Source organism: Notothenia rossii (assembly GCF_949606895.1).
Source record: "Notothenia rossii genome assembly, chromosome: 2".
Lineage (NCBI taxonomy): Eukaryota > Metazoa > Chordata > Actinopteri > Perciformes > Nototheniidae > Notothenia > Notothenia rossii.
The window spans coordinates 41,074,099-41,178,694 of record NC_136904.1 but is presented as its reverse complement, the minus strand read 5'-3'; the positions used below and the strand labels follow the sequence as shown (position 1 = coordinate 41,178,694).

Sequence of the window (104,596 nt, the reverse complement as noted above, 5' to 3'; positions counted from 1 at the left end):
CTTTTCTTGAAATCTGTGAGCTAATATGCCTGAGTCGCAAAATATTCACTGTGCACTCGCCTCCCACAGCGGGGAACAGGTCTGGCTCTGAGGTTGTAAATAAAACGCTGGGTGATGTTTCCAAAGAAGCTCCAAAGGGAGACAAGACCCAGAGCTAGTCATGTCCATAAAACAGTGAAATACTGTAAGTGGTGATGGTAGCCGTTTCGAGACGAGGCTCTCTGAGCATTTCCAGATGGACCCAACCATCTCCCGGCGGGAACACCCACCATACTTTGCAAAGAAGGGAGGGCAGGAGGATTTGCAGGTATTCACTACCACTGTAAGACGTATGTTAGGATGTCTGATCAGTTATATTGAGTAATATTGCCAATGCTATGTGTAAGGTTTAAAATATAAAACCGTATAAATGGATTTGAAGCATATTTGACAAAAGTGTTAACTTTTTAATGAAACGGACCAGAAATATTTAATGAACTATACCTAACCTCAAACATAAAAATTAAACGGTTTTATTGTCAAATGCACAGCTACAGCGTAGTTATGGCAATGAACATCTTGAGTCACCAAGAATGCAACATACATAAATTACATTTACATTTAACTTGTTAGTTTTTTTTTAGGTAGTTTTTGTATCCTTGTTTATTTGTATTATTTCTCGGTTAAGTTTATATTGTCAAGTCCGCGTCTGCTAACGCTTTTGTTGTCTGTCATTTCCTGTTTTACTTTGGCAATATCCTCTCCAGGGGCGGCGCCAGGGGGTAGCTTGGAGTTGCTATAGCAACCACCAAACCAGACTCCTTATCCAGACTTTTTGACCTAGAGGCCCTTCCCAAGGAGGCCAAGTCTATTTTACCACCCACTCGGGTGATAGGAGGGGTGACATGGCCAATTGAGGCTAAGGTAAATCGAGCGTTAGAGGGAAAAACTGTACCCAGCGTTGGCCCCCCTAACCGTCACTTTGTTCCTCCATCTGCCCGCTCTGACATGATTCACTGGGCTCACACATCTGTACTAACATGTCATCCAGGTATCAAAAGAACTATGTACATGATTAAGCAAAAGTTTTGGTGGCCTAAAATGGAGAAGTAGGTAACTGAGTATGTGGCAGCCTGCGCTACCTGTGTTCGGAATAAGACCTCTACCCAGTCTCCTAGGTTCTGCTGCAACCCTTGTCCATTCCAAGCCGCCCATGGTCTGACATCTCGCTGGATTTTGTCACTGGACTGCCGCCCTCTGCAGGTAACACCACCATCTGCACTGTTGTTGGCAGATTTACCAAAATGACTCACTTTATCCCAATGCCCCCCCAAGGGGAATCTCCACATACCTTACCATTGAGAAATGAGAGCTATGCGCATGCAGTTTTGCATGAGAGCGAACCTATCTCTCGCTCTGACATCTAGAAACGGAAAAGTATGTTCATTGCTTATGGATTATCAGAAATCATTTCAAAGGGACACAGACACATTGAATTGACTATACATGTAATCGCGCCGCCCCCAAACATTGCATCGTGTCCGATGTGAACGCAGCATTAGAGTCGAGCCTTATGTTATTTGTCAGCCAGTTGATATCTGTGCTAGAGTGAGTTTAAGTTAGTATTTAGTAAGTCATTGGAGTCCTTGTTTACATTGCCTTGCAAATCACCTAAAGTACATTTCTTTTTTTAAACCGTCTTTTTGTCTGGAGTCGTGCATTCGGGTCCCATCATTTTCTTGAGTGCCCCAGTCATAACAGAATGTCAGCTCCAATATGGTGCCACGAGAGCGAAGCACTCTCGTCACTCTATCTTTCTGTTACACGCTGTGAAGCTGACAATTGAGCGGCCCAGACCAAGCAAGGAGACAGAACGTCCAAAATACAATCCAGTGTGGGCATTTATTACTCAAACATATGACACAGCCTCAATCTCGCTGTTCACGTGAGCACAGTCACCAGCCACAAGGATCTCCCACACACTACCAGCCTCCAAACAGACAGGGAAACAGAGCCTAAATACCCACACACTAATCAGCAATTAGATACAGGTGAGGGGGGAGCAATTAGACACAGGTGAGGGGGGGAGGAGACAACACAGGGCACCAGGTGAACATCATCAGCAGTAACAGACAGAACGGTATGGGGAACACTTTTCAAAATAAAAAACACATGTGCAATATACAAGGCCTGAAGCCGTCAGTCCATAGTGACGAAGTTATCTTCGTCACATATCCTTACCCCTCTCTCCCCAGGAACATACTTGTCAACCCTCCCGATTTTTGGGTTTCCTCCCGGGGTCATATTTCTCCTCCATTTCTCCCGATTTCTGACAAAATCAGATTTACACACGACTGTTTCCACTCGGACTTTAATACAGCTACACCATTGTTTGGTTTCCATGGTAACACGTGTCTTTAGTAGCGCGCGCAACTCAAAGTCTGAGAGGATGAGGCAGATATTCACAGAAAACAGAACAAGAATCGACAACTACTCTACTCTCTGCTCACTCCTTTCCTGTAAAATACAGGTCCAGCCCACACATATGCTCCATCAAGGACGGTGCTACAGGCCACAAGGCATTGCACTTACAACTACAATAAGCATGTTAATCTAACATCTCCGGTAATCCACTAGCACCCCCCCCCCCAAAATGCTCCCGATTTCTGAGGTCTAAAGGTTGGCAAGTATGCCCAGGAAGCACAGTGTCTTAACCGTTTTGGCCATTTTGTCCTCCTCCATGTGTCTCCACTCCGCCCGGTGTTTCCTGAGACGTTTCATATAATTCATCCTGAGGTTCTGGATCCCTACGCTCTTCTCAAAGAGCCAGGACTGCGGCCTCTCCCGCTGAGCGGGATCCGCCCGGGACCGCTGCAGTAGCATCAGCGTGGCCATCTGCTGCGTCATGCTGATGAGCTCCCTCTCGCGCTCCTCCTTCTCCTCCGTGCTGCGCTGCAGGTGACGCTGTAGGCTGCGGTTCACAGTCTCCATTTTCTTAGCGGCCGCTCGCTCAAGTTCCCTCTTCAGCTTGCGGTTATTCCCCTCCAGGATTTTTATCAGCTCCTCCCGTCTCGATTCTTCTTCCTCCTTTCTGGCCTTCTGGGCCATGAGCTCTGCCTCTCACCGTTTCCGTCTCTCCAGCTCCTCCAGCAGCTGACGTTCTCTCTCCTGACGGATCTTCTCCTCTGCCAGTTTCTTCTCCTCCTCCAGGCGTATCAGACGAGCCTCCTCCACTAAGCGCATCTCCTCTTTCTGCTCCCGCATCAATATCCGGTTCTCCGGCAGGATCTTTGATGCCTCAGCAGCAGAGTTAGTGCCCGTCGAGCCTCTAGCCAATCTGCCGTCTTGCCTCCGGAGTCTCCGTTCCTCTTCCCGTGTGAACTGCTGCTCACCGGCTGCCTGAAGCTGCAGGAGTGATCTCATCATTTCCCTCAGTTCCTCCATCATTCTCACCTCCTCACTTGGTCAATCCCACTTCTGACACCAATTGTGACGCTGACAATTGAGCGGCCCAACCAAGTAAGGAGAGGGAGGCAGAACGTCCCAAATATAACCTGGTGTGGGCATTTATTACTCACAAACATATGACATAGCCTCAATCTGCTGTTCACTTGAGCACAGCCACAAGGATCTCCCACATACTACCAGCCTCCAAACAGACAGTGACACAGAGCCTAAATACCCACACACTAATCAGCAATTAGACATAGGTGGGGGGGGGGGGGGGGGAGGAGACAACACAGGGCACCAGGTGAACATAATCAGGAGTAACAGACAGAACGGGAGGGGGAACACTTTTCAAAATAAAAACAAGTGCAATATACAAGGCCTGAAGCCGTCAGTCCATAGTGACAAAGTTATCTTCGTCACACACGCAGACACACTTAGACACTCACGCACAGCCAGGTTCACACACACACACACACGCACGCACGCACGCACACACACACACCTGCAGACTCGCCCCTACACTCAAACATAAGGTCTTAAATAGCAGGTGCTCATCAGCTGTGATGTGTTCCTGCTAAATGTCTCCTCGGGAGGCGATAAATATTCCATCAGCCTGTCATTGGCAAGAGAAAGTCATAATGAAGCCTAAAGATCATTCTCTATTCATGTGCCAACATTAGCCCCTTCCATAAAACAAACTCAAATATTTATCAGAGTTGAAAAGCCATTCAGTAATATCAGTGGCATTGTAAATGATCCTGAAAGATTATAAAAAAAGAAATCACACATGAAAAAAGTGTTTTTCTAATAATAGTACCCGCATTGGGTATGGTGGCAGCATTCTGGTTGGCTGGTTTTTATTGCTTGTTATTAGATCCTGGCAAAACAATTATTAATCTTGTAATTTTTTTTCTGCTTTTGCTGGCAAAACAAAAGAATTAAAACAGTGCCCTTGGGCTGCACAGTCCCACTGTAATGATTAAAAACAGGAAATTGTGATGCATAAACTATTAGACAAAGCCATAATCAGATTAATTAATTTCCTTCATTTCTAAAGGCTAACGGGTTTTCTTAAAGCCACACTGCCTTCACTGTAAAACAGAGATGCATCTGAAAATGTGAACGAAGCAATAGTCAAAAAATGCGTTTGGTTATTTGATTTTATTACTTAATTAGCACTGATGACTCAACATAGGTGCCGATCCCTGATCCATCTGCAACACTGTGCTAAGATGTTATTGGGGTGCTATACTGGTTATTAAGTTGTTAAAATGTCTTAATGATCCAGAATTTAAGACTTTACGCTGTCATGAGTACATTTGTATATTATTATGGCAGCTTTAAATGTGTTTGGATGGTTTTTGTTTTTGTTTGGAGAAAAAATTAAACAGTCCCAGGGAATTGGATTGCTCGAAGAAGCACAATCTTTAACATAAAAAAGTAAATAGTTTCCTGTGTAAACTGAAACTCATGTAAAATGGCAATTTAGCCAGCAGAATAGAACGCTGTCCAAAGGGTCTTAACAGTAAGACTCAAAATACTTTATTAATTCCTAATACAATGTGCAATCTCTGTAAGGCCTACAGTAATAGCATAAAACCATGTGTATTTTAAAATTACCATCTGATAAAACACACCTTTTCATCCTTGCAGTTAAACACACTTTGATATTTGAAAAAAAAAAATCATATAGACATTCCTAAAATACATAGGCCTAATTCAGTTTTAATGGCATGCATCTTTTGACATGTGAAAATTACAATATTACAGTAGAAGAGCCATATTTAACATTGTGTTTTTGAATAAAGAAAAAGCCCAAGCATTAAATAGAATTCAGTGTTATGTGATGACTGTAAGTATTATTTTTGATATAACACACACACCCATACTCACAATCACACTAGAGAGGGAATACAGACAAGTGACAATGACAGAAAGGAAGAAGCCCTTGAAAAGCAGATGAAAAATTACAACTAGGAATGACCACAATCAATTCTGAAACACTGCACAAAATTAATTAGGTTTCTGCATGGAGCGTGTGTGTGAGTGTATATGTGAGCATAATTTGTCTCTGTGCTTCTCCACTGCCACTGAGAAGGCGGGGGGGGGGGGGGGGGGGGGACTGTTCAGCCTCTCTTTCACCCCATCTCATTCCTCTTCAGCCCAAATGATTAACTGCAAATTACTGATCTCACAACATAACAGTACTGTATGTGTGTGAGTGACTGTGTGTATGAGAGCCATGCATCAATATCAATAACAGTGGCAACCAATGACAAGTTACTCACATATATTAGTCATATGCACAGATACGGACATAGCAGACACATGCACAGGCTGAAAGCCAGGGCGCACTAGTATTTGAAACATCAAATAGATCACTAAAATCTATTCATTGCTATTGAATGGGGCTAAAATAAGGGCTTCAACACTAAGTAAATACATGTCTTATACATAAAATCTACATTTAATTGTGTTGTTTGCTCCACCTCTCCTCAGGTGTTCCTGATCTCCACTGATAAAAGGAGGGCTGGATGAGGAGCACTCGCTCTGCCGGTCAGCCCAGCACTCAGTTATCTTTAGTTTAACAGTTTAAGCGTTAGTTGGCCAATACTACCCTTTGTTTTATTCCTAGGATGGGGGAACTGGTTGTCTATTTGTCTCTGTTTTATTTCTGTTTAGTTCATGGGTTGTTTATTTTCTTTAGTTTAGGGTGGGGCACCTGTTGTTGGGCCGGATTACCCTCCGCTTTTGTTCTTTATGGCCAGTGTTTTGCTCTCCCTCTGATGTTCTGGAAAGTCCTGCAAAAAACAAAAATTAGAATTTACGCTGTTATGCTCCATGAATTTACGCTGCTATGCTCCATCTCCAACTTATTTCACACTTTCTCCATCTCTCCCTTAAGGTGTTTTTGCGAGTATAAACAAGGCATTAGGAGGAAGTCAATTTATCTAACTAGCTTTTTGGCCTAAAGGTTATACAAATTGAGTTTGGTGCAAAACACTGAAGGTGTCTACAAAAAGACTTGGGGTATATCCTTTTTTATCTCCATTTAGAGGGCAAGCTAAAGATCTTGGTAACTGTTGTTTAGCAGCTTGCTAGCTTAACATTGTCGCTGAGAGGGCTAGCCTGTTACCTGCTAGCTAGCCAGTAGCTCACAGACTAACCATAAAACATAGAAAATACAGCTAGCAGCACTATCTTTAGCATACAAATAGCAACATGTGATGTCATATTGTCTTTTTTGAGAAACTGATGTCCACACACGTTAACAGAAACATTCACACAAACTTGAATTCTCACACCGACTCTATCTTATTGTACATGTGTGCACACACTTATTCACACAAAGCAGAAGGTAGTGCTCTCAGTGTCTTTCATTTAGCACATTGCTAAACTTTACTCTGTCAGTAAAGATATTCCACTTAAAACAGTGAACCTTCTGAAGTCCTCATCAGAAGAGCAGTCCACACTTTCATGAAGCTAAGACACAATTAAATACAAAAAGATACTTTTATCAACACAGCACTTCAACACACACACACACACACACACACGCACACGCACACACACACACACACACACACACACACACACACACACACACACACACACACACACACACACACACACACACCCTCCAGTCTACTACCCTGTGAACTTCAATCCATCGCTCTAACTTGCGGACAAAAGGGACCAGAATTTCTTTGGAGTGTGTACGGACATCAAAAAACATGATGTCTCGACTTGTCTGAGAAGCAGGGGCCCAGACGGTTCCAGCGCTCAGGGGGCCTCTATGATCTGATATCTTTTTAATTAACGGTATCCCATTCAGCCACTTGAAGGAACAAAATAAAAAGGGAAAGAGAGCGAAAGAGGGAGAGACTTAAGTTTTGACAGCTCTAATTAATGTGCACGGTGGCAAAAAAGAGCAAAAGGAAAAGACGAGCTGATCTCATAAAGGACTGGTGAAGTATTCATTAGACAGGCCGGTCCGTCTGAAAGACATCAAACACTCATCTCACTCGCTCCTCTACTTGTTTTTCTAAGATTTTCTTTAGATTCATACGACTTGATTTTTCCGCAAGAAATGGAAGAAAATGGAAAAGATGAAGGCTGAAGATGTGAGAAAAATGAAAGGAGAGGAGAGTAAAAAGGGATGGGAGGCTAAAGGGAAGGGAAAGATGGAGGTGGGGGACGGAGCCCAGAGCTGCCTCTTTACAACAGGGGAGATGAATGACTTTCTACCTCTGGACACTGGGCCCTAATGAAACCTCCAGAGGCCAAAAAAAGGCATCTCTGACACACGCACACACTCGCGCACATGCACAAAAGCAGATGCTGTAGTGTATGTAGGAATGCTCACCTGCACACTAGTATACAAACAGTTCTAGAGATGGAAATTCCAGCGCACACACACAATATTAATAAAAACCCTGGTGCATGAACACACAAAAACATGGGTTGTATAAAAAAAAAAATAGACAGACAGACACATTTTTGCCAACACACAATTGCACATGTTACACACAACTGCTTAACAAAAAAACGTACACACGTTCATGGTTCATTTGAAGTGGGACAGAGCAGCAGCGGTGCTGATAAAACAGGCCAAAGAGACTGAGTCCTGTTTACAACCCAACATCCCATAATAGCATCAGATCTACGACCTTCTGCCAGGGAGACAGAAACGGGATCTAGTGTATGTCTGCAACCTGAAAAGATTGTCAATTGTGGGAAGCAGTTTTAATATTCTCTGCAAAAGGACATCAATGTTCCCTCTTATTTATTCAGTGTTAAAAGTATGCTGTGTAATACGAATAAGAGCAACAATATACATACATGTAGAATTCAAACAAGATGTATGTCTTACTTATATTAGGCCTACATCTTTGTATACATGGATGTTGTAAACATCAACCTTGTTTTAGGACAAACTTGTTGTTTGAATCACAGTGTCAGAGAAAAGTTCTACGCAACTCAGAAATGTACGGAGCCCCTAAAGGGACATGAAAAAAAAAAAGAGAGAGAGAGAGAAAAAAAAGTCGGGATAACGGGTGAGTATCTTGTGCGCACGAGAAACTAAGACGCTATCCCAACTTTTTTTTTTAGAAAGTTACCGGTGCGCCAAGGAGGAAGTGGAGCACACAGGAGACAGAAATGTACGGAGCCCCTAAAGGGACATGAAAAAAAAAAAGAGAGAGAGAGAGAAAAAAAAGTCGGGATAACGGGTGAGTATCTTGTGCGCACGAGAAACTAAGACGCTATCCCAACTTTTTTTTTTAGAAAGTTACCGGTGCGCCAAGGAGGAAGTGGAGCACACAGGAGACAACCATTTCATTGCATACTGTTACGTTTACGTGGGGAAATGACAGTGCATGGATTATTTTAGATATATTTCAAACTCAGACTTAATTTTAAGGACATTTCGGCCAGGGGTGTAGAACTATTTCTTTAAGCACCGGATTGGCAAAACAGGAGTCTGTAAACCAGTCTGCTCTGATCTATGAATTAATGTCCGTGACTCTCAGAGTACCTGATGCCCGCAGCCCGTTTAAAGGGGAACAAACACACACAAACAGAGCGGAGCTGAGCAGAGCACAAACAGACTCATATCGTGCACCCTGGTGACTGGACATCTCCTTCATAAAACTAATAAAAGGGGGAGAAATCGTGCAGTTCGATGCGTTAGTGTGTGTGTGTGTGTGTGTGTGTGTGTGTGTGTGTGTGTGTGTGTGTGTGTGTGTGTGTGTGTGTGTGTGTGTGTGTATGTCAGTGGGTGTGTGTGTGTGTGTGTGTGTGTGTGTGTGTGTGTGTGTGTGTGTGTGTGTGTGTGTGTGTGTGTGTGTGTGTGTGTGTGTGTGTGTGTGTGTGTGTGTGTGTGTGTGTGTGTGTGTGTGTGTGTGTGTGTGTGTGTGTGTGTGTGTGTGTGTGGAGAGGTGTGTGTGGGGCGGACTGGCCATCTGTAGAATCTGGAGAATCACAGAACGGCCGGTCGTCTAGGGCCATTGACGGCCGGCTCGGTTCGCTGACGGCCGGCACAGCCCTTACGTTTGTATGTTTTTAAACATTATTGAAGTTGCGCTGACAGGCGACAGAGGTCCACCGTTCCCCATCAGCGAGGCTCCCCCCACGTTGACGGTTCACTAGCTCCCCCCCCCCCCCCCCCTTCAAATAATGTATGCACTGTCATTTCCCCACGTAAACATAACAATCTGCAATTAAATGGTTAATAATAATAATAAGAACTTTCTCGTGCGCACGAGAAACTAAGCCGTTATCCCGACTTTTTTTTTTCTCTCTCTTTTTTTTTGTCCCTTTAGGGGCTCCGTAGAAATGTAGTGTAACAGCAACAATGGAAATATGGTAATTTCAGATGGACAAAGGTTAGTTTAAACATTTCAGGCCTTTTACATTTGCCTTTTTTAATTTTTTCAATTTTTTTCCAATTCGTAGTTTAGTTGGTTGGCTTACGTTTCATGCTTTAAACTTTTTTTTATAAGGATTTTCTTAAATGTCAATATCTTAATGGGAATTTGATTTCAAGAACCGCGGTCGTCAAAATATTTAAAAGTTCACTGCAAAACTTTATATTGGATATTTTTAAAATGTATATCTTGACCTTAGCTATGATTTTTAGAAGAAAGTGACAGGTTATCAAAGGTTACAGGCTCATTACTTTATCTCTCCAAAACTATGAGTAAAACGGTAGCCTTACCATTAGGAATGATGACCCAAACCATGAAAATGAGACTTAAGTGGAAATTGAAAATAACTTAGTTTCGTAATACCCAAACTTCCTTTGTTGTTATAAACTCCCTATGACCATTTGCTGTATCCTATTACATCAGCTGTTTAAACGGTCTAACTGACTCTCGCATAAAGTTCGTAGACGTTTATTCCAAATGCCGCAGACTTTTGCCTTTGCCATTTGCCTTCTTAAAACCATATTTCCTCACACTTCTGATGATAGACAAAATGGGGTCAGTCCAATACTTTAACGGTTGTGATACATTCTCCTTGAATAGCTGTAAGTGTCCTCAGAACATGGCCGGTCCTGCTCAGTTATGACGATAACCTTTTATCTGCCGGACTGCTTCAGAACGGGATGGTTGAAAAGTTATGAGAGTGCCATGATTGATTCCATACAACTTCCCCGGCCTTTTCCAGACTACATTTGCAGAGTCAATCACCGGCAGGGAGTGATTTATTGGCACTGCTGGCATTTCCGTAGTATCCTGCCACCACCACCACCTCCTCCCAGTCCATCCATCCCTTCCTCTAATACCCTCAATTAATGCATCAAGGCAAGCGTCGGGTTATCGTTCCCCTTCCTCCTCCTGCACCCTCCTCTACTGCACTCCGACGTCCCTCCATCCCTCCATCCCTCCTCCATCATTCTCAAGTAATGTGAGCTGCATGGGTAGCTCTTATCTGCTCTTATGAATATGAAAGCGCCCCGTATCAGTTCGCTAAGCGGCAGGTAAAATGGTTACAGCGACTCCGAGCACTGCATAGAAATGACTGCGTTTGGGTGGTCACGTGTTTTAGACCGGACCGCCCATTTTCTTTAGATTCCATTGATTCTTATTGAATCAATCTGTTCCTCAGTTTTCTGTCAATTTTATATTATTTTGTTGGACTCACTTGAAACTTGGTTTTATTTCTTTTCACTTTTTCTCCATTGGTTTAAATAAATCAATGGAGGGTTAGGGTTATTAGGTTTTTTTTATATTGTTTATTTAGCCACAGAAGTGTGAGGATTTTATTTACCCCAAAGGAAAATGTATCTTTCACTTAATCTCAAGAAAAGCAAACACATTTGGAGAAACATCTCACTCTTATGTGGTCCAAAATAACCAAATTTCAACCAAAAGAAGCATATACTTTATTTATTTTAGTCAACACTACGATCAACCTGAAAGACAATGTCCTTCCTCTGAGACCGAAGTACCTCCAAATGACGACAGATGACAGATGGTGAATCAGGATTTTTTTTTCGAGGATTTACCATCTGTTCCATTTTACTCATCGTTCCACTTCTTTTTTTCCACAGATGCTTTTGGGAAATTTTCTCCGCTGGTTCTACATGTGGGAATTATATTTGATCACAGTGCGTACAATAAGGTTGTGAGTTGAAGTGTTTGTACAGTTACACAAAACAATTCTTGTACAGACTGAGATGAGATAAATAAAATGTGGATCTGGTGGTTTAAGAAGACACTAATTGCAATAAAATATGAGTTTCTTTATTATAAAGCTTGACTTGCATCACTCGTTCTCACAAAGAGTTCAAACAGTATTTATTTGGACCTTCAATCCACAAAGTTGTATAAAGAGCGGATTCAGAGCACATTCTGAATAAAGCCTTTCAAACCAACAGATTGTATACTGGTGTGGGTGTGAGAAGAAAGCATCGTCAGTACCGGATCATTAGTTTAATCCTGGTTTGAGGCACATCCTGCAATCAAAGGTACAGTAAAGGAAGAGAAGGAAAGAGGAAGATTTTCCCTCCAACAAAAGAAGAGAGGGCTGTGAATAAAGCTGAGGACTTCCTGTCATGGGCAACAGCACCATCTATAGGATGCTGAACAAAGCCACTAAATGACCTGCCCTGATCTTTCAAATATCTTAGTGTGTAGCGGAGGAAACAGGGAATAGAGGCATAGTAGGTTCATTGGATGTACATTAATTTGAACCAAAACAATGCAGCTACTTTGCACACATTATGTAGTATCCTATGTATATATCTTTATTTATTTGAAATAGATTGGTCTATAGTCTATCTAATTTAGTATTATGCATTCATCTTTAGATATGCTATCTTTCTTTCTTTTCTAGTTGATATGGATGTATATGTTTATATTTTACTTCATTCTATTTGTATTTAACTCTATTTTGTATTCATGTGTAATACCTGTTTACTTTCGGCTGCTGTAACAAAACAATGTCCCAATTTGGGATGAATAAATGACATCTAATCTGAAACGAACCTGACTTATTTGTCTCAAATGTTTGAGAAAATTGTGAAATTTGGTCAATTCAATTGAAAATGTGTAGTTTTTGTGTAAATATTTGTAGAGTGGCTGCAATGCTTCATAATTTAGTGTTTTAAAAAAGCCTGTTTTGCTGATGGGAACAGATTCATAGTTTCACATTTTAGCATAAATTAAAAGTTAGGCTGGCACGCTACTTGTATATGTGAGTCCAAGGAGTTTGTAATAGTAATGTTGGGGGAATTAATACAAAGATAAACATGCAGAATTGTCGGTTGACATGATAGAGTGTGTGCTTACTGACGGGATAAAGGAAGACAAAGAAAAATTAGGGTTAAAAGGGAAATTAGTTTCCACTTCCTAGTCTTTTATTGTTCAAAATGCTTGAAGCAGAAATGATACGGTATTTGTATTGTTATCACCTTATGTACTGTAGTTAAGGCCTCCAGTAAGTTTGACACCCGACTGAACCCCCCCCCTCACCCCCCTCTGTCTCATCGGTGTGTCTCATTACCCTGCAGCCCAAAAGGAGGACTGTTCCATGTCAGGGGGAATAGTGGGGGGAGGAAGTGGATGGAAAGGGCCTGCAGGCTCAGCGTCACTCACATCAGCAGAAGTGTCAGTGAATTTGACATGTGTCTGATATGTATGTGACCCACACACATCCATAAACACACACACACTCCTCAATGCTGCCTCATAGCCAGGGGCCTACCGTTGGCCACTCCGTCATTTCACACACTTAAAGAGCTGTAGCCTCAGGCAGCCAACAAGCCAACCGCCTGCTTCTTACACGCACGCACGCACACACACACACACACACACACACACACACACACACACACACACACACACACACACACACACACACACACACACACACACACACACACACACACACACACACACACACACACACACACACACACACACACACTACTAACATGCTGCCTTTAATGAGCAGTAAACAAATGTATATGGACATGTTTGTGTGTTTGTTTGGAATATAGGCCAACGTGTTTCCTCTGAATCACACAAATGAGTTGTGATTCCATCAGTATGGATAATGTACACATGAAACATGGATGTGTGTTGTTTACCATGTGACGCACATGGTTTTAAGATCAGCACTGAAACAGATCTGACTCCATTGAGTTGCATTTTACATAATTTGTTGTCAAATCTTAATGGAAATGATGAATTATAAGGATTTGAGACATTTCAGTGTGAATATTTGTGAAGTCACAACAGTGGATCATCATTTAATGCTAAAAACTAGCTTGTTTCTGCAGTTGGGTAAGATTCATTGTGTGGGGTTATGTCCTACATTCACCACACACATATGGGGGATAAATAAATACTTCACACACAAAATGATAGTTTTTTTTATTAAATAATCAAACCTTACCTTGAATTTAAAAAATAACATAATGCCTCCACGTGAACAAATAAATGTTTCTACTTAATTATGTGAATGGGGGCCACACTTTGGAACAGCAAAAGTATCATTTAAATGTCTGTTCACAATTTGTGCAGTAATATTTTCAGAATAAACTACCTCACAAACACATGCATTTTCACTAAAACCTTAATGTTTCAGAATACTTTTGCTTAAACTGTGTTTTAAAAAAGGAACATGTTCACTCTGAATACATGACAAAAAGTTGTATTTAAGAGCACAAGGTTGCACTCGATGAGTAATTGATATACAAATGGTCATCTTGTGGGTGAAAAGGTTTGTTATTTTGGGGAACATTTTTATTCACAGAAGTAGTTCATCACATATTGCTGCATTAAAACATATCTTTATGTGCTTAGAACAAAGGCACCTCAGTGGTGGCTGGTAAATGAGAAGCACACACCTCATCATCTTCATTACCTAGAACCTCAAATGTAGGTTGTGTGTATTTGTGTAGTAAACTCTACAGAGTTAGCATGCTGACACTATAGTCTGTTAGTTTTAAGTTATCAAATGCACCTTAAACTGAGAAAATTAGAACAAGGAGCAGCTGTAGACTGGAGATTGATGGTTAGACCTACGTGAACTGATTTTTCTGGCAACTTGGGAGCAAGAGGACAGACTGGCATACAGTATTATCACCATTTAACTTTATATGGTGTGCTTGTTAGCGAACAAATAGAGCAACAGAATCATTTATTGGATTCTTCTCTCTGACAACTTGATGACTTCGGGTCAAAAATCCCTCTCCTTTGAGCTCGGTTCTGGTCTCCACCAACTGGACTACGGCTGCTAAATGTTCCACTATGTTCACCAGCTTCTCAATAACATGGTATGTTGTTTTGTGATAAGGCAGCAGTTGGTTTATCACAGGTTGTCAATCAAATCAGCTGCCTCCTGCTGCAGAAACCAACGCTGATGCAAATTTCAAACAAAAACTTAAAAGTTCAGAATGAGAAAAATAAACGGAACAATGCCAAAATGATCTGAAGCGCTAACAGGAAGTTGTATGGGTTTGCCATTACAAGCGACTTTTCAGATAGTCATTATTTAGTCTACAACTGCTTTTTTTCTGGTGTCAGATAAGAAGAAAAAACATGAAATGTGTGACATTTTTGGATTTCAGAATATCCAGAGCAGCCTCCAAACATACTGAGCAATTAGAACAAACCTACTGTATGCCATTGTTGTATTAATATGTATTTGTGATGTCATTTATCTGTCAGACATTCATTCAAGTGTAAAATTGTAGCACTTAAAGCTTTTCTTGTGCTCAGGTGAAAGAAAATCACTCATCTATTTAAAACCTGTCCAGTGTTTCATCTATTCTTCTGCTTTATCTTCTATGCCTTAAATTCTTTACTTCAAGGTTGACCTGATGTCTTCCTATAGCATGGTAAATAAAATTAACATTTTGCCAACCATTGCTGTTCCTCTAAATTATTACTGGCTTTCAAATTCACCCCAATTAAACACGGGCTCAGGCTGCCCTTTAGAAAAACATCACCTTCCTCATGACAAATTAAACATCACTATTAAAGCCAAAGATTGAATTGAAAGAATCTCTCTTCTCCCAGTCACTAATAACCCGCTCTAATTAGCAGCAGGGCTGAATCTGCAGACTGATTTGGTTCAGACCAATTTGTCAGTATTATTACCTCGGTGACATTCAGCTCTGCTACCTTTATTTGTGGGGTTTATTCTCTAAAAAAACATTTTAGACTCCACATTTTCCACAGAATTGAATAAGATGTGAACATGTATAATGCTAAAATGTAACTGTCTATACAGATGAATGCAGTTGAATTAACTGAGGCTTTTTGTACTTTTATTTTTGATCAGTCTGATTTTGCCAAAACCTCTGGAAGCCAATCATATTTCAGCTGCTATTTCTCTTCTGCTGTCAGCTGTCATTTCAGTTTCAGGTCAATACAACCTTCTTTTTGTCCGACCTCCCAACCCAGTGTTGCTGTTGAATAGTCTTTTTTGTTCAAGGAGGTTCCCTAAGGAGTGAAACGACCCAAAAGTATAATTGGCAGTCATGATAAGAGCTGGAAAGGAGCTTGAATGCTTATTTTAGGATCTCCTTTAGCTAAGGTGCACCGGACTGGGCAACACTATTCACCATTTCATGATTTTAACTGAGTTGGGTGGTGTTTCTTAAGCTACCAACCTTTTTTAATTAATTTTTTTAATGGATTGGTCCATTTGGGTATGGTCACGTCACTCTACCCAGGGAGAAAAAGAGAAATCTCCAACGAGGCGTTCTGGGGCAGCATAGACAGGTCTTTTCTGTGTTAGAGTTTTACTCGCTGCAGGGTGTACTTTGAGGGTTTGTGACTTTGCAGACCGTTTACATGCAGAAAAAACTACATAACACACAAGGGGACGGGTATTAACCGGAAAAGCATGACATGGGTCCTTTAACACCACGGTCGTCTTTTCTTAAGTCCTGATGGATTCTCCTTCCCATCTTAACCATATGACGTTTTTTCACTGAAGTTAAAGAAAGTTGTTTGGAAAAGACATAGGACCTAACTAAGACAGTTAAGAAGAGTGTTTGCGAGAAATCCAAAAATAACTGAAAATAAATTGAGAATGCTCTTTCATTGTATGGGAACGTGACTTTTAACAGACAATGCTGCACGTCGAGTCTCTATCACAACCACAACCACTCTTATATGTTATTTTATCTAACCCTTACTTTTTAAAAGGGATACTTTGGATGTTTGTGTGAAGTGTGGTTGTATGTTACTTATCCATTATCTAATTTACTTATCTAAGATAGCAGTTGGCACAAATCAGTACGGAACCTGAATAATGTAATAACATCAGCAAAACATATTTAAGGTACCAAAAGCTTGCTTTCACACTATATTTGGAGTATTTGGAACTCTTTATTTTCCAAAGTGGCCCTTTCTGTCAGGGAACTGGAGTCGATATCCATGATCTTACCAAAGTCGCCAAACTCCATCAAGAAAAACATTTTACCTTGAGAAACACAGGGTTGCTGGTAAGTTGGTTTGTGTGAATTTGTGACTCTGTAGGATTCAAACTAACGAAACTGTTCAACCAACTTTGCCAAAATAACGTAAAGATGATCATCACTTATCATAAAAAATTACACATTTATAAGTTTTCCAAAAATCCCACTTCCCTCCTTCAAATCATCCAGGGGAAAATCATTTTCTGAGACAAAGAAAGCAGTAGTTGGGAATGGTCAGAGGTCTGATTAACAGCTGTAGCCTGGTCTGAATATGGCCCCATATTTCCTCCACATTTGAACCTGCGACACATAATCATACAGTCTTATTGGACCATTCATTCAAGAATTGTCATCTCGGCTGCAACATAAAAGCCTGGGCCCCTGACCTGCCCACCTACGTCTCCATCCCCTGCTTTCACAGCATCTCGAAATATCAAATGCATATTTCACATTTCTGCACAATGACCAGTTAAAAAAAAAAACAGCAGCACACTCCATCTGCTGTTATTGCTTATACTAAATCACACATGGCTGTACAGACAAATTGGTCTGACCGGGATGGGCCGAACTGGGTGGAAGAATAGTCTTTCAATGCTCCACACACACAGGAATATACACACACAGGAATATATACACACACACACACACACACACACACACACACACACACACACACACACACACACACACACACACAGGAATATACACACACAGGAATATATATATACACACACACACACACACACACACACACACACACACACACACACACAACCTCTGGTTAAAAAGCAAACATACAGTGGCTGCAGAGGTGATGAGCTTTTTCTCTGCAGCCTAATGGAGTGTTTGCTACAATGTTTACTAGTTTTAAACATGTCATAAACAACGCTAATAGGGTCAGCTTTGCATGTCTGGGGTCAGTGCCAACATCAGCGAAGAGGAGAATCACAGCGCGGTGCGATAAAATCTCCTCCACCTCGGAGCTTATGCACTTAGCATCCTCAGTTTAAGCTATGTACATGTTGTATATCACGTGTACTATAAACTGCGAAATGGGAAATATTGACTGTATGTCACCTGGTAAATGTCAAATATTGGCATTTACAAGGACAATTATAAGAATAGAGACACGGGTGTTTCTTATAAGTGTCGCTCCGCAATAACAGTCAAGGTCAAGGTTCAGGTTGTCATTGGATACGCAGCTGTAGGCTTTTTAAAAATGAAAGGAAATATCAATGCATTCAATATTCACTTTTAAAGCTTATAAATTATCCACGTTGAATGAATCAAACTATGTTGAAATTACAGTTGTATGTGCACGTTTGTCATGCATTGAGCGCACGTGGGATTTCCTGTGTTTTTCTTTTGTTTTTTCATCTGTTGATAACAGAATTGCAGCATGACAAATTCAAAACCCCTCGCTTTAGAAACAAAAAGTTGTATATTTAAACTTGTGTTTAGCACAGGCATCAACTAAAAACGCAATAACAAGTTTTTATAAAGTTTACTTTGTGAGATGCTGACAAAGATGTGTTTACAGCTTGTTATGCTGCCCCCAAGTGTCCAAAAACTGTTGTTGAAGGTTTAAGGTAAGATCATATTTGTACTTTTTGAAGTACACCCCCTTTATCTATGGAACTGTGCACATTTGTTATCATGTGACCATAAATTATGTCAAAGAAAATGTGTCCAGGTCTGAAAGCATGTATCATACATATCGGTTATTTAGCAAGGTGTAAAACCATTTGAATCATTTAGCTAAAGATTAGCATGTAGGTCTAAGCTAGACAGTTTTTTCCCCAAAGAGTGTCTGTGGGGCAAAGTGAGACACATTCTGTGGGGTAAATTGAGCCAGTGGTTCAACTTAACCCCCCATGAGGCACTAGTTAAGTCTATGTTGTATAAAATGTTATTTCATTGTAGTTTTACACAACTGATTTGTTTTTTATATTTTAAACATTTTAGAAAAGCCATCATGCCGAGAAAGTCCAAGAGAAACACTGAGGAGATGGAGAGAGCAGCCACTGATGGAGTGAATAATCCATCAGACCAGTGGTCAGAAATATTGACATGTCAACCCTGGGTAGATATTTTTACCTAAAAGCTACATTTAGGATATCTATTTATGGCTGTTTAGTTGATTCTGAGTTGATCTGGCTCTTTTATGTTTGTTTTACAGGCATAAATTCCCTCCAAACCTGTTTTGTAATGTTGACAAAACAGGTGTCCCTATACTACAGACACCAAAGCAGGTAGTGGCAGAGAAAGGACGATATCAATTTTTTTGTTATGCTCAGGTTTAAACTTCTACAAGTCATTTGTTCAATTAACCAACACGTGGCTCAATTTACCCCTTGACTCGAATACAAATTACTTTTTGAGAAGTCATATTTTCATTGCCCTTTGAGATAGTCACATTATTTCCATTTTGATTGACAGAAGACATCCTGAAATAACGTGTTTTGTTGTTATTTGACTTCTATCTCGCTTTCCCTTGCCTAGAGGACAATTATGTAAACATTGGCTCATCTTACCCCACTCTCCCGTATTTATGTATGAATATATTGAGGCCAATGTTTAGCGAAACCTGTCATCAAGCTTTGTTGCAATTGGTTGTGTGTGCGTGGTTGTCATGCATTGTGCGCACGTGGAATTTTCTTGTGCACGTGTGTCTAGACATGAATCCAAGTGGCCAGCATTTGCGTCAATGTGCCTGACTCATTAGGACACATTAACAGTGATTTCATTGGGGCTGACGCCAACGTCTCCCTCTCATCCCAAACGAGAGAGGACGCAATGACAGCACACACACACACACACACACACACACACACACACACACACACACACACACACACACACACACACACACACACACACACACACACACACACACACACACACACACACGAGAAACGGATAGCTCCTTTGAACAACGGGGAGAAAAATAGTTCAAGCTGAAGGAACAAGATTGTGTGTGTGTGTGTGTGTGTTTGTGTGTGTGTGTGTGTGTGTGTGTGTGTGTGTGTGTGTGTGTGTGTGTGATTTTATTTTTTATTTTTTTTCATCTGTAGATAACAGAATTGCAGCGTGACAAACTCAAAACCCCTTGCTTTCCGCCCAAGGCCACGTTAATTGCATTAATTTGCTCTGACAATTGCACAACAGGAAAAGAAAAGACAACGGAGTGTGTGTGTGTGTGTGTGTGTGTGTGTGTGTGTGTGTGTGTGTGTGTGTGTGTGTGTGTGTGTGTGTGTGTGTGTGTGTGTGTGTGTGTGTGTGTGTGTGTGTGTGTGTGTGTGTGTGTGTGTGTGTGTGTGTGTGTGTGTGTGTGTGTGTGTGTGTGTGTGTGTGTGTGTTGCAGAGCTGCTCTTGTCATTTTTCAGCGATGATTAAATTAGCAACAAGAGTTGTGTCTGGCTATAATCAATCATTAGCCTCTCTCCCTTGCCACCCAATATCACCAAAACCATATTTCCCCCACTTGAGGACAAAATGCTTCTTGATTGTGTGGAACACTTGTCTATAAATATATCAGACGGACCAGTCGCTCCCTGCTGAATTGAGTTTGAGGGCTTTTTTCCCCCTTCCTCTCAACAGGATGGTGTGCGTGGGTTGTTGTGTGTTGATATGTTTGAGTGTGCTGTATGTGTTTATATGGAGTGTGTGTCCAGTGTTCTTTCAAAAACATATCTTTTAGCCTTTGTTTGTAATACACTGTTAATTTTTTCTTTTATTTGTTCCTCATGTCCACATATTTATATATTACTGTATTTATATGTGTTTATTTATCTTAATCCTGATTCTAACTTGCACCATTATTATGTCCATTACACTGTTTTATTACACTATTTATTATGTTTTGTTAGTATATTGTATGTTGCATTGTTGGAGGATCCTGAGACATTATATTTTAATTGCCAACAGCTTTTGTGCATAATGGAAAATAAAGCCTTTGAATCCATTGAATTCTGGAGACAGATCCGTCCCCTGGCCAGCGGAGCATTTAAAAATAGTGCAGCTATTATAAGGACTAATGCCAATACCTGCATGTATTTACAACAGGCGTCTAACCACAAATATGTTTTAAAAAATCATTGACTTTGAGATGAGAGAACTGGTGTTTTTAGAAAGAGACTACTGTCCATACAGGGGACGTGCTCCGGATCTGGTAGATGTTTCAGAAGGCCACAGTTAGCTGACATATTCACGGTAATTTCTTTGTGAGATTCTGACAAAGATGTGTAATTTACAGATTGTTTACAGCTTGTTGTGCTGCCCCCAAGTGGCCAACAACGGTTATTGAATGTTTAAGGTAAAGGTTTTTTTGTAATCCAAAAAACATCTACCCATCCTTTCATATTCAACTGTTTAAAAAGGTAACCAAGATCACAATAATGTCCTTTGAATAAAATGTGAATCATGCTTAGATGCCTTTACTGTAGAAGTGAAGTGTATTGAGGCAAAGGCTTGCTGTAAGTATTGTACAAAAAAAGGAGTGCAACCATGTGTCTCAGCTTTAAGTAGAGTAAAAATATGTTTTACAACATGGTTTGTGTTGCTTTAATAATAATATATTTTCATTTTACTTACCCACTTAGAGTAAAATAATCAAATTATATTGCATTATAGGAGCGATTATAATGCATTATAAAAGAAGGATTGTTATGTGTTATGGTAATGTTATAGAGCATTATGAATATTTAGGACTGCCTATCACTCTGCAGTGCTATAATAAGATTCTAACCCTAACCCTAACCCACATTATAAGTATGTTATAATGCATTATAGACAAAGAAAGTGTAACTCAAATCATTTAGTGCAGCGAGTGTGTCCCAGTCAGCAGTACGGCGCTCCGTCCTCCTGAACCCGAACATAATGTCACGTCAGAGCCGTATCAACTTGATCGTTGTGTTCGGGGTCATTGCTGCTGGTGGTAGTCAGACAGGGGCCATTGCTCGCCATGGTGCCGTGGCGATTTGTAAGCCGATTTGTTCCTTTATTTCCCCTGGCCATACACATGCAGTCACAGGGCCTGTATGCTCACAAACGAACACTCTCACATACACATGCCGATCAAAACACACAAAGGCCCTCCCAGAGGACAATCTGTTCTGAATCGCATTACAGCCATTTCCCATTCTGTATAGGTGGGGAGTGGCCCCAGCAGAAATCAAATATTTATCATGTTGTATTAACCCCCACTGCTGCCCTGTATACTCGCACAAACACACAGCACAGGTCCTTATGCTGCCTCTACACACTGAATTCATTATCCTATTAGCCCATAGCTCAGGCACTGTGGCGGGTGTGAGTGTGTAAACAGATACACATACATGAGAATGTGTGAACGTATACACACACATACACACAATAATTCTCATATTGAAAATTGCCTGCTATTGTTGGGTCAGTTAGCTTTAATGCGGTATATCCGTGTTATACATAATATAAATCACATCTAGTTCTTCCATTGATTTCATATTACTGTCAATCTAATGCAGCCCTGTCCATTCTTGGCATCGAAACTCAGAAATACAGAAAAATACCAGGACATTTGTATGATGGAAATAATGAAAATAACATTGACCCCACTTGTTTTCAAGGATGTCATCTTATATTTTATGATTTATTTTATTCTAATCTTGGGACAAAGGCTATATTTGTGTTTAATTTTGTTCGTCTGTAAATGTGATTGCTGACTATCTTGGCAACTTAAAAAGAGATGTTAACCTTACCGACTAAAGAGATAATGGTAAATCTAAAATCTGATGGTGCATTTTATATTTGGAGAAGAAATCGACATAGAATGGGATACAGCTACTACAACGATCACAAATGAAGATACCAGACTTATTTTTCTTTTGTGGTCTTTGATATATTTATATTGTAGGACAATATCATACTTTCAACAACCAATAAAATATAATATATTAAATGACAGCTCATTGAAACCAACAAAACAGATGATACAATTGGTATCCAACATTTCCATGTCAACTGCTTGAATTATTTTCATCTTAAAATATATACAGTAATAACAAATAGTTAACGAAAGTAAAAACTCTTAAATCATACCAACTCAAAGGAATAAACCCTCAGCATCAATAATTGAAGTTGTTAATCCTAACCCAGTCTTTTATTAACTGTAATTTACAGATATTATATAAAACAAGAAATTACACACATGCCTTTAAAAAGAATAACGCCAAATAAGCCCCAATTTAACTAACCTTAAAAGTGAAGTTACATAAAACTATGTAGCGAGTATTTACTTTATCTAACCTGATAAGTTTGCTAACGCTAGCTAGCAACTGATTTAATTAGTCAGCTATGCTAAATGTCGTGGTAAGCGTAAAGTAATACAGACGGAGCATGGTGGTTACTTTATTCAGGCTTGTACTCTCCATGTCATTTGGTAGTAGCATGACCAGTTGTGACCACATCCGGTCTCATACATCCTGTTAGCTCTATCACAATAAAAGCATAACAGCTAACACCACATCTCCCTTTCTTAAGAAAACAGAACAGACTGTCACATTTATATAGGCTACTGTGACTCAGAAAATGCAAAATCAGGTGATAAACTGAAAACTCTGCAAGAACCTCAGAACATGTCATCACACTTCTTTCTGCACAATCACATAGCTATTTACTCAAAAATAGAGCATTGCACTCTTAAGGCTTCTCATTAAAAATAACAAAAACAACCACTGATTCATCCAATATCTTTGTGAGCATAAGTGATCCAAACATCAAAACACAAAATTATTCAACATTCTTCCCTTTTTTTTCACATTCATTTGTCTCCCCCCCCCCAGTTCACAAATCCAGTCTTTGAGGTTTTACCACCACTCTGCCATACCTAGTGGTAGGGCCGTGTGTGTGTACGGACAGGTGTGTGCCCCTTGGGAGTCTGTGTTGGTGACTCAGGGCGTTCTGGAGAACCCAGTGTAGGCTCACCTGGTTGGGGTGGTGTGCTGGGTGTTGGAGTGTGAGCTGTGTGTGGTACAGTCTCTGGAAAAGGGACAAGATGGTGTCTGTTCCGCCTGATGGTGCCTGAAGGCCCGTCCACTATGTAGGAACGTGGAGCAGAGTGCGACGAAACCACTGTGCCTTGAGACTTTGTATCTGTAATCCACACTGGCTGACCTGGTGTGAGCTGACTTAGATCTCTCACACGGTGCCTTTTGTTGAAATTTGCAGTGTCCTTCACCCTCCTCTCCCTTTCTTTAGCTGCCACAGCAGTGCTGTCTGGAAGCTCTGGGGTGAGTAGAGAGGGATGCTGGGGCACTGGAGGGCGCAGTCTCCTGCCCATGAGGAGCTGGGCAGGACTGTAGCCATTAGCAAGTGGTGTAGCTCTATAGGCCAACAGAGCCAGATACGGATCCTTAGCTTTCTTTAGCAGCTGTTTCACAGTCTGAACGTGACGTTCCGCCTCCCCGTTACTCTGAGCGAACCTAGGGCTACTAGTGACATGTTTGAACCCGTAGGCTACTGCAAAGTCCTTGAACTGTTGACTGGAGTACTGGGGGCCATTGTCACTAAAAAGAATCTCTGGGACCCCATATCTAGAGAATATTGATTTGAGATGCACAATAACATCCTGAGATCGTGTGGGAGTTAGTTTGGCAATCTCTACATACCTAGAGTAGTGGTCCACTACTAGTAGGTAGTTATCATGGTTGAGTGTGAATAAATCAGAACCTACTTTTTGCCATGGTCTCTCTGTGAGCTCACTGGACATTAATGGCTCCACAGGATTGCTACGCTCTTTGATGCATGTTTTGCAATTTCTCACCAGCTCGTTTAGTTGGCCGCTCAAGCCAGGCCACCATACCGTCTCTCTGGCCCGCTCTCTGCACCTGGTCATCCCCTGATGTCCCTCGTGCAGTGCATCGAGCACAGTGTTGCACATCGCTGTGGGAATGACAAGTCTGGAGCCCATGAGCAGGAGTCCATTATGTACAGTAAGTACAGCTCTATCAGGCCAGTAAGCTTTAACTGGACCTGTGAGCTGGCTGCGGTCAGGCCATCCTCTCTGACAGTATGACATGACCTCCGAGCAAACACTGTCTTCCTGCAGTCGCTCTCTCAGTTGTGCCATGTATGTTGAGCTGGCGGGCATGCTATTGATGATTTCATCCACATAGATGTTTGTGTCTTCCATTAAGTCGTTGTCTGTCAGTTTTGAACTTGAGTTTTGACTGACAGGTGAGCGTGAGAGAGTGTCGGCTGTAAACAGGGCTTTGCCAGGTGTGTGTGAGATTGTGTAACTGTACCTCATGAGTCTGAGTCGAAACCGCTGGATCCTGGGAGGAAGCTCAGTTGGTGCCTGGTGACCTAGCAGGCTGACAAGTGGCTTGTGGTCATGTGACATACAACCCCCTGCAGCCCGTCGATAATAATGGACATGCGCCGCTGAAAATGTTCTGGGGCTGACGCTATCCCAAAGGGCAGTCTGTTAAAGTAAAAGGGAGTTATGAACGTTGTGCACAGTGACGACTCGGGGGATAATGGAATCTGCCAAAATCCTCTGTTGGCATCTAACTTGCTGAAGATCTGGGCTCCTGCCAGAGATCCAATTGTCTGCTCAACTGAAGGCAATATGTATTTCTCTCTGCGAACTGCTTCGTTGAGGCGGGTGAGGTCGACGCAGATGCGCACTGAGCCAGTCTTTGTAGGCACCTGAACCATGCCCGAACACCAGTCGGTCGGCTCTTCAACTCTGGAGATGACCCCAATGTCCCGCATTTTTTTTAGCTCCTCTTTCACTTTGTCGAGTAGAGGGATGGGGACCCGTCTAGGTGTGGCCAGGGAATAGGGAATAGCGTCTGGCCTGAGTTTAATATTGTATGGCTGCTGCATCATACCTAAACCCTGACAAAACTTTGGGTAGGACTCTTCCATCTCTGATTTGTCTATGCTGTCTACTCTGTAGACTAGTTTAAGCTTTACACTTGCTGGTCTGCTTAACAAGGCTACGTTTAAGTAATTCACAACGTAAACATCCTCCTGTATCACCTGCTCTCCTTTGCATAGTGACTCTCTGTATCTGCCTAAAACAGATAGAAGCATGCGACCTGGGCCAAATAGGGGTCTGTCAGGCTTAGCTAACTATGTGTTGCTCTCAGCAATGGCATAGTAGGTCTGGGCTGGAATAACTGAGACATCAGCTCCTGTGTCTATCTTAAACCTGACCTTGTGGTCCTTTATAGTCAAATCAGCATACCATGGGTCTAAACCTGCATCTACTGAGCCTAGGAACAAGGGAGTGTCATCACCATCATCATCATCATAGCAACTTTCTGTTTCTACAGCATGTGCTGCTTTGGTAGATTTACATACTTTACTGTAATGACCTCTCTTTTTTTCTCTCTTTAGGGTAATGTTGTGAATCGAGTGGCCCATGGTGGTGGTGGGGTTATGGTATGGGCAGGCGTATGTTATGGACGACGAACACAGGCCACTCGATTCACAACATTACCCTAACCCTAACCCTAACCCTCACACCAGATACTGACTGGTTTTCGGACCCCCCCAGACCCCCCCCAATAAAGCAAAAATGCACGTTTCAGAGTGGCCTTTTATTGTGGCCAGCCTAAGGCACACCTGTGCAATAATCATGCTGTCTAATCAGCATCTTGATATGCCACACCTGTGAGGTGGGATGGATTATCTCGGCAAAGGAGAAGTGCTCACTATCACAGATTTTTTCAGATTTGTGAACAATATTTGAGAGAAATGGTTATTTTGTGTATATAGAACATGTTTTAGATCTTTGAGCAAAAACAAAAGTGTTGCATTTATATTTTTGTTCAGTGTATTAACAATAAGTGTGATGAAACAACACAATGATAAATATAATACAGGCGCATGTAAGTAAGTGTTATATAATTGTTACCAAAGAGTGTCTCTTGACTGAGGCGATTCAGCCAAAGGAGGTACGGATTGACATTACATTTTGTATTCACTGTTGACTTTCTCTTAAGATACTGGGCTTTTTTATTATCCAAGTTGAGCATTGGGCAAAGGAACGATCAGTTGATGACATGTTGATGATTTCAGTTCTCATTAGTTAAGTGATGACTGCACAGGGCCTCATTTAACTTCTTTAGACACATTTAAAAAGTGTGTCTGATTTGGCTATTGAATAACGCCAAATGTCTATTGAATTTTGACCAAGCAGACATTTATCCCCCTTAACTGAGACAAACAAAGACACAAAAACGCACATAAACACAAACACAGCTGTCTGTTTTTGGGTTCCTTTGCCCTTCTTCCCTCGCCTTCCCTCTCCTGGAGCAGAATCAGTGTTGGATACATCACACAGCCACACATTGTTATAGTCAATAAGCCGGTTTTTATGGTGATCAAACTGCATCAGTTTTTTCCCACCCCTGTGGCAGGTCAAGACTAATGTGCCTTGTCACCGCATGTGATGATAAAGTGTCATATTAACCAACAAGCAGGAATTTTAAGATTACTATGAATATCTTAAGGAATCAATCTGACTCGGTTCAGTCTTTTGTTGCTTTTGACCTAGTTGGTTTGTTTGCATGCACACATACAGTATGTGGAATAGTGTCTGTGGCCAGGAGGTTTTGTGTTGTTCACTGGCGAATATTGAATCTCTGCGTGTGTGTTTGTGTAGTTCCGTAACTTTTCCTCCTCTTTGTTCTAAACTCTCCGAACTGGAGGGTAAAAAGGCAATTAGGAACATTGAAAAACAACCGTGCCAACATTCATCTCCGTCCTGCTGCTACAAAAGCCAACTGGTCCACCCCCTGTTTTAAGGACAGATTTATCGATGTAAATATTTTGACTCTTTGACTTTGGAGATAACTCCCAACTTTACGACGCAATATTTTCCCCCCTTTTCTTTTTTTACATTAGGTGAATATTGCACTTAAAACTCCACCATTTAATTATTTGCACCGGCCCAATAAACATGACTTTATAGTGTCCGTAAATCAAGCAAACAAAAACACACTTCACACTGTTAATCTCACATATTCCACCATAAAGTAGCATCTATAAAACAGAAAAAAAGATGGGTTTTACACCAAATGTGTGTGTCGCTGAATACCTTAAGTAAACGTAATAAATGTGGCGAGCATGGTGTATAAATCTCGCATGCTGCATGTTGTTAATTTGATACATTAGGCAATAATTTGTTATAAATAATTGTTTATTAGCCTGGGACCATCCTGGACCGAGGCCTAATGATATGTACTTTGCAAGTTTTTAAGGGAGGTTCCAATCAGTGCACAACTTTCCAGTGTTTATTAAAAGGAAAGATATAATTATTGCCGTTTAACTATTCGAATAATTCAAAACAAGTAATCGTTAAAAGTAGGGAATTAATTTGTTTTAATTGCTCCTTTAAAGGCTGACTTTAATGCAGGATTTTTCAGAGGTCTGAAATTGGTTTCCTATAGCAGCTGTCCTCACATTTCCCTTTAAAAGTATCATATTTAAAAATATGAACCCTTAAGTTCCCCGGTGCGTATACAGGGCCCTTTTCTGGTTGTAATGAAATGGAAAACAAATGGAATCTGCCAACCATGATGTTTGCAAATGTGAACAAGTAAGCTCACATACAGTATGGCCCGCTCTTTTCACTTATTTATTAATTCACTTCATTTTATTCACCCGCTCTCTTGATCAATAAGTAATTAATTTCCCTGGTCCGGGGAAAAGCAGGCCCTGTGATGTCTCTAATGTCACTCCAGACTATGACTTCTCTTTTCTTTTTGTTTTGCTGGAAAACTTCAACATTTAAATTAGAGTCAAGAGAGGGGAAGGCGATAAATAGATGTCTCACCACGATTTCTCTGAGAAGGGTATGAGGGTTTCTGTTCTCCCTCGCAGATAGCGGACAACTTCTCGTGATAATATTTTATTTGTTTTGTTGGAGGGGAGCCAAGGACGGGACTGGGGGAGAAACTTGGAATTGAGTTAGTGTTCAGGGAAGTTACTCCTAAGGTGGAGTCTCTTTCTTTGCCCTGTTACTCATTTCATTTAGACTTCTTTTACTTTTTTTCATCGCCACAAAGGCTCAAGGCATAGTCAACTATCCACATTCAACAAGCATCAAAGAAGATTCATTTATCTGATTGGAGATTGCATTAAAGCATGAACCCCGGACACCTTTGCTTTAATCATTGTGTGCATTATTTAGCATTTTATCAAATATTCTGATTTAAACAAATTGAAGAGTAAATGAAACATCTAAACATCCAAACCCTTATCTTTATTGCAAATACCTGACTCATTTTCTTTTGACATGATTCAGAGCTAAGGCATACCAAATCCTTACAGTTCAAATAACAAGTAGCCCAATTGAGGTGATCAAACTATCCTTTCAAAAAAACAATGCAAAGCGTATTAAAACATAGCATTGCATGGAAAAATCCCTACATTTGACAACAATTTCCCAGGTTGGGATACAATTAAAGCTTTTTACATCAAACTCCTCATTCATTATCTTGGCTGTAGGTTGGTCTATGTTCTTTCTCTCTGGGGAAATGCTGTGTTTGATAGTTAATATGAATGAGGACAAGTACAATCAGTATATTGTTCACAATGCATTTTATCATAATCAGGAATATAATAAGTGAAGGTAGCCAGCTTCTCAGATTGATTAAAAGGATAAGGCCGATGTCATTCTGAAATGTGGAAAAAGACAACAAGTAATTTTGTGTTTGTGTTAGTTAACCCTTTTGGACTTGTGTGTATGTGGCTCTCATCCCAGAAGCTCATTGTATATATAGCCACAAATGTATATGTATTTATTTTTAATATATAAGTTAATATATAAGAATGGGCATATTAGTTTGAAACCAGAGCCTTCCATATTGGGGACTATTTTCACCTGTGAATTAACAAACATTTGGTGCTCGAGTATTTCCAGCAGCAGGACAGCTTATGTATGATCTAGTAATACTAAGTAATAAGTGCACCAGTGTTGGCTTATTTTTAATATGTGTTGGACCATAATGCAGCGCTATGGCACAGAGGAAGAACATATACCAGGCTTTGATACACAAACAAATATTTGTTGGTCTTGACCTTTTTATGTGATCTGTTGAAAATGAGAACCCGGCTTGTTGAGTCTTTACACATGTCTTCCCCTCTATCTTCCCTTTCAAATGGATCTTTTTAATAAAGGCTTAACTGCCCTGAAACTAACCTTGAAAAATCAAATGTTGTATTTTTAATCACTGTATATGATCACTAATATAACCCTTGGAACAGAGCAGTAGGAAACATTTCAGAATTGAAACATTAACACCAGCATTCATGACCAATACGCCACAGCAGCCCAGCAGTCTCTCCCGGTCTCCTCCATAATAACATGATTCATATGTGTGATATGGCCCAGATAGATCATGAAGACGCATTATTCCCCACTCCTCAAGTGAACGTATTATTATTATGCCATGTTGTTGCTGCAGTTAGTGCCGGTGTGGAGGTCACACCATTCTTCTTCTGCAGGTGAACCGTGGCTGTGAGAAAAGCCGGGGCAACAGAAAGAGAAATCACACCGGAGAGGAAGGGGGAAATCGGATCAGCGAGCACAATAAAGCAGCAGAAAATGACCTGGGAAGTGTGTGTGTGTCTGTGTGTGTGTGTGTGTGTGTGTGTGTGTGTGTGTGTGTGTGTGTGTGTGTGTGTGTGTGTGTGTGTGTGTGTGTGTGTGTGTGTGTGTGTGTGTGTGTGTGTGTGTGTGAGTGAGTGTGAGAGTGGAATATATTTTTAGGGGAAGAAGGACTGCGATACATATAACTACAGGCTGTCGTTTTGTTTGCTCACTCCCGTAGCAAAATGGAGGACATATATCGTCTCTTATTGCCGGAAAAAAAACTAAAGAAAGCAGCAGGAAGAAAAAAAGGGCCCCCACAATGCAATTCCAGTTGCCCTTGGGTGTGGCACGGCGCTGGTCACTCAGGGAGTGTGCTGCAGGAGGCACATGGCTCAGATGGATCGCATCAATTTGCCACAAAAACAATACCCTCCCCCCTTTCTTTTTACTCTTTAGCTCCCCTTATATTCTCCCTTCTTTCTTCCTCTTTCTTTACCTTCTCTAAGCCCTCAGTCCATCATCACATACTATGAGAGAAGGACCAAGTCCTCAGCCTGACCTCTCTTCTTCCTCCCCCTTTCTCACCTTTTCTACATTGGCTAATTTGAATGGCCTCTGCAGAATTTTCCTTTTGCCTTCCATTTAGTTATAACTTTATTTTTCTTATTTTTTCCCTCATTCAATCTCTATCTCTACATGATAACATTTACATTTTTGTAAGTTATAATAATAATATATATTTTTTTTTTCTCAACATTGTGTTTATGTGTTGTTTCATTTTCTTCGTATTTAGCTCATTACAAACGTGTTTCAGTGGTGTGTGAAAAAACTTGACATTACTCAAGGTTAATTTTTCAAACAGATGATTGATATAAATTAAATAGAAAAATCACTAACGGTGGTGTCGTCAGCAATGATATAGAAACACTCAATAACAATTTGGTTCAATTCAGAATTGTGTGTATGTGTTATGTGTGTATGTGTGTATTTACCAAAAACCAGAAGGTCACTACTGCCACCCTGTGGTGATCTCTGGAACATATGGAGCATACGGAGAGAACATAATGTTGAAAGTTAAAGATAACAATGTTTAGTCGAGGAGGAAATGTACATCAACAGATTACACAAATTGGTGTTTCTCTTCTAAAATTATTCATTTTTCATTTAAACTGATTATTTTGGAATCATTAGATTCCTTAGTTACAGTATGTTTGAGAGTGACTGTGTTGCCTATTTTGCCAACCTTGTGTGAAAATTACATTAACAAGATATTCACAACATAGCAAAAAGCATTTACAAACAAAGTATTTACTTTTTTGTGCTTCTGCATAGAATAACATGTTTGTGCTTTAACCAAAGATAATGCATTATTCTATTTTCTCTGTGTAATTTTTGGATAAAAGTAAAATAAATACCTTTTTGAACATTGAAGCAGGGAAACATGTTACAGAGGCACAAATACAAATAGGAAAATTAGCATAATGTCCTCTTTAACTTCTTTTCATGTGCCTTTGTCCTAAAACCTAATGGCCACTGAGACACACATCTTCCTCCAGCTAAGAGTTAAATACAAGCACATAATTAAAGGTATACTAAAACCTTCACTGTTGCTTTCCTTTCCCCACATCTCCTGATTTCAAACTCTACAGTGTGTCCTTTTCTTTCCCTCATTCACATTCAATCAATCCCCACCTCAGTGCTGCAGTTGGAAAAAAATAATAAACCCTGAAATAATAGCTTAAACTGAAGTATTACTTTAATACTTCAATAGAAATAACCTGGTTCCAACATTTTGAAAGGAGCAGGCTGAGTTGCCCGAGGCTGCGCTGTAATGTGTGAGTGAGAGTTTATGGGCTGTCACTTCAGATTAGAGAACAGCCTCCATGTGCCTCTGACGGAGAGGCAGCACAGCTAATAGGAGGTGGAAGGGATTACAGTTCATAAAAATCACACATATGGACATAGCCAACAATGAAAGATGTCAATTTCAGCACAGGCTGGCTTTTCCACCAATTGGGCCTGAATTACATTGTGTGTGTGTGTGTGTGTGTGTGTGTGTGTGTGTGTGTGTGTGTGTGTGTGTGTGTGTGTGTGTGTGTGTGTGTGTGTGTGTGTGTGTGTGTGTGTGTGTGTGTGTGTGTGTGTGTGTGTGTGTGTGTGTGTCTGTGTGTGTGTGTGTGTGTGAGTGAGTGAGTGAGAGTATTCCTGTCTTAGGCTACTTCTGTGGACACATTCACAACAGGTGAAGACATATAGAAATGTTAACATATAATACAAATATTTAAATGATGTCAGTTAGGCCTTTGCTATAAATAATGGGGAAAATATGGAGGTCTAAGCATGTCTTCATCAGTGTGTTTCTTGTTGCTGGCTAAGAAATCTGCATGTTGTTGTTGTATAACTCTAATAAATAAAAGAGCAACTCAACGCGTTTCACACACAATGATTGATCTGAAACAAGGGAAATTGTTGTTCCCTTGTTCCAGAGAAAAATACATTAACAGAAAAATGTATCATAAGCTGGGTAAAGGCCCTTAATGGTGGGGAAGGGGTCAACCAAAGGGGCAGGCCAGCGCGGGAGATTTTGTACACATCTCCAAGTGGTTGACCAGTCACAACAGAGCTGGCCAGCTAACCAATCAGAGCAGACTGGGCTCTGGTTTCAGACATAGGGTGAAAAGAGGTGCTGCAACACAGGCAGTATGAGAAGAATAAAGAGCTTTTGAACATTAAAGCACGGAGACATGTCCCAGGAGAGACACTACATACTGATATACACCTGCAAATGAGCAAAATATGTCCTATTTAAGGTGTAACATTTGCAAGAGTGAGACAAGACACTCAAAACACAACAGAAAAGTGATCCAAAATGCTGGGACCTATTAGTGAATGTATTCAAGTTGGGTCATTGATGGAAATCACCTTAATATTAGGGTATTACAGGGGTATAACATCCCATTATCCAGATACAATTGTAGATCTGCTCTGAATCAAGCGTTAGCCTTTGGCCTACTATAAGCCTGTCAATTGAAACATATATTTATAGGCATATTTATCTTCTATTTAAACTTCTTTGTTATCCTCAATTGGAGATAAGTTGATTTAAAGGTCCCCTATTATACTGTTTTTCATCAATATATTATAGGTCTCAGATATATAACATGTCTCTGAATTGTTTAGCTCAAAATACCAAACAGATCATGCATAGAATCCCATAAACCCCTCTGTTTCTGCCCTGTTTCAAAGGTGCTGATTCTCTGTCTGTTACTTTAGATGAAAATAAGGAACTACTCCCAACGCCCCTCTGAGAGATATTTTCTTTAAAGATCCCTTGTCATGGCCATTTCTACTGATCATAATTCCATTGTTGAGGTCTACTAGAATAGATTTATATTGTGCAATCTTCCAAACCCACAATGGTTTCTCAAACAGCATCTCTGTATAGTATGTGTATTCACTCTCTGTCCTACACGGCTTGTTGGAGCTCCTGCCCCCCCCCCCCCCCCCCCCTCCCTGTGAGCCCACTGTGATCTGATTGGTCAGCTCGCCCACTCTGTTCTGATGAGTCTACCACCGTTACAGCGGAACATCAGTGATTATGTGTTACCATGGCGTTAGAAACCAGAAAACTACGCCAGCAATGACTAACGGCCCGTCTACACATAAGCGTTTAAAAAATCTTCCAACGCTTCTCTGCCCATTGACTTTGAATGGGGTGACGTCACTTTGCCTCGCTTTTCGCCGAACTGCATTGTGGGGAAGCAAAGCTAAGATTTCCAGGATTTCCAGGATTTCCAGGATTCAAAAGTTGAGCAATGTTCAACTTTTGAAGCTGAGGTGGAAGCGTCAGCCAATCAAATCCCGTTTATGCAAATCTGACAGTACAAGCCCTAGCCAATCAAACCGCGTGCAAGCTGGGAGAGCCAGACCTCAGTTCATTTTCTATATTCCTGAAAATGGAGGAGAAATGTGTTATTGCGATAGCAAATCACCCGGTTCTTTATGACCAGTCGCTAATAACTTACCGGGATACGAACCGGAGGAACCAGGCATGGAGGGAGTTGGCAGAGACAGTGGTTGAAACTGGTAGGTTTTCGCCTGTTTGGGGATTTTATATCCAGTTTACTTCGTTTTAACATTGCTCGCAAGCATAGACAATATCTTTAGCCAGCATGGAATGTAGCATAAAATAGCACCATAGACATTCATCTCATAAATGTTCATCATACCCCTTCCCACTGACACTTTACCTCTGCCACATCATAGACTATATGCATCACATTAATGCACACAATGTCATACTCCTTTCTGCACATATTCTGAGTGGAGAAGAACCAGGTTTTTTTGCTTTGAATGTCGGGGGCGGGAGATTCATGTGATTGGTTGTTGGTCGCGTTGCTCGAAAAAAAATCCCCAAGCTTTCAGACACGCCCAGCTCCAAGATTTTCAAGATTTTTGTAAAGCTGCTGTGTGGACGGGCTGTAAGAGATGAGAATGCTGCGTGGGGTCTGGGTGCCGTGTTTGCGGGAGGTTGTGCGGCTCGCTGCTGGAGCGGACAGTGTGAGCTGGCTTGCTGGTGTTGTTTCCTGATTGCTGCGTGGGGTCTGCGGGACACGGCGAGGTCCGGCCCGAGCTCGGCCGGAGCACACACACACACCCGCAGCCACCTTTAAAGGAACACAATGGTGCATAGGAGGAGATTCAGGTGATAAGGTGGAGGGGGCCAAAAAATCGTTCTGACATCATAAAGTGGCCAAAATCTGATCAGCTCATTTTCAGACAGGTTTTTATATAAATGGATCAGGACAAAAAGTGAGCGAACCTTTTTTCCTGAAACTTTCAGAATCTCTTTACACAGAGGGGACACATGTTTATGTATAAAAGACATTAACAAGTGGATTTTGCATAGTAGCTGACCTTTAAGAATCGCCATATGGCTTGATGTAACTATGTGCTTTGAGACATTGTATTGCATACTTCTTCATGTTGACATTAAGGCCTATGGAGCCATGACAATGTCCCGGGACCTGTTAGATCTCTTTGATGATGGTCTCTACTCTTATCTGGTAGGATAATCTGATGGATGTCTGCATGTCAAAACAGTATTATTAAGGATCTCAGAGGCAAGTGTGCAAAAGTATCCTTCTCTTACACACCTCTTGACAACAAGTGTGCACGTTCTGCTCCTCTTTATCCTCCTCCTTTATGCAGTTTCACTTTGTGTCACTAGGTGGCAGTATTAGACAAAAGTTTATAAATAGAGGCCTTGACACCTGTAATGCACTAGTGATTACCATACATGTACACAATCTTCAACAAATAACGCCATTACAGATCAGTTAATAGACCCACCTGTTTTTTAGTCACAATATTATGTCATCTACTTCCTGCTACAATTTTCCTTTCTGGACCACGTGGAACTATGTGGACTTACATAAGCGCTGACCATTGATCATAACATAGTTAATGTTTATAAGACTGTTAATGATCAGCTAAATAAGAGCATGTCTCTGCTTCCTGTTGGCTTCTTGGTTTAAAGAATTACAGTCATTTTCATTGCTCGGGTCTTATGTGTACTTTCATTCTCTGTCAATGTAACAACAATAATATGATGGAAGATTAAAACAAGGCACTCATTTGTAAATGCATTGAAAATGAAATATAACTATATCAAGCTAGTGTTTGTGAATTTGGCCTGCTCAATCAAAGTTCATCATTACTTTTCAATTGACCATTTAAGAAAAACGCTGTGTAGGCCTACTACTTACAGTTAACCTTTATTACTATGATAATGAATCCCATTGTCCTCATTAACTGAAAACGCGTGCCAGTCAGTGGTGATCGTTTTCAGCCCAATCACAACCTTAAAACCGATAAATGCAATACAACTTACCCAAAGAATAACCTCCCCAGAAAATAGTTTAAAATGGTAAAACCATACATTTCATACGCCATACAAAACACATCGTTTTTTTGCTGGTTTATTTTTTATTCTGGAGTTCCAATAGGCTTTGAAAGTAATTAGGCATAACTTTAGACATCACATGAGGTGGACAGAAAGTGGGCTACCTCTGCTCTCTTTTATTTCTTTGGGTCCTTCTTCAACATTTTATTCACCATTAGCTTTGTATTTTCCCACTTTTATAACTTCACATGTGCATTTTTCATTCAGTTTCATCTCTATTTTCCTAAACAAGATATTAGGGTTGTTTTTTTCACTTGTATTGTCATTACACAGTACAGGTACTATGTGACGAAATGGTTTCTCTGCATTTGACTCATCCTAGTGTTAGGAGCAGTGGGCTGCCATTATGAACGGCGCCCGTTTTAATGATTATATCATTAAAGTTATCTACACAATTTAATTTCTTAACCTAAGAAAAAACAGCTCGATTGTTGCATGCTAACGTTTATAGGCCATGCAGCTTTGTTAGGGGAGGACATAGAAGGTGTGCATTTACAAATAAAAATGTATAGAAAAAACTACACCCAAAGCTTAATTAGGGCATTTTAAGTAAAGCCCATTAAGAAAGCTATTCACTTTTGAAAAAACTCACTGCTCGATAATAATTTGAAATTATATCAATAATTAAGAGCATAAATCTTACTTGGTTACATTATTCCTCATTTTAATTGTGTCTGTTTTATTCGCAATGGCAATACTGGGCACTTTATTTGTACAATTTCACTCAAACCCCTCAAAGCCATGACACATTGTTTGAAAAATCCTTGATTTTGTAGCCTACCTGCGCAGTAGAGGATAATCATTTCGGAAACGTAATAATTTCCTTGTTCGAAAACACGATGCGGTGTTTTACGAGCAGAACTTGAAGGTATCACCAGGGAACCTGTCATTCAGCGGTCCGCGTTGGTCACCTGACCAAACTCCATTGTCACGTGACTGATATTCCATCCTCGCCATTTTGCAATGTGGGAGAAAGAGGCCACTTTTTATGGCTGACGAATAAAACAAAGCAGTTTTATGTGTTGAGGACAAAGAGCGTCGAACCTTTCCGTGTCAGTGAGTATATCTTTATTAAAAACAGAGCCACGCGCTTCTGCGTCACACATGAACTGAAAACACAGTAAAAATGTCCTTGTGTGTGTTGGTGCTAACAACGTGTGTGTGTGTGTGTGTGTGTGTGTGTGTGTGTGTGTGTGTGTGTGTGTGTGTGTGTGTGTGTGTGTGTGTGTGTGTGTGTGTGTGTGTGTGTGTGTGTGTGTGTGTGTGTGTGTGTGTGTGTGTGTGTGTGTGAGAGAACAGCAGGCTATGAAGCTAACTGTGAAGCTAATAGTGTTTCCTGTTTACTTAAATGTATTTGTTCATGTTGAACTGACTCGATTGTCGTAGCAGCATTAGCATGTCAGCTAACAGTAGCCAGTACATTTAGCCTAGTTGCTACTCGAGGTTTCTTTAGGAGCTGTCCTCCTCATTCTACAGGGGACTGAGAGTGGATGAAATATTTTTAGATTCTGACATAACAGGTGCTCATCTGAAACCGGCTGAACCTCATGAGAGTCCAGAGAGGCTAAACTGACCACAGAGTGAACCATATGAACCACAGGTGGCCTAGCTTCTATCTCCACAAGTGACACACTTTGTTATCTGACTATAAGTTGTTAATTTAGTAGGTTTAAGATGCTTTGATGAGGGCGTTTCCAATAAAAGTGCTATACAGAGGTAGAATAAGTACATAGGTTGTACTTAAGTAAAAGTAAAATATACCAGAGTGTATGAATACTCTGTTAAAAGTTCTGTATTCAAAATGTTACTCAAGTAAAAGTACCAAAGTATTGATCTCTAAATAAACCTAAAGAACCAAAAGTAAAAGTACTACTCGTTATGCAGATTGCCCCATTTCAGAATGTAGTGTATATTTTCATTATAATCCTTGATGTATTCATTTGTTTATCAAACTTGTACATGTGGAACTTTTATTACTGCTAGGTAGCATCTGAATTTATTCCAGGTGTAACTAAGGTCTTATTCAAGAGTTGATTATATGTTTTTTATATTTATTAATCCATACCTTCAAAGTAACTATGTAGGTACTATTTAAGTGTAGTGGAGTAAAAGTACAATATTTACCTCCTGAATTAGTGGAGTAGAATTACAATGGAAATACTCAGGTAAAGTACCTCATCATTTTACTTAAGTACAGTACATTTACTCAAGAACTGTACTTGTGTAGCTTCGCTCACATATTTCTGAATGAAGTTGGATGATAGCTTCATAAAAACTATTGCATGTGGTTAGCCTTCTCTGAATGTGTGTCCTTCCTACTGTTTTGATCATCATACAGAAGCAGAAGTAGGAAAAGAGGAAGGCAGTTTGAGGTTAAAAAGTGAGAAGGAGGGAAGTTTTGGATTCACAAATAAAAGGAATTTAACCACAGGAGTTGTGACACTTAGTTTCCCTCAAGCTGAGATGTAAACAGATGCACGTGTTTGCAAGGACAGCGTTTATATTAAATGAGCTAATCTATCAAGCTTATCAAGTCTTTTGTGTTACTTCCCTTTTATAAACTCCCTCACTAAATACTGTAAAATAGAAAAATGTATAAAAAATACATCTTATTTTCTAGGGCTGCATATCCGAATATTCGTTCGTTGTAGTACTATTCGGGTTTCAATTTCGTTATTCGGATATTCGTTGTTTTTTATTGAATTGATTAAAATCTCCAATATCAAAGTAAGAGCTTGTGCTTCTTTGGGGGGTGCTATAACTTAACCATAAACTTTATCGTTTACTTTCTCCGTCACATTGTTTCGATAGCAACAACAACTTCCTGTCAACAGCGCTAGCTCTCCTTCAAAATAAAAGCATGTCCATAAAATATAGGAAGCCAAGCCAAATTACACTTAAAAGGAACCTATCATGCAAAATGCACTTTTGTACATCCTTTATACATGAATGTGTGTCCCCGGTGTGTCAGAAAACACAACCTTCTCTCTTTTCCTCCATGCCTAAATCTCTAAAAACGGGGCTGCAACGGATCTGACACAGACTGATACAGATTTGAAAATTCTCTGACATCAGGAACGAGGAGCTCCGCCTATATGGCCAACTCTCCACCTATCAGGAGGAGACAGCCACGGCCATTGCCGTTCTAAAGCGCTGGAGACGCTGTAGTACATATGCCAGGCCTGTAGGTGGCGCTGTAGTCTGCCACAAAAGCAGCGAAGAAGGCTTCTCACAGATTCAGCCCTTGCAAAAACAGGGCTAAAAAAGAGCAAATAGAGCGAAATGAGGAATGGCTAAAATGCATGATCTGTTTGGTATTTTGAAAAAAAAATGTGCAGACATGTTTTATATAGGTATGGCCCTAAAATATATTATTCAAATATAGCATGATAGGTCCACTTTACAGTGATGCAAATTAGTGGCTTTTTGTGTAATTCGTGGAGAACCGAAGCGTTTTCGTTTGGGGGGGGGTCCGTCTGACGGACAACTTCTCACTTCAAAAAAGAAGATGAAATCTAGATTGCAAAATAATTAAAGGGGACCTATCATGCAAAATGCACCTTTGTACGTCTTTTATACATGAATATTTGTTCCAGGGAACTCACCAAGTGTCAGAAAACACAACACTCTCTATTTTCCTCCTTAGCCAAATCTCTAAAAAAAGGGGCTGCAACGGATCTGAAAAAACGGATCCAGATTTCAACACTTTTCTGCATTACAAAGAGGTGCTCCGCTTATTGGTCAACTCTAAACCTATCAGGGGAATGAGCCACGGCCACGTGCATTGCCAAACTTCTCATTCGCATATACTGTAGAACGGATTTCCGTCCATTTGGCTATTCAAATGTTAACGAAACGGACAGACTTCCGTGCACATCAGCAGCTGTCGGATTAAAACAGTTTAATTCACTTTTAACACTCACGTATCCAGGATTCCTGCTCCTTTCCTGGGTTACAAAGTGAGTTGACGCAGCCTGTCCTCTGGGTGCGCTCTGTGGGGTGCCTCTGCCTCTATCCAACATTTCCCTGCCTTTCAGAGACTTATTGCTGGGTCAAACTCTAAGTTACAAACTGTGCACATTGCATTCTTGCTAATTAGCCAAAATATGAACGGAATAAGTAGCAAGCATCGTAACAAACAGAGTAAAATAAATAAGGACAACAGCTTGTCAACCATACTTGCCAACCTTTCGACCTCAGAAATCGGGAAAAATGCAAAATGGGGGGGGAGGGGGGGGGGGGGGTGCTAGTGGAACGCCGGAGCTGTTAGATTACCATTAACATGCTTATTGTAGTTGTAAGTGCAATGCCTTGCGGCCTGTAGCACCGTCCTTGATGGAGCATATGTGTGGGCTGGACCTGTATTTTACAGGAAAGGAGTGAGCAGAGAGTAGAGTAGTTGTCGATTCTTGTTCTGTTTTCTGTGAATATCTGCCTCACCCTCTCAGACTTTGAGTTGCGCGCGCTACTAAAGATACGTGTTACCATGGAAACCAAACAATGGTGTTGCTGTATTAAAGTCCAAGTGGAAACAGTCGTGTGTAAATCTGATTTTGTCAGAAATCGGGAGAAATGCGGGAGAAATATGACCCCGGGAGGAAACCGGGAGAGGGCAATGAAATCGGGAGTCTCCCGCGAAAATCGGGAGGGTTGACAAGTATTTTAACTAACCATTCAGAAACGTCCTGCTGCAACCGAGATGTTTGCACCTCCACCAAAACCTCCGCTGCTTCAGGGTCAGTTTCTGGAACAAATTGATAATATGCTTGAACAAATGCATTGCTCTGAGATGACATGTTTATTCCACACTCTTAATCACAGCAAACATGGTAAGGTGACTCTGGCCCACTCTTCTGCATGGGGGCGTGGTCAGCTGCTGCTCAGAATTTTCAAAGACAGGCTTGGAATAGAGCGAAAATGAGCGAAACGAGGCATGGCTAAAAAATGATCTGTTTGGTATTTTGAAAAATAAAATGTATAAATATACCTTATATAGGTACGGTCATACACTATAACATTTAAATATAGCATGATAGGTCTCCTTTAAGTCTTGTTCATTGATTTTCACTTGTATTAAATGTTTTATATTTCCGGCACAGACCCTTTCATACCGGCCATGCGCGATAGAAACAACAGAAAGTGCGAGAGTTTAAATATGCCAGTTTTAATTTCGTCAACGAAAACTATGATGAAAAATGTTCGTCATCGACCTTTTTTACATGACAAAGATGAGACTATGACGAGCTAAAAATAGATTCTTGATAACGAAAACTATGACGAAATGTATATTTAGTTTTCGTTGACGAGACGGGACTAAGGTGTTAATGGTGCACTATCGGACATTCAAAATGCAGCATATTTTCCCCCCATCTTGTCTGTCAAAATGCATCTTAGGTTTCTAACTTGCAATATCATTATTTCCGCTCTCTTCACTCCAGAAGAGCGATCTCCCTGTGTCTCTCTGTGTGCGGGGGGCGGGGCCTAACAGACATGCTGCAGCGGACACAGAGATCTGCCGGGGACGGAGCGTTCAAAGAGTATAGAGACACATTTTGACTAAAAGTTGACTAAAATGTAATTTTTCGTCGACTAAAACGTTTTGAGTTTTCGTCGACTAAACCTAGACTAAAACTACGAAGGATAGGAATGACTGAAATGTAACTAAAACTAATAACCATTTTCGTCTAAAGACTAAATCAAAAACAGCTGCCAAAATTAACACTGAAATATGCCAACACAAACCTACAGACTGGGGGTTGGGAGATCACAGGAGGTGGGGGGGGAGCTGTGGAATATGACGGAGAGCACCTAGGCCTGTCACGATAATTAATTGTGTTGGACGATACATTTTTCTGGAAATTATTGCGATAAACGATAATATTGTCGGCACCGTTTTAAGACAATTTTAGACATAATGATAATATATAATAATAATTAAAGTACATCCTTTCAAACATAACTTTTTATTGAACATTCAACATTGCAAATGAAATGTGAAATAATATTAAAATATATAAATTATATATAATAAATAAAACAAATTAATTAAATTATAATTTAATTAAATCACACACAACCAAAACAATAAATTAAATAGAGTCAGGCTGGAAAACAGAGCTCTCTCTCTATATATAAATATAAATATAAATAAATAAATAAATATGAGCACACATTATCTCACAAGCAAAAAAAAACTCCTTAAAACAACAGTCAAGTGTACAGTCCACTGTCAAAGACACAGATGCCTCAACAGGCCATATCCAAATCAGTTTTTCTAAGTTTTCGAGCAAGGAACACCAACATGTTTGCATTGTCGGGCGGGGGCTCTCCATCTCCAGCTGCCGTGTTTGCTCCCAGCTGGGAAAACGGATTGGGGTGGTTGTGTTTTAGGTGGTTTAAAATGCGTGGTATTGCCTGCTTTTGTCGCTACCTTTTTTAAGCCAATGCGACACACCGCCCGGCTCTTTAAGACATATACAACTGCAACGAACGTAACAAACACAATGCAATATCCTTTTCAATTTCAAAGAACACAAATTGGGTTACATTAACAAAGAACTATAAAACAACAATACTGTAGAATAATAAAATGAATGCTGTGAATAAACTGAAATACACGTGTTGAAGCGGTTCGCTGCTGATTACTACGCCCCCCCCCCAATAGAAAGGTCAATACTAGAAATAGAGTCACTGTTAGACTCTTGCTAGATTTTGAAATTCTTTACTTTCACTGTAGAAAACGTTTGATGCGAAGAGCCCCACAAAGAGTGCTTTGATAAACATAAAAAGTGCAAAACATGAAATCACATGATCAGTTCTCAAAATACAGTCTTCCATGCTTATAACCAAGCATACAGTTTGCTAACATGCAACATGTGTTTGCAAACGTTTCTCCCTACTTCATCAGCCTGGCCTTAGGGTGCAGTACAGCAACATAACACATTATGTATTATAAATGCATGGCATTAGAAAAAATGCCTTTTACTTAAATTCCTTTTAAAATTTTGCAACGCACAGTAGTGTAAGTTGTGGTAAAAGCAGAACAGAAACTTAGTGAATGTTTGTCTTCTATGAATGTAAAATATGTTTTCAAAAGCCACCATGACTACATGATTTGAAATACTGAATTCTTCTTTAATTGCAAAGGTTGACAACATTTAGTTTAAAATGTGAATGTGAGCCAAAGCAATTTTTTGTCAAGTCAATATTAACCCTTGTGAGTTACAAACTGTTTTTGCTCGTCGTTTCTATAGATGCATGACAATATCTAATATTATGAAATGAATCCATAAGAAAACTTGTAACTGTTTCGCTAATCATAATTAAAATAATAACAATAATTATTTAATCTACCAAGCATCCACACATACTTAAATGTTAAGGCTTGCAAAAATTGTCGATTATTAATTTATTGTAAACTGATAACTTTGAAAAGCAAGCAATTTGAAGATGTCATTGTGCCCTACGACAAACTGTGAGGAGGACTTTCCTTTCTTAGAATGTTATCCCATACTAAAACAAAGTAATCATTTACGTTACGTAGACAGATAATCGATTTAAAAATCATTTGGATAATTTGGTCCACATTACCTACGTCTTAAAAATCATTGAAATTGTTTGTGTGAGTTTAAATAATGTGTTCATACATTTCAGTATATAAATCTGTTTAAATCTAGTGCACAATCTATAACTCCAAGCAGTTAACAAAGTCATGTCTTTCTCCCCTGCTGTCTGCCAGGTCATGGAGGAGGTCAGCAATGCTGTACTCATCACACACTCCTCCTCCACCACCTGTTCCTCCTCTGCTCCGTCAGCACTGGGATCTCTCTCTCAGCCCGTAGCCCAGCATGCTGTGGAGGAAGACGCCTCCCAGAGTCTTCAGCAGAAACGAGCGGCAGATTCTCTAATCCAGGTCATCGAGAAGCTCAGCAAAATCGTGGAGAAGCGGCCCCAGCGTCGCTGCACCATGGCGGGACAGAAAAGAGGGGGAGGAGGTGAGGAAGGGGCGAGAGGGAGCAGAGGTGGCTCTCCTTTAAAGAAAGTTAAGAGAAACTGTAAGGTGCAGGATAACGCAGAAGAGATGCGAATAGAAGGTGACCGTAACAACAACATCACATTAATGGAGGCATCAAACAACCCCAACAGTGGCGACCACAAACGGACGGTGACCTGTTATCAGTGCAGCCTGTGCCCCTACCTCTCCCAGACACTGCCTATGCTGAAAGAGCACCTTAAGCACCACAACGAGCAGCACAGTGACCTCATCCTTATGTGCTCCGAGTGTCGCTTCACCTCTAGAGACCAGGGGCAGCTGGAGGCCCACGTCAGGCTGCACTTCGACAACGGAGGAAACCTGACGAGCAATTTGTCTGATACCTACAGCGAGGGCAAGGAGGAGGTTTTAAGAACGCAGCATGGGGACTGGAGCGATAGTAGCCCATTGGACGGTTCAAAAGAGCTCCCGCAGAAGAAGAAGTGGTATAGCTTCGAGGAGTATGGGCTGTATCGCTGTCTGATCTGCAGCTATGTTTGCAGCCAGCAGAGAATGCTCAAAACTCACGCCTGGAAGCATGCCGGCTTGGTGGATTGTTCTTACCCAATCTTCGAGGGGGAAGACGGCAATACCGCAAGGAAAGAGTCCCAGCCTGCACCTCACAGTGCTGCAACCAGAGAGGAAATAGTCTTTTTTTCACCAGTTCCTCAAGATAAAAGCCTCCAAAAGCTGCCCACTGCCTTCAAGCTCCAGCTCTGCGAGCCAATGAAGGCTGAGAATAAACATGACGCGTTGAATCGTCCAGTTTCCGATATCAAAGAAAGTTTGAAAATGGAAGAGGAGGAAAGCGTGTACCCTATCAAAGAGGAGCCCATGGTAGAGGTGCAGGTGACGACGGAGGCAGACGCCAAGGTGGAGATCGATAATCACCAAAACAGCGCTTTCATCAAGGACAGCTTACTGTCATCGGCACAAAAGATCATCAACAGCAGTCCCAACAGTGCCGGACACATCAACGTGATCGTGGAACGCCTTCCTTCAGCTGAGGATTCCGTCATGGCGACCAACCCTCTTCTTCTTAGCCCGCACGTGGACAGGGAGAAGAACTCATTGGATGCGAATGAGGAGCGGGGCCATGTGGGAGCTGCAAAGGGTGAAGTAGTGTCTAGCTGCATTCTGGGTAGCACTCCTGACAGCATACCTTTAGTAGCAGATTTTAAACAGTCTGTTGCTGTTGGTAGTGACTCTCCACGGGATGAAAACATTCCCCCAGCTGGTCGAAAGAGGACACATTCTGAGTCCCTGCGCCTGCACTCTCTGGCGGCTGAGGTCCTGGTAGCTATGCCTATGAGGACCACCGAGCCCCCCCCCTACAGCACAAAGGTAAGTCTTAGGACCGGCACAGCCCAGACACAGAGCCCCAACCAGAAATGGGTCGAGGTGACAACAGCCGGTCAGAGGACTTCTGACGCGGAGACGACCGCAGCTCTGTTGGACTTAGAGCTTCACGGCGAGGCCAGAGAAGAAGAATTGGGGTCCTTGTGCCTGGGGGAGGGAGACGAGGTGGGCACTGCCACTAAAGCGGGAATCAGCCTGTCATTGCTAACCGTCATTGAGAGACTCAGAGAACGCTCGGACGAGAACGCCTCCGACGAGGATATCTTAAAGGAGCTTCAGGACAACGCTCAGTTCCATAACGGAGCTGTAGAGAGTGTGGTGACAGGAAACGGAGCAGGGAGCTACATGTGTAGCATTCCCGGAATGGACGGGTTGGTGGCAAGTTCTGACGGGGGACTGGTGGACTACATCCCCGGAAATGAAAGGCCGTACAGGTGCCGCCTGTGTCGCTACAGCAGCGGCAATAAGGGGTACATCAAACAGCACCTCCGGGTACACAGGCAGAGACAGCCCTATCAGTGTCCCATCTGCGAGCACATCGCCTCAGACAGCAAGGACCTGGAGAGCCACATGATCCACCACTGCAAGACCAGGATGTACCAGTGCAAGCAGTGCCCAGATGCCTTCCACTACAAGGTGAGGAGACAACGCTCACACAGCTTTTAATTTGTACGATTGTTTAATAGTTTATTATAATGTTTAGCGTTGTAGAAGCCATTGAAACAGCTGATGTTGTACTCTGAATTGGCCTCCCAGGTCTTCATTATAGTAAAATAGAAAGAGATGCCCTATCCTGGGGACATTCTTTATGTATTCCCAGAAAAAAATTGAACACTGGCTTAGAGTAGAACTGTATTTCCAAAAACCTGCAGTTTGTACACTTACTCATTTCATTTCCATTTCTTAATGATTTTGGGCTTTTGGTTAATGGAAAGAAACAGATTTGATGTTTTTTTTTTACTTATTTTGGTCATTTTACCACAATAAGTTGTAGAAAAGTTAGCGCTGACCTCCTACACATCATGCAGAATACTAATATAGCGTAAAAAAAAAGAATCTGAAAAATATAAGTGTAATGGCATTCTGAGCAGATTCTAACTGTGTGTCCCAATGGCTAGCTAATCGCCGTCGCTCTGCGCTCGTGCAACACGTACTGCTGTTCTTACGAAAGCATAATGCCAACCCTCTGGTTCCCATTCAGGTTGACACTGTCAGCTTTTGATAGCAGTTGAAGTGCTTCCAACCACTCCCATGTTTGCTTGTGATGTCAGAGGAGAGAGCCTTGCACTCTGAATGTCGTATATAGCACTGATTGCCAATCAGTGGTAAATCTGCAGATACCAGGTGGAACAATAATATGTAGACAACATCAATTTTTTTTACATTTTGATGGATATTTTACTGTAACCTTTTCTGTTTATGTTAATATATTTATTTCATTATATATTTTTATTGCACTTTTTAAATGAATTTGATATTTTTTATTTATTTTATATTTTTTATTACATTTTTATTTTATTTCATTCTAAAATGCAGCAACTGTCACTAAATCAACATTTCCCCTGGGATACATAAAGTATTCTGATTGGTTTAAAACCAGGGAAAGGCCATATTGTGTTTCTAAAATCAATCTGATTATTGATATATTATGGATACACACCCAGCTGTGTGAGGACTATTCAATAGAAGACATTACATTTCTCACGTTTACAGAGGCAAAATCAAATGTTTTCGATAAATGGGGAAACCATTATGAATGATCATGTTTTGTCTGTATTTAATTTTCCTCGTCTCAAGTGGCCAGCCTCATAAGTTTGCAGTTGGGTAGTTGACAGCATGTACTGCCATCTCATCCTGGATATGTGTGTTTCCCTTTCCTAGAGTCAGTTAAGGAGCCATGAGAGGGAGCAGCACAGCTTCAGCGAGGAAATGTCCGGCCTCACCCCCGTCACTGAAACTGTCTCCATGGTGGAGGACGCTGAGCGGGTCACAGATGATGGTAAGATCTGCTTTCCTAACCCCATTATGTGTTAGGATGGTAAGAAATTATTACAATATATTTAAATCATTTCATGACACAAACCAGTTTGCCCTACATGTGACTTTTCCTTGTGTTGCCACATGCTTTGTGTCACTGTTTTCAGAACATTTTTAAATGAATTGTCCTCTCTTACAGAATGTGCTGTGCAGAATATGTATAAGTGTGATGTGTGCGACTACACCAGCTCCACTTATGTCGGCGTGAGGAACCACCGTCGGATTCATAACTCTGACAAGCCTTATCGGTGAGTTGTTAAAAAAAATGCACCACTAAATGCAAGTAATAAAAAAAAAAAACAAGATTAACAGTTATGAAATATCTACATTTCCTGAAGGTAGTCTTAAATGTTTAAAGGGCCCATGTCATGGCCATTTCTACTGATCATAATTCCATTGTTGAGGGCTACTAGAATAGATTTACATTGTGCAATCTTCCAAACTCACATTGGTTTCTCATACAGCATCTCTGTATAGTATGTGTATTCACTCTCTGTCCTAAACGGCTTGTTGGAGCTCCTGCCACCCCCCCTCCCTATGAGCCCACTGTGCTCCGATGTGTGTTTATGTGTTACAATGGCATTAGCAACCAGAAAATGACACCAGTAATGACAAACAGATGAGAATGCTGCGTGGGGTCTGGGTGCCGTGTTGGCGGGACGTTGTGGGGCTCGCTGCTCCGCCCTTTGAGGATTGAGGAGCGGACAGTGTGAGCTGGATTAATGGTGTCGTTTCCTGGTTGCTGCGTGGGGTCTGCGAAACACCGCAAAACCCAACCCAACCTGAGCACACACACACACAAACACACTCACAGCCAGGCTGTTCGCCACACACTCACAGAATGAGAAAAGATAAGGCTGAGTGAGTGTGTGTGCCGGCAAAACTCTGGAGTAGCGCGGCTGAGAAAAGTTAAGGCTGAGTGAGTTTGTGAGGAGCTCCACGGATTGGTCCATTTGGTCGTTGTTACGTCACTGTGACAAGGAAGAAAAAAATGGAAAAAGAGAAATCTCCAACGAGGCATTCTGGGGCAGCATAGACAGGTATTTTCTGTGTTAGAGTTTTACTCGCTACAGGGTGTACTTTGAGGGTTTGTGACTCTGCAGACCGTTTGCATGCATAACAACCTTAATAACACACAAGGGGACGGGTAATAACCGGAAAAGCATGACATGGGACCTTTAAACTCAGGAGTAAACTAAAAGCATTTAAAGGTTACCATTGCTTGTCAACCGAAGTAGGATAATTGTTCATTTAGAATTAAGAATTCATTTTTGTAGTAAAGGTTAGTGAGAGACAATACATTTAACATTGTGATTTTTCCATGTAATGTAAAGCCATGACATAAAACATGCCCTTAGTAACCAATTCTATTGGCTAGTGCTCCAACACATTTTACAAGATATGCTAAGGGGTGGGACTTATCAGACACAGCTCTAAGCGGTTGACCAATCACAACAGAGCCGGCCAGCTAACCAATCAGAGCATACTGGGCTCTGGTTTCAGACAGAGGGTGAGGTGTTGCAGCACAGGCAGTATGAGAAAAATAAAGAGCTTTTTGAACACTAAAGCATGGAGACATGTGACAGTAGAGACGCTTAGTACAAATATGAATCTGAAAATGACAAGAATATGTCCTCTTTGAAATGCATTTGTATTTACTTTATCACAGTTCTGGCTGTGATGCATATGATATTATGACCTATTGTGCCACCTCTTGGTCACTGGCCTGTACAACAATATACAAACTCAGACAACATTTAAGTAGATCCTAGGACACAGCTAGGGCACAACAGGCAAACTAACAGCTTTGCCATCCATCCTAATCTTGAGGTGGCGCCTTTATATTTGGCATTTAAACATGTCTTAACTCAAGGAATATATATTTATGACCAGCCTAATGAAATATGCATAGAGGGGGATAGTTTGGAAGGAACTGACAGTGAAGCTGTTTTGTAATGACAGTTTGTTTTCTCGGCCAATCTTTTAATTAAACCTTCAGTATTGTAAGACATCAATTCGGGTGGTTATGAGTTGGTTGGTGGTCTTGGCAGTTTTTGCTTCTGTAACAACTTTCTACTCTTTTGCCGTACTTGCATGAACAGTTATTATTTAGACTAATCACGCCCCAACCTCACAGCAGCGTTCCCTTATTTGGAGCCACACTGACTTTAATCCCGCAAGAAAAATGTTGAAAATAATATGTAGTAAAACAACATAGAATCAATTCAGGGAGAGTTGATTGCAAGACAGCATACCTCCATTATTTATACAGCTTCAAATAATTCCACATTCACAAGCTGCACGATGACTCCATGAATGTTTTACCCTTTGCTAATCGAAAACGGCGAGGGAATGGAGAATGTTTTGGCGTTCGGAGAATCTGTGCGTTTTAATATGTCGGAACTGGTTTGAAATTGAAGCTGCCATCAGAAATCACTCTGAGTTGAGTCATGCGTACACAGCTGTTTATAGGCAGATTCTGTGTGTGTGCAAGAGAAATAACACTCTGTAAATTATTAAGTACCCATGTAACAAGAACATGAACATTATAAATAATTTATCAAATACTCAAACTTCATGCACTCGATGATTTTCAGTTTTTCCACTGGGGTAAAGCATACAGTATATAGTGAGTTATCAGTTTTGTATATATTAGTTTTCATTTTTTGTGATTTGAAATTGGTCTTCATAGTATCAAAACTTCCTAAATGTCACAAATACAATGAATTCTTATGTGTTTTACTTAACAATGTACTTAAACCTGGGCTCCATTTATTGTTGCTACAGGACATAGTACTGTGTTATTACAATATGTATTGTAATATTCAAATCTGCAGTTGGCATTAGCTCCAATAGAGGTTATTGTAGCTTCGACCTTGTGTGACTTTTATTCTTCCTACTTAAAAAGTTTTACATTTTTTTGATTTTTATACAACAAAAGGTGTTTTTTCACTCATTCTCTGAATTATTGTTTAAATATGTTAATGATATTTGCTGAAATTACCCATGACATTTAGCTACTGTATAAGGATTGCACATTAGTGATGAAGACATTATTTTGTGTTTTTAGTGGGGCTGATTGCATACTTTTTGTGGACTGATTGCATTTTTTAATCTGTTGCAAATGAGTTATGAACTTTACATACATCTGTGTTAATTATCCTGCACACATTATCCTGCCTCTTTAGACTACACTCTGAGTTCTGCTGTCCAGTTTGATTTCTCTTCCGCATATTAGAAGTACATTTCATGTGTTTTTAAAAATGTTGGCTCTATCGTTAATTGATTTCAGTGTTCCTGTCGGTTCCTGTGTAGTGTTTGTTCGTGAATATTGCATTTTTATATTTTAGCTCCTGTGTAAGATAACCAAGTAGTTGTCAGTCTGTCTGAGATGCACTTGTCATTTCAGAAATGTCCATTAGATGGCAGTACACACCTGCTGATGCTGAGCGAAGCACAGAGCTCCCTGTAGACTCAGACACACTCTGACCCTTTTCAAAACTGACCCCAACAACCACCCGCTCTGTGACCGAGTGAACTCCTCCAAATGTTATCAGTAACCCAGTCTAAGGATCAAAATATGAAAGCAATGTAGCCGTGTTACGGCTCAGAAGCGTCTCGGCGCTGGGCTCCGCTCAAAATAGGATGCAAGTATATTTTCGCCGGGCAGGAAGTGGAATGGTCAGAGCATCCGGCCCATCCCCAAAATAAAATGTTGCAGACCCTATCCCTCCGTAGTCTTTCAAGTAGGAGGAGAAATGCCAACATACTCCTCCGGTTTACAGGCACTGTGTAAATTATATATGTAGAATAATTATGATGATGAATGCATTTTTTTACCACTAAAATACAGCAACACATCTTTGATTCATGTCGTTTATAACTGGAATATTATTAGTACCCGAGCACGGAGCGCTAGGACCCAACGGCGTCCTAGCACGAAGTGCGAGGAACCTATTGTTATTGGTGTTATTATTATTATCGTGGTGGCGTTTCCTCTCTTTGAGGTCTTTAGGATGCTTAAAAAGTTGTATAATTTTGCACGGACGCTGGGACCGGTAAAAAATTCGATATTCTGGAGTCAATAGGTTAAATATTCCAACATGCTCACCAGCGCCACCTATCAAAATCCCATTTCGGAATAAATTTACAAAGTAGCACAGTAACTCCGAATGACCTGAAATTTTGCACACATATCCGGGAGGACCTGCTCTACAAATAATCCTCTTGGAACCCTAAGCTCCGCCTACATTTTTTTATTTTTTATTGGCATAATTGACATAAACAGTTAAATATTTACTTCATTTTCAGTTTTTCAACACCAAACTTCGTATACAGCATCGGTGGAGGGTCAGACACATTACCGTAGAAAATGAGCATGTTAGGACTATAAATATTGCCGCCGTCAATCAAAACGTACTCGCAAAAAGGCGAGGCTTAGAAATAAATGCTCATAACTCATCAACAATGTATCCAAACACCACGGATTTTTGGTAAATAGGTTTAGTCTGTTTTGGGGAATAGGCACACCAAAGCATTTTCATTTTGGACTATAGGGGGCGCCAAAAACACAACCAATTTATAACTCAAGAGCGGATGGACTATTTTTTTTTCCTTCTTTTTTTTTACTCATACTCTCGGGGTGACTACGAATTCAGATTTAAAGCGTCGTAACAAATCCAGAATGTGGGCGTGGCCTATACATTTTTTTTAAATTGCGATAGCATAAAATGAGCTTCGGACGCAAAACTTGGGACACACGTCAGAGCCCACGACTTTTTCGAGAATGTAAAAAAAAAACGTAATTTAAAAAAAAAAGCTGCTCACCAGCGCCACTATTGTGTGGTACTCACATATAGTTTCTCAGAACTTCACGAATTTTAGCACAGACATTCCTCATGGAATTGCGGACATATTTGTAAAGAAATTCCATCAGCCCCGCCCCCCAGAAAGTCAGCCATTTTGACAAATTTGCGTTTTTTAGCCATTTCCAGCACATTCTTGCGAACTCCTCCTAGGGGAATGATCGGAAAAATTCCAGTCCAGGACAAGTTCAGCCCCTATCCAATATGATGCCAAATTGAGAAGAACATTTTTGATAGCTCAATCGTGGAGGTCGTAAGCTAACAGCGAATACACCATTTTTGACGATTTACATGTCGCAAATGACTCCAAACTACTCCAAATTACTCAAATATAGTTTTTCCAATATTCACGAAACGCTATATATACATTACTATTATGATTGCACACATATTTCAAATTGCTTTCCATTAGCCCCGCCCCCCAGAAAGTCGGCCATTTTGAAAGATGTGCGTTTTTTAGCCATTTTAAGCACGTTCTTGCAAACTCCTCCAAGGGGAATGATCGGAAAAATTCCAATGCAGGACAAGTTCAGCCCCTATCCAATATGATACGTAATTGTGGAGCACATTTTTGAAAAATCACTCGTGGAGGTCGTAGGCTAACAGCCAATACACAATTTGACGATTTACATGGCGCAAATTGCTCCAAACTGCTCGCATATAGTTTTTCCGATATTCACGAAACGCTGTATACACATTACTATTATGATTGCACACATATTTCAAATTGCCTTCCATTAGCCCCGCCCCCCAGAAAGTTGGCCATTTTGAAAGATGTGCGTTTTTCAGCCATTTTAAGCACATTCTTGCTAACTCCTCCTAGGGGAATGATCGGAAAAATTCCAATGCACGACAAGTTCAGCCCCTATCCAATATGATACTAAATTGAGAAGAACATTTTTGATAGCTCAATCGTGGAGGTCGTAAGCTAACAGTGAATACACAATTTTTGACGATTTACATGGCGCAAATTGCTCCAAACTGCTCACATATAGTTTTTCCGATATTCACGAAACGCAGTATACACATTACTATTATGATTGCACACATATTTCAAATTGCCTTCCATTAGCCCCGCCCCACAGGAAGTCGGCCATTTTGAAAAATGTGTGTTTTTCAGCCATTTTCAGCACATTCTTGAAAACTCCTCCTAGGGGAATGATCGGAAAAATTCCAATGCAGGACAGGTTCAGCCCCTGGCCAATGTCATGAAGAATTGCCGATTACATTTTTGATATATCAATCGTGGAGGTCGTAAGCTAACAGCGAATACACCATTTTTGACGATTTCCATGTCGCAAACTACTCGGATATAGTTATTCCGATATTCACGAAACGCTGTATACACATTGCTATTATAATTACACACATATTTCAAATTGATTTTCATTAGCCAACCCCCCCAGAAAGTCGGCAATTTTGAAAAATGTGCTTTTTTCAGTCATTTTAAGTACATTTTTGCAAACTGCTCCTCGGGGTATGATCGGAAAGATTCCAATCCAGGAAAAATTCAACCCCTATCCAATATGATACTAAATTGCAAAGAAAATTGTTGCTAGTACAAACGGGGAGCTCGTAAGCTAACGGAGAATGTACAATTTTTGACGATTTACATGTCACAGATGAATACAAACTACCACATTTCCATTTTTGGAAACCTTTATAAAGTGGCACCGTAACTCCGAATGACCTGAAATGTTGCCCACGTATTCGGGTGGACCTACTCTACATATTATGTCCTTGAACCCCAAAGCTCCACCTACTTCACTTTTTTAAAATTAGCATAATGTTAAAAACAGTGAAATATTACCTTAAATTTCCATGTTTTCTTTTTCAACGCCAAACTTAGTATACAGCATCGGTGGAGGGTCAAACACATTACCGTAGAAAATGAGCATGTTCAGTCGATAAATATGCCCGTCATTAATCTAAACCTGTTTGCAAAAAGGCGGGGCTTAGAAATAAATGCTCATAACTGGTTAGGGTTAGGGGTTAGGGTTACCCCTAACCCACACACACCAGCTCTGCTGGCGGCAAATTCAATTACAACAGACACCTATACACTCCATAACAGACACCTACTGACTGTACAACACACACTTACAGTTCCTAAAGCATATAATGTATATCAGGCTACAGCCCTTGTATATTTTATTATGTGAAGCACTATATGGTTTCATGAAAAATATCTACTGTTTACTTGTAGATATCTACTAAAGCATACAAATAAAGTGTGTAATGTAGGCCTGTTACATATGTTATTGCTGTTTTCACTGTAAACATTGCGTCAATATGAAAGCGGTTGTATTAAAAAAAAACAGCCTAACATCCAGGGGAGATGTGATTAGTGAGTAAACAAACGGTAAAGGGCAGAAAGTCTGATGCACATTTGATCAACTTGAATAACTTATAATCACAACGGGAACAGTTTGCAGAACTGTGCCTCGTTGACAAAAGTCCAGCCATGCGTCACGCCTCTTTTAAACATCACTGTTTGCTGATATCGACTCCCGAGAACTCATCAGTGTACCCTCGGTTGTTTCTCCTCCAGAGAGACTCCTCTCTCCTCTACATCTTTGTACCCTCGATTATAGCTCCTCAAGAGAGACTCCTCTCTCCTCTAAATCAGTGTATCCTCGGTTACGGCTCCTCCAGACAGCCTCCTTGATAATCAATCCTCAACGAGTATTTAGAGAAATTTGTTTTCCTTCGAGACGGCGCGCCGACGTCCGTTTCCGGGTCGCTGCCGGAGGACCTGGGAGTCTGGGATGCGAAAATTTGAGAAATGACAAACGGCTCATTTCCGAGGACTCGCGCACGTCTCCTTGACGCCGGGACGACCAGCCGCCCTCCCCGACAGGCGCACGGACGCGAGGGCCCGCTCATCACTGCGCGCACAAGTGCGACCGCAGTTTTAATTATTATTATTATTAACTTTGTCTGTACAAAGTAACCTGTCCACTACAGGAAATATGCCCAAATCAACAAAAACTGCGAGCCGGCACGCAAGACGCTCCGCTTCTGAAATGCTTCTGAAACGCTCCTGAAACGCGCCCGGTAGGGTATGACGCCGGACCAAAACCACAACGCAGACGGACCCGGTGGAATCAAGGGGTTAGACTGAGGGAAGATTTGTGTTTTAATGTGTAAGAGGGTTAAAGAACTTCCTGTTGGAGACAACGCCCACTCTCCACTTGTTGGTTTGGAACTGCCCTTTATGGGCAGACCCTCCACTTCAACACCAAAACAGTACTCACAGTCAAAGTGAGTAAATTAAGTTTTAGGTACCAGATCGAATCGGGCCTCTGTCACACACTGATTTTCTACCTTCAACTCTTGTTAGAACTTCCCCATTGTGTTCACACAAAAGTGTTAGCTGGGCTTTTGTGTCTAAGGCTGGAGCAATGCGAGGACAATAATGCAAACGGACCGCAATTGGACCGTAATCGTTATCAAAAAGTCTTCCGTCCACACGCAACAGGCACCAGAAACGTGTCCGTTCACACGAGACCGCTCGAAAGCGCTGGAGACGCTGTAGTACATATGCCAGGCCTGTAAGTGGCGCTGTAGTCCTGCCACAAAAGCAGCGAAGAAGACTTCCCACGCATGGTTGCCATGGTTGCCCTTCTGTTTATTCTCCGCTGTGGACGCTCTGGCTCTTTTTCTCCTTCCCTGAGGCAAGCGTTTGGTCCTGCTGTAAATCTCTCCAGTAGTCCACCAGCAGATGACAAATACCCACCTCTCCGCCTCTTCCAAGGGACAAGGGGACCGTGCAGCAGAGTTTAGATTTTGTTTCGCCGGTCAACATGTCCGTTAAAGTTGAAATCTTCCAGACAAAATTTGAAAAGTGCTGGTCAAAGGTCTTTGTTATTTATTGAGCTTTAAAACCAATTGATAACGACTCTATATAAGAATAAAAAAACGGAGCCCCTCTTTTCCTCCCTCTCTTCTGACAGCCCAGCAGCTGATCTCTGAGCAGGAGAGGCGGGGCTATTGCGTCATCGTTATCAGGAAATGATCGTATAGGCGTAAACACAGAGCCGTTTGCCCCCCCAGAGCGTTTTGTCTGCAGATCTACCAACCTTGGGACCCGTTATCGTTATCTGCGTTTCCATTTTGGCCTCGTGTGGCCGAACCGTCTATCTCAGGGGTTCCCAACCCCCGATACCTGAAATAGCTGAGTTTTTTTTTCAATTTTTCTTCTTTTTCGCACCTATACCAGTCATATTATTTCATCCAAAATAAATCAAAATTCGTTAGCATAAGGTCTCAGCCTCTCGTGCGCAGAGAAAGTTACCAGTGCACCAATAGGAAGTGGAGCACACCAGGAAATCACATTGTAGGATTTTCAATGAATTAATTGGTAAATTCCTCGGTAAAATAAGTATTTGGTCACCTACAAACAAACAAGATTTCTGGCTCTCACAGACCTGTAACTTCTTCTTTAAGTAGACCCTCCAGAAAAGCGCGATCGCAGAATTTACAGCATAATCAGCAAAATGGCGCAGATTTTTAAAAGGCCGCATATTTATCAAAAGGCCGCATAATCCCCGCATTTTTCCACACGAAGTTGAGAAATTTTTTTTTTAACTCGTCTTGACGTGAAGTAGTGATGACATCGTGTGTGTGTGTGTGTGTGTGTGTGTGTGTGTGTGTGTGTGTGTGTGTGTGTGTGTGTGTGTGTGTGTGTGTGTGTGTGTGTGTGTGTGTGTGTGTGTGTGTGTGTGTGTGTGTGTGTGTGTGTGTGTGTGTGTGTGTGTGTGTGTGTGTGTGTGTGTGTGTGTGTGTGTGTGTGTGTGTGTGTGTGTGTGTGTGTGTGTGTGTGTGTGTGTGTGTGTGTGTGTGTGTGTGTGTGTGTGTGTCACATTGCTTTTACAATAAATAAACATTGAATGTGTTTAATTGAATAGGAATGGGGTTTAACGTTAGTGGCAGGTTGTGTGTGAGTGAATAAATAAGACAGCCCAATATTTTAAAAAAAATCTATTCTTTTTCGCAATTTCACCACATAAAAACCCTGCATGTGTAATCGCATAATCAAGGATTTTTGCCCGCGTTTTTCTGGAGGGTCTATTTAAGAGCCTCCTCTGTCCTCCACTTGTTAACTGTATTAATGGCACCTGTTTGAACTCGTTATCAGTATAAAAGACACCTGTCCAAACCTCAAACAGTCACACTCCAAACTCCACTATGGCCAAGACCAAAGAGCTGTCAAAGGACACCAGAAACAACATTGTAGACCTGCACCAGGCTGGGAAGACTGAATCTGCAATAGGTAAGCAGCTTGGTGTGAAGAAACCAACTGTGGGAGCAATTATTAGAAAATGGAAGACATACAAGACCACTGATAATCTCCCTCGATCTGGGGCTCCACGCAAGATCTCACCCCGTGAGGTCAAAATGATCACAAGAACGGTGAGCAAAAATCCCAGAACCACACCGGGGGACCTAGTCAATGACCTGCAGAGAGCTGGGACCAATGTAACAAAGGCTACCATTAGTAACACACTATGCCACCAGGGACCCAAATCCTGCAGTGCCAGACGTGTCTCCCTGCTTAAGCCAGTACATGTCCAGGCCCGTCTGAAGTTTGCTAGAGAGCATTACATTTTAGATGATCCAGAAGAGGATTGGGAGAATGTCAGATGAAACCAAAATATAACTTTTTGGTAAAAACTCAACTAGACATGTTTGGAGGAAAAAGAATGCTGAGTTGCATCCAAAGAACACCATACCTACTGTGAAACATGGGGGTGGAAACATCATGCTTTGGGGCTGTTTTTCTGCAAAGGGACCAGAACGACTGATCCGTGTAAAGGAAAGAATGAATGGGGCCATGTATCGTGAGATTTTGAGTGACAACCTCCTTCCATCAGCAAGGGCATTGAAGATGAAACGTGGCTGGGTCTTTCAGCATGACAATGATCCCAAACACACCGCCCGGGCAATGAAGGAGTGGCTTCGTAAGAAGCATTTCAAGGTCCTGGAGTGGCCTAGCCAGTCTCCAGATCTCAACCCCATAGAAAATCTTTGGAGGGAGTTGAAAGTCCGTGTTGCCCAGCGACAGCCCCAAAACATCATTGCTCTAGAGGAGATCTGCATGGAGGAATGGGCCAAAATACCAGCAACATTGTGTGAAAACCTTGTGAAGACTTACAGAAAACGTTTGACCTCTGTCATTACCAACAAAGGGTATATAACAAAGTGTTGAGATTAACTTTTGTTATTGACCAAATACTTATTTTCCACCATAATTTGCAAATAAATTCTTTAAAAATCAGACAATGTGATTTTCTGGATTTCATAGTTGAGGTATACCTAGGATGAAAATTACAGGCCTCTCATCTTTTTAAGTGGGAGAACTTGCACAATTGGTGGCTGACTAAATACTTTTTTGCCCCACTGTATGTGGGGAAATGGCAGTGCATACATTTTTTGAGATATATTTCGAACTCGGACTTCATTTTAAGGACATTGCGGCCAGGGGTGTCGAGCTATTTTTGTATTTGTAAAACCTCCTTCACTTCATGAAAATGGCTGCAGGATCAGGAGGCAGCCTCTGAGAAGTGCAGCACCAGCGCGTACACACAGCCTTCACTGTGCTCCCCACTGCAGGCTGCTACGTTTCAACCACACACACCTCTACACACACACACATCGAACGGCCCGATTATTTCCCCTCTTACTCGTTGTATGAAGGAAATGTCCGGTCACAAAGGCGCATGGTGTGTGTGTGTGTGCTCTGCTCAGCTCCGCTGTGTGTGTGTGTGTGTATGTATGTTTGGTGTGTTTATGTGTGTCCAACAACGGCATTTGTTTTCAAATTACCATGAACAGTAATTTTCAAACAAGCCCAGGGGTCTCACTGACATTTCAGTTATATCAATATGTGTACAGTGGTCCTAATTTGTTTTAATTGTATCCTGGTTTTAAACTTTGTTAATATGTTTTGGATGCATATTGTTCTTTTATTTCTCAGGCTGTTACATACAATTAGCCACTGTTGCCACCTGGTGGTGAGTAAATATTCAAATCAATTAAAATTGACAACCGGTCCGCAAATATTTTTGAATATATCTGCCAATATACAATAAACACAATAACACGGCACAATAAAGGTTGGGAACCCTTGGTCTATCTGATAGTGAACTGTAGCAGATATGGCCGTTATCGTCCTCGTGTGGCCGGGGCTTAAACATCCAGCTAGTCACCTGTGACCTTAAAGCTGTCATAGGTGCTTGAAGGTCTCACACACGCACACACGGGCAACAGGATTTCTTCCTACTCTGGAAAAATGTCACATGGCATCTAAAGGCTGTTCCTAACTAAAGAGTAGAAGTAGTCTTAAAAACATTTGAATGATTCAGATATGAATATTCCAACAAGCACATTCAAATAGGAGAATGTCTGAGAAGTGTCATGGCTCAAACAGTGATATGTATTTAAATATAATAGTCATATTTCTCTTAATGTTAACATGTAAAGATGATCTTTCTGCTTTTGAAAGTGAAGTATGTGAATCTGTAAAACTTTACCTTGGACACTATTCTATTAATACCTTAATGTAGAGCGGGGATGGGCAACTTGGATGGTGGTGGGGCCACATAATGTATGTACTGGCCACCAGGGGGTCGCAGATTCACTTGGAACACACACACAAATTCCATGTATTGTATGCAGTGTTGGGACTAACGCGTTACTGTAACGCAACTACCTTTTGCGGTAACTAATAACATTACTAGTTATCTATTCCCATTCAGTAATGCCGTTATAGTTACTGTGATTTAAATGGGTGCGTTACTGCGTTACATTGTGATCCAACTGAACCGAATCTCCCTGCGGATGTAACTTACAGGCGAATCCAGTGATGTCCTCTCACAGTACCATGGAAAAGTGAAAGTGACCAGAGAGGAGTGATGATTGGTTAACGCGGGGTAACATTTCAGGCCAATCAGAGACAGAGTTGGGCGGGTCTTGCCTTATGGGGAAAATGTTCCACTACATTTCATAATGATAATTGCTACAATGATGGGAAGTTGTCTTTTCTCTTACTGTGCCACAGAACAACATGGGTGGTTTTGGCGCAGTGGTTAGAGCGTTGGTCACTACATTTCATAATGATAATTGCTACAATGATGGGAAGTTGTCTTTTGTCTTACTGTGCCACAGAACAACATGGGTGGTTTTGGCGCAGTGGTTAGAGCGTTGGTCATCAGATCAAGGGGCATTGTTGAACTCCAGTTCGAATCCCGCTTCGGCCGCTGTGTCCTTGGGCAAAACACGTTGCCCGCATTTGCTCCTGTGGGTAATGTCCACAATAATTACTCTTACATGTGTATTGTATGCATTATTATTGTTATTATTTTTAAAGTAAATTAACTTGTTACTAGTTACTTGTATAATTTAGTAACTTAAAAAAGTAATTAGTTACTTTTTTGAGAGCAGTAACTATTACTAGTTACTTTTTAAAAGTAACTTGCGTAATTATTATTATGTAATTATTAACAAATATACTAAGTCTGACATCTTCATTGACATTTTAAAATCTTTCAGGGAACATCCTCTAATAAGCTCACTAAACAAATATCGGTTCACAGAAATTGTATTTAATTTTGACAAGTGGCATGTTTGTATTGAACAGGTTATTTAACAGTGGAATGAAACTATTTTAAATTATTGGAAAGCACGGAAAATGTGTGTGCATTGGGACTAACCATTAAGATGACATAAACATGAGGTCATGAACACTAACCCAGACATTAGTTGTCTAACTTGAACCTAGCTAAGACACTTGTAGCCTCTGCTGACGCACAATAAGTCAACACAGGCACTCTGCTGTTCCTCAGCGCAGCTCCCCCCTTCTGAAATTATGAATGAAAAGCGTATTGTAATCATAGATAACACGGCAGGGTCCGTGACAGTTTGTTTTCATCTGATTTCAAATAAACAAAGTCTTGGTTTTAAGAATATTAAACTTGTTTCGCCAAATTCAGATGATAAATAAAAACTTTTAAGCTTGTAAAGGCATAATTACAAGCAGTAACTTATCGTCACAGCAGGCATAACAACAGCCGGTGTTTCTTGTGAGTGTTTCCACAGGAAACAAACACAATACACACAAACGCGTCACAGATTAATTTGCGGTATTTGGCTGCCGAACGAAATGTACGCAGCTCGCAACGTAACTAGGGGTCTAGTGGACGGTAAATAAATTACATTGTTTATAAATTAATCTGAGGGCCGCAAAAAGAGGAGATGGGGGCCGCCATTTGCCCGTCCCTGTTGTAGAGCAACACATCTGCAATGTAGTGATGTTAAAATAAATGTAAGCACTTTCTATGAGGCCAATGTCCACGGTGTAATATAAACATACTTATAATTCATGATAATCGGCTTATTACCCTGTATAATTATATTGATAAGCAGTCTAAAAAAATTATGCTTTAGTTTAGGACAATAACTGTATTTTTAAGGACATAAAAGATCACCATTAAAAAAAAAAAAAAAATGGATTTCATAATACTCAGGAAATAAGCTTTGTGGAAAACGCACATTTATGATACTTACACGTTTTTTTCAGCAGGATAATCTCCTCTTTTGTAATAGTTTTAGGTGTACATGCAATTACCAGAAGTAAAAGCAAAATGTAGGCTTAGGCCTGTCGCGACAAGCAATTAATTGACTTATCGTACGATAAATAAAAATGGTCTCGATAACTTTTCTGACCTCGATAAATTCCCGTTTTCATGCGTGTTTGTTTACATAAGAATGTGACCAGCATTTCAGCCAGGCGCGCTGTGGCTGCCAGTCAGGTGCGGTGTGGCTGCCAGTCAGGTGCGGTGTGGCTGCCATATATATATTGATTTATTGATTGATAGATAGATATTTATTTAATTTATTGTTTTGGTTGTGTGTGATTTTAATACATTTTTTATAATCTAATGTATTTGTTTTATTTATTATATATCATTTATATATTTGAATATTATTTCACATTTCATTTGCAATGTTGAATGTTCAATACAAAGTTCTGTTTAAAAGGATGTACTTGAATTATTATTATATATTATCATTATGTCCGTGGTCTAAAATGGTCTCACAACGGTGCCGACAATATTGTCGTTTATCGCAATAATTTCCGGGAAAATGTATTGTCCAACCAAATTAATTGTCGTGACAGGCCTATTTAGGCTATAAACTAACCACATAACAGCCGCATTATTTCACGTCACCACCGCTAAGCTAAAGTTGGCACATTTTTCGGAAGTGTCTTGTCTTATTTAGCCACTTGTTAGCAACTACCGCTTTTAGAACACATAAAAGATTCAGACGTTGACTTATAGGGTGACTTATTTCATGTTGTAGACGTAAAATCTCATTAGCTTGTATTAAAGGTGGGGTAGGCAAGTTTGAGAAACCGGCTCGAGATACACTTTTTGTTATATTCCATGAAATGCTCTTAACATCCCGATAGCAATGAATATCTTAAGTGCTTTGACAAAAAATCCATAACAAAGTCATCTGTGGAAGCCGTAGTACTGTAAAAAGCACAACCAATCACCTTAGCCTGGTCGGCTAAAATAACTGGACGGCCTACCTGCCTGTCAGCCTTCCATCTTTGCACAAACTTATCTCGTGCCCTCATTGGTCATGTGCGCGTTCGTGTGTGTTGGAGGAGTGGCTTTGTAAGAAGTGGCAGATTTTTTCCGGCTGTGTATTTTAAAATTCTAGCACACTCAAGCTGTTTTCTCCAAAATTACCTACCCCACCTTTAACCACAGAACTCTAACCAAAAACATGTTATTAAAACCGTTGACTTCCAGACGAGGGAGCCCGGAAGTGCTCCAATTCTAACTCATTCCCAGGTTTAGAAATCATTCCTGCAATACTATTAGTGTCGAGAGGTAATGAAAGGGCTACTATTCCACATTCTATCTAGTTGTAAACAGCCATAAATAAAGTCTACAAGTCAGCACTTTGTCCTCATACTTACTGTTTTACTTTATAAAACAGAACAAAACCAAGACAACAACAACAAGTGTAGCACCAGCTAAGGACGGCTGCACTGTATTTACAAGAAGTATTGTACCACAGCTCTCTGGTGTACACCTTTTCCAGGGTTATGCACTGGTGCTGCGCAGTACGTCTTTTAAACTGATTAACTTGTCGTGAACACATGAGCTTGTGTATGCCAGTATGTTGCAATATGTATTTGATGGAATTTGAGTCAAATGCACGTTTTAATTGTAATAGTAATTGTGTCTGTTAGCAGTTTACATGTTAATATCATTACAATAGGACACACAGACTGGTCTAATGTACATAATAAACCATCGCATTTGTTATTTACAGCAAAGAGTGCAGAAATGTGCATTACGATTATGTTCCACTGCACTGAAGCTCCATTGGTATTCATTCCTCTCCACCGCGGAAATCAAATGCCAAAACATTTCCATTTGCTCGCTGTGTTGTGTAACTGTGCTTTAAAAACGCCAGAAACTTTGCTCTTTTTAGCGTGAAACAAACTCACTTACCAGGTTGTAAGAATCATAAGCTTTCACTCCCTTAATGCATTAAGATGTAAAAAGAGAATATCACATTCTACTGAAAATGTGTCTGACACTGTTTGGGCTGTTTGTATATGCCTATAATAATTACAGGTACATAACATCATTTCCAGTGATGTGTTTTAGTGATGGTGCAGTAAGTAAATACTACAAACACTACGCGGTTTAACTTTGCACACTGCGCAAGTGTTCACATTTTACATGAATTATGATTTGTCTTTAATCTGATTGAAATGTAATAAAACTCAAACGTAACAACATGGAACACAAATACATTTTTATGAGATCGAACCAATTCACTTGTATTTAAAATTATCCACATTACAATAAAAACATTATAAAAAGGTTAAAATAATCAAACATATTTCTGTATTTGTCTAAAATAAAATGAATCCAACAATGACTATTGAAACACAATGCTGTAAGTCTGTTTGCAATTACTTGATTTTTATTGTTTTTGTTGGTTAAATGCATATTTGTATTGTTCCAACCCCAGTAACTCTCCCATGATTAGGTGCAACCTTTTGTTTTCTCTGACTTATTTTACGTAAGTGGCCACGAGTTGAGTGTGGTGAGTTCTCTGCAGACCTTGTACATTATGTGTCTCGAAGCAACTAAAAAAGCCAGTTTCTTCTCCCAACCGAGACGCCCAAAGTGGAAAACGTTTCGGATCTATTGTTTTCCATTAAGTGGCATTCCTTCTGTCTTGCCTAAATCCCTTCTCTCCCCTTCAGGCTATGAGTGTAAAAGCAACACCATGACCTCAGAGGGCATCCTGTTAAACTCCATGTTCTCTCATCCCTCCTTTGTCCAGGTGCTGTAGCTGTGATTTTGCCACCACCAACATGAACAGCCTGAAGAGCCACATGAGGAGACACCCCCAGGAGCACCAGGCCGTGCAGCTGCTGGAGCAGTACAGGTGAGAGAATCCAGCACTCAGAGGTGTGATAAGAGCCCCTGCAGGACCCCCGAGGTGGGAATGAAGAGCTGTGCCCAGCCCAGAGAAGCTGAGGTTATCAGAGTCTCTGTGGGGCTCCAGCTGCGTGTGAGCACTTTGTGTCCCATGGTCCCAGCAGCCTGTGAAGGAACGGGCTTCTATTTGGCAGGGGAGAAAGTGATGGGGAGTAAATACTCTCACTGTCATCCTTAAAATGTACCTTGACCAAGCCCCTGATTGGTGATTTCCACTTCACTAAAACACTCATCCGTACCTGCAGGTGTAGAATGCCCATGTTTCCATGCATTAGAAAATACACTCTGTTAAGGGCACTCATGAAGTAAGAGGACTTGAGTGTTTAAAGTGGGCCAAATTGAAGCAGTAAGTCCAGACTTACAGGTACCTGTAAAAGTAATTCAACTTTTGGAAACCGTCAATATTTTGATTATCCAATCTTAAAAATAATAATAGATTTATTTTGTTATCGCTTTTACAGGTGCTCAAAGTCGCTTTACAGAGATAGTGACAAGAAAAGAACAACAAATAAATATAGTTAAAATCAAGTAATACAAAAACAATCACACATTAAAAGCCAGATTGAAGAGGTGAGTTTTTTTTGAAGGTGGTGAGGTCAGTGCAGTCTCTGATGGGTTGTGGGAGTGAGTTCCAGAGGGAGGGGGCAACAACGGAGAAGGCTCTGTCTGTCCCCCCAAGTCCGGTGCTTGATGCGGGTGGGGAAGGATTTTGGGAAAAAATCTAATTGCGATTTATCTGACAAATATTGCGATTCGATTTGCGATATTTGTTTTTAAGCGACCCAATGGAAGTTTATTGTAAAATGCGGCAATATCTCCGGCTAGGAAGGTCGCATCAACATGCTCCCGTCTCTAGCACCCCCTCGCAGCCCGAGCTATGAGTGAAAGAACTAAACTTACATGAAACTTCCGTTGGGTTGCTTTAAAGTCAAGCTTCAGTTTAAGATTCACCCTGTAATAGAGGTAAAACATGTGATGGAGCATTACTAACCTGACTCAGATGGTTTTTTTCACCAAACCATCCAGGAAAGCTCCATTGGAAGCCATTTGGAAAGGGCAGGCACTTTCAAAAATACTTGGAAGGTGATTGGATCAATCTGTCTATCACCTTCTATCATGGGCCACTTCTGATTGGTTGACAATGGCTGGTACATGTGGAGCACTTCTGATTGGTGTGGATGACTGACACACAAGAAAAAAATCGATTAATCGTTCAGCCCTAATGGATAGGAGGTTCGCTTCTAATGAGCGGAGGCAGCGGGAGGGGGTGTGGTGGTGCAGCAGGACTGTGAGTTAGGAGGGGGCCTGGTTGTTGAGGGCTTTCTGAGTTACGAGGAGGACTTTGAAGTCGATTATTTGACGGACGGGGAGCCAGTGGAGGTTTTGGAGGACGGGATTGATGTGGTCTCGGGAGCGGGTGAGGAGGCGGGGTGTAACGGTTCACAGAGTTCACGGTTCGTTATGTACCTCGGTTTGGGAGTCACGGTTCGGTACGGGTTCGGTACAACAAGAAAAAGCAAAAATAAATCCCAAATGCATAATTCAAGGTTTGTTTTTTATTTATTTTGAACAGTAGTGCAAGTTTCAGTTTAAAAATAAGGAACTCTAAAAAATGTAATAATTAACTTTATTACACAGTTAAAAACAAACCACAAACAGTACCACACACACTCAGATGGCCGTATTATCTATAATGGCTGATGTCGAACAAAAAGGTTCAATAAGCTGTAAAACTAAAAAGAATGTCTTGAAAATATTACAAAATAAATAATAAGATAGTGTTTCAATTACAATCAATAAAACCCGGGGTCCTCTACTATTGCATAAGGGCGCAGCATAGCCGTTGAAAAACATATGCCAAAAGCTTCCGTTATTAGGGCCTGAGCACGGAGCTTTTAATTAGCATAATGTTCAAAACAGTGAAATATTCACTTACATTTCAATTCCACACCAAACTTCGTATACAGCATCGGTGGGGGGTAAGACATATTACCGTAGAAAATGAGCATGTTCAGACGATAAATATTGCCGTCATGAATCAAAACGTACTCGCAAAAAGGTGGGGCTTAGAAATAAATGCTCATAACTCATCAACAATGTATCCATTCACCACAGATTTTGGTTTGGCATTCTCATTTTGGACTATAGGGGGCGCCAAAAACACCACCAATTTATAACTCAAGAACGGATGGGCGAATCTTTTTTTACATTTTTTTAGACATACTCTGGGGATGACTACGAACCGACATTTAAAGTCTTGCAACAAATGCAGAATGTGGGCGTGGCCTATATATATTTTTTAAATTGCTATAGCATAAAATGAGCCTCGGACGCAAAACTTGGGACACACGTCACAGCCCATGACCTTTTCGAGAATGTAAAAAGAAAAAAACGTAATTCTTCCCAAAAAATGCCCCCTATTGTGTGGTAGTCACACATAGTTTCTCAGAACTTCACGAATTTTGGCACAGACATTCCTCATGGAATTGCAGACATATTTCTAATTAGCTTCCATTAGCCCCGCCCCCGATAAAGTTGGCCATTTTGAAAAATGTGTGTTTTTCATGCATTTTAAGGACATTTTTGCAAACTCCTCCAAGGGGAATGATCGGAAAAATTCCAATCCAGGACAACTTCAGCCCCTATCCAATATGATGGTAAATTGTGAAGCAAATTTGTTATAGCTCAATCGTGGAGGTCGTAAGCTAACGGAGAATATACAATTTGACGATTTACATGTTGCAAATTACTACAAATTACTCCAAACTACTCGCATATGGTTTTCCCGATATTCACGAAACGCTGTATACACATTGCTTTTATGATTGCACACATATTTCAAATTGCTTTTCATTAGCCCCGCCCCCCAGAAAGTTGGCCATTTTGAAATATGTGCGTTTTTCATGCATTTTAAGCACATTTTTAAGCAACTCCTAGGGAAATGTTCGAAAATATTCCAATCCAGGACAAGTTAAGCGCATATCCAATGTCATGCTACATTGACAAGGAATAGTCCTTCGCTCGAACGGGGAGCTTGTAGGCTAAAGGAGAATGTACAATGTTTGACCATTTATATGTCAGATAAGCTACTGAGACCTGCCTGTCTGCCTGGCACACACACACACACACACACACACACACACACACACACACACACACACACACACACACACACACCTACTGTTAACGCCCTTAGCTGGCGGCATATTCATTACAACAGACACCTATACACTCAACAACACACACCTACTCACTGTACAACACACACATATATAAAGCATATAATAAAAATCAGGCTACAGCCCTTGTATATTTTATTTTGTGAAGCACTATATGGTTTCATATGGTTTATTTGTAGATATCTCCTAAAGCATACAAATAAAGTGTGTAATGTAGGCCTGTTACATATATTATTCAGCAATATATATTATACACACTGTTCTGCTTTCTGCACTGAGAGACAGACATCTTAACACAATAAACAAAAACAATCTTGTTTAAATGTTTTGTCTGAAAAAATATTGCCAATATTATAAGAACCATTTGAAATGCCATGGAATCGGTGGCCAGGGGCCTCATTTATCAACTTTGCGTACGCTCAAAAGATGGCGTACGCCAATTTCTAAGCAATCTTTGCGATTTATAAAAAAGAAACTTGACGAGAAAATGTGCGATCCTTCACGGACACTCTGACCCATCCGTACGTGGTACGCACAAAAACGGGAGAGACGAGAAACTGCCACACCGTTGGCAGAAGGAAGAATGGAGATAAACATGTGAAAATAATACCATAAATATAATGTTACCTCTCGTATCATATGCAGAATTAATTTGCAAAAATTGATTAAAGCCAATCTTAAAATGATTTAACAAACGCCTGTTTGAGACTCCTCAGTGCACACAAAAACATAACTTGGAGAGATAAATAAATATTAGGGCCGGGACTTTAACGCGTTAATTAAGATTAATTAATTACACAAAAATTAACGCGTTAAAAAAATTAACGCATTCTAATCGCACTTATTTTTGTACCGCGGAACGTTTCTCACTGGATGAGTTTCAGGGGTGCCGATTATACTGGAGCACCAACTAACGTTCATGACTTCAGACAACAACAAACGACAGTGAACAATAGTCGAACGAAGAAGCTGATGAGACCGCTTTGGTTGGCCTTGTGGATGGGACATTTTGTTATAAAAAACGGACGGATGGAAGCGTCGATAAGAGCAAGGTTGTTTGCAAATTATACAAAAAGGAATTTGCATATCACCGCAGCACATCAAGCCTCAAGTATCACCTCAATGCAAAACCTATAGCAGCTAGCATGGAAGCTAGGGTAGACGTTAGCCCGTCTCGGAGTACAAGGACCCACACCCAATTCGCGTTGATCAAACAGTGGCCTATGCAACAGAAAGATTTTATTTTTCATCAGGATATTGGAAGAATAGGAGGGATTGAGGTCAATCACTGGCACTTTTTTATTTTATTTTAAATGGCACAGTACACTTTATGTTGAACTATTTATTATGTTGTTGGTGAAACTGGCACTTTATGTTGAACTGTTTATTGTTTTGGCCAAGGTTATTGAGAGAGTTGGACTGAAATTTAGAGACGCTGCGCACAGCTGATTGACAGCTGGAACACAAACCACGAAATAAAAATTCTGATCCAGTCGTCATGACCCCACTCCGGAGGGATTCCCCGATTATTTCTTACAGTTTCTCATCATGGGGGGGTCTCCTGTCCCTGGCACATCGCACTGACACACTGCCTGAGGAAGGTTATGTGTTTTTTGTCATTAACGTTTTTCGGACCACTTACTTATTTATTTCGGTGACGATCCGACCTTCATGCTGCTACTCTGGTTCAAATCATTTGTGTGCACCTCCCCAAAAGAACCAAAATCTGACACGGTGTGAGATGTCTTTTTTAGCTGTTCTGTCGTCATTTCCTGCGATCTTCTTCCTGCAGTCAGTCAAAATGAATATTAATACGGGGCGTTTCTTTGACTATTTATAGGCAAATATGGGCGTTGCGTGAAGCCCGCAAAAGCTGCGCCGCATTTCTAGTTGTTTGTGATTTATAAAGGGAAACCGGAGTAGGACGTGCGTGCACAGTGTTTTATAAATCGGAATATTTGTGTGCGTATTGATTTGCTTTGTCCTACGTACGCCACCTTCCCACGTGAATCCTACGCAAAGCTTTATAAAGGTTCCTGGTCAAGAAAGCTCCTCACCAGGTTTTGTTTTCAGCGGTAACTGAAGTTGCTCAGCAAAAGCTCAAGAAACAGCAGCAGATAATACAGCCACATGTAGAAGGCCCTCTCTGGATCCACAGTTTAGGATGTCCTGGCTTGACAACGTTTTATTTAGCCACCAAAACCAAAAAAAAAATGTGTTTATGGCGATTATACACTTACAGTCCAATTACTTCACTCGTCTGCAGTAAATCCTCTTTCCTCCATCCACTCTCTGTCAGGCTCAGTACTCCGTGTGGAGTCTTGAGTCAGGATGAATTCTCCTCCTCGAAGGATTAATTTTGACTTAATAAAATCACAAAGCAAATTGAATTAACTTCCCCTCTCACTCTGTGGCTCTCTCTCTTCCCTCTGCTCCAGGTGCTCCCTGTGTGGCTATGTGTGCAGTCACCCCCCCTCCCTCAAATCCCACATGTGGAAGCACGCCGGAGACCAGAACTACAACTACGAGCAGGTCAACAAAGCCATCAACGAGGCCATCTCCCAGAGCAGCCGGTAAACACCAGACTACCATACTACCATAGTACCATACTACCAGACTAGCATAGTACCATAGTACCAGACTACCATAGTACCATACTACCACACTACCAGACTACCATAGTACCAGACTACCATAGTACCATACTACCATACTACCATAGTACCACAGACTACCATACTACCAGACTATCATAGTTCCATACTACCATAGTACCATACTACCATAGTACCATACTACCAGACTACCATAGTACCATAGTACCACACTACCATACTACCATATTACCATACTACCATAGTACCAGACTACCAGACTACCAGACTACCATACTACCATATTACCATACTACCACACTACCAGACTATCATAGTACCATACTACCATACTACCATAGTACCATAGTACCATACTACCATACTACCACACTACCAGACTACCATAGTACCACACTACCACACTACCAGACTACCAGACTACCATACTATCAGACTACCATCGTACCATACTACCATACTACCAGACTACCATATTACCACACTACCAGACTACCATAGTACCATACTACCACACTACCAGACTACCATACTACAGGACTACCATAGTGCCATAGTACCATACTACCAGACTACCATAGTACCATAGTACCAGACTACCATACTACCATATTACCATACTACCAGACTACCATAGTACCATTCTACCAGACTACCTGACTACCATAGTACCATAGTACCATAGTACCATAGTACCATACTACCATAGTACCAGACTACCATAGTACCATACTACCATAGTGCCATACTACCATAGTAGCATAGTACCAGACTGCCATACTACCATAGTACCATAGTACCAGACTACCATATTACCATAGTACCAGACTACCATAGTACCATACTACCATACTATCAGAGTACCAGGCGACTACCGTCTACCATACTACCAGACTACCATACTACCAGACTACCATACTACCAGAGTACCAGACTACCCTAGTACCAGACTACCATCTACTAGGGATGTAACGATATATATCGAATATCGCGGTAAATAAATGTCTCAATACCGTCGTGAGACTGACAAAATCTACCGCGATTTTTTTAAACATATTTATTCAACCAGATGGTCCCATTGAGATCATCAATCTCTTTTTCAAGGGAGACCTGTCCAACATGGCAGCAAGTAGGTTACAACATGAAAATAAAACAACAGATAACACAAAAGGACATCGTATTTACAGGGCTACATGTACATACCTAGAGACATTGACAAGTACCAAAAGTATATTTATATCTCGCCCTGTCAATAAGCCTCACCTTCTTGGCAAAAACTGTATTGTTTTTGAAGTGGTGGAGAGACAATGCACAGTTTTACCCACTGCTGTTACCCATGGCCAAAGCATATCTCTCTGTCCCAGCAACATCAGTACCAAGCAAGAGAGTTTTTTCCACAGCAGGGGATATTGTAAATGCCCAAACATCCCAGCTTCTACCTGGAAATGTGGACATGCTCATATTCCTAAAAGATAACCTTGATGATGCTGAGTGAGTGAGTTAGAGTTGAGTTACTTGAAAAACTAAAGTGAAACTTGATTTATTCTATTGCAGGGTCTGATTATTATATTGTTGACAGTTTAAAATACTACTATCCTACTAAAATGCTGCGATAAATATCGTACCGTGGACTTTTTATCGCGATATTATCGTACCGTGAGTTTTTGGTATCGTTACATATCTACCAGACTACCATACTACCACAGTACCATAGAACCAGAGTACCATACTACCAGACTACCAGACTACCAGACTACCATACTACCATAGTACCACACTACCACACTACCATACTACCAGAGTACCATACCACCATACTACCTGCTACAGCCGTGGCTGTTCTCTGAGTTTCTCTCAGGTTCATCTCTGTGACTCAGCAGACATCTACCCTGGAAAACACTTCTTCATGTGGCCTTTCTATATGTATACATATTAAAATTAATTTGTGAGCCCTTGATAAAAGCCAATATTTGGATTTCATATACACTTTTACTTTCAAGCTCTAAAAAAATAAATGTAAGAGTATTTTTATGAATTTAATTTATGCTTTTTTCAAACATCTTTTAAGCTAATTTAATACTAATTATTACATTAGTTGGCCATTTTATCATAGTAAGTGGTTTCCCTCTAGGCTCATGATTGTTCTGACACCATTAATAATAATAATAATTATTATTATTATTGTATTGCACAGTTGGAAAACTATTTTTTTCTTTCTTGATTTTGTATTTGTGTACAGCATGTACTACATTTGATTGTTTAATTGTAAATGTTCTCTATTATTTATTGCTGATATTCTTATTAAGTAAGCATCCAAATATTATCATGTTGTTTTTTTATCACAAAGCCCAATCTTATGTTAAGTAAAATAACATTGAAAAATATTATCATAATATAGCTTTCATTTGTAAGGCACCTTTAAAAGTGTGTTTGGCAGAAAGAGCAGTGACTGTCATCTGTCACTCTGCGTCAGAGGGATAATAGATTTTTGGCAGCAAGTTACTTTTATATATCGAACAGATGTCAACAAAAACAAAAATGGGCGGTGTGCTTTTATGAAACTTTCCTTAATTAGCAAAAAATGTCCTCAAAGTCAGATGTGCAGCAGTCAGTTAATCTCTCTCCCTCTGTTGCTGATTCCTTCATTTCCTCAGAGCTCCTCAGAAGCTGCCGGCGGTGATGGAGTCAGCAGCTGAGCGGCCTGCGGGGGCCCCCCCCACAAAGGGCCCCGTGGAGGCAGCAGCCGGCCTGGCATTGGACAGCTCAGCTACCCAGCCTAAACCTACCACGGACCCCTCACAGTGGCCCGGTGAAGCCCTGAGCCCCCAGGGGAAGGACTCCGCTTTGCTGCAACAGCGCTCCAGTCAGGCCTCGGGCCCCGGCTCTGGGATGGAGTACTGCGTCCTCCTGTTCTGCTGCTGTATCTGCGGCTTCGAGTCCACCAGCAAGGAGCGTCTGATGGAGCACATGAAGGAGCACGAGGGCGACATCATCAGCATCATCCTCAATAAGGAGCAGCAAGCACAGGCATCGGAGTGACAGCTGTCCCCCCCCCCCCCTCTAGAATAACACTGACCCTTAACTGCTGCCCTCCAAAGTATTTCATGTTTCCTTACCTCAAGGCGGTTATAAGGTCTTAAACATTTCACGTCCACTGTTCCACAGAACCGTACGGAAGACGATTAGGGCCACATGAGAAACACACTTTGGGATGTGAACAAAAGTAAAACAACATTTTGAGTTCTGGCTTTAATCTGAAGACACTGAGAAAGAAGTCAGAATCCTGAGAAAAAAGGTCAGTATTCCGAGATTAAAGACTTTTTTTTTTATCAAAATTGTGACTTTTTACTCAGAATCCTGAGATTAAAGTGAAAGACGGAACTCAAAATGTTATTTTCTTTTGGTCACATCCCTACAATTCTTTCTCGTTTATCCCTAATTATCTTATCCGTCATTTCTCAGAATGACATTATTTTCTGAGTGTAACATCCTTTTAAAAGGGATTTCGTACAAATATTAGCAATTTTCTAGGCCGTTTTTTTACATTAAGATGTCTGTTGGGAAGTGATTTAAATGTCAAGGGAAACCCGAGCTCTAACCAAGTTTATTTCTCAACATACAGGGACAAAATCATACCTCACAAAACCATACAACCCCTCACCGGAAATGGGAAAACCAATTTCCAGTCTATTTCATATATTGACCACGAGGCAGCTCTCTTATTGCTTTTGTAATATGTAATGTATTTGAACTGACACGGTTGAGGAGCTCCAAACTGAACATGTCTAACAGGCATCTATCGCAGCTTACATAGGATTCAATATTTATCACTTTATTTGTATGCATGTTTCTGTTATGCCAATTCTAAAGAGGCAAATGTTTTTTTTTGTATGTGTGACTGTAATCTGACTTGTCTGATCATATATATTATTTTATTATATTTCTATAGAGGAAAAAGGTAAAGTTATCAAAGAAAAGTGGAAGTATGGCAAACCCTTTTTAATATTTTACCAGCAATTAATTTGAGATATCTGTAGAAATGTTTTGACATGTCACAAATATATTTTCACATGTAGATATTACATTTAAACACGTCAAAACTGATTTACAGATATCTTTAATTTAAAAATATTTTCAATATATTCCCCTTAATGCTAGTAAGAATAACAATGACTGATATAACAAACATTTTATTTTCACATTTAAACCCTCAGAAATTTTATTTTGAATATGTAACACACAAATTACCTCATAATTTCTATCTGTATATGGGTAACACGTTTTGTTGCTACTACAGTTTTATTTTTCAATTCCAGAAATCACATTCTTACTAGTTAAAATTACAAACCAAAATGTAAATGATGACATTTTGGACATTCAATGATTCATTATAGAATGTATGATATTTTGAATACAAAATACATGTCCAAAAGTGACGTCGTTGTTGATATGAATAATTAACATATTTACTAGTAGAAATTACTTATAGATATAATTTATTAGAATTACAACTAGACACAATTATTGATTTGTCGACTTGGAAACATAACCTGTCAAAATGTAGTCTACTATTCAGTTTGAATAGCAGTCAACGATAAACTAGTTGGAATCAAATTACACATGTATAATAAAGATTCCCCCCTATTAAGAAATTAGTTGTGGATATAAATAATTCACATTTTGACTGATGAGAAAGTGATTGTATCTAATAATAAATATAAAAAGGGTTTGCCATGGTGGACGACGATAAAGAACTGGTCTTTGATGGTTGTAGTTTATAGACAGAGGTATTGGGTTAGGGTATGTTGACAAGAGGAATAATCAAAAGGGAAGTTAGCGTATGTTGCGCTGAATGGTGCCTAGATATTTCAAAGCAGGAATATTTTGTTATTTAATCTCATCCACCGGTTCTTCACGTGTGATTGTGGTGATAGGATCACTCAGAGGTCTCATTGAAAGTATAGTCTGTTTTTTTTTATAGTCCATGCAATTTATTTTGTATATAATACCATTTTTATAATAACCTCTGCGCTTCTTTTCCGTGTTTTTAAAATACAAACTTTCTAGTGTCAAACACAACATGGAATGACTGCTGTCCTGCTAACAGACATGGATGTACAAAATAAAGTTTGGAGGTGACATTTTTTTTGAAGTTTATTGTCCCGTTCTGATGGTCTAGTAGAGTATAATATAACTCTATACTCGGCACACTGTAATGACGATTAAACAGGAACTTGAACCTTGACCTTGTGTGATGGATGGATACAAAGAATTGGATACAGTGGGTGTTTCTCAATGTCGAGGAAAGCTGCTCCAGGTCCACTATTTCAAGCATACTACGTCATCGAGTTCCGCCGAAGCACTGTTCCAATGTCCAGCCTACTTGGAATTCTACCGAGCCCGGCCTACTTCGTTTGGAGAAACACGTGTAAACTCTGCGGTCTTATAATCCCCACAATGCTTTGCGCACGGACCAATATGACGCACACCTGTTCCACTCTTCGTTTTCCGAATGCCAGGAAGTATTCTTGCCTCGCTTCTGAAGCAAGACGCTCGGAAGACATGTGCTACCAAGCAAGCGTACTCGACATTGAGAAACACCCAGTGTTAGTGGGGGCCTTGTTCACTCCTATTTAAGTTGCTCAGTGGCCCATGAATCCAAATGTACAGGACTGTCTCAGAAAATTAGAATATTGTGATAAAGTTCTTTATTTTCTGTAATGCAATTTAAAAAAAAACAAAAATGTCATACATTCTGGATTCATTACAAATCAACTGAAATATTGCAAGCCTTTTATTATTTTAATATTGCTGATTATGGCATACAGCTTAAGAAAACTCAAATATCCTATCTCTAAATATTAGAATATCATGAAAAAGTATACTAGTAGGGTGTTCAACGAATCACTTGAATCGTCTAATTAACTCGAAACACCTGCAAGGGTTTCCTGAGCCTTGAAAAACACTCAGCTTGGTTCAGTAAACTAAATCACAAGTATGGGGAAGACTGCTGATCTGACTGCTGTCCAGAGGACCGTCATTGACACCCTCCATCAGGAGGGTAAGACACAAAAAGAAATTTCTCAAAGAGCAAGCTGTTCACAGAGTGCAGTTTCAAAGCACATCCACAAAAAGTCTGTTGGAAGGGGGAAATGTGGCAGGAAACGCTGCACAACCAAGAGAGATGACCGCAGCCTTAACAGCATTGTGAAGAAGAGTCGCTTCCAGAATTTGGGGGAGCTTCAAAGACAGTGGACTGAAGCTGGAGTCCAGGTATCAAAAGTCACTGTTCACAGACGTGTCCGGGAAATGGGCTACAATAGCCGTATTCCCATGGTCAAGCCACTTCTGAACTCAAGACAACGGAAGAGGCGTCTGACTTGGGCTAAGGAAAAGAAGCACTGGACAGTTGCACAGTGGTCCAAAGTCCTCTTTTCAGACGAAAGCAAGTTTTGTATTTCATTTGGAAGTCAAGGCGCCAGAGTCTGGAGAAAGGCTGGAGAGGAGCAAAATCCAAGTTGCTTGAAATCCAGTGTGAAGTTCCCACAGTCAGCGATGGTTTGGGGAGCCATGTCAGCTGCTGGTGTTGGTCCACTGTGTTTCATCAAGCCCAGAGTAAATGCAGCTGTGTACCAAGAGATTTTAGAGCACTACATGCTTCCGTCTGCTGAAAAGCTCTATGGAGATGAGGAATTCATTTTCCAGCATGATCTGGCACCTGCCCACAGTGCCAAAACCACCAGTAACTGGTGTACTGACCATGGCATTACTGTCCTCGATTGGCCTGCAAATTCCCCTGACCTGAACCCCATAGAGAATATGTGGGGTATTGTGAAGAAGAAGCTGAAAGACACCAGACCCAACAATGCTAATGAGCTAAAGGCCGCTATTGAAGCCTCCTGGGCATCCATAACACCTCAGCAATGCCACAGGCTGATTGCCTCCATGCCACGCCGCATTGATGCAGTAATCCGTGCAAAAGGATTCCCAACCAAGTACTGAGTGCATTAATGGACATTTTCAAATGTTTGATTGTGTTTTGCTGTTATAAATCTTTTTTTTTTACTTGGTCTGAGGAACTATTCTAATTTTTTGAGATAGGATTTTTGAGTTTTCTTAAGCTGTATGCCATAATCAGCAATATTAAAATAATAAAAGGCTTGCAATATTTCAGTTGATTTGTAATGAATCCAGAATGTATGACATTTTTGTTTTTTTAATTGCATTACAGAAAATAAAGAACTTTATCACAATATTCTAATTTTCTGAGACAGTCCTGTACATGACTGGGAACACCCAGATTTACAAGGATATGTACAGTGGCCGTATGTATTAAGTTGATGAAGATGTATTTTCATTTGCATGTGTTTTGGCACATTTTTTGACATACAATTCTACATTTCTCTTTGACAATGTAAGTCAATGGGAAAAAGTATTTTGACCTCATGGAAGCTGTAGAACCACCGCTTGGCCACAACGCCCATTCCAAAAATCGATTCAACATAATTTAGCTCAAAAGAAATTCGGCTGATTAACATGCGTCTCTTACCAAATGAAAGTCAATTGATAGAAGTTTTTCCGAGCCCGATGACTCACTTGTTGACCAACACATCTTGAGTTTTTGTTTTGGAAATCTTTGCAGGCCTCAGAGGATTTGAGGCCAAATATCATATTTAGACTTTTTTTTTTTACATATAATTGAAAAGCAATACATGATTGTCACTAAAAGCCTTGTTACATTACAATAAAATATAAAAAATAATTGATTAATTAATTTGAATAACAATTCAATTTAGTAGCTAAAGGCATAAAAAGACAGAAATGTATAATTCTTTCTTTAATAGAAATGTTTCTTCTGCCCGTCAAGTGTCCAGACCGAGCTTTTCTGGATAAGCGCATTTTTAAAACAGTCATTTTCCATGCCGTTTTCAGATTATTTGTCACACTTGCTCCGATCAGATCGGTCTCCTCCATTTTGTAGATTATTTAAGACTTTTGAATCATAATAAACCATCCATCCATCCATCTTCTCCCGCTTATCCGTGGTCGGGTCGCGGAGGTAACAGTTCCAGCAGAGAGCCCCAAACGTTCTTTTCCCTGGCCACATCAACCAGCTCTGACTGGGGGATCCCAAGGCGCTCCCAGGCCAGCGAAGAGATATAATCCCTCCACCTGGTCCTAGGTCTACCCCTTGGTGTCTTCCCAGCTGGACGTGCCTCGAACACCTCCCTAGGGAGGCGCCCAGGTGGCATCCTAACTAGGTGCCCGAACCACCTCAACTGGCTCCTTTCGACGCGAAGGAGGAGTGGTTCAACTCCGAGTCCCTCCCGGATGACCGAACATCTCACCTTATCTCTAAGGGAGACACCAGCCACCCTGCGGAGAAAACCCATCTCGACCGCTTGTACCCGCGATCTCGTTCTTTTGGTCATGACCCATCCTTCATGACCATAGGTGAGGGTAGGAACGAAAATGGCCCGGTAGACAGAGAGCTTTGCCTTCTGGCTCAGCTCCCTTTTCGTCACAACGGTGCGGTAAAGCGACTGCAGTACAGCTCCCGCTGCTCCGATTCTCCGACTCATCTCACGCTCCATTGTTCCCTCACTCGAGAACAAGACCCCAAGATACTTGAACTCCTTCACTTGGGGTAAGGACGCATTCCCTACTGGGAGTGGACAGTCCATCGGTTTCCTGCTGAGAACCATGGCCTCAGATTTGGAGGTGCTGATCCTCATCCCAGCCGCTTCACACTCGGTTGTGAACCGATCCAGCGAGTGCTGAAGGTCGCAGACCGATGAAGCCATCAGAACCACATCATCTGCAAAAAGCAGTGGTGCAATCCTTAGTCCACCGAACTGCAGAACCCCTCCCCCACGACTACGCCTCGAAATCTGATCCATGTATATTACAAACAGAATTTTTGACAAAGCGCAGCCCTGGCGGAGGCCAACCCTCACCTGAGGCCAACCCTCACCGGAAATGGGTCCGACTTACTGCCGAGGACCCGGACACAGCTCTCGCTTTGGGAGTACAGAGATTGGATGGCCCTGAGTAGAGACCCCCTCACCCCATACTCCCGCAGCACCTCCCACAGTAACTCCCTGGGAACCCGGTCATACGCCTTCTCCAAGTCTACAAAACACATGTAGACTGGATAAGCGTACTCCCAGGCCCCCTCCAGGATCCTTGCGAGAGTAAAAAGCTGATCCGTCGTTCCACGACCAGAACGGAATCCGCATTGTTCCTCCTCAATCTGAGGTTCGACAATCGGCCTGACCCTCCTTTCGAGTACCTTAGAGTAAACTTTCCCGGGGAGGCTGAGTAGTGTGATGCCTCTGTAATTGGCACACACCCTCGGATCCCCCTTTTTAAAAAGGGGAACCACCACCCCGGTCTGCCACTCCTTCGGTACTGTTTCCGACTTCCACGCAACGTTGATGAGACGTGTCAACCATGACAGTCCCTCAACACCCAGAGCCTTCAGCATTTCTGGTCGGATCTGATCCACCCCCGGGGCCTTGCCACTGTGAAGTTGTTTGACGACCTCAGTGACCTCCCCCCGGGAGATTGGTGTTGATCCCCCGTCATACTCCAGCTCTGCCTCTAACATAGAGGGCGGAGTTGTCGGGTTCAGGAGTTCCTCAAAGTGCTCCTTCCAACGCCCTAACACTCCATCAGTTGAGGTCAACAACGTCCCATCCTTACTGTACACAGCTTGGATGGTTCCCTGCTTCCCCCTCCTGAGGTGTCGGACAGTTTTCCAGAACAACTTTGGTGCCGCCCGAAAGTCCTTTTCCATGTCTTCTCCGAACTTCTCCCACACCCGCTGCTTTGCCTCGGCCATGGCTGAGGCTGCTGCCCTTCGGGCCTGTCGGTGCCTTGCAACTGCCTCGGGAGTCCCCTGAGATAACAAATCCCTGAAGGCCTCCTTCTTCAGTCGGACGGCTTCCCTGACCACCGGTGTCCACCAGGAGGTTCGAGGGTTACCGCCCCTTGAGGCACCGAGGAACTTCAGACGACAGCTCCCCGCCGCGGCTTCGGCGATAAAGGCTTTGAACACCGACCACTCTGGTTCAATGTCCCCAACCTCCACAGGAATGCCCGAAAAGCTCCGCTGGAGGTGTGAGTTGAATGCCTCCTGAACTTGGGCCTCCTCCAGACGTTCCCAGTTCACCCGAACTACACGTTTGGGCTTACCAGGTCTATCCAGAGGCTTCCCCCACGACTCGACCCAACTCACCACCAGATGGTGATCAGTTGACAAGTCCGCCCCTCTCTTTACCCGAGTGTCCAAAACATACCGCCTCAGGCCCGATGATACAATAACGAAATCGATCATGGACCTTCTGCCTAGGATGCTCTGGTACCACTACACTTATGAGCATCTTTATGTTCAAACATGGTGTTTGTTATGGCCAATCCATGACTAGCACAGAAGTCCAGTAACAAACCACCACTCCGGTTCAGATCAGGGGGGCCGTTCCTCCCAATCACTCCCCTCCAAGTGTCTAACAAACATCTAAGTGATTAACAAACATGAATGACAGTGCAGGCAAGCAGCAGCAACGTAGAGGTAGCTGCAGCAATAGCAGCAGCAAGCAATGCATAGAGAGATCTGGCAGGTTAAATAGAGCGGCATATTAAGGAGACTCTGTTTGGTTGGTTGTAGAGTGGCAAGGGGGCGTTATTTATGAATGCAGCATAAGTGCTCGAGTTGACTGCCTGAACTAGCTCGCAGGTTTCGCACCATTTCAGTCAGACAACTCACGTGTTTCTTTAACATGTTTATTAGAAGCAGCATAGGCTATAGTTGAGTTTGGCGTCTAGGCTCGGGCCTCATCACTCCACAGATATACATAGCACGATGAGTGGTGATTAAATAACTAACCCCCAAAACTGCGTGGAGATTAGATACTATCCCCCAAAACTAGGGATGCACCGAATATTCGGCCGCCGAAAATTATCGGCCGAAATGATTAAAAAGGCCCTTTCGGCCGAAAGCCGAAAGGGTTCTAGCACCGAAAAAATATCACCGAATGCCAGAGAACAGGGTTACGTTGGTAAGCTAACGTGTTGTTGTGATGACGTAATCAAAACGCGGCGACAAGCACGGCGCGCGACCATGCTCGCGGCTGGCCCACAGCCAACATGTCTGCCGCTTGGAGATATTAAAAAATATCAGAGAAAGAGGCGCGGATTGCGATTTGTAAAACGTGTTCAGCTGACATTTCTCGAGGGGGTGTAACTGCAAAGACTTTCACCACTTCGGGATTACTCCACCACTTGAAATCAAAACACCCGGACAAATATGCGGAGTAAGATCAAATCACAAGCACTGACAGCGAGAGACTGTTCAGCGCTGCCTCTCATGTGCTTGATGAGAAGAGGAGCAGACTTATGGCTGATAAAGCAGAGAAGCTACTGTTCATGAAAAATAACCTCCCACTTTTCCTTAATAAGTAGACAAGGCTGGTTTATCATAAGTTTATCTATTTCTACATGTCTACTCTATACCCACTTTCCTGAACAATTTTCATTGTGAGTTATAATTCACCATCAGGTTATCATTAGGGGGAAATGACAGCAGCACAGTGTTCAATATATTGTACTTTCAGTATCTAAATGATACAATGTTGTTTACATTGCTCATGAGGACAGACCACCTTATTTGCAGATTCTTGAAATTGTAATTTAATTTGTAATTGATTTTGGATTTTGTATCCAGTTTTCACTTTATGTATCTTTATACAATGTTTACTACTTTGCTTATGAGGACAGACAGCCTTATTTACAGATTCTTGAAATTCAATTGTAATTTCATTTGCAAATAGTCACATTCATGTGGATTTATCCAGTTTGCACATTTGTATGCATGCACTTATAGGTGCATTTGTTGTTGTTGAAGGCCTGGCTGTTACAGTCTTTTTTACACTATTTTGTTGTAGGCCTTCTAGCCTAGATGTTTATGCAGTTTTAAAGCACCTTGGCTTTGTTCTGAATGCACTTTGTTGTAGTTATCCTACAGAGAAAAGAACATGCACTTGACTTGGAATTAATGTACTGTATGCATTCAAAAGTGCTGAATAAATGTTTTATGGACCCATAATAGTGATTATTATTTAAGTTAATCTTGCCATAATCATTTATTTTTCCATAATCAGGCAGCTGAACAACATTGGTAAAAAATGTATACATTATATATATATATATATATATATATATATATTTCTATTAATCATTTTTGGCCTTTCGGCATTCGGTTTTCGGCCAACTGTTTCCTATTTTCGGTATCGGTTTTCGGCCAAGAATTTCCCATTCGGATCACCCCTACCCAAAACTGCGTAGCCCGAGCCTGACGCTGCTGACGTAAATCTGATAAGTAAAGGGCCTGGCGAGCTGCCATGTGGCCATTCCCCCTAAGCACAGCGGCTTTAAGGGGAATATACTACATAGACCCTCCAGAAAAACGCGATTCTGCGATCGCAGAATTTACCGCATAATCAGCAAAATGGCGCAGATTTTTAAAAGGCCGCATATTTATCAAAAGGCCGCATAATCCCCGCATTTTTCCACACAAAGTTGAGGAAAAAAAAGGTTAACTCGTCTTGACGTGACTTCATCAGCTCGCGCATCACAGAATGTAAACAACACTGTATAGAGTGAACGTGTGGAGTTCACACGATAGAGAAAACACCAAGATGAAAAAATCTAATCCATCTCATTTACCGACGAACATTTCTATTAAAGACCGGGCAAAAAGTGGGGGGAAACTATTCTGCACCCCGTGCAACTGTGTGTTGGAGCATAAGAGAAAATCGACGGTGACGACCCACTTTGATTCATTCAAACATTTGAAAATGCTTTCTGCTGCTGCGGACAAGAAAGCCAAGCAACTCAGGTTCACCAAAGCATCTACATCCAAAACCCTTTCGAGGGCTACAAGAAACGAAGTGAGTAGCCTACAAGATTGAAGCTGGTCAGATGACGTGTGTGAGTGAGATTAAAATAGCCCAATTGCTATTACAATAAATAAACATTGAATTTGTTTAATTGAATAGTAAAGGGGTTTAACGTTAGTGGCAGGTTGTGTGTGAGAGAGAATAAATAAGACAGCCCAATATTTTTAAAAATTCTTATTATTTTTTCCAGCATATTTAGCAACTTTCCGCATATTTCGCAACTTCCCGCAATTTCACAGCATAAAATCACATAAAAACTCTGCATGTTTAATCGTATAACCAAGGATTTTAGCCCGCATAATAAAGGAATTTAGCCCGCGTTTTTCTGGAGGGTCTAACTACTTACTGAGACTGCGTGTAGGCTTGAGGAATAGCCCAGAGCCGATTCTTCTCCGAGCACAGCAGCTTTGAGAGGAATATACTACCTATATACACTACCTAGTGAAACTGCTATGTGAAGGCCAGGGAACAGCCCGTATAGGCCTGGAATTGACCAGTGCCGACTCCCCACCCCATCACCGCTGCTATGAGGGGAATATACTACCTATCAAGACTGCTGTGTCTAGGTCTTTGAGGCAGCGACAATGAGGTTTCCCCCCCCAAGCATGCAGCTATGAGGGGAATATACTATAATTAAATAAATATAATCTAACCCAGCAACTACCTGGTATGCAATAACCGTATTCTACAGATATACATCTTTGAACGTTTACTCATCATCCAGTAATGCAAGAGTTCATGGTTGTTTGTGCTGAAAGGATCTCATTCCTGTGAAACATGATATAGCGCTGGTGGGCAGAAGATGACCGACGGCCCAGGATACTCAGGGTTGAGGTAGGCGGATATAGAGCTGCAGTTGTGGCGGCGCAGATTCTTAAACAGTGGGAATAGCGATCTGGGGGCAGGTCGCAGTTTAGGCAGAGATCACGCAGCTTGGAGGAGAACCCTCGTCGTAGGGTTTGCAGTCATCGAATAAACATTGGTGCCGACCCATTTGCGGAGGGCAATGGTGCGAGAAGTTCAGCATGGAAGATAAAAGACAAAGAAGACAGTGTTAGTTTTAGCAATGGTTATTCAGGGTTCCTTGACTCCCCAAACAGAACTGTCAGCCATTGAATGTTTCAAAACATAGTGTATATTTGATCTCCAAAGTTAATTCAGTAAGGGTGAGATTATGCTGAGGATTAAAAGGTGAGAGGTCTGTGTATATTCGCCAACTGAGAAACCCATAGAAAGCTGTAACAACTGCATCTGACGTTTATCAATGTATAGTGAAACCCCTTTGCCTGAACGTATACATTAACCTTTGCACGTGTGCAAAGTTAAGAGGCAGTCTTTATCATTGCGTGGAGGACGTGCCTTCTTAAGGCCCTTGAGGAGCAAATGAATGAACTCTAGCGTGGCTTAATACTTAGCACTTGAAGATTGCAGGATTCCAATGAAAATACAATTAATGCATGAACAACTATTAAATCTATTGCATAAGTACACAGAGGAGGTTGGGACAGAAGAAGATAAAGTACCAAGCTGAATTGTATGATTTGAATAATGCTCTTGAATTACGCAGAATATGGGAAATCCTTGAGGGGCTTGACGTGTAGAGTCATTTGGTTGAATGAAGGGCATGGCAAGCTGGTGGGGCAACCACTCATTGTGAAATCCCCCAAACCAGCAGAAAGTGCAGTATCTGTAAGTAACTAGAGAGGATCTGAAGACACCACAAGGTCATTATAGAAGAATGAACATAACATTCCACTCGTCGCATAGTAGAGGGGCTAAGAACCAAAGATCTCGGCAATAACCATCTCTAATACCTCATTCACACCAACGCAACTCCGGTTCAAGCTCCGTGCTAGATCTTTTCAGGTTCAGAACCGGTTCTTCGGTTTCGCTCCGGCTCTTTTCACACTGCCCAGAGTCCGACTGGTGCTGCGTCATTGCGTCATCGTTTGCGTCATGACGTAACCGTTTGCGTGCCTGCTTCATAAAGCCAAACCGCGCGGAAACCCCTCACAGCTGACAACAACAACAATGGCCGATTGTGCTCCAGCTTCCTCTGTACCTCTTCTGGAAGTCCAGATTCCCAGTAGGTAGCTGGTCTCTTCAGTGGACCACTGCTGCTTGTTAAGTTTCTCCATCGTTGTGTACAAACTGGAAAAAATGTGGGCTTTTTGTTGTTGTTCAGGAGTTGATCCTGCCCCTGCCCCCGACTCGACGTAAGCGTGACGTATGCGGTGCTTGAAACGAACCGGATTCCGGAGCTAAGAGGTTGCTCCGCTGCGGTGTGAAAAGGAGAACCCGGTGCTTTTCAAGCTCCAGCTCCGAACCGGCCCTGAAACACCTTTGGTGTGAATGAGGTATAAGGTTGCATTCACGCCGAATAGTCCGCGTATTTACACCAGACGCAAGTGTATTACATTGTTTCTTTTGCAGAAGGTTGGGTTTGCGTTCACCCAGGCAACCTCAAATGGACTATGAACTGTAAACTAAAGTCATTGTACGGAGATGCTTTTCAACAATTGGCGGGACATTAAGCGGATAAAATGCAGATCCCAGCAATTCCTACAGTAGCATGCATCATGGAGCATTGGCAGGTTATTTTCATGCTGCTGTTAATCTGTAGTGTATCAACAGACTCTGCGGCCGGTGCATAGGATTATAAATCAGACAACGTGCATTAAAAACATTATAACACATATAATGAGAGATGTTATGCAGTGAGGAGGTGGCTCTGATGAGATTGTACCACTGCCTTTTCTCTGTGCACAGAGGACCAGTGAGGTAAGCAGTCACCAGAATGAATGCATGACCCTATAGGTTAATGGATGTTGCACACAGCATAGATAGCAAAACACAGATAGCATAAAGTTGTTTCCCATGTTTTGATGTGGACTACATCACACCAGCAATGAACCGGTCCAGTGTTTACTAGCGAGCGACCCGAGACCACCTCTTTTAGGCGGAGCAGGGTTATCGGACTGCTTCCACACCAATCCAGCTAACCGCATCAAGGGGTTAACGCTACAGGGACCGATTCAACAGTACTAAACAAGGCGGGTGTGAACGCGACCTAAGACTATGGTGCCTTAAGGTTTGGACAGAAAGGCTAGTGCTAGAGTTAGTTTCCTTATAAATATAAAACATCTCTTTTAGAGAGACTAACAGTGGAGACCATAATTGAAGGCAGTAATCAGTATTGAATGTATTACAAGTCTAAAATGTAGTATAGCGTAGAGCACTTTGAACATTTGAAATTCAAATAAATAACATGAATTGTAATTACGGCTGTTCTGATGCGGGACAGCTTGTCTGACTTTGCAGACCGTTTACATGCGAAAAAACCTTCATAACACACAAGGGGACGGGTAATAACCGGAAAAGCATGACATGGGACCTTCAATACAAATTGCAAGGACAAACTGTTGTATTCTCTCAAATATGGAGATTTCTATTTTGTCTTTATTAGGCATATCAAGGCAAAAATTCACACCAGAAAATAGTTCTTTCATAAGGACATAACATTGGGTGACATGATGGTACATGGGGGGGATGTTGGGTTGACTCAAAGTAAACTATGATGCACCTCCAGTGTAATGCTCTGGCTCATTGATGTGTTTTTGACAACGACCCAAAGCACAGAAGTAAATCAACAACAGAATGGCTTCAACAGAAGAAAATACGCCTTCTGGAGTGGCCCAGTCAGAGTCCTGACCTCAACCCAATTGAGATGCTGTGGCATGACCTCAAGAGAGCGATTCACACCAGACATCCCAAGAATATTGCTGAATTGAAACAGTTGTGTCAAGAGGAATGGTCCAAAATTCCTCCTGACTGTTGTGCAGGTCTGATATGCAACTATAGGAAACGTTTGGTTGAGGATATTGCTGCCAAAGGAGGGTCAACCAGTTATTAAATCCAAGGGTTCACATACTCTTTCCACCCTGCACTGTGAATGTTTACATGGTGTGTTCAATAAAAACATAAAAACATATAATTGTTTGTGTGGTTTTAGCTTAAGCAGACTGTGTTTGTCTATTGTTGTGACTTAGATGAAGATCAGAACACATTTTATGACCAATTTATGCAGAAATCCAGGTAGTTCCAAAGGGTTCACATTTTTCTTGCAACTGTAGGTCATGTGGGATTTTTATTTTGTATTCTTTATTTATTTGGGGTCACATTATATTAAAAGTGCAGCTTTTCAAATCATATATCTTTAGGGACCCGAAAATTACAAATGAAATAGCAAACAAAATTAGTAAAAAATTAAATAAAAACGAAAAAGTACACAGGGGTTGTTTGAAATGGCAAATGTCTACACATGTAGACATATGCATACAATACACATACACACGTACATGTGTCCATACATACACACCAAGCGGAAACTCTGTGGAAGAGCCGGGACGCCAATACGGAAGTGGCACACACTGCAGTTCATATATTGGCCGATAGGGACTGGCTGCAGAAAGGAGCAATTTCCATAGACCCCCATGTTAAAATGCCCAACTTTACAGCAGAAAAAAACATGTTTCTACCCATGGATGCAATAAATATTATTATGAATATAATTAGATTCCACCTTCATGATTATGGATCTGTGAGTGAATTGTTTTCTAACACGACCCTTTTATTTATATTAGGTCTTAAAGTTTTTGCATAAATTAGGGCGTGGTCACATTGAGTGACGGCTCTGTGAAGTGACTGCTGCTGTTAGCTTCTTGTCTCTCTGCTAGCTGCTCTCTCCGTAAAGCTACAGGCACTCTGTATAGAGCTCCTGCGGATGATGTCACATATGCTGGTCACGTGACGAGAAACGAAGGGGGCAGCCATTTTGGCAGTAATCGCGTCAGTAAATTCATTGGCAGGCACTGGCAGACTGTCGAGGATGGTGGATAACTGCTGTGCACCAGGTTGCACAAATAGGCGTGGGAAGAAGAAAGGTGTATCTTATTATCGCATTCCAAAAGACGCGGAGAGGAGGGAAAAGTGGATCGCAGCGATTAAAAGAGCCAGGAGCCGTCTGAACAAGACTGAAAGATGGGACCCCCCGGCCGTTTGCTTTCGCTTATGCAGTGATCACTTCATATCAGGTGGGTGAAGGAATACAGTACAATGCTACAAAAAGTTTTCAAAAAGCAAAAATACAAACTAGTTTCAGACGCACTGCAGTAGCTATCCAAGCTAATAAACAAACATGCTAACGTGACACTGCCGTAGCTAGACAAGCTAATAAACAAACAATGCTAACGTGACACTGCCTATCAAACTGGAATAATTTAATACTTACCCTTGCAGTGATGATGCCGAAGTTTTTGGATGTAAGACTCCACAGTTGAATGTTGTTTACGAAGCCGGACTGACACCATTTGTAAGCCTCCAAGCTTTTGTAAGCTCTGAGGGAGTCTCCTGAGTACACTGATGGAAAGCTTACAAGATAGCTGTGGATGTCCGCGTAGCGCAAGTCGGGTACATCGTCTTCAGAGCAGGAGGTTATGCTCTTGAAAAGCACACCGGGTGCATTATATGGGTCGCTTATATTTAATCTTTCTAATTTTGTACTATAAAGCCGAATTTCACTTGAATTAAAATGAGATGTATACTCGCACGGTAGGAAAACGCTGGCGCCGGTCGTCATGTTTACTGCCAAAATGGTGGCTGATAACCAAAAGTCACGTGACCGCAGGAGCTCTATGGAGTCAGATTTGAGTCAATATTCTAGCGCGCAAAACAAGCTACTCACGAGCGGAAAATGTGCTTTTACACGCGCATGAAATGACCCTCGCGCGCAAAGAGCCCTCTTGCTCGCTCGCGGGAGTGTCAGCCTCACTCGCTCGCGGAGTCTGTCTGCGCGCGCGTGAAAAGTTTCTTACACTTTGGGGCGGAGCCACTGGACTTTGATTGACAGCTGCCAGGAAGCCCAGAGTTGCCAGGTTTGATAAATGCCTGAACTACCAAGAGCCGAGGAGTGACAGCAGCAATATCAGTTGGACGAGATTGAATGGTAAAGTTGTCCAAAAAAAAACATTATTATAAAATTACACATTAATTCTAGGAATGTAATGCTTTTACAAACACTATAGTAATAATATGCATTCACTATGACAATATCATAATATTACTAGGAGTGTTCTATAGTGTGTTTAAAAAACAACTATGAAACACTATATATATTATACTACAGTTATACTATTTAAAATAATATAGGAATACAACATAGATCTAGATACATAGTATTACTATTGAAATATTATAGGGCTACTATAGCTAATAAAATGGCACTACAGAAAAAACTATAGTAATACGATAGCTGGTAATAAATACTACAGAATACTACAAACTTACTATCGGACACTATACAACTCTTACAGTATAGTAATACTATAGTTCATTTATAGTTGATTTCGTATGAGGTGCGTACAGCAGACAGTCCGCTTCGCGTCGGGCCGAACCACGCCCCTTAGCTGTGATATAATGAGCATATACCACGGCCTGTCGTGAGCTATTGCTTAAATATATTAGCTGTACACTTTACGAGTATAGGCCTAATGTTTTTTTATGGACATGTTTACCATTCAATCTCGTCCAACTGATATTGCTGCTGTCACTCCTCGGCTCTTGGTAGTTCAGTCATTTATCAAACCTGGCAACTCCAGGTTTCCTGGCATCTGCCAATTAAAGTTCAGTGGCTCCGCCCCAAAGTGTCAGAAACTTTTCACGCTATTCATTGCTACTTGGTAAGCTAACGTTCGCTAACTAGCAATGTGTCTAGGCTCATGCTCCCTATACGACCAAAGTGTTTCAAGTATTTAATTAATTTTAGCTACCACTTATACGTATTAAAATATGTATGCTTCTGTTTGTGTATTTCAGAAGAGGAGGAGGGCAGGGACATACGAGAGGGTCTGATGCACTACCTGAATACCTAGAATGTAGAATGTAATACCTAAATATTCATTGTATTGAACATAAATAAATCTCTTTTTTTCACATACATGTGTTTGTCAAATGATTTAAACAAAAAAAATGTTATCAGAATTGACTATTTCGTAAATATTTGAATTTCAAGCACCAGTAGGCCTACTTACTGCCCCATAATAATAATCTAATAAACTAAGCAAATATCAAAGCAAAATATAAACATAAATACAAAAGTGTAAAACACAGCAAAACTATATTCATAAATGCAAGTGTAAACAATTGTAAACATGGATGGAGGCTAAAGTATCCACAGCATAAAAATAATATACGATTATTATGATGGTTTGTCTGTAAGACACAGCCTCAAGGTTCAAGGTTTTTTATTTTGTATACGAACATAGCTACAGTGTAGTTATGGCAATGAAAATCTTAGGTCACAGGCTCCTCCAACTGTGCAACACAATAACAGATAAACAGAAACGTAGTGCAAGTAAATATTAAGCGCTGTGCACCGCTCTTTGTATAGGTTTTTTCTTTTGTTCTTTTTGAAATATATAAGCAATGTGTTGTTTGAGTCTTGCACAATGTTTACATGTATTATTTATTTATCATGTATTCTTAATACCATTACAAAATATGTAATGTTATGTTTTAGAGGAGGACCTCTAGCTAGCAAATTCAATTTCAAACAGTATGCAGAGTTGTCCTGCAAAAGAGTTCAAATGTATTATTTAACCAAGTATTTATTCTCTTATTTGCTTTAATTGCAACAGATGATAAAGGTTTCACTGTGATAAGTATTCTCTTAAATCCATAAACCCCTGTATAGTGCTTTGTGGACGATGATGGTGTTTATATTTCTGACTGCAGAGGGAAGCCTAGATGATGCCATCTTTCTGTATGATCGCTGTTGGGAGAAATTATTTATCAACAAGCGATAAGTCAAAAAAATACTTTATTGATCCCAATTTGGGAAGTGTTTTGTTGCAGCAGCATAAAAAGGCATGACATTGTACAATACAAATAATAAAATAAAAAAATGTATTGCAGCAGCATAAAAAGACATGGCAAAGACATTTTAAAGATACAAAATAAACAAGAAAGTACAAATGTAAATAAACAATATAATCTCAGTCAGAGGTTATTTGTTGTATCACAGAGGCGGAGGAGACGGGGCACGTCAGCTGCCCATTCCCCCTAGCACCTGGCCAAGAGTGCGCAGGAAGGCTAAATTAAAAAGGTCTCTGCTTGAGCGATCTCCTCCCTTCTCAAGGCTGCTTCCAACTCCCTCGCCTCCCCCAAGGTCCGGTTCAAGTGCTGATCCTGCTGGGCCCGGTCTTCCTTCTGCTGGACCAGGGGGGTATACTACGAAGCAGGATTTTCGCTTAGCCGGCTAACTTCAGGGAAAAGTCGGGGTTTCCGGTCCTACGAAGCTGGTTCTCTTTTTAGCAGGCTAGATCTCCATGGTAACTTATGCTGTGCGGCTAACCTGCCCCGGAGCAGGTTAGGTTGCAGGCTAAGAGCTCAACTCAGTGAAAGCACTGCCTGCTGACCAATCAGAGCTCAGTGTGCGGAGTTTAAAGCGATCAAGTCATATTACAGGAGAAAGGAAATACAGAAAAGCTGCCGTTGCAGGAAAGACGGCCGGCAAAAATCACAGACTGTGTGAACGTGAACATTAATGGAATATCACCTCCCATCTTCAGAGCAATCTGACTATTATAACATTAGCGTTAAGAAAGTTTACTTAAATATCTGCCACAACATAAGTAACCGGATCAGAGTAACATTAAGTACAGTCCGCGGCATATCACATCATAATGTATCATATATTTCCTTATCTGAGTTAGCTGAGCCGTATCTGGCCGTGCAACACTCACAGTGTCACATACTGTATGCAGAAGTATTATTTTAAGCAACACATTAAGTTGACGAAACACTCGAGACAAATGTAATTAAAGTCAGATCGTGTCTTAGACGGGGCAGTGATATCATAAACTTGTTAATGTATGCATTCAAACACTTTTTCTTTTACCAGCTGTATTCACCTTGCAGGTGCAGCTATGTGGCTTTTATCCTGGATACAATCCTGGATTCATCCTGGATCCTGGATTAAGTCATGGGTGTTTAAAGTTTAACTTCTTCATATGTCTAATATTATAGTTGACTTTTCATTCAGGAAGTATGACGCTGCACTGTCAGTACGCTTCCCCATGTTTGTGATTGGTCGAATGCTCCAAATACCACCCCTTTCATGTGAACGCGCACCTAACTAGATAGGACACGGCTGGCTTGAGCGATCCACTTGATAACCCGCGTCGTAGTACCGTTTAGCGAGAGCGCGTATGTTTTGGATTAGGCCAACTGGCTAACTCAAACATATCCAGGTTAGGTTGAACCAGCTTCGTAGTATACCCCCCAGGTGCCGTTCCTGCTGGGTCAGATCCTCTCCTCCTCGTTTCCTCTTGCCTGGGTGACAAGATCATTATAGCAATAATAATAAGCAATAAGAATGAAAAACACAGGACAGGTACAGGTCACACAAGAATAAAATGTATAAACAGAACAGTAAGGATGAACTAAAGAAAGTTTTGGCCCTAGATGTTTACAATGATTGTGAATTTCCAGCCTGTTGATAATGAATATAAATATATGTATATGATAGGAAGTCACACACTAGCTACTTACTAGGCGTTGGTGTCTGTGCTCTTGTTGGGGTTTGTTGTTCGAACTGTTGTCGAGTTGATGATGTTGATGCAGAGGACGTTGAAGCTGAGGGCTGTTCTATTTCGTATATGGCTTCGCCCTCTAAGGCTATCGCTATTGGGTAATCCCCCTGCGCCCCCGCGCAGCACTGAAACACTTGTAGTCCACGCCCACCCGCAAGGTGGGCCCCACCCTCGGGCCTCCTTCCGGTATAAATAGGAAGGTGGCCCGGCAATCTGCTCCCTCTTTTTTTCAGCAAACCAGCACAGTTACTGAAGCACAGCAATTGAGAATCATCATGAGCAACAACTGCGTCCGTGGTTGTCCCTCATGTGGCTCTGGGTTCATAATGAGTTATGACCTGCAGAGATAAAAGCAGTATGCGAATCCTGCCGGGGTCAGAGCACGCGTACGCGGCTCTAAACCAGCAGGTCGCATGCACTGCGCTCGTCTCCCCTCGGGCGACAGGAAGCGGAGAGCGGACACTCTTGCTGCTGTGGCCGAGGAGGACGATTGGCCCGTCCAGGCTTACGAGCCCGCGGACGGGGCCTCGTGTCCCTGGGGCAGAGTGCCGGGCAGGAGTCCGAAGCAACTCCTGCCCCGCCTCCCTCCACGGTTCACCGTTCGGTTCTCCCCTCCCTCCTCTCCCCCGGACGGGGGAGACAGAGTCGGAGCAGGGTGCCAGCTTGGCGGCCGAACATGCTTTCCCCCTCTCCGTCACCACAGCGCGGCGGCGTCTGTTACGGAGACGGCCAGAAAAGTGCTACTGGACGCTCCAATCAGCCCGGACGGGCTGTTCGGACCCCAGTTCATGAAGACGGCCGCGGAACAGGTGGACGGCATTCGCCAGCATGTACAGCTGGCTCCAGTCGGCTGAGCTGCCACAGCGGCACCAACGCCCGCAGCAGCCGCGGCGTCCACGCCGTTCACAGGAGGCCGCAAGCGGAGAGACGCCCACAGCAACCGCCCCGGCGGCTGCAGGGGCTCCGTCCCACGTCTCCGCTCCCCCGCCACCCCAGAGACAGGGTCTCCCGGCGGCGAGTCAAATGGGAATGAGGCTCCCCCGCTCCTGGTCGGCTCCGCGAGAGCCTCCGAGGAAGCGGAGCCGGTAATTAAGCCGGCTGCCACTAATCTGTTGATTAAGTAGGCAGCAGGGCTCCCTGCAGAAGCCTGCTGGTTTTAACCTGTCGGTTAATAAACCTGCAGAGCTCGCGGCATTCCTCTGTCCGAGATACCCCTCCTACACACGGTCATAACCCATGAGCGCCGGTATAACGCCTCATGTGGACAGCACTGCACACACCTCCACTCATCCCCTGAGCGTGTACACGCCTCATGGTGACAGCCGGAGTGAAACGCAGCGTGTGGAGGTTTCCTCGCAGCCCTTTCGCCTCACGGGCAGCGGCGGCGAGGGCAATGCCCCGCCTCCCTCCACGGTTCACCGTTCGGTTCTCCCCTCCCTCCTCTCCCCCGGGCGGGGGAGACAGAGTCGGAGCAGGGTGCCAGCTTGGCGGCCGAACATGCTTTCCCCCTCTCCGTCACCACAGCGCGGCGGCGTCTGTTACGGAGACGGCCAGAAAAGTGCTACTGGACGCTCCAATCAGCCCGGACGGGCTGTTCGGACCCCAGTTCATGAAGACGGCCGCGGAACAGGTGGACGGCATTCGCCAGCATGTACAGCTGGCTCCAGTCGGCTGAGCTGCCACAGCGGCACCAACGCCCGCAACAGCCGCGGCGTCCACGCCGGCCACAGGAGGCCGCAAGCGGAGAGACGCCCACAGCAACCGCCCCGGCGGCTGCAGGGGCTCCGTCCCACGTCTCCGCTCCCCCGCCACCCCAGAGACAGGGTCTCCCGGCGGCGAGTCAAAGGGGAGTGAAGCTCCCCCGCTCCTGGTCTGCTCCGCGAGAGCCTCCGAGGAAGCGGAGCCGGTAATTAAGCCGGCTGCCAGTAATCTGTTGATTAAGTAGAAAGCAGGGCTCCCTGCAGAAGCCTGCTGGTTTTAACCTATCGGTTAATAAACCTGCAGAGCTCGCGGCATTCCCCTGTCCGAGATACGCCTCCTACATACGGTCATAATAACCCATGAGCGCCGGTATAACGCCTCATGGGGACAGCACTGCACACACCTCCACTCATCCCCTGAGCGTGTACACGCCTCATGATGACAGCCGGAGTGAAACGCAGCGTGTGGAGGTTTCCTCGCAGCCCTTTCGCCTCACGGGCAGCGGCGGCGAGGGTAATGGCGTGGCTCGTCACCATGACGACCATTACAGCACATCACAGAGAAGCCAGAACGGGGGAATGAGCAGTATTCCAGGCTGAGTGTCCCCAGCGGAAGCGCCCGCAGCGCAACGGCGCCAGGGCTCGCTGTAGAAGCCGGCCCGTTTTAACCTCGGTTAATAACCTGCAGAGCTCGCGGCATTCCTCTGTCCGAAATACGCCTCGTACACACGGCCTTAATAAACCCATGAGCGCCGGTATAACGCCTCATGGGGACAGCACTGCACACACCTCCATCCATCCCCTGAGCGTGTACGCGCCTCATGATGAGAGTCGGAGTGAAACGCAGCGTGTGGAGGCTTCCTCGCAGCCCTTTCGCCTCACAGTGGCGGCGAGGGCAATGGCATCACAGAGAAGCCAGAACGGGGGAATGAGCAGTATTCCAGGCTGAGTGCCCACAGCGGCAGCACCCGCAGCGCCACGGCGCCAGGTCTCGCTGCAAGAAGCCTGCTGGTTTGAACCTATCGGTTAATAACCTGCAGAGCTCGCTAATCAAGCCGGCTGCCACTAATCTGTTGATTAAGTAGACAGCAGGGCTCGCTGCAGAAGCCTGCCGGTTTTAACCTCGGTTAATAACCTGCAGAGCTCGCGGCATTCCTCTGTCCGAGATACGCCTCCTACACACGGTCATAATAAACCCATGAGCGCTGTTATAACGCCTCATGTGGACAGCACTGCCCACTCCTCCATTCATCCCCTGAGCATGTACACGCCTCATGATGAGAGCCGGAGTGAAACGCAACGTGTGGAGACTCCCTGGCGTGGCTCGTTGCCATGACGACCACAGAACATCTCGAGCATGTGCGCCCGCTCTTAGAGTGTTTCTCAGAGTGGCAGCGCGTGTGTCTGATGGACAGATGGATGAGCAGGCTGATCAGCAGAGGATACGTCCTGCAGTTCGCCTCTCCCCCACCCCCACAGTTCAATGGGATACAGGAAACACTCCTGTCCTCCCAGAAGCTATGTCTTGCGCTCCAATCCGAGCTGCTGGAACTCCTGTTGAAAGAGGATATTTCAAGGGTTCCTCAAAGGGAGGAAAATCTGGGGGATTTCACTCCCGTTATTTTTCTAATCCCGAAAAAGACTGGGGGAATGAGACATCCTCGATCTGTCAGTATTCCACATTCTGACGATCAAACAGGTGCTGGAATGTTTTCACCAGGACGACTGGTTCACTTCCACCTGAAGGATGCATAGGCTACTTCCACGTACCCATCATCCCGAAACACAGGAAATTCCTGCGTTTTCCATTCAGGGAATATCAGACCAGACAATCGTCTGCCGTTCGGATATTTCCTGGCTCCTCGCATTTGTGTAGAGAAGGCTGGAGCCACTACACAGAGGAGGGATGAGAGTGTGGTTTTCCTCTGGACAACCTGCTATTTGCTGGCTCGCCCCCAGGGAGGAAGTCGCTTTACAGACGGTACATCTCGTATCGCATCTGTCAAAGCCTGGGTTTCATAATAAATTGGAAGAAGAGCTGTCCTCTTCCCTCTCAGACAATCGTTTATCTGGGAGTGGAGTTAAACTCAGCCAGCATGAGAGCGCGACTCTCGCGGCAGCGAGGGGAAGAACTGACAGCTCTCCTCCGGCGTGTCACAACCCACACAGCCCTCTCCGTGACGCAGCTGCTCGGCGTTGGCGTCAGCTGGTCACGTGATGATCCCCCTGAGTCTCTTCCAACAGGGGGACACTCCAGAGGTGGTTCATTCGCTGCAGAAGCCTGCTGTTTTAACCTATTGGTTTATAAACTGCAGAACTCGCGGCATTCCTCAGTCCCAGATATGCTTCCTACACACGGTCATAATAACCACGAGCACCGTTATAATGCCTCGTGTGGAAAGCATGCACACACCTCTCATCCCCTGGGCGTGTACGCGCCTCATGAGGAGAGACGGAGTGAAAGGCAGCGTGTGGAAACTCCCTCGCAGCCCTTTTGCCTCACGGGCAGCGGCGGCGCTGGCGTGGCTCGTCACCATGATGACCATTACGGCACTTCACAGAGAAGCCTCTCCCGCCAGCAGTTCCATGGGATACAAGAAACACTCCTGTCATCCCAGGAACAGTGTCTTGCGCGGTTTTTACCCCCGCTATTTTTCTAAATCTCCTCTGTCCGGTGCGCGCGCTGTCCTGCTATGTGGCGCGCACGGCGGCCTGGCGCCGTTCTCAGCGCCTGTTCGTGCACTATAGAGAGCGCTCGATCGGGCAACCTCTGTCTGCACAACGGCTGTCACACTGGCTGTGTGAGGCTGTGTCACAGGCATATGTCTCCTCTGGGGTGGAGCCCCCGGAGAACATCAAGGCGCACTCCACCAGAAGAATTTCCTCCTCCATGGCTTTGCACGGAGGAATGTCAGTGGAAGATATTTGCACGGCTGCATCTTGGTCTTCCCCCTGTTCATTTATTCATTTTTATTTGAGGGATGTCTCCCATTCCTCTCTGACACACCCTGTACTGGGTGTCCTGTGGGGTGAGTGACGTCAGGGAGCCAGCTGTGCGCCTCTCTCCTGCCTTTTGGCACGCGGAGAGCGGCCCATTTCCCCTCTTATAGGAGGGATGTTCCTTTTTCCTCTAACACACTTTGTACGCAGTGCCTGGTCAGAGTGAGTGACGTCAGGGATCCAGCTGTGCGCTCTCCTGCCTGTCTGCACACAGAGAGCTGCTGTTCCCCCACTACGATCGCGAGGTGGGACTTTCGATTCTACTTTCTCACAGCGGCCGGTATGTATTGTTCCCAGCCTTCACCCCGTCGGGAAGATAGGCATGTTTTGCTATGTTCCAGGTACGGTGATGAGCCATTACGCATGGCACATAAGGCAGGGGGGTGTTATTGAGCAGGTATGTCTGTGCTTCTAGTGCCGGGCGGACCCAGTGGGGCGCAGACTACATCATGCTTCGCCCTTAACCCAATAGCGATAGCCTTAGAGGGCGAAGCCATATACGAAATAGAACTGAGGTTACCTACTGTAACCCCAGCTTCTATGAGTAAATGGCGCAGCCCTCTAAGTGCGGGGCCCCACTGGCTCTACGAATAGCTGAAGAAAAGTTATGTTGTATGGGAGCAGATTGCCGGGCCACCTTCCTATTTATACCGGAAGGAGGCCCGAGGGTGGGGCCCACCTTGCGGGTGGGCGTGGACTACAAGTGTTTCAGTGCTGCGCGGGGGCGCAGGGGGATTAACCAATAGCGATAGCCTTAGAGGGCTGCGCCATTTACTCATAGAAGCTGGGGTTACAGTAGGTAACCTCAGTTCCTCCTCGTTAGTCCCAATGTTATCATCTAGAAACAGAAATATGACTTGTTAATTCCACAAACTACTGCAGCACAATAGTAAAATAGCAACAACAACTATAGAAAAGAAAAACTGAACGTAACAATGGCATATATGGTGTTAGCAAACAATAGCTCTAGCTAATGATGAGCTTAATCCCAGTGCTGAGCTTTGAATCACGAATAGAATCAGTGAAAATGAACATCCTAGGCTCTTATACCTTTTTCAGAATCTACCAATTGAAATCATCAAGCAGTTTAACGAATGGGATACAACCATTATGTTACGAACCCACTAGGGATGAGGAAGGCAACACACAACAGAATGGAATTGGTAATTAATTATAATAGGGTTTAATGGAATAGAAAACAGGTGTACAACAAAAAGAGGGCAAATATAGCCTAAGCCAAACTAAAGAGCCAAAAGGGCACAGGTAAACTGTTAAACAGAAGGAGGACTCTAAAAGTGAGCCTAAATCCACACCTGACAACACTGCTAATTACTACTGATCACTGCTAATGGGAGAGGCCGCAGGGAAATGCAGCTAACACAGGGAAACCAAAACACGCTACTCTAACACATATCTAAACACACTACTCTAAACACATATACCACACGCTACTCTAAGCACATACAACAACACGCTAACACACAACACTAAACACGGATCACACAAGTTCTGACATTTTAACTCTAACATGTCCACGACACAGGAGCAAAAATGAGTTAGGTGTCTGATCGCAGCAGACCCTCCAGTGATAGCTGTCCCCAGGCTTTGTAGCGTCATCTCCGGCAGGTGTGCGCTGGGATGGCTCGGGGATTGGAGTGCGTCGGGCCCGGCGCGCTCCAATCAGTATCTTCGGAGGCGGAACCAGGAGTTGGTAGCCAATGACGTTGAAGCAACCACACTGCTCATTTACACAACAGGATAGCAAAACAGGATTAACAGGACCGGAGAGGCGACAGCCGTCATGCATATCAAAGTACATTTGGCAAGGGAAGAAACCAAGGATTAGATTCTTTACTCTTCAACTAGCAAAAAACAAGGGAGGAGTATCGTTCCCCTGCTTGAAGGACTAGTATATATCAGCCCAATTAAGAAGCTTGTTCTGCTGGTGAAAGTCAGACTACGGGGCTAGATGGAAAGAAATAATAATGTATCAGGAGGAGTACCAATCGAGGCAAGGTTAGGTGATGTTAAAAACGTACTGGAAAAAGATAACCGCTGGATCAACCTCTCTTTAAAATGATGGTTAAGGGTCATTACCAGGAGTGACTTGCTGGAGGAAATGAAGATATTAAGATGGTGCTCATATGAACTTGATTTCACCCCGAGCAAGCTAGATACAAAATGTAAAGGTTGGGCCAAACATGGCCTTACTTCGTATTGCAAATCTTTCAGCAAAGGAACCATGATCGATTTTCAAACACTAAAAAAACGATATGGATTGAATAACGGTGATTCTTTTTTATTTCCACAGGTACGCCACTACTTAAATAGTTCTCTGTCAGACAGCCAGAAGGTCCTTGAAAATCCCATGTGGGATTTTTCATGCGGGTATATATTCCATTTGGTGTCAAAAATTGAAAAAGTGTGTCAGCAGCACACACTGCAAAAATGAAAGCAAGTTCAGCAGTACATTCCCCTCAGTCAGCTTTAAAAACCTGTCAGGCAGTTTGATTTAATAATACCAAATTAATAAAGTCCATCCATCTTAACTACAGATTTTTTTATTTGTGCCATATTAACTTCTTTGAAAAATGTGTATTTTGTTTTTTTTAATTGTTTCTTCGGGTTCAAGGTATTATTTATGTTGAAACTATAATTGTAGTTCTTTGTAAAGAATTCAGCCACTCTAAATGTTCTAGCAATACATCCATATATGAATTCATGCTCAACACGGTCAGCCAGTGGTATTGAAGTTAAAGTATATTATATTGAAGTTGATAATTGTGACAATGCTGGGTATTATCATACCTCATTATATTTTTCATATAGGTAAATTACAATTAGTACAATCAGAAACAACAATAAACTAATTATGTTTTTTTTCTTTTCAAATAAACGAGCACCATCCTATTTTAAATGTGTATTGTGTATTGTACATTAATACAAATATAGCAAATAAGAGGCAGTAAGGGCCATGCATGTGCCATACAGGAAATATTGCTTAAGGGAGGTCCACATTTGCATTATAATTAGCCGTATTCTTCTTCTTATGGTGTTTTAAGAAGCAATAGACCTCCGAAACAATGGCCATTTGTTAGGGGGATAACGGGCTGTTGGACAAACGGGCGATTGGTCCAACGGGACTTTTTTCAGATGATTATGGTTATGAAATAATGGGTGATTGTAACAATGTGATGGCACAATTATCACTGGCATGAGGAAATAATAGTTGGACAGAAAAATAAGAAAGAAAAAAGTAAAACAAAACCCAAAACTGAAACGGAAACCTGTCAGATTGGAATATAATTTTAGACACAGCCATTGTGATGCAAGACATGGACAAAGCAAGGGCACTGTGCAAGTTGAAAGATTTAGGTACAAGTCACACTAAAAAAGGTATAAGCACACTCATATGTTTACATTATTTCAGATGCTAGCCTGAAAGGAAACAAATAAACCATACAAGTAAACGCAGATAACTTCAGCTGAGCTCTTATAAACCTCTTGGGAACTACTTAGAAATCAGTTGAGGCGTTCATCCCTAAATGTGTTTATTGTATAGTTACTACAAGATAAAAATCAGTTTCTACAATACTATAGTAGAAACTGATTTCTATCTTGTATGGGAAACAATACCTCAAATACGACAGGTCTGCAACAAGCCAAGCATATTCTTACTTTATTCACATGCAACACAAAACACATTGTATTTCAAAAGAAAATATCTGTAATCCTTTTGGCTTTTCGCATGAAACCCTGACGCCACAAGCAGGAACAAAATCATCCCAGTTTAGTACCTTTTTACAGGATGAAGTTTTTAACCATGAAAGTGGAGGCAAAGAAAGAACCGAGGATGAGAAGTAGTTGGAGATACTCTAGAATCAGTCCAAGGGACAAAGGTCTACTTTTGGCCTTGTTTAATGGTTAATCCCAAGATGTCCTTGCTCTGTGAACCTTGTTTTGTGTTACAGTGACTGAAAGAGTGTGAGGATTTATGATCCCGTGCTGGCAAAAGGGTGGCCAATTGGGCACACAGGAGAGATGAGGGTAATCTTTAATCCTCCTGTAGTCTCAGTCCCTTGCTTTGGATTTAAAATGAAAATAGGGAGGAGAGAAAGACCAGATTGTATACTGGGTAAGTGTGGCCACAAGGTAATGGTCCAAGAACTAAAGGGGCCAGAGACAGAAAGGCATGAAGAGAGAATTGGCAATTAAACAATCTGTTTTCTTCACCAATAATCATTTTTTCCAACAAGAGTCAAGCCAATTTATTCTCTTAAATCTCTTCTAATCTCCAGGTCTTTCATGTCAAACTCTCCTTTCCATCTGAATGCCCTGAAACACTCTCCCCCTCGACCTGTTAGCAGTCTCAAGGGGTGCTTTGAATTGTTGTGTGTAATACCAAGGGTTGTGTTTGTACCGATGTGTAGAGTTAAGAGAGCCTAGGCAAATGAAAAGAATAATTCGCAAACAACAAAGTCGGCAGTTTCCATTGGAACTATTTATTTGGAAGAAAGAAGGCTAGTTTTAATTAATACCGTCCACAGCAAGGTCTGTGAGTTTCTCTTAACCACTGTTACCAGGACCCACAATGACATTTGAATGCAATGGGTGAATCTGCTCACCTAATGTACATTGTGCTGGGGTGAAGCCAGAAATCACACTGACAGATATCTCAGCGTATGAGTTTTAATTGATCCCCACAAGGGAAATTCAGGAGTTGAAGCAGCAGAGAGAGATACGACTGGAGATAAATATAAAAAAAAGAAGTTTTGTATTGATTATTTTGGACTTGTATTATTAAGTAAGTAAGTAAGTAAAAATGTATTTATATAGCACCCTTCTCAACACGGATGTACAATGTGCTTTACAGTACAGTACACAGGACACAATTCAAAGTACAACTATAAAATGTAGAATAAATGGCATAAAACAACAGCAGGTAATACATAGGATAATACATAGGATAAAACATACGATAAAACACCAATAAATGACAGCTACTAACCCACCTCCCCCGACAACCCAAAGGCCTGTCGGAAAAGGCGGGTCTTTAACTGCCCCTTAAAAATCTCTATTGAGGCAGAGGTTTTTATTATCTGGGGTAGTTTGTTCCAAAGCCTTAGTGTCAAGTTTTTTCATGGTCATACAAATGATGGATACACATCATATTAGTTTAATCAAAATCATGTTTATTTGTATAAAAATGAGTATGGTGGTATTAAATTAAACTGAAACGTTGACTTTAATTAAATGTATTATGTCAACAAATTACACATAATTGTATTAGGTTGAATTAAATAAGGTTAAACTTAATATTATTGTAAATTATTATAAATATGTGTTGGCATTTGTTGACCCAATACATTTAACTAAAGTCAACGGTTCAGTTTTCTTCACCATTAAAAAGAAGATATAAGAACTAAAAAGTTGGACGAATTCAAGTCAAGTATACATTATTATTTTTTTTTTTACAAGTCTTTTTATTTCATTATAGTGTACAGTAATCGATGCCATTTCATTGATATTGTAATATCACAGTACACTCACACTCACACTCCCCCCTCCCTCCACCCGCACATACCCACACGGGCGAAACAAAAAAAAAAGGCTTATCAATATAACTTAAACAACAGAGCCATGAAAATAAACAAAAAAACGGAAAAGGAAACAAAAACAAAATTAACAGAAAAAAAACAAACCCACATCAAAGTAAAACAATAAAATAATTATACAATTAATTATACAATACAGCGACAATGACAACACAACCAGTATTTCCGGCCGACCATCACTGGTCATATCTCAGATATATTTTCCAAATAAGAAAACAATGGCAACCACAGAGCTTGAAAAATATGACCACGATTATATTTTTTCCAACGTCATTTTCTCCAGAAGTAAAAAATGTGTTATCTGATCAATGAAAAGTTTAAATGTTGGAGGACGTTCATTCTTCCAGAGTAAAAGTATACATTTGTTGGCAAAATATGTTATTGTGATTAGTATTCTGTAATGTTTGGGGTTCAGTTTAAAGTTTGGCATGTCATTTAAAAGGAAAAAACATGGTTTAGGATCATTTCGATGCCAAAAACGGCTTTTGTGAGAGCATTTATCGAATCCAAGAAATGTTTCAAGAGATCACAGTCCCAAAACAGATGCATAAATGTTCCTTCTTTTACTTTACATCTCGGATATTTTGGAGAGTTTTCTTTGGAAATGTTATGCATATATTTAT

At 41.8% G+C, this 104,596-nt stretch overlaps 1 protein-coding gene across 2 annotated transcripts; it reads left to right on the top strand.

The window, feature by feature from the left end:
• The first annotated feature begins 37,343 nt into the window (after positions 1-37,343).
• On the top strand, positions 37,344-76,188 carry znf507 (zinc finger protein 507). Of its 2 annotated transcripts, none has more exons than XM_079663765.1 (7): positions 37,344-37,479; positions 44,162-46,450; positions 47,696-47,813; positions 47,991-48,099; positions 65,098-65,202; positions 70,873-71,007; positions 73,704-76,188. In XM_079663765.1, exons 2-7 carry the CDS (start codon positions 44,165-44,167, stop codon positions 74,086-74,088), a joined length of 3,138 nt encoding a protein of 1,045 aa, XP_079519891.1. In that variant the 5' UTR covers positions 37,344-37,479; positions 44,162-44,164; the 3' UTR covers positions 74,089-76,188. The 2 variants fall into 2 exon arrangements, with proteins under 2 accessions (XP_079519891.1, XP_079519892.1); XM_079663766.1 differs by having other exon boundaries at positions 37,361-37,475.
• The last annotated feature ends 28,408 nt before the right edge of the window (positions 76,189-104,596 follow it).

Coding starts and splice junctions, on each gene's coding strand:
- znf507 (XM_079663765.1), top strand. CDS start 44,165: ATGGAGGAGGTCAGCAATGCTGTACTCATCACACACTCCTCCTCCACC. Junction 46,451..47,695: donor CAGATGCCTTCCACTACAAG/GTGAGGAGACAA, acceptor TCCCTTTCCTAG/AGTCAGTTAAGGAGCCATGA. Junction 65,203..70,872: donor CAGCTGCTGGAGCAGTACAG/GTGAGAGAATCC, acceptor CCTCTGCTCCAG/GTGCTCCCTGTGTGGCTATG.